The sequence below is a fragment of the Sander vitreus genome, chromosome 15 (genome assembly GCF_031162955.1).
Source record: "Sander vitreus isolate 19-12246 chromosome 15, sanVit1, whole genome shotgun sequence".
In the NCBI taxonomy this organism is placed as follows: Eukaryota; Metazoa; Chordata; class Actinopteri; order Perciformes; family Percidae; genus Sander; species Sander vitreus.
In genome coordinates this window covers 15,673,893-15,818,071 of record NC_135869.1, presented here as the reverse complement: position 1 = coordinate 15,818,071, position 144,179 = coordinate 15,673,893, and the positions used below count along the sequence as shown (strand labels likewise).

The window sequence follows — 144,179 nt, the reverse complement described above, 5'->3', positions numbered from 1 at the left end:
TGCATACTGTAGCAGTAAAATGATATTTGATTGAGGTTGATATTTATACTATAACTAAATGTCAATTTGTTTGGGGTAAAGTTAAAGAGTGTAAGACTGAAGTTACTCTGAACAATAAAAGGTATATTATTACTGTTTCATACTTTTGGTTCTACTTTAATTACTGTAATGATCATCAACATGATATGGCAATTTAAATCTGATGGATGTGGACATACAGATCAACATCTGTTGCAGTTTCACACAAACTTCCCAGAACAGTCCACAACCAATAACATTGACATTTTCCTGCAGTTGTTTATACTGTATGTTGCTAAAATCTTGTTGAGCCACATTTTTGGAATAGAATGAAGTGATTTGTATGACATCACTACTGAAATCTAATAATAACGTATTTATCTAATGACATTTTTCTGACTCTTAACGAACTCTTGGGATTAGATAAAGATATGAAAATGTTACTGCACACAGTCATCTTATTTATTTGTTTTTCACCTGAGAATCTTCTCATGTATTTGGATTTCAGCCCTTCGGAAAAAAAGGAAAAAATAATATAAGAGGCTTACATGTGCCTATTTTTGAAAACCTTTTAATGCACAAACATTTTGGGCAGTACACACACACACACACACACACACACACACACACACACACACACACACACACACACACACACACACACACACACACACACACACACACACACACACACACACACACACACACGTTATACATACATGTCTCGTCAACAGTGGCTCTCCGACCTTTCAACCCAGCGCCACATCTTGTTTGTAGCCTGTAGCCATATAGCTTCTGCTTCAGGCAATATGTTTGGTGTCTTTGTAGCTCTTCCAGAAGATATAGTAATCCAGCCGAGAAGACAGTGACTTTTCGGAGACTTTGCACGAGTAATACCAAAGCGATAAATCCATCTAAAAGGCTATTCATCGTTGTGTATGAAAATAATAATAATCCTCTGCTGGCTTCGGCCAGGATCCAAGATGGCGCTGACTGACGTGTCTATGCACCAATCCCATGCAGTTTTTCAGCTGACTGGCGTATAGTCAGCGAATGGAAACCCCTAGCAGGAGGGGCTAATATTCAGTGTATGTGTATTGGGGAAATAGACACAGATGGGCCAGGAGGCTCCCTGGAGGCCTGGAGGCTGAAATGAATGTGATACTGATACTGATGTCTAATAGCAGACAGATAATTCATAGGTGACACAACTAACATTTTTGGATAAAAGCGTATGGACTTTTCTGGAGGGAAAAAAATGGTTTGATATTTTTGTTAGTTACAGAGTTTATTTTTGTTTCCCCTGATTGCCAAGACAATTTTCAAAAGCCAAAAGTCTTGGTCATTAAAGGGGCGCTATGCAGTTTTGGCCGTTTATTCGATGTTTTCTCGCTCCCCTTACAGCTTCGGAATAGATATTTGGCAGCTCCTATGTTTACTTGTGTCTGACTCCTCGCTCGGTCAGTCTGCCGTTTCCTCTTTCTCTGTTCCTCTGACAATGCTTTCCTAGCTTTCTGCTTCTTTTTTGCCGGCTCAGCCATGACGATAGTGTGAAAAACTCCATCGCTACCTTGTTAGCCGGTTCCTGAATGGGCGTATGTGTGCAGTGCTGTGAAGCAATTCGTTACATCGCGAGACCTGATATCACGCGATACTTCCTGATGCTGAGGCCGGCGGATCGCCAGCCGAAAGTTGCAAGGGTCGTTTTTCCGCTCATAGGCGCTAGGGGGAAGCGAGACGACCACCATTCAACTCAATAACAGTCATATAACCATTCCAATGACTCCGAAGCTGTTCAGTTAAGGTAAATTAAGCTAAAAAAAACTGCATAGTTCCCTTTTAATGTTATCTGTGTGATTTCAATACATTTATGTGAGATTTAATTTCTGTTTAGTCTTTTCTTTTGTCTTTATAGTCATATAACAATTTATAAATGTATGTAGCATCCCTACAGCATACATAAACCTTAAAAAAATGATGTCTGTAACTTGATTGTGCATCACAGGGTTGAGGTTATACATACAAGCCATATTATACAAGGAGACCAGACGAACCAAATATGGGAAACACATGGCTTAGACCTCAGAGGGTTAAAGCACTATCAACATAGCAGTACAGAATGTATAATTTTGTCTTTGAAGGATCTTTGATTTTTTGCCGAAAACCATCATTACATTACAAAACAACACTACATGCTTGTTTTGCCTCCATTTCGGTATAGAGTAATTCCAAAACATACAAAATGATATAACAGTAATTCAAGGACTTTAAAAAGTGTCCACATTATATACGTTTTTTAGGATAGTTGGAAACTTGAGGACGCAGAGGAAACCGGGGAGAACACAAGGAGAACGTGGATAATTCACACATAAAGTCTCCAACTGGCCCCAGTGTGTTGTTATTGCTAATATATAAAAAAATATGTTTTGTTTGTAGATAGTTCTGTACAAATGTACAAACAACAAACAAACAAACAAACAAATACAAACACATGCGTAGGCCTTCTGCTTACAGTAAATAGGTGTAAACTGTTGTTGGTGTCTGATGTGTTTTTGTGTTAGGTTTAAAGATATTTCCACAGAGTTTCACTGTAATATGTAATATATTGCTGTCTTACAGAAGCATTCTTTGAACCTAGAGTAAAGCTAAGCGTTCTGAAAAGAATAGCCTATGTAAACATGCAGAGTGGGCTGTTGAAACATGAAGTTTTGCTGGTGGTTGAGTTTGATTGAGTAAAGTATTCATGAATTTTGAAATAAGTGGTCAGTGAATAAAAAATGATCAACAGTTAATAGCTGTTTTACTGTAGTGTTTGGCAAATGGAAACTCAGTATTGAGAAAGAACCAACTGTGAGACATATTTATAGTTTATATTACAGTAAGACGAAGAGGAGTAGCATGCATTTAAATATTTAATATTATAACACAAAATTTAGTTTTTGAGAAGCATTATTTATTTTAGAAGAACAGGCATGTGTGCATACAGTATGGCAGTCATATACAATTCAACACTGAAAAGAGCTCTTTTATAAGATTCAGAAGGGCAGGCCAAGTGGCACACAAAAGAACATAATATTGTGAAAAAAAACTGTATGCAGTGTTTTCTAATAACTGGCATTTAAAAACATTTAATTTCAAATTAATAACCTTTGCTAAAGTGACGTTAAAACGGTTTCAGAACTGTTTCTTGAACAGTATAGTGTGTATGTGTGTCTTTTATGAAAGGAAACTGTAATCTTCAGTCATATTCAGGATGTGACCACCCTGTACTCATCAGGAATCCAGCACAAGTCTTCTCCCTCATGGATTCTCTTTACATCACAACAGTTCTCCTCCAGCAACCGAAACCAGGCTGTGCACGGACAAGTAGAGTTAATGTATGCCAAGCCTCAGTGTCTGTGCCTGAGGGAGAGAGGCACATCATCTAGACGAGTAGATGGGATAGAAGGAAGATGAAAGAGAGAAAACAAATCAGAGGCCAAGGTGGGAGGAAGAGGGCCAGAGAGAGACTGACAGTGTGGTGTGATTTTCTTTCTACTACACATGCACACCCATAAATAAGCATTAGGACGAGAGGGGATATCAAAAATAGAAGTGAAAATGAATTGAGGAGGGGGAAAATAGAATCCAATTTGTAGTTTTAGGTAATAAGAGACTGAGTGAGAGGGAGGGATGGAGAGTGAGAGGGAGAGCAGCCAAATGACAGAGGCGTGTTTGTGTTCTGATTAGGCTGAGCCAAACAGAGGCGGCTCACCAATGGAGATAACCAACAAAGACATCTCTTCACTGGGGACAAATCTATGAACATCTTTTCACGGTCAGTATATATAATAGAGGAGGCATTCTTTTGTTTTTATGAAGGAAAAAGCAATCAGCCTGTGTGGATCCATGAATTCAGCACAGAGTTTACTGTTCATCGATCTTGAATAACGCAGATGACCAACATGCCTACTGGTTTTGGAGTTTAGGGGCATTAAAGTGTGCACAAGAGCAATTTTCATTCTTCCTTATGCTTAAGTGAGCCACTACTTGAAGCTAAATTATCATTATGTTCTTATGAACTAAACGGTTTTTTTTTAACGTCTTCACTCTCACCCTGGCTGCCAAGATCTGATGCAATCAAGCTGAATAAACAATGATGTGGGCTCTTTGGGCTAAGACAGGCTTCCTGGCATGGGTGTGCCCGCACCCTGTTTGGTTTCTCATCTTTATGGTTGGCGACAGTGAATAGATCAGATCCATGGCAGTGCAGAGCGAGGTCGTCTCTCTGGCAGGGAAATAAGGCTGGGGTACAGCCAGGGTTGGCAGGCAAGGACAAACTTCAATACTGATAGACTCTTTGATGAGGTCACTGTCTATCACACAAAGACTAACTGTCTCTGTCACTTGCATACTTACATAGCTTACATACTTGCTATCTATCTATCTATCTATCTATCTATCTATCTATCTATCTATCTATCTATCTATCTATCTATCTATCTATCTATCTATCTATCTATCTATCTATCTATCTATCTATCTATCTATCTATCTATCTATCTATCTATCTACACCACTCTTCTTGGTATGTCTTTGAGTCCTCTCTGTCTGACTTATACACACATCCACATAAATGAGACATAAACACTCACTAAACTCACTCACAAACTGCGAGAGGCACAAGAGAAAAACATCTTTGGGAAACAAATTAAAAGGATAACCATCCCTTGGATGAAAACATTCCCTCCTTGGTGTCGGTCAAACCAGAAAGCAAATCATATGCTTATTTTTCTGTAAATTAAAAATGTAAATGGTTCTCGCACTAAATTCCCAGACATCTAATTACAACATTGAAAGAGAGAGACAACTGATCCATGGTGGAAGAGGTTAGAAACCCAAAGAAAGATGATATGTTACGGGAGGGCACAGGATGGTGAGAAAAGTGTAGTTTGTTTGTTTGAGTTTATTTTCTTCCCCTTATCTGTTTTTTGTTTTATTGCTTTTTGGACTCAGTCATGCTCTTTAACTTGTCTTGCCTACAAACAGGAGTTTCAAGTTTCTTAGCAAAATCTGTGTATTGACATCAGCAGCATTGCTGTCGGACTCCTATTGTGAAATATTACACCAATCCTACCTGATTGTCCACAATAACAACAAGAGGATCATGTTACCTCAACTCAGATTACATCATCTCTAAGTCCAGCACAATCAACCATCATCCCCTTGTTTGACAATTAGAATGCTTGTACACAGAATGAACCCTCTAATCACAGTTTCACAGTCATTGGAACTGGTAGTTTTGAGAGAGTGAATGGAGCGGAACACAACGATACGGTAGTGGGCAAACTGAGGCGCAGTCTGGAAATTCCTGCTGGATTGTTTATGTTCTGGAAGAGCAGTAGGGAAAGGGGGAAACGCTAATGTATTGATGGTGACAATAGCGGTTCTGTGTCTGTAAAACAATGTGTATGACTGGCCAGCTAGAGCCAGGATTCTTTTGATTTATGTTCTGACCTCCAAACGTTCCTGAATGGCCTCGCAAACAAGCAGTTCTACTCAGAACGAGAGATGATGACCCCCCCTTTCCATGTGTGAATAAACAAGTGACCCACGTTGGGTCTGTGAGAGGTCACTGCACAGCGGAGTTATGGAAATGGACAGAGAAGAGGGCAGACAGACAGTGAGCCTCAGAGAGACAGAAAGTGAGTGAGTGAGTGAGAAGGACAGAGAAAGGGAATGGACAGAGAAGGAGAGATAGATGTTGTGTGTTTGTTTCTCCCTGTGGCCTCTGCTGCCCTAATGGACCCGGCCTCCACAGGCAAGTCACAGGGCAACTTGGGCTTCTCCTGTTTTGACTATATAAAGATTGATAGCTCCCCTCAGACACCAGATCAGCTCTATGGATAGTAATATGTCCCATGTGGCTACTTCTCCAGCCATACGCAGCCATGTAGATGGTGGCTGACCTCCACCTTTGAATATATTTCTGATCCTGGAATCAAGTCATATGGCGGTTCTGTGACACTACTCAGAATTATTCAGAAAGGATCCTTGATAGCAAGGCAAATAATAACAGAAACAGATAAGTGGAGCCACATTTGTATCCATCCTAACCTGGGATCAGGCTGAAGCACCCTGTCTAGACATCAGCTCCACTTACATTCCTGCATCCCACAGCACCCAGACCTCTTTTTCTTTCTTTCTTTTGCATCCTCTGCTTTTTTCACACTTTCCGTCTCTTCTTTTCTCTTTCCCATTTTCACAATTCAGTTCTAAAAATTTCCTGACCTCTGCAGCACACTTTTGTTTTTGATCTCTGACTCCCTAGTCTATCCCATCACTCTCTGAGTCAGGCTTAGGTGTGGTTCTCTGGGGATGATGACAGTTAAAGGAGGATGCGATAACATGGCTGAACCAGCAATGACCCGGCTACAGAGGAGGCAGACAGATTTCAAAGAATGTATCCTACAAAGATAACTTTTTAGGTTCCCCTTTTTTCCTTCTCTCTACTCATGTTTACTTTTCAAAATGCAAGTGGCTTGTTTGTCAGTACACAACAAGGGTGCATAAGAAAGAGAGCCCATGCATGTTTAGTGGCTCAGTAATTGTGACAGGGGTACAATTAAGGGAAGACCTAACCATGTCACGCTGCCCTCATTATACTGCAATTACGTTCTTGATTGTGAAACAAAGGTGCGCAACAATGGTTTGATAAGACCCCTTGTTTAATGAGACTTTGCTGTAACTCCTGTGTTCATTCAATTAGTAAACAGGTCTTCCATTTAGGACTGGGCACCCCAATTCTCATCTTCCCAAATGCGACACACCCCCACCCCTCACTACCCCCTGCCCTTAGCCTTCAGCGTCCCACATTGGGTCTTGGCATCCCCCTAAACATTCAAGACACACAGACTCCTCCTCCAACCTCCTACCCCCCTTCCCCTCAACCCCTGCACACACACCCATTTGATTGTGATTGACAGCGTCTTTGTTCCATTGTGCGGAGCTGTCGCCTCTGATGAAGACACATACACAGAGCTGAGGCGCTGCACTCATTGTACACCGCACAGAAACTACAGGTCTGCAACCAGTTGCACTGTCCTCTGATGAGGAGCTCCAAGAATTCGGTGAGTGTAACCAGCCTGGACATGGCAGGATGAGACAGGGTGTGTGCAGCCAGGACAATCTCTGGCTAGGCTATCCAGGCCAGACCGCAGGCCTCTCCCAGTGTGGACCAGGGGATCCAGGCCCTATGGGCTGAGGGGGCCAGCTGGAGAGGGAGGCTGAGGGCTAAGCAATGTGTCTGAGGAGGCCGTCATTAGGGTTCACCCCTCCTCAGGGATGGGAACCAGGTCACATTCTCTCACACGGCACAAAGCAGGGTGTGTGTGTGAGAGGGGTGGGGGTTCAAGGGAGGGGTTTTCATGGGGAATAGGCCATGACCTCTTTATATCCATCAACAGATCACTAACTTGGCCCATAGACATGATCATACAACACACACACACACACACACACACACACACACACACACACACACACACACACACACACGCATGCAAACACATGCTAATGTGTGCGTATGTGCACAGGCAAGAAAGCACACAAATATGCAAAAACAAGTACGTGCTCCTCAAGAGGCATTATGTGTGTCTTTACCTGAATATGGTCCCAATAGCTTATTTGTTACATGAAAACTTTCTATAATGCAAATTACAGTAACTATTCTAAATCATCAGTGTGGATTAATGTTGACTATTGTGTTATTGAAACATATAGTTACAACTCCAATGTATAAAACAAATCTGCTGATAAAAAGGCCAGTGTATGCAAGATTTAAACTATTCAATTATATTGCACTTGTCTATCTCAGGCCACTTAGGACAAATTCCTTTACACTACAGCTCCAGCTCTGCCGCTGATGATCCTGTGAAATCCACAGTTTGGCTGCCAGGGAAAACACTGTGAAATACTGCCCCCTCATGGTATTCAAGGAGTCTTGCAGACAGAGAGAAAATCCTTAGACTTGCATTACTGTAAAGTATCAAGAAAAATTATTAAGGATAAATCAGAATTCCGTTTATTTTTAAATCAAGATGCTAGATTAAAAATATCTTACACCCCTTCACAAACCTTGAAAAACATTCAGTTTATCAAAAGATTATAAAATATGATTTAACAGCAGTTATGACCATGAGAACACTATGCTATGGCAAACATGAAATTAAGCTTAAAGGCACAGCACAATAAAAGCAGATATATTCTTTCCATCTTTGTCATACATGTTATAACTCTGGTGAGCCTGAGTGAATTGTTAACTAGGCAGCTACAAGTTATAGCATATTATTTCTCTATAATGTTATTGTTTCTCTCTGTAACTGAGTTCATTTTTTGTACTTTGTTGTCTGTCCATGGGGCTTGTATCTCATGTCATGCCTGTGTGTGTTATTTAAATGATATAGACATCTAACCTCTATATAGCCACGCTATATCTGACAAAGGCATGGCCTTAGCTTTATAGTATGTATGTACAATAATCCAATGTGTGTGTTGCTTGTAATTCTGTGTTTTTGTGTATGTATGTCTCTGTGTGTGTATGTGTGTGTGTGTGTGTGTGTGTGTGTGTGTGTGTGTGTGTGTGTGTGTGTGTGTGTGTGTGTGTGTGTGTGTATATATGTGTGTACATGAGGTCATTCTGCATACAACATCTCTGTGACAAACTTGTGCAATTGTGCATGTTGTCTGGCAAAGCTTATCATGGTAGTTTCTTTGAACTAAAAGGCACCTCCTCTCTCCAGGGTTAATGGCTCTAGTCTGCCTGCTTAGCCCAAAACCTCAGGATAAGGCAGTAGGAACTGGGTGGGGTTCAACAATATGGGAGGGTAAGGATAAGGGGCAGGGTTGGACACCCTCTTCAGTTAGGTGAGATGGTGCGTCTACGCAGGCAGCTGCATGTAAGGCACTTGAGGATGCTCATGGTGATGTGCATGAGAGGGCCAAAATTGAAGAGTAGGTTGTAGAAGGTGTTGACAGACAGGCCACCAGTCTCATCTGCGTACTTTAAGGCCACAATAGGTGTGTAGAGGCTGTTAGTCAGATTCCTGAAGCGAGGGCTGTTCGACTCAATAACCTTTTTAGTGCACTGGAGAGACGAGAAGCAAAAGAAAGTTTTGACTGATTTTATTGCTATGTAGGCTGGTTAAATGTTTATAACAGTTAGTGATCAGATAAACAGAACAGTGATTCTTGAATCCTGAAATAGATTGGTAAAATGTTGTTAGTAAAAAGTTAGAAACCAGTTCCCTTACTTTAGCTATGTCCTCTGGCGTCTGGCCCATGGCTTCAAATATATCTATGGATGACGGCAGGTAAACGTCTTTAAAATAACGGACTGTTTCGGCATCTACTCCTGGATACTCCATCTTGGCCACATCCTCCATCATCTTTGTCTCAAACTCAGTGTGCACTGGGCCGGGCTCAATCATGGACAAACTGCGGGGAGTCAAATGTGGACAGGCCCGTGAGGGAGCATGTACAGTACAAAGCAAAGACAGATGTAAAAGCAGAACAGAGGAAATAGTGTAATCTACCGGATATTGAACTTCATCAGTTGCACGGCCATACTCTCACAGAAACCTTCCATGGCAAACTTAGAGGCAGTGTAAACATCATTGAACACCACTCCTAAATCAACAAAACAGAGAGATAAAGGACAGCATCACAGCAATGTATTATCACATTTCACAGCACTCTGTTAACAGCAGACATGTGTCAAACATTATTTACACATAAAGGCCTAAGATACTCAAATCAACCAAGAAACAGACATATGTCACATATGGAAACGCAAGTGCCAGACAGAATATGAAAGTAGGTTTAGCCTTCTTGCCTGTGATTAACAGGCAATTAACTTTTCTAGCAAACCCCACCCATCTGGCACTTCAAACAAGTTCAAACAAACTTGATTTGGAACTCCTTGCTATTTGACTCAAGTCATGTCAGCAGATCTTTACTGAAAATGTCTAACATAGGCAGACAGCTATTAAATAGAATATAGTTAAGCCTTTAAATACAGAGATATGTACTACTGCTATTGGAAAACAATACATTTTAGAAGGTTAGATCAAGATAAAAAGCATCCGCTACAGTGTATTCTTTTAGCATTTTACAGTAAAAAGTGCTTCTGTTATGTCATACAATTCAAATAATTATAGTGTTTCAAGTTTGTTAGGTGCCACTGAAATTGCTTCACATGGTATTGTAAACTGATTTCTGACTTCACTAATTCAGTAGATCCTAAAGCACAGAACACACTATGATTTACAGCTCAATATAAGTGATGGTCTGCAAAAAAAAAAGATTATCTTGTAGCTTGCAGACATTTAGAATTAAATTCTCCTGCTTTTCAATCGAGTTTTAGGCTAGCTAAATATGCCAGTTATACAAATAGTATTGTGTGTGATGTATCAAACTGGTTTACAATGTCTAAATGCAGTGCTCCTGTCTACACCTGCAAAGTCTTAAAACATGCCTTTTCATGGTCGGTTGGAATTGTAAATATCTTTTCTTGTGTTATAAGATCAGACTTAACTGGAATGCAGATTTTATTTTCCATTGTTAAATCTGCACAAATCATACCCTGAAGACCCATGACACTGCTCATGACCACGATGTGTCCTGAACGCCTCTTCTTCATGTCTGGCATCACTTCTTTGATCATGCGAACAACACCAAAGAAGTTGGTCTCAAATACTCTTTTCATCTCCTCGATGCTGATGCTTTCCACAGGTCCCAACAAGCCCACTCCTGCATTGTTGACTGACAGGAAACACACAGACACAGAGATTACAAACCTGTAATTATTAAAACAGTTGAGATATTGTTTTCTTAATATGAAGTGATATCTGTATTGTTTGCTCTGTTCACTTGGCCTTTCTACAAGAATAGATCCCTAATTGGTAGATTACAGATGGTATCTCTTGATATTGCCACCAGATGTCAGTGTGTGACAACAACAGAGAGGTGTGATGTAACACAAGTCCATGTTGAAGGGCCTCTGGGTCTTGAGTAATTAGGTGAAGGGGGATGCAATGTTGGATGGAAGCAGGTTTATAAATAGAACCTTTATCCAGGCTAAAGGGTTAAACACAACAACTGAAAAGAGTCACCTATGTGTGTGTTATTAATCTAGCAACTTACAATTTACCAAATCACCATCAAATGTTTTTATATAGTGATTGATCAATACCAAGGAGCCAATTCATTTCTGGTGACAGGCTGAGATTTCTGGGTTTGAAAATACATTGCATGCTTTGTTTTAGCTGTATGGACCCCCCCCCACACACACACACACACACACACACACACACTCAGAAATAAATAAGCAAAAGAAGGTGTCATGGGCATACAGAGTTGCTGACTCAGTTTCAGCTATATTTCACACACTCAGGATATCAGTATGGTGGTGCTTTCTGTTTGGGTGCAGAATCTATCTGCCCACTGGAATTTCAAGACTCTCCCAATCTCCTCCCCCCACCTACTCTTAATGTCAACTGCAAAACCACGGAGGACAGCGCTACAGGAGACCACCAAAAAACATTTCAGTTACTTCCAAACTTTGTCCTAAAGTTGTGATATTATTACAGTAATAACACTGTACTGCGATAGTTTGCTTTTCCACTTGACAAGTCTGTTAGACTTGTAGTGTTACGTGGTATGACATTACTAATTATGTTACAGTAAATACGGGCTACTTTCGCAGGAAGGTTGAGGGTTAATGTTCTATGCATTTGGTTATCACACAGATAAGAAACTGAACAAGGTCATATAATACATAACATAATGACTTTAGGTTACATACTTAAATTATCAACTGTTCTTAAACATATGATAAAAGAAATGAAGCACATGTATACAAGATAGATCAAATGTCATTCCAAGTTAGGAAAGGGGTCGAATGATAGATGCAGGCCTAGTTTCAGGTGTTACCCACTTACTCAGGATATCAATATGGCGGTCCTTGATATTGTTGATGCACTGCTTGACTGACTCGTCACTGCACACGTCTAGTGGAAGCAATATCAAGGTCTTGCCATATGCATCTCCTGCTGCCTCCACTAGCTTGTCTTTCTTCTTCAGGTCCCGCATGGTGGCAATGACTTATAGGGAGAGACGGAGAAGTGGAAAATATTATTTTAATTAATATGATGTGGCTTGAAACTTTACAAAAAGAGCCTCTATAATACCAGAAACTGTTCTTTAGACTTGTACAGTAACACAACTTGGAACCACATACAAATACTTCATCAATATCATCACAATCAAGATAACTTTTTATTGGAGTCCATGTTTGTCCTTTTTAAATTCAGTCATTTAGAAAACCATGAATACTTCTTTTCTGTAATAAAAAAAAACAACTCTTGACCCATTGCCACATTGATGAAATGACACACAGTACTGCGAAACCTCTGATCTACTGAACTAAAGCTTTCCTGAACAAATACACACAAACAAACACACACACACACACACACACACACACACACACACACACACACACACACACACACACACACACACAAACACACAGCTGTCAGACGTGCAGGTCAGAGTTCTTTTCAATGACCACGCCTGTCAGTTTACAGGACACAGAATTGATTTCCTCCGAACTTTACACGCTGGGCAACATTAACCCACATTCAGCACAGGAATCTATCATGACCAGTGACAGCAGCTATCAGCACAGTGTTGACTCGGCTTTCATGGCTTCTTCCATGTTGTGTGTTATGCTGACACTTTGCTGACTGACGTTATCTAGCAGAGAAAAAAGAGAGACTGTGCTGTTGCACATTGGTAATCAGGGGGAGTAAACAACCTCCTCTTCACACATTCATCTGAATCTACCTGTTGTCCTTGACAGATAAAGGCAACCCCTCACCTGATTCTTGTCTGATCAGAGACAGGGTTGGATAAGTAAGATTAAAAGAGGGATTGCAGTGCTGTAGAGGTTTTGCATTGCCATGCAATGTAATTAACATTTGACGAATAGTAATGAAACTTGGCCCTATTTTAAAATATTGCTGTGTAAGTGCCATGCGACTTGTCAGTGCAAGTTGTCGAATACACACAATGCATTACATAAGGACGTCTCATGAAGTCTAGTTTAGTCTAATCTTGTGATTTGAAAACTGTGTCCATGAAGCAACAAAGAGATTTACGTATTGGTAGAGAAGTGAACAAGAGATCCATTGTTCTTCTGGCTCCTGCAGGAATTACTCTTGGGCTGCTTAAACATTCTTGAATGAACCACATTGCATTGCACACACAGAGGTCTTTTAGGGGGTTTCTCTGAGTTTGGTGCATGTTACTGCAACTAATTATTACTTTTATGTGCAATGCAATATTTAATCTCTGTTGGATTTCCTAAGGGCCCTGGGAAAAGGGCAGATCAGCTTCATTGCTCAGAGGTGGCCTTATTGAAAGCAGGTCACATTGTGAAAAACAAATCTGCACAGACCAGTGTTCTGGGAGCAGTTAATCACTTTTGCTTTGCTCATCTATTTCACGGTAGTAAATCCCATCAGATCCTGATGGCCCTCAAAGAAGAAAAAAACTTGCACAGTGGTTCCTAAAGTGGCAAAAGGAGAGCAGGATGTGATAACTTAAATTGTCTAAAATTAGTTTAATAAGATCTTGTGTAAGACAACTGCTGAAATCATGGGGGTTCACTGTCACAGGCCTAGCCAATTCTGTTATTCTGCATAAAGTCACATCTAACAACAAGGGGGGGGGGGGGTCTTAAAGGCAAACTCTACCAACAGGGGAGGGGGTGGGAAGGTGGTCTAATGTAATTCTGTCTGCAGCTCCATGACATGGAAAGGTTTTGAATCTCCAATCCCTGGAGTGACATTAATGATGGCTGGGAAGCAGGAGAGGAGACCCACAGACCAACAATGTCAAAGTGGGACACCCTAACTCCACTGTGCACCAATGAAGACTTCAAACAAGGCCCTTGCTTTAGAGTGAACCCTCGCTTGTACAGGTCTCAAACTTTGTCCCCCTTTCAACACTCGCTCCAGTGAGGGGACTATAGGCACATTAGACACGGCACTAAACCGGAGCAGGCGGTCTACAATTCACTGCGATAAAGGAGGCTTTGTGCTGGAGAAGTCACTTGAAAGAGAACTGACAAGACTCTTTTTATGATTCCGCCTGGAAAGCGGCATCCTTGCAAAACCCTACCCTGGAAACTGCGCTTTCAGATGATAATTATTGAACCAAAGGGGCGACTGAATCCCAGACCTTACAAAAGGATATGGATCCGATATCACAAGGGTTAGCTATCTTAATGGACACTACACCAAAACACTTATTTGTGTTAGAACGGGAGTTGCGCATGAAACTCAACCGAACATTGTGCGTAAAGGAGGGTTGGTGCAATGAGCTTTGCAGGGAAAAGTAAACACGGAATAGGTTTTCAAGCGAGCCACACTGTTACATGCTTGCTGCTAATAGGTCCGATCAAAGAAACAATGTAGAAGAAAGCGCATTTACCATGGTAACGCTTCTTTTCATCTTTGGCCAGCGTGACGGCGATTCGTAACCCGATGCCGGAGGAGCAGCCGGTGATCAGCACAACTTTCTGCCCGCTGTTCGCCATGATTTGTCCGGGTAGGCGCTGTGTTTTTCAGCGGTCCTCTGCTGTGGATGGTCGCTGCCGAGGGAGCTACCGATCACCGGACTTTAAAAAAGTAAAGCGGATCATGCAGCCACCGCAGCCATGTGAGCCTAGCTAATTCAGTCACATGTTCAATCAAATCAGTAACCAAAAAAGAAGTGGCATTGAAAACACCTCGTGTAGACAAGATTTTAAACTTGATAGGTGCCGCTTGCCCTGAAAATGAAGTTAATTCCTTTAAAATGTGTGGCCGTGCATGCGCACACGTGCGTGTTGTAGAGGGGGCAGTGCTTATTTGATTTCTGAGCTGGTGACCCCAACGACAAATAGCCTATCTATAATATTCATACAGTAGTCACATTATGTTTTGTTCATACCTGATGGTATTTCTGGTTCACTACAGTTATTATTCTTAATAGGACGTATAGTTTTACCAGGATACATTTTTTGGTAGCCTACCCAACATGTTTTTACTATTATTTAATCTTAAATTATTTTAAAATAATTTAATTTAATTAGTAATTTTGAACACAATATTATAATTGAGGTATTAAATATATGGGCTGCACATATAATTTCATAACGAATCACATCTATTATTATGATTATTATTATTGTTATTGTTGTTGTTGTTATTATTATATGCTACCTAGGCTATAGCTACACCCAAATTAAGCACTTGTTTCGGCTCTAGTTGACTATTTATAAAACTAGTCCCATGCTTACATTTACCCTATTTCTCTGAAACTTTACTGCTTACTGTTTCATTTCTTTCAAGCGTATACTGTTATATTGTTTTATTGTTTCTATTATACTTTATTTTATTTTTGTGTAAAATATTCTCTTTTACTTTTACTCATTTTATTTTATTACTACTACTCTATTTTCTGTATTAAATAGTTGTTTCTGGAGCTGGCATGAAAAGAATATCACAGCACTTTGCACTGTGTATGATCGTGTATGTAACAAATAAACGTTGATTTGATTTGAGCTTACTTTTGGAAGGTAATGTTTCTAGTGACTTAATGCGCTGCATTGTACTGCCATCTGGTGGTAAGGAAAGCTGTAGCACACTTAAGAAGCACTCAAGCTTACTGAATTCATTTTTTAACTCATAAAACAGCTCATTGCGTCACTGTAAAATAATAGAAATATAAGAATGTAAAAGAATGGTCTGAGTTTGGTTATCAGCTGTCTCAGTTTAGTTTGACAATAATGCCATTAGCAAGGGTCTGTTATGGACTGTGACTAGTGGAACCTATTCTTGATGGTTGTTGTAAGGGTTTAAGGTGCCTCTGATAAGATCTCACTTTTCCTCTGATGAAAGGCCATAGTGCAAAAGTCAGAGTCTGTCGTGTTTGGGCCTGTTGCTAAATGTGATGCAACCTGATGCAAACTGTAGGTTTTCCATTTACTCAAATACTGATCTGCATAACCACCATGCAGGGATGAGTGGATGGTCCATAGAGCAATCTGGATTGATTAGTTAGTGAGCGATTTGTTCACCGTAATCTGTGATTTATGCCCTCCTCTTTTGAGTCACTCATTAAACTATTTTATCAAATGCCTTGCCAACTTTATGATTCACATTTCAAACACAAATGGTGGTTCCCCCAATAAAAAAAAACAACTATATATTCTTAATGTTTTATCATATTTTGATGTATTTAATGCATTCGTAAGATGATGGTTTCAGTTTTTAAGAAGTGGATTGAACTGGGGTTATCATAATGGATCTGGTCAGCTCAGGTGACCTTTGTTTGTGATTTGTACAGTTAAGGAGGATTAAGCACTATATAATAATTAGTTACAGTAATATAATAGTCATACATGTGGCTGTAAAGTAGCTCCACACAGATGAAATGAGGTTGGGTGTGTTCTCTGTTGATTTCCCCCCAAGCTTTTGAAACTTGATTATGTATTCCACTGATACAACAGAAAACATTTCTGCCCTTTAAAACATATTGCAAGCACACACTGACTATAGGTCCCCCTGTTTTAATCCTCCCCCCTGGTTAACCCCTTTAACCCCATTCCCATTTCAACATGGTAACACAGTGTGACGCATCACGGTTCCAATAAGGACAAGACAAGAGATTATGTGAAAGCAGAGGACACCCACCCACCCACTCTCTCTCTCTCTCACACACACACACACACACACACACACACACACACACACACACACACACACACACACACACACACACACACACACACACACACACGCAGAACAGCATAAGGAACAGTGGGAGAGCACAGGAACAGGTTCCTGAGTTTTCTAGCTTAATTTAGGTTACTACATGAATCGTCAAGAGAAGATATAAATTTCCGTTGTAATCTTGAAATGATTCTCCCAAAGGGAAGACATATTTTAACAATGAGTGGAGTCCTGGCCGGATGCATCAAGGGTCAGCCAGTAACCAGCAGGCTGATGGTGCGAAGATAGGTTGAGTCTTGCTGTGACAAAAATCAACCTGAGGCATGTTATGCATATGTAACTCAACATATGAGAATACATAATGGAACTTCTAGATCAAATTATCGCTGCTTGTGATAAACTGTCTGTTATGCTGACAACAGAGAGAAGACTGTCAGCTTACATTGAGTTCAGGCCCAGTTTCCTCTTGCTGATGTCTGCTTATTGATAACAACCATAAGATATGACCCATTTCTCTCACCAGAAAGCAGAAGTTTACAATGAGATAATAAAAGTTATTTAAAGCTGCTTTATCTGACAATGCAAAATATGCATTGTCAGATGAAGCAGCTTTAAATCCAAGCTGACAGTGTGCAAAACAACATGCACTGCATAGCGTTTCACGGCTACGTTTCAGATTTTAGGCATTTGGCTGACAATCTCAGAGTAATTGAGTGTAAAGGCAGAATAGATAGAATACCAAAAGAATAGCAGTCAAAAAATAGTCATACAAAAAAAGAGTGCCATTGAGCCTGTACACTACTAATGTGAGTGCAAAAATCCAGCTGTTGGTCTGAGCATGGCGGAGCTCTGTCATGGTCAGAGACAGACAGAGAATGAAAAATGACCCTTTGAACCAGACTAGCCCACCAACACTGACCCAACAATTAAAAAATAACCAAATAACCCTAAGGCTTTGCTACCAAATCATTAAGTCAGTTTTAGTTTAACTTAAATGACCCCTTATTTTGTATTATGACAATACAAGAAAGTATATAAAACTCAGTAGAGACCAGTCTTAAAGCTGTCCACCAGTGGACATGGTGCTTAAAGGGCCGGAGTAAGCCGCTGGAGTGAGGTCAGGGCCGTTCCTGGCATGCTTTCCCTTGTGCCTCCGGAGAAAGTTGACAGGTGTGGATAGAGATGAGGACGGCTGGGCAGCCAGTGGTGTCTACCAGCCTCCAAGCTATTGCTGTGGAATTTCAGAAGATTGAGACACTAAGACACAGAAGGAGTGAGGAAAGGGACAAAGAGGAGGGGATAACACAAGCCCATACATGACATGTGCTTTCTCTGCTTTTAATGTGTTGTTGTAAACCCTGCTCCCTTTTCTTACCTCAAACTTTACCCTCTCCACTTTCTCTACTGCACCTCTGCACCTACTGTATGTACCCACCCTCATTGTACTAATCAGAGCTTTCACCTGGTCCCTGTGACACCTCTGAGCCTACTCTTGCTGTGCCCTGAGCCCACATCATCCATCTGTAACCCCTTTATCGAAGTCCAAGTCATAGAAAATGACACCCCCATCTCCTCTACTCTCTTTTATAGCTAAATGGTTAATTTCCTGTGTACCGACCTTAAGGCTAGATGAGCAGATGCTCCTGGAACCTTCACGGGTTCCCATTTTATAAAGCATCTGTTTCCACTCATCATAATTAAAGATGGGCTGTATGATTAGGTTGAGATGCTGTTTTAAATGTACAATGCAGATCAAACTATTTGTTAAAACAAATGAATGTATACACTGATTTTCAAATATTTTCCCTACATTTTTTTTTTTACTTAAAAATGTACAATTTCTACAGTAATAATTCTTATCATACAGCAACTGACTAACCCTTGTTTTGACCCTCCTATTGATGGCATCTCCATGCAGTAGCATTATGTTCTGGCTGATGCTACCGTAAGGATAAGGGACTCTGGCTGTGTGAAAAGGGCCTAGAGGACTGGAATGTTTGCCACAGGTCAGGAGTGCCGCTTTCTGCTCTTTTGTGTGCAGTCTGCAGAGGAGGTGTGGAATGCAAACTTCATGAGAATAAAAGGGACGAAAGGGAAAGAGTAGCTGGGGGTCGGTTGGCGGGAGGAAGACTTAGAAATAGAGAAAGAATGGGTGCAAAGAATTAGAAACGAGTAAGCTGGGAAAGTGTTTTAGGGGTTCTGAGGCAGAAAGAGAACACAGTTAATTGAAAGCAAGTGCTAAAAGAGTAGCCAACGAGCTGCACCAAAAGAGGAGAGTTAAAACTGTTGCTGCAGATGCAGACCATACACAATGGAAACTCTACAGAGAGTGCTTTCAGAGCAATGGCACGCTGAAGATCATAATGTGGCATTTCTGAGCACCAGTTGGTGACATTCTTAGAAACATTCATAGAGTTACAGCTCATCATTATACGTCATCTCCGGGACATGCTGTTGAAAAGCATTACTCAAAGAGTGAAATTAGAATGGACTCAAAAATGTAAATTTAAATATAAAGACAAGGATTTTTGTGGCATAACACTTCTTCATGGAAACAAACAGAAACATAAAGAACCTTGCCACTTTTAGGTTATCCAGAGGGTTTCCGAGAGCAATAAAGGTAAAAACAGAAAGCAAAAAGAAACAACAGCATGGTGTCAATTACATCTTATCTTATAGGCAAACACACTACACAGATGGATTCCCAGGGGGGCTGTCCACTTAGCCACTGTGGCACCATGTCGCAGAACTCAAATTTCAAATAACTTCCACACAGGAAGAAATTTAAAATAGTTTGAATCATATTTGTTGTCAGTGTTTGTTTACCTTAAGTGCCACTGCAAATACCAGTTTCAACCAAACTGCCTGCTATTTAGATCAAAACACAATTATGGGGATCTGTGTTGGAAACTAACAGTGAAGAGGAGGGCACACAGCAGGGTGAGCTTGTGTGTGGTGGCTGGTTGAGTTTATTTAGTCTGTTTGTTGGAGCAGTTCATTTAACAGACATGGTCTTTAGATGTTAATTAGTTTAGTCCCCTGTCATCTCTCAATATTATAATTATCACCAGATTGGCAATTTCCCTTACTGGGCCATTGCAAAAGGGAACATTTCCACACACTTTCTTATGGCCACATCCCTGCTTTAAACAACTGACTGTGTGGAGTAATATGTCTGAAAAGACAGCGCTGCATCCAATCCCTGCTCAGTGTTGGTTCTGATGATAATCTTGTTCCTTTCAATGAGGCTTAAATAGCTCTTTTTTTAAATTCCAAATGCCATAGTTGGTTAAGGGAAGTGTAGTGGTGATTTAATACCAAGCTGCAGTCTTATCCTGCCTGATGTGATCGCTCTGCCCTGTTGTACCGCAGGCAGGTAAACCCATGTAAGAACACATGCTTTCTGATCTATATCATCAGCAGTCAGTGGGTGACACAATCACATTTCTCTTGAGGTGCTTTCATAGACCAGCGGTTTTACCAGCCTGTAACAGATTTACCTACATTTTCCCCCCACAAGAAAAATGTGAATTTGTGCAGTGCCTGTGTTTTCTTGGCTCTGTAATTGTACTCTTGACCAGTTAAGGATGTCAGAATTTTCTTTGTTTTGAAGTCACTAACAAACCCACATTTTACACAATCTCGCATAAAATACCTATTTTTTCACCATTAGCACTGAGACTACATATATTTTCTTCCATGTGATATGTATTGCATACAGATGTTTTCTGTTTTCCATGTGCAGAAGAAAAAAACTGTAGTTGTTATCTAAGGCTTATTCATAACTCTGATATAAATGGTGAAATAAAGTGACACTGGATTAGCTGTCAGGCTCCCCCACTCCCACATAAACCACAAACTTAGATACACAGTCATCATTCACACTCATCTTTAAATCCTCATTATATCACAATGACAGAAAGTAATAACAATGTTTATCACATAATATACAGCTAAATGACATCACAAACCCATTAGGAAGCAGTGGTGTAAATGATTTGTAAGGTGGTTATTTCATAATGACTGCATAGAAAAAAAGGTATGTTTTCCTCTTTAAACATACAGAAATATTTTTTTGGCAAGCTTATAGAGTCAGTTGTATCTTCCTTTGTAACCTTGCATGAATACTTTTCCTGACAGTTAGCCTGTTGTCTTGTTCTGACATGTTCTTCAACACAAGGAGCAGACCGGAGGCAGACTCAATTAAAAGCCAATCTGGCGGTCTCTAATCCTAAATACTCATCAGCTCCTCTTGAGGTTTCCCTATCTCTCAAAGAGCCTATAATGGTTTGATGACAGATTACTTCACTTCACCTTCTACCCTCTCAGTGATTCAATGATAAGAAAAGTCCACCATAATTTATCAGCACAAGATGACCTGCAGAGGGAGAGAGAGATGCTTTGAATTTGTAACATCATACCACACATGTCTTGGCTACATTTCAATACTAAGAAGCATCTTTTATGTGATTTGAGGAATTGGAGAGTAAATAAATAAAAATGACAAGAGACTGAAACCAAAATAGGGGAAAATACAGAGACACATCCTCCAGGTTTTTTTTTCCTTCTACAAAATCCGTGATAGATTCATCTCCTGCCAAACTTCCTCTGTGATTTTTTTCAAACCGCTTATTCATAAATACAGGTCAAAACACATATGGAGTCTAATTTAGTATATTGGTGTTTCATCCACGTGATTTGTAAGTGTGTACAAAACATTGCTCTGTTGGGTTCTGCTGATTGGGATAAAGAGGCCGCCAGCAAGAACTGACTTCATTCTCCATCTTGAGCACTTTTAGCAGCATTTATGTTTTTACATCAACTTGAAAAAGGATGGTCTATTTACCGTACATTAATCATTATAAGTCTGATTTATGAAACCCTCTTGGTTAATGAAAGTTGACAAACTACTGGCATGAGACAAATGGATGGATTTTGATTTTAATTGAAATTTTCCTGCGCATTACGGTCACGTCATGTGTAATAATTTAAATGTATGTGTTGGGTCCCAGGCTCAGTCAATGCATGTTTAGTGGTCATGTGGAACACCAAAATCTGGTGCAGTTGCTGTCAGGTGTATTTCTTGATAAAAGAATAAAACCTTACTCATCGTACATTAGAAACCTGAGTTTGTCTTTGTTCTATTGTTTGATGTGTTTTAAAGAATGATTATCTGTAAGTTGTCCCGTAGTTAGACAAAGGTACATAGCACACGTTCTGGAAATATTTCTCACCCAGAGCTCAGACTAGCCACTGGACTCTTAGTAACTATCTGCTAAAAGCTGTTAGGAATGTGGCCCTGACTCAGGCTGGCTAAGCTGGTATTGAGAAGGGAGACAGTGGGAGGTCAGGGGGTCTGTTGTTTACCTACTAGAACAGCCTCAATCTGTCAAGTTATCTGGACTAGCTATTCTATCTCACACTCCTGGCTTTTTATGTTGTTTTTCTAATCACTCTCCAACTTGAGCTCCCACAATTTACAGTCTGAGGCTCAGGAAATGTATATTTTTTTCATAAGGATCCCTTATTTTGAAGAATTTGAAGAAGGATTTTTTTGATGTTGCTTAACTTTACTTTTTGACACTATTTATTTACCACGAATAATCATAATATGTTTTGGATTTGCATCATAACTGATGTCTATGATGTTTAATAATTTGCAGCTAAGCAGTTGGGGTTTGGTTAGAAATAATATGGAACAGTCTTTGGATAAAACAGAGGATTATGACTTAAATGGGTGTGTTTCTCCATCGTTCTGTGGTTTGAGATTCTTCTCAATTTCTTCAGAAATTAGGGTTTGGCTTCTTTTCTCTGAATGTTCTCTGGGATTTCAACTCCCAGTTTCTTTACAAAGGCCTGTTGTAGCTTGGACTCTCGAAACGTTATCTGTGGTATTTTTCCAATTAGACAAGGTCTTCACAAGTCTTATCTTAGAGCATGTCTCAACTGAATACCCATCTTACTAGAATTAATTAAGCATCTGGCAGGACTATATTCAGCCTGCACAGGTAATCAAAACTGTAAAGGCTTAAGTTTTGGCAGATGATTGGGATAGATGTCCCCTACAGTATTAAGAGGTAGGTGACTTGTCACAACCAATTATTTCAGCTCATTCCTGTCAGTGTCCCTATTAAAAGACTATTAACTTCATGTAGTTTAATGCAACTTAATTTATATAATGTTATACCTTTAAAAAAATGTCTTTTACAAAATATCTAAATATGTCTTTTTAATATTTTAATGAGGTTAAACATGTTACAAAATGGATGTTTCTGTTTTGTGGAAAAAGTCTGGTGGACTTTGTCTATATTAAAGAGCTACACTAGGTGGAATCATGACCACTCAAAGTGAGGGTGTGTGGAATAACAAACACACTGCAATGTTTTAAATAATAGGTTTTAGCTCGCTGTTCCTCCCTCTGAACAAGGAGTCCACAACCCCTAACCTGAGGTAATTCAGCCTCCAGCTTCAGCCTAGACAAGCATTACAAAAACGCAGCAGCAATGCTGGGCTGCTGAGATTATACTGATGGTGCAGACACCCTGCCCTGGCCTGGCCTGATCTGCAAACACCTGACTCCATGAACTGGTCAGGGATGTGTAATGTTCAGATGTATTTAACTAGTGCTGTGTGTGAAGTTTAAAGCTTAGATACATCCTCCAGCTTCAAATGATTTAGCCCAAAACCTCTGATCTTCACTGGTAGGTGAAAGTTAATTAACAGGGAACCAAATAACAAGAATTTAAAAAAGAGAGATATCTCAACATTTTGCATCATGATCAAAATTAATAATATGGTCACTGTTTTCAAGCATCCTGTTCAAATCTAATGTAATCATGTATACATTCAGGTGCTGTGCCTCTTGTTGTAGTCTCTGTGGATATATAGGCTGGCTAGATCTGCAAAAAATCAGGAAACTATGTAACTTATGTGGGTAATGACCACCTTTAAGAAGTGAAACCTCACAAAGGATCGCTAGAAATAGCCTAAATGTGAAGATGGAGTTTTCTGCCGTCCTAATGGGAGGGGGAGAGGCGGAGGAGGTGGAGCGCAGAGGGAGGGAGTGATGGCGAGAGGGAGAACTTGAATGAGAGGGGCAGAGCGAAACTGAGAGGAGCCACCACAACAAAACTTCTCCAACAATCAAGCAAGTGGAACTACAGACTGGCTTCTCTCCTTTTCTCCCCGCATGGCTGCTGAGTTCCTGCAAATCTAACTTCAGTGTAAAGTTCTGGTGGTGGAGGCAGAGGGGGGTCTCCGCTTGGAAAAGATGGACCATGTAATAAGGACCAGGTCGCGCAGGAGAATACCGCTATTTATTTGTATCCTGCTTCACGTAACGACGACACAAGCTGGTAAAGTAGCCCATCTATTTGAAGATTAAAGATGAACTGTCTCCTTTATCTAAGTTTCCGTGACTTTTTTTTCCAGGCACCATCATTCATCACTTGGTCCCCAGCCAACACTTGGCGCAAAAGCATCTTTACTGTCTTTTAAGGATAACTTTGGATCCTTCAGAACCGTGCACGTGCAATTATGCATAAGATATTTTTGTGTATGCTTACGTATTAATTACCCGCGTCATTGCTCAAGGAGCACATTTTGATTGATTCAGCTTTTCATGCTCCAGTTTGCATTTTTAGTTGAACACATTTCCAAGGTTTTGAATTTAGTGTGATCTTCCTGCGTCAGCTGAGCTGTAAGACGTACAGCGACCGGAGATGTATGATGTCATGTTCGAGTTTGCTTGTGACCAGCGTCGGTTTACTGTGAAAAGGTTTAACGTCGGCTTGAGAAAGAGGTGGATGGCTGAACACTGACCGAACTCAGTAGATTAAAATTCCTGTCATGGATCTGTTTAATGTGCCCTCTGCTCACGAACACTCTTACGGCCTTAGCTGTGATTATTCTGGCACATTTAAATATTGTACATGTTTTATTGTAGGCTACTACCTCAGGTCATATTTTACACACTATGACTTTTAGGAGTGAATTAGCTGGACACATTTTTCAATTATCCACCTGTAAGAAGAGGGCCTGGTCTCTGTCAAACAGCTCTCTCTCTCTCTCTCTCTCTCTCTCTCTCTCTCTCTCTCTCTCTCTCTCTCTCTGTCTGTCTGTCTGTCTGTCACAGTGTCCTGGTGTCCACATTTGTTGCACTTTCATGCTTGTTCAGCAAGTGCTGCACCCATTTTAAGATATCCATGTTCCCAAGATAGCCAGTAACCAGCTTGTGCATACAACTGTATGTCATTTGGCCCACTGCTATCTGTCTGTCACCCACACAGGCCCGGCTGCATGCCCTGTGGCCATGTCCTGAGTATCTTCAACTGGCAGCCAACTATTTCCTCGCAGGTGCCGCTGCTTAGAGACTCCCTGATGGAGCACCATGCCTCAACAGCAGGAGTTAACCCTGTGGTCACCAGAAGTGCTTAAAGACATCTCATTTTCACTTGCTTTCCACATGCACCCACTTTATGGCTGGCAGGATTTGATGTAATTCATTGGCTGACATAAAGCAATGGCGGGAGGAAGTGGGCCAACTGACATAATCACATTTAAGTGACACAGCGGCTGTGGTGTCCACTGCTCTCTAATGAGGGCCTGTGAAGTGAGAGGATGAGATTATTTAAAAGTGCCTGGGACATATGGTGGTGCTGATATGGCTATGTCTTAGATATGTGCATGTGATGTGTCTAAGTCTGTGCATGTTTGTGCGCATGTGTGTGTGTGTATTACAGTGCCAGAATGTTTTCCCATATGCTTTCTGTGTGTGTTCAAGAGAGATGAGAGAGTACTTTGTAGTCATGTTTACTGACAGGAAGTGAGACATTCTTGCACACGTCCACAGCTAGTTTCAGTTAGAATCTTCTGTTCTTTTTTTGCCTCACATACATTTTTGTTCAGTTTTCCTTTCTTTCTTTCTTTTTTTCTGTTCCTGGGAATAGGGGGTGTTTGTTTTTATTTTCTATGCCTTATCCTTGCCTGATCTTTTACATCACCGTTCTCCTCTTGTTCATGCTCTGCCTCATCCTTAACTGGTTCTACGACAGAGGGGAAATCGTGCATACAGCCCCCTCACTGTCTCCTGTTTGATCCAGCCTCCTTGCCATTCCTGCACCAGACTCCCAAAGGAGAACGGCAAGCCTTTTTCGCCTTTGATACAGCAACAAATTAGTGGCAAATGAAAACAAATGAAAAAGGCAGCTGAATTTAGCAGGATATAAGACTAGGAAAAGAGGATTTTTGCAGCTGCAACAGCTCTAGTGTTTTCTTCTGTTATGTGAATTTGTGTTTCTGTAATGGAAACATTAAACATCAGAGATGCTGATGTCTGTCCCTAGTTGCTGATGCTGCAAGTGTCATATCAAACCGCTTCTCTGACTCTTTGACAAAGCAAACTGTTTTGAATCCCACCAAGTCTTTAATAATTAGAAATTGCAGTGAAATGCTTCATGGCACTGAATTGCAATCTATAGTATTCAACACACATCTGGCTTCCAGAAACTCAGTAACTCTCTTCCCCTCAGGCGTCTATGGCTGTGTTTCTGATCACTGGATGCTTCAAGAAGCTTTCTGTGGGACTAGTTGGCGATGCTTCCTGTAGAATTGCAATGAGCAGTCATCAGAGGGGCTGACTTCTTTGGAGTGTCCCCTTACATGTCATCTGCCTCTTTATCCTACTTTATGGGCTTTAGAAAAAGTTTTATCATATGTCATCCATCACATGCACATGAACATTTCAGTAGAGGCCACAGTAGTAATCTTTCCTTCCAAAGCCATCTGTAGAGTCTTAAAAACAATATGCTACCCTTAATGACATTGTGACCTGGCTCATATTTCAACTTCTCTGAACCTGCCAAGTGTCCTTTAGACACTAAGCTGTGAACACAGATGCCCACAACTTGTTGAGAATTCCTTTAAAGTGTCTGTCAGATGCACAAAGGAACAGGACTTCTAAAGGAGCATGTGTATACAGTATATACCTGTCTTACACATGGTGTGTGCGGCATATAGTGTTATACTTTGATTTTGCCAGCTCTGGTGTTACACTCCATAATGGCTGCCTCAATGTTATGATGTCTGAGAGACTAAATGGCGGCTTGGGGTTGAAACTTGAATGGGCTTGATCATGTGTATGCTTGCATGTTTGTATCAAGCTAATCCTCTGTGTGTGAGGTATGCATGCACACGTGCATAAGAAATTATGTGTGTGAACTTGTATTTGTTGTGGTGGTGTGTTATGATACATATTTATGAGGACCTGATATCCTCGGAAGGATAAAGAGATGAGAAAATATCTTCCAAAATCAGGTCATTATAAACACTCCCCCCACCTCTTGAAGAGAGTTTAGTGATTAGAATTGTACGGTGGCTGACAGGAGCAAACGCCCTGCAACTTAAGAAAACACGCACAAATAGACAAAACACAAGCAAATTAAGAAAACAACTTCATTAATTTGACAACACATGTGCAGCATTCAGCAAACGCGCTGCAAATACACACAACACAACCAAATACATAAACACACAGCAAATGTGAAACGATGCAAAAAGAAAAGCACACAAACCCTGAAAACAAATGCAACAAAAAAACGCAGCATCCAGATTACACAACGGAAGTTCTCCAGACCTCTAGAGCAGTGGTTCTCAAACTTTTTTCAATAATGTACCCCCTTTGAATTGTGTTTTTAAGCCAAGTACCCCCTGACCAGCGCAAAAACATGTTGACATCTCTATAAAGAGGAACAATACAGTGTCGGCAGTGAGATCTACTAAACAACAACCTTGGAACTGAAAAACATTTAAATGCTACATTTCAAATGTTCAGAATCCATCACTTACAGTAATTCATTCATTATAGTATAATTATTTTAGGAATTATGCATGACATATTTTCAAGCATTTTGCAAAAAGTTCATGTACCCCCTGCAGTACTCCAAAGTACCAACAGGGGTACGTGTACCCCCATTTGAGAAACACTGCTCTAGAGGGAGCAGCTAGTGGAACAGCTTGATTTTCGACCCCACGGGGAGAGAGAGAGAGAGAGAGAGAGAGAGAGAGAGAGAGAGAGAGAGAGCAACTGCATAGACTGTAAATATTAAGTCTATGTTTGAGATATGTTTTCTCTCGTTTGGTGGGTGTGTCTTGGCTCAGCTCACAGGTGATACTCAATCAGCAGAGACGTCTGTAAACTCGTGGTAATAAAACATTTAAAACTGCATCAGCGTTTAACGTTGACGTTTGTTTAAGCCATATTACATGAGAGGGTTTAATTTCGAGGTCAGAAAGGCGCATTACTGAAGTATAGGGCTCCTCAAGTGTAATATTGTGATTATACAACAACGGTTACCAACAAAATAAGTGATCAATCTGTATTCATATTGTGGCGCAATTCGCTCTTGAAATACAAAAAACAGACAGGATTTCTAGTCCCTCCCTGTTTAGTAAACCAGCCAATTTACCGTGGGATTTATCAAACTGAATAAATCCCGCTCGCACATATAAACACAAAACTGCTTTGCTAACTCCAACGTGTTGTAAGTAAGACATCTGCTGAAAAAGTTATTGTATTCATCTACTATGATTGCCGTACTGTTTAGTTCACAAACATCCAACACACCAAAGTACAAACACATAGCGGACCAGATGCAAGCTTTTAATTTGGAAAAGCCGAAGCTCGGGGACGGCACCAGCCGGGAGGGCATGAGACGGGAGCATAGACTGTATATTACTAATATATTATGTTATTAATAATAATAATAATATGAATTTAATATACAGTCTATGGAGTTCTCCAGGCTGCAGCCATACCTGACTCTAATAAAAAGGCAGAGCACTCTCTCCCCGTGGGGTCGAAAATCAAGCTGTTCCACTAGCTGCTCCCTCTAGAGGTCTGGAGAACTTCCGTTGTATAATCTGGATGCTGCTTTTTTTGTTGCATTTGTTTTTTGGGTTTGTGTGCTTTTCATTTTGCATCGTTTCATATTTGCAGTGCGTTTATCTATTTGGTTGTGTTGTGTGTATTTGCAGTGCGTTTATGTATTTGGTTGTGTTATGTGTATTTGCAGCGCGTTTGCTGAATGCTGCGCATGTGTTGTCAAATTAATGAAGTTGTTTTCTTAATTTGCTTGTGTTTTGTCTATTTGTGTGTGTTTTCTTAAGTTGCAGGGCGTTTGCTCCTGTCAGCCACCGTAGAATTGGTGTCAGGCTAGGTTAAGGGCCAGTGTTAGGTATGTAGTGGATATTATGGTAAGGGAATGTTTACTTTAGTCAGAACAGTAAAAAAAGAACATCCTCACAAGTATAAAGGTAAAATGTGTTTTCTGTGTGTTTATGTGGAAGGCCTGTCAAGTTATGAGCTTTGAGAGGCAGGTGTTTTCTCAATGGGCCAAGCTGCTTTTGGCCTGTCGGCCCATCATGCTGTGAACAAACATGAGCAGAACAAACTGTGAAGATTGAAGAATGTGGTGCTGATGTGAATTGGAAGAAAATGTGTAATCAGATGCCGCCAGAATCTTGCAGCTTCAACAAGAAAAGTAACAACAGGACTACTGACCCATATTCAGCAGAGCACTCTAAACAAGCTACATTGTTTTTAGTATTTGAATAATAATTTGTGCATTTCCCTCATGTAGTAAAAATTGATCAAGGAGATATGTTAGAGGAAAAAAGTGGCCTACATGTGACTCTGAGAGCTATGTCCACTAAATATGGTGAGGAAATGCTAGGATGGTAAGGTTAGATGAGAATAAACAAGGCCCCTGCATTTGTGCAAATGATAAGCATGTTAGATATGATACATATATGATATACACTGAGGCATGTTAAAGTGGCTTTATGTAACTTTCAGTTTGTGTTGATTCTAGCGGCCGCTTTGGACAAAAGCGGTAGTGTTTTTACCACACCTGCTGTCGTAAAGGTATTTTCTTTACGGTGCTGTATTTCCCACTGTAGATTACTGAGTTAGCGTTATGGGAAGGTCATATAGTCGTGATGAGTGTTTTGCTTAAGTTACAGATGCATCGTTGCATTTCAAGTGTAGCATACGGCAACTTAGCCTACTTTGGATGTCTCGTGAGCTAAACCGGGTATCACTGTCACTGTGTTACGAGCCAAAGCATTAAGAGATTGTTGTAGCAACCAACGTAATAATATCTTAGATTAATATAGAGTATTTTATGAAACCCACGGACGCTTTACACAAGTAACGTTACAGGGAAAAGAAAATAGTTAGCCAACACAAACACGGAGTAAAAGGAAAACCTCTCCGCTAAATGGAAGCGGTACGTTATTTAATGTGGGCTACTGACGTACAACCACATTGCGCATTGTAAAGTTATTTTATGAATAAAACAGACATATTACATACCTGAGGGCCAATTCGGGGTCGGTTTTGCATTATTTACAATGCTGTAATTGTCTCCATCTGTTGAAAGCCCGACCGAGTGTGACTCACGTTATCTTTCACTTACCTATTCCCTTTTATCTTTTATAAAAAAAAAGTGTTCTTTGTTTAATTTCCTTCTTTCCTGTGATGGTCCTGCCCCAGTATCAGCCATAACTACAACAGATACCTTCTAAAATAACATTAAAATACAATTAGGCCTATATAAAGACATCTCCTGCTTCCTTTTACCTGGCTCCGCTGGCATACGCTAACACAGGCTTTCCGGTGTTACAATGAAATCTGTGACCCATCAGAATGTGTTACTGTAGCGTCGTCTACCTGCCGCAAATCATTCCGTGATTTTGTGGGGAAATTGGACCCGGGCAGATGCCTTACTAAAAACTATATAAAAATAGCGTTCTTTTCACTGTTAGTCTCATTTGCTGTTACAGGTCAGTAAAGACCATTGTATGAAAAATGACAGAACTTCAAAAACATAAAAAGTTACCTGTAAGTACATACATTGTCGTTTATCATACATTATGTCCGGTTTATCATTGTAGTTAGGAGAGGGTCAGTTAGTGGATTCCCTACAGTCTATATACAGTATGGTGTATATTATAAGAATGTGCATGCACAATAAATGGTTGCAACAGTTGTTTGTATAACACATGAAACTTTTGAAAAAGAAGACAAATTAATGCATACAGTATTGCTTGTGCTTTTCTTACAGGGTGATCTCTGCAGTGTCGTTTGTATGTAAATCCAGAACATTTCCTGTTGCTAGTTAACTCAGGTCTACTCTTCCACTATTTTAGTGCCTGTGCAGCTCAACTTTACACACTGTACACTTAAACTTTACAGCCACAGAATCTCGTACATCGGCCATAACCTTTGTGTTCGGATGTCCTTGGTTGTCTCATATCTCTTCATGCTACACAGACAAGAGAGCATAACCATATGTAAATATTAATAATGTGGTATTTCAAATAATTAGGTATTACAGACTATATGACCTAATGTTAGGCACTGCTGGTCTCTTTCATTGTATATAATAATAATAATAATAATAATAATAATAATAATAATAATAATAATAATAATAATAATAATAATAATTAGGGCTGTCAATCGATTAAAAAATGTAATCTAATTAATTACATACTCTGTGATTAATTAATCGAAATTAATCGCATACATAATTAAAAGAAAAAGAAAAAAAAGGGTACTAAACAACAGTTGGTGACATTAAAGAACGGCTTTTTTATTGCTAAGGCCATATGGTCAAAATTAAATGATTTAATAATAATGTATAACAATAACAATAACTTATTTCACTAGTAAATTGCTGTTGAACGACAAAAACAACAACCAGATAGGAAAAGGACATTTACAATAACTTCAAATGCACCACGACGCTGTAGTTTAGTTTAGTTTGTTGTTTTTTGTTTTTTTTCACCGGCTCTGTTGTTTCTCCGATGGCAGCTGCAGATCGTTACATCCCGGTGTTGAATCCTCTACAGTAAAACACAGTCAAACTTTACACTGTTTAGCGTTAGCTGTCAGCATTTTAACCGTGTTTAATCCAGCTACTAGCTAGCGGTAGGCTAACGTTAGCTGCTGTTGAGTATTGTGTTAACTAGCGTCACATGCAGCGGAGTTTGTGTTTCCTGTAACGTCTGTTTCAGAGCATCAGAGAGAAGGGCAGACATATCAGTGGCACCAGATTTTCGTCTGTATGCAAACGTCAATATGGAATGGATTAATCTGTGTTAATTTTTTTAACGCGTTATTTTTTCTCAGATTAATCGAAATTAACGCGTTATTTTGACAGCCCTAATAATAATCATAGCAATAATCATGACTTCATAACCCCTCCGAATATATATATAGCCATTCCCAGCAGTCATCTACAAACAGCTGACTTGACTTGCGCCTAAATTCTCAGCAATAACTCAAAGCAGACCCAACCACAAAGTACATTCAGGGTGAGAACTATCCCTGCCTCTCAGTTTGCATTCTTCCAGCCCTACAAATTTACTTTTGCCATAGATATTTCTAACACGCTCTTCTTTGTTTTCAGACTGATCTCATGAAGTGGCGTATGTATGACATTTCGTATCACAATTCGTATGCCATTATTGGCGTGTTATCAAGACGCATACTTGCTTTTTAGCGTGTTTATCAACGCCATTTGGCCTCCATTGACTTGCATTACCTTGCGATTGCGTGTGAATTGATGCCGTAGCGAGTAGTACGAAAGGGCAAAAATCCGCGTAGGGAGGTTGGTCGAGGTGGAGGATGGGTAAAACACTGGACTTTTTCCTTTGTGTCCCGCATGTGATATTTCCTTTCCACGTTTGTTCTTTTCCTAAACCCAACCCCGTTCTTCTTTTCCTAAACCCAACCGTAGCCTCGCGATAACACACCACGTGGCTTTAGAAAGTGGCGTGTACATTTACGCTGTGACGTTGCAGACTGCCGTCCGCTGTATACAGCGTAGACATACACGCAGATAGTTCAAAATGCATACAGATAAAATGACACTTGGCTTTAGGAAAGTGGCGTGTATGTTTACGCGAAGTCATGATGGCATGTTGTTTTACAGTAATGAACCCTGTTTACAAGAACTAAAGAAGTGTGTTTGACAGATAAAATAATACAGTGATTCAGAGAGAAATTTTGACTAGGGCAGAGGTCCAAAGTGCTGTTGTTTTCCCTCTGTGGGCGTTATAATTGAGCTACATATGAACAGTGCGCAGGCTGTTTGGTCATACTAGTGTAACTGTGTGTGCAGTCAGTGTACCATTCTTATTTGGCTGGTTATGTGTTCAGAGGGTGTATTAGCTCTCCTCACCTCATAGTGTTCTTGTGCACACACAGCAGTGACCCAGACAAAAGGTCACACCCACTGCTAATTAGATTAAGGCTGTTCTTCATGTAGCCTGGTAGAAATGATGTCTGGATTTTTATTTTTATTATTATTAATCACCATATGTTTTACAGCTTGCTGAATTTAAAACATTTTCTGAAGAAATGCCAACAGAAACAGTAGTTTTTACTAAGAGTTACATTTCAGAAAAAGTGTTGCTTTTCCTCCTGTCATCTCAGGGTGTTGTCCAAGATACTATGGGAAATTTTCACTGATTCATTTGGGCTTAATTTCTTGTTAAAATTCCTCAGTTCCCATGCAGAATTGTTTTTGACAGAGTTGTATTGTGTGTGTGCGAGTGGTATTTTTTCAGGCTGAACTGGGAGTGTAGGTGGTGTGAGTCATAAAGAATGTCTTCAGAGACATTTTCTTGAAAAACACAGGAAACACATTATGTCCATGTATAACTGAAGTGGTGCTGAGTTGGAGGGACTGTGTCAAGTGTCACACAGCCAGAGAGGATACACTGATGTAGACTGTTTAGTGGAATTTCCAGCGAATAGAGCATGATCTGTGAGATGGACTGTTTGAGAGATGGCTCTTTTCTGTCAGGAAGGCTGTGGACTGCTCTGTTGCTGGGCAGACATGGTTGTCTCATAGAAAAATCACAAGAAAAAGAAGGCAGAAATGCCAGATGTCTGTGAAATTGCTGGATGTTTCAGCTCCTTCCCATGTACTCTGACCTTTTGCGATTGGACAGTCTGAGTCATCAGTCCTTAGAGATTGTATGATTCTATTTCAAACATGCTAAGTCATATCTTTAAAGGTCCCATGGCATGAAAGTTCCCCCAGCCTGCCTATGGTCCCCCATTGGCTAGAAATGGCGATAGGTGTAAACTGAGCCCTGGGTATCCTGCTCTGCCTTTGAGAAAATGAAAACTCAGATGGGCCAATCTGGAATCTTGCTCCTTATGAGCTCATAAGGAGGAAGGTTACCTCCCCTTTCTCTGCTTTGCCTGCCCAGAGAATTTGGCCCACCCATGAGAGAGAGACATCATGGCTTTCAAACGAGCAAAGTGGCAGTTGGTCAAGGCCACACCCCCACTCTCCACCTTGCCCCCCCTCTCTCCTCCTCAATAGCTACAGACACAGAAATTGCACATCCTAAGTAAAGCTCATTGTGGGACTGGCTCTAGTGGCTGTAATTCTGCACCAAGGCAGAATTTCGGAAAAAAGAGACTTCAGATACAGTATTAGGGGACCACTAAGGTCTATATAAAAGCATCCAAAGAGCACTATGTCATGGGACCTTTAAGTTGTGAGGACAGCATGCTGCACTGGCCGACAATATAACCAAGAAGGTTGGGAGTTCTGTCTTTCAGTGACCATACCAGAGTGTTGATCTCATTTATGCCCATCCACTCTTGCTACACTTCTTTAGAAGTAAGATAATTTGACAGGTGAGGTAAGGACATGAATGATTACCACAAAGCCTAATGAGATGCAAGCAAAACCTGCTGAGACAGTCAGTGCTGCAGGAAAGGTAAAGAGGCTGCAAGAATTGGCACAACTTAAGGTGACATCAATGGATCCAAAACGGAATAGATAACTGTCTTTTTTTGATTGCTGCATGTATCTAGATTTCATGTGGCCACCAGCCCCACAAGCCTGGGGGTTTCGTCTTGACACCGTCATATATATATAAATATATCCAATGGATATTTTCTGGGTCATGCTTATATTTAACTAGATTTTGATGTTGTTGCAGCAGCTATTAGGTTTTTCCTATGTTCTCCGAATCAGCTTGCCAAACTTATAACAGTTTATTTCGCAAACTCGGGTGTGGGATGCCTATTATTCACTGCACGTTTAACTGACGGATCATTGTGAATGCAGTTTCTTTTTTTGGAGGAATTTCTGCTGCTTGTCTCAGATTTCTCCCTTTGGCATTGTTGCACATCTCGACTGTTCTCTATTGTTTTGAGAGTGTCAGAGGTCAACAGTCTCCTGACAGCCTATAGTTGGAGCATGTTTAGAATTGGGAAACAGTTTTTTTTTTTTTTTTTTTATAAATGTATAGTGGTTGAGGCAGAAATGTACTTAATACAGTTCATGGGGTGCATTGACATATCTTTGGATTACTTGAAATTAAACAATTCTGCTGAAAAGTTTAATTGTGTTATTTTGTTTTGAGATCATTTTGTCAGGTGCTGTTCTGGATGGGCTGACAGAAACACAAGAATCCTGTATAATTAGACCCATGTTGCTTCAATTTAGAACATTATTCAGACTGTTCCAAACATCACTGCCTTATGGCCTCTTTTTCTCTCTGTGCATGAGTATTTTTACTGGAGTCTGACCTTTGACTAAAACACTAACTTTAAACTTTGCTATCCCAACGGAAATTGATTTGCAGTCAAGGCCACAACAAAGCTACAAAGAGCTCATTTGGGATCAGACAAAGACAGAGACACTGCTACCGATTCAATTAAATACAGACATTAAGGATTAGGACCCAGGCATGATGTAAAGTGCAAAGTAAACTGTTGTAAATAATAAAGTGCTTTGACAGAAATGCAGATGCAAATGTATTCAAGCTTTTAGCTACAAAAATAAAAGAGACTCTGGTGTGGCATGTCTGTTTTTTGCTTCTGAAGTGGCAGCCTGATTAGGGCATTCAAGGATGCAGCCTACTATAAGGTAAATGTCATGAAGTTTGTTGCAACCAAAGCATTCCCTTTACTCTCCAACTTAACCAGCATTGTCAGGTGACCATATCAAGCCAAAAGACAAAAAGCCTTGACATGAATGTGAGAATGTGAAATCAAAAACAATGTCAGTGTCCTTGATGTAAGTGTGTGTGTGTGTGTGTGTGTGTGTGTGTGTGGGGGGGTAACCTTATTGCTATTTAGGTCTTGGTTCAGTGTCATGATGGCTAGAGCAGATTTGAAAATGATCCAAAATGACTGTGTGTGGGTGAATATTCATTGGTGCCACTTGCACATAATAGACTGAGGCTTCTGTTGTTGCAACTTCTGTAATTATTTAATTTACACTGCTTGTTTATGACTCTATATACATTCAAAATGTAAACCCTGAGGTGTTAAATACCTTTAGATCTGTACCTTATGTTTTCTATTGTTGGAGCCTGGCTGTAATTCATAGCTTAACCTATTTACAGCCCCATTGCCATGCTAGGGGACTGAGAGGGCGAGCTCTCAAAGCTGCTCAGAGTAAACGGCCTCTGCTATGCAAATAAATGATGCAATAAAATGTATAACGTGGTGTTTTTCTGCAAGCAATGTCTGGGCAACGGTAAACTCTCTCCACATGTTTAATTAACAAGGAATATAAAAGGTGAACTCTGAATGAGCAACAAGAGCTGCAGGAGGCAATTTGGGTTTAGGATCCTCATTTCAGATGCCTGGAATGCTAAGTGCTGAGTTTCCCTGAACAGGCTCTCATATCAGCTGGTGGGAGACTAGCTGTACACAAAACTCTGATCCTGGCTAATGCTTACGGCAGCACTTTATCTACAGAACATCTGATAACATGACCAGCAGACTGCAAATAATGCTCAGGTTCATTGTAATGAGAGAGCCAGCACTGGGAGAAACATCATATCAACAGAGGCATTTGCTCAACAACAAAAAATCTCCATCTTAACAATTCATTAGCTCGGTTTTCCTGTTTATAATTGAAATCAACTTGCTTCAAGAGTTTTCATGAGAATTCTTTCTGTTGCTAGTTTTACAGCAATTGGCCTTAGTCTGTTCTCTAGTCTTGTTTTCAGATATTTACATGCACTTTTGAACAAATAAATAAACAAATAAAACAGTCTTACCCCATTAGCAGAAATGTTTAATTTCTCAGACTAAGACTAAGCTTTGGAAGGTTTTAATACAAAACTAGCTGGCTTGTTAGGGCAGATGTTTTAGCAGCGAGACTATATGAATCACTGATGCGTTTATTTGTGCCAGTGTTCAAATTCTGAGAAATGCGATGCGGACATATTGTTGCTCTCTGGTGCAGGGTGAGCGGTGTGCAGGTGTCAGCTGTCAGGTGTGCTGCAGTAGGATTATGGGTTAGGCTGTGTACCACCCCTATCCTATAATAACACCCACAGAAGCCTGGCCACCTGCCGCCACATCTCAGAGGAACTCGTCTCTTCCGACTGCTAGGAAGCAGGAAGCCTCCACACTTTAAAACCAGCTTCCAGCCACACTAAACCCTGCTCTTCAGCTCGGTAACAACCAGCACTTATCTGAGCCAGACAACAAAGTGCTGTCACACTGGTAGAGTTTAAGTGTTGCACTGACATGACTAAAAGCTTGCTGCTGTAATCTGCCACAAGCTCCACCCTATCATAAGTAGTTTTTTCATTTCACAAGTTTTTCCTACAATGCTATAAACAGGAATAAACAGAAAGCAGGGCTTATTTACAAGCATGTCAAGTTGTTAACAATATCATGTTTAAAGCAAGAGAATCAGATCTGTGAGCATTAAATACAATAAACCACTATATTTCCTCTATCTGCTCTATAACAATGTACAGATGGTTCATTTTTTTTCTTTCTTTTCATTTCCAGCTGATCCCATTGATGTTCTGCGAGTGCTGGATCTGTCAGAGGACATGGAGGGGGTGTCCTTGGAGGCTGGTCTCTGCACCAGCAGGAGGGGCTTGGAGGAGAGCGATCTGGCCTACAATATAGACAAAAAGATCCAGCTCAGTGCTCCAACCAAACAGCTCTTCCCTGGTACTGGACTTTTATCCAATGAGGATTTCTAGAAAAGGCAAAAAGCCCTCAAATGTGTTCTCTCCTCAGTAAAACTTTAAGAGATCTGACTTTGAACTCCCTTTACTCTTTCTCATGGGTGCTTACTGCCTTCATGGGCAATATGTTGCATCAGTATTATCTTTACTCAGGTCTCACTGGCAGCGTGTGGTGCACGCATGTTACAAAAATATCTGTTCCCTGCTGTGCTCTCTCTTGTATGACTTACCAGCTTTCCTCTCCTCTCCTCTCCTCTCCTCTCCTCTCCTCTCCTCTCCTCTCCCAGATTCCACCAAATTTCCAGAGAATTTCTCTGTGATGACTACAGTGCGTGCTAAAAAGGGCTCCCAGTTCTTCCTGCTTTCAATGTATGATGACCAGGGGGTACAGCAGCTGGGGCTGGAAGTGGGCCGTTCGCCTGTCTTCCTGTATGAGGACCAGCATGGGCAGCCCACACCGGAATTGTATCCCATCTTCAAGAAGATCGACCTGGCTGATGGAAAGTGGGTAGTTTAAGGGCCTATAGCATCTCCATAGCATCGCCTTTCTGTTGATTTAACAGCACACTGTATCTGTGGTGTGTTTGCAGTAGATCAGACCCACCAGCACTCTGTAATTTATATTTACAATAACTGTGGTTGTATAACTTTCCCAAGCCTTGGAATCTGAGGTGGGCCTCACCTTTTTGTAGCCTGATTCATACAGCTCACTCCATGTGCTTAACTTTAAGTGACCTTAAAAGTAATAAGATGCTTGCGAAGCGCTTGCTTTAATGATTTAAGGAAATCAATCCTTCACATTCTCATGCTCAAATGCACTTGAAATAGGTGTGAAACAGCTCTTTGCATCATTGATTCTGCTGGGTAACAGACAAAAAACTTGCGCTTCTACATTTCCACAATACCTCCTTCCAAGGCTCAACCGTCTGTAAATTCTCTCTCGCACTTTGTTCTTTCAGATGGCACAGGATAGCCTACAGCGTGCAGGACAAGTCTGTGACCCTGTACTTAGACTGTAAGAGGGTAGAGACCCTGGATCTGCTGCGAGGGGACAACGCTGTAGTCAGCACAGACGGTGTCACTGTGTTTGGCACTCGGCTGCTAGACGAAGATGTATTTGAGGTAGGATGTTATAAAATTATGGGAGCCTCTGAAACCAAGTGTTTTACTATGGTGTGATACTCTTTAATTTTGTTTTAGTTTTATTATTGTATTTATCCAAAGTTTCAACAGGTCTGTTTGGGAAGTTACTAAAAAGAATAACATATAGAATAAAAAAGGCAGTTGATTGCCAGCAAGTGTGTTTCTTTGTGAATGTCTTCATTGAAGTTGACAAAGGAAGTAAATGAGAGTCGGTATCATGTGAACTTTGTGTTATTATGTAAGTATATAGGTTTGATCATGGGAAACTGTTTCATTCGAGTAATACACAATGCATATTATTTGAATTATCTGACAAGGCGCTGTAGGACTACATCACATTTAACCAAATTCAGTGTGTTTTATCCACACTGCTGCTGACTTGAACATTTCCCGTTGAGCAAAGTGATAAGAATTTGGATAGTTTGTTGATCAGATTAGAAAACCTCTTCATACTGCACCAATGGCCAATCATTGCTAATATCCACTTTCTTTTAAATTCTTCCCAAGATCTAAAACATACCATATATCAGGCCTATATTTGGAGAAATGTGCATAAAAATGCACAAGAAATAGGATCTTGGGTTTGAATAGTTTCCTCTATAACTTGAATGCATACATCAAATTGTATATGATTTATACAGTATCATACATTATACAGTTGTGTCTAGGAAATGGTTGGATAAGCAGAATATAAATTGTATTTGGTACTCACTACCCCTACCTTTAAAGCTACTTAAGAAAAGATTTAAAAGGGAAAATCGGGCTATTGGGTGACAGGGGTCTTAGGTCAATGAAGTGCTGCAAGAACAAAGCAATGCAGAAGAAAAGAGGTGTTTGGGAGGGAGTGGGGATGAGGGGATGTGTTGTTCAGACATGCTCAGCCTCATCATTTCCATTGCAAAGCCAAGAATTACACATTCTTTTTGCTTTTTGGACTTGTCAGTATAGATCTGTCTGTGTTGATGTGAGCTTGAATGGCCAGTTGTGCATTAAGAAACATGCTTGACTGTGAATGTGTGTTTGGTCAGGAAAAATACCTGCTTCTTGTGGCTACACATGTTGGGCTTTTTTTTTAAATCACTGAGTAGCAGGGGACATGTATCACAGATAAAGTTACTTAAGTCTTTCCAAATTGTGTCTTCCTAAAAATAAGATCATTTTAAGTACACATCTTGAGTTAAGAGCATTATAATATGTATCAGTATGTTGGGAAAACAAGGATGAGCAAGAAGATTCAGACTAAGCTCTGGGAGTGTCCAGTCCAATTCCTCTTTTTCTCTGCAGTAACCTTTATTGTCATAAGTCATTCTCGGTGCTTCCCATGACAATATGCAACCCCTGCTCTATTGTCATTCCCAATGAGGCTCCACTCTAAATCTCTCGCCTACAGCATGAAATAGAGATCAGCTCAAGCCCCTTCCCCTGCCATGTCCTCGAGGCTCTGTGTCTGCTCAGCAATGGAGCAAGAAAGAAAGAAAGGGAAAGACAGACAGAGGTATAAGGTACAGTCAAGTTCAGAGAAATTACCTTCTTCCCAAACCTCTGTCCCCTCAGTGTCCCGAGAATACCACACACTTTGCAAAAGGGAACATACTGTTAAACTTAGAGAGGGAGTGTTGTTATCACTCCCTATTGGCCTAATAGACAGAAACCACAGCCTTCTTCACTTTCACTAGGACTTGGGTTTTGCTTATGTAGTCAATAACTACCTTCCACACATTAACCTTATCTTCCCTATGACCTAAGAAAGTGACCTAACCCTCCAATGCTATAAGTTACTCTACGCTCCCTTCCTACCCTATCCCTGACAGGCATTCCAGTTTTTAAATTACTTTATACCCCGCTCCAGTTAAGAAATGTGTCTCCTTGTGGGCTCTATAAATTTTCCTTTTCAGAAGCAATGGAGACCGTTTCAGCTTTGGTCTTATTCCAAAAACACTCCCATGCCCTTATTCATCATCCTATGTGTAGAGATGATACATTATTTGTGGTGATGACTAATACTCCTCATCTGTTGATTGGATCCATCCTTTAGTCCAACCCATGCAGTTTGTGTGGTCATTGTGGTCATGTGTATCGAAGTTTGCACTTAATTGAATCTAGAAATTGAGTCTTAATATCTTGTTTTCTGTGGAGTAAGTGAAAAATTCTCAAATGAGCCATCTGTTTTAGATTTTTCATTGAAACATGTGATGGGAAAATATGAGTTTCACTGTGTGCATTTACAGTACAGTATGCATATGCATATATGTCTGGCTGTGCATATCTAAGCATCAGCGTTGTACACCTCGGGTGAGGCTGGTACCAGGGGAGGAGAGATTAATCAGGATGACCCCTGGGTCTCTGTTCCCAGGCCTTGCTTCTGGGGGAGGAGGCCGGTGTTCCGGCCCAGTTCTCAGTGTGGGAGCTCAGCGTGGGAGCATTGGGACTGTGGTCAGCCACTAATGTCTCTATTGCTTCCAGATTGTCCAAAAAATGACTACAAAAGTTGGGTGTTCAAACTCAACACTTGCTCTGCTTGCATTCGCAGTAAAGCAAACATCAAACTGTCCACAAGTTTGGAGCTCCTTCTTGGCCGCTGTGTGCCCTGTGTATGTGGCTCCAACACGCTGACTGCTTCGATAAGATCCAGACCAGTGTTTATTTCTTAGGAAATTCTGATCCTTTTTGTCTCGATTGTAGTACTGGAAATAAGATGTTTTTTGCTCACTGTTACAGACATGTTGAAACCAAGACCTATTGAGCATATAATTAAAGGCAGCTTTATTTAAATACTTAGCAACCCAATCGCTTTACCACACAAATCGGAAAAAACCACATTAAATCGGGTCAAGGTCTGTTTAAGTCATAATTTGCCTTATGTCTGATGGTGGTCAGATGTTTTTGGTCAGTTGTGAACATATGTTGCACTTTAAGCAAATGGGGAGCATCAAAATGCTGATTCATCAGTGAGTTTAATTTCTGGTTTTTCCTTCACCCACACAAGGTTGTGACTAACACAAAAAGGCAAGTCATTTTTTAGAGATTGAGATCTGATTAAGGCACTGCATATGTGTGAACAGCACCTTATATAATATCTAGTTAGTTGTGATTTGCAGACATCAGGGGAAAGCAACGAGGTCACTCTCTGAAACACTAATGAACCTTTGCCAACAGAGCCATGTGTGACTTCATGCAGGGTGTATGCGAGCCATCAGAAATGTGTGGATTCAGCTGAGGAGTTTTCCTTTTCAGGACGTCTACACAGGACGTCCTCTTCTGATGTCTTTGCCCCGTCCTAAATGGAGAATGGCAGAGCACACATGATTTTGGGCAACACATTACTCGCTGAGTGTTTCTAGAGGAGAGAGCCCCTGCTAGGCAAGAAAAACAGGAAAACTTATCTGTGAAAGTGTTGCCTTTGATCTCAAATTGAGATTGGATTAGATTGGATTAACTCCCCGTTGCCTTTCTCTCTGTCTCTCACCTCAGAGCGCAATCATTTCCTTTGGTTGACACTGGCTTTTGGCTAAAACAGGAAGAAAAAAGGATAGGTGGATAACAACTCCTTTCATGTTTGATGTCATAAATGAAAGCATGATGTCCACGGTCATTCCTAGGTTTACAGTTTTCTGTATGGTGATCCAGACTTTGCGTAGACTTGCTTTGATGACTGTCATGAGCTGTATAAGAAGATATATGAGCTGGTGGCGGGTAGCAATATGTTTTGATTTCTTTCACCTCTGACAACTAAAGCCTAATTAAAGAGATTACAATGGGACTATAATTACCACAGTATCCAGCAGTTAATCTGACTTGATTTATCACAAATGGCTGCCCAGCTGTCCCTGGATAACATTTCACCCGGCAATATGTTTGCAGTGGCCTGTCAGTTACATAGATTCGTATCCCTAATGTAATCTAAACGTTGTCAAACACTGTGCCATGTGGCTGCCTGCTTTTGGTTTATATTGAATTATTTTCCGACTTGTGTCAGAGAATTAACACTGCAGCGTGCAGAGATTTTCACTATCAACTGATCTTTTGAATATATTTCTTTATTCATTATTTAACCTAAAAAATGTCAAAAATAATGACAAATGCCCATCAAAAACTTATTTAAGCCACACTTGTTGTTAATACTGTTGTCTTAACTAATACTATTTATTTTATAGCAATACATAACTGAGAAAAGCATTTCCAAACCATTGTGTTTGGTATTTTACTCGACAATTTTGTATCTCAGCACTACAGAGCATTATGTAATAATATAATGTTGACAGAAGACAAGAGTGATGTTGAGTGTAAGGCCATTAAAGCTAACAGAGGCTCTGGGCTTAGTGCTGCAGGGTCCAGCAGTGCTGTTTCTGTGCACGTTTGTGTATGCACACTGGCTATGCCTCCAGGGCAGAATAGGAAGTGAAAGGTCCTGAAAGATCCTGACAGGGGGGGGAGCTATTTGACTGTTTTGTGTACACAATCTGGCCCTCTTGGAGTTATGGGAACACAGAGAAGCAATAGTCAGTAGCAATAGCAGTAGTGGCAATTTGATGATGCTACTTTATTATACTTCACTTTACATCTGCAGCCAGTTTTGTGTTCGCTTAGTGTCTGTGGCTTATTGTTACAGGTTCAGTCTTGTGGTCTCTGATCTCTTCACTTTGCATTATTGCAGCTGCTGTGTTTCTGTCAGTACTCCATTTAGATGATTCTAAATTCTCCTGTATGCCTGGCTTTATAACATGACACTTGTCTGTCATTTCTGTCTGCTCTCTGGTTTATTTCAGGGAGATATTCAGCAGCTACTGATTCTGGAGGACCCCCAGGCTGCTGCCAACTACTGTGTAGACTACATACCAGACTGTGACTCTGCGTTGCCCTACAACAGCAAAGCCCTGGTCCTGCAGGAGGTCAGTACTGCCACCAACAGGAAGCAATGCCTAAAACCCACACAAATCTTTGTACAGTTCTTTGACAGTTGACACAATAAACTATAGCTTTAGGTCACCTCAATTACCTGCAGACCCAAAGGTCTGGATATCTTGATTCATTGTATTGTTTAATTGTGTTTTTCACATTTCCTCAGAGGCCCTGTGTTTTACAATATGTTTTAAGAAATATGATGAACTTCTACTTCTAGCACTCCTGTTAAAACAAGATTGTGTCCTTCTGGCTGCTAAAGTGGACTTGCAGAAGCCCTTGCTTCACAGCCAACCAGTAAAAGGAGCTCAAGCATGTCTATCAATTGAGCTATGTGTCCTTAAGACTCGTATGATTTACAAGCAGCCAACAGCCCCAGCCAAGAAGATGTCTAAGTACAGTGCAAACATACTGAGTGTTTGCAAAAAGAGACTTGAGAGATTAAGACAGAATAGGCCATCAGTCAAAGGAGTAGTCTTCTTTCAAATGCAGCCAGCAGTGGAGCATTCTTAAGTTCAGGTGCTCTCATACACACATACATAGAGCCAGGAGCCTATAACTCAAACATGATATAATTGCTCTTCCCCTCCTCAAGGCATGCATAAAACATTGAATCAATCATGGATATGAATTACTTTATATTTCTTTGGTGGCGTGTGAAAGATAGAGATAAGGAGGCATAAGGAGGCAGCCAGAGGAATAGAGGTGGAGAGATGCGAGGATGTGTGTGTGTGTGTGTGTGTGTGTGTGTGTGTGTGTGTGTGTGTGTGTGTGTGTGTGTGTGTGTGTGTGGCTGGGCTTCAAGGAATACACAGTTTTAACACTTAAATGTCTTATTTTTCATTCCACGTGCATACACGTATATGCATGCACCCTCATGTGAGTGCATGTGTGTCTGCACGCAAATGTGTGCGCCTGGTCATCGATTATGCTCTAGAGATGGCTCATTAATGGGTGTGAGCCCAGCTGGCTTTTAAAGAACTACAGCTGAGCAATGAGCTCTGAATCCAGAACATGTCAACATCTGTCACCCCACTGACCTACTTCCCCATCATTCTCCATTACACACTGACCTTGTTTACAAGTGTTTCAGACAGAGGCCATTCATATCACTGACATGAAATGGGCATCACTCTGGAGGATGACACAACACATATTTGTTCACTTGCCAGAGCACACTAAGAATTAGCAGATCACAGACACGGTGACCCCTGACCACACAAGCAAATATGTCTCTCATTTCATGTTTGCTTTTGGTTGGTAGTAGGTGTCTGACCCTATAAGGGTGTCACAAGACATGTAGGCATCACTTTACTTTTTCAGGCTATTTTCCATGTTGTATTTTCATTCACAACAGTGTTTGCTTTTTCTCCATCCTCCACTTGTGCCCTCATCCCGCATTCCCTTTTTCATAAAAGAACTCCCAACTTGAGTCTGATGCTCTGATGCAAAGTGACCAGCCTGATGAACCAAAGGAGCACACCAAAAAGGAAAGGAAAGGGAAAAAGAACAAAAAGAAGAGGGACAAGGGCTCTAACGGCAAAGGTAAAGGCAAAGGCAAAGGCAAGGGCAAGAAGGGATCCAGAAAGAAGAAACATGATGAGGAGGGTCTTGAGGATGGCTTCCTTAGGGTGTCCACAACACTGCCTGAGTATCTGTCTCAAGAACCTTTTCAGCCCACCGAGTTGCCAGATTTTAAGAGCGCCCTAGAAACTGTCATCCTAACTGAAGACTTCGACAAGACCCTCATGGAGATGCCCACACATGAGCCTGACTCTACAACAGAGTCCTCCCCTGTGGTGCCAAGTGCATTGCCTGAATCAAAGGTTTCTGAGGAGGTAGACAAGTTTACTTGTAGATACCCTCCACCCCAACCCCCTGCTGCCATTTGCAGTTCTAACCGATCACTCCCTTAATACCTCCTAACCATAGAGAGCACCTCTTCCCTCTCCAGTTGCTTACCACCACCACTAACCAGCAGCATTCTAATCATCACCTCTACTGCATCCCTACCAGAAAAATGCACAATGCATCTTAAATGAGATTTTTTTTAATGGTCGTACTATGTGCCTTCTGCCTGTGTTTTTTGTAGAACACGCTGTAGTACATGCATACCGCATATTCGAAAAGCATAGTATGCATGGTACATGCAGTATTTATCTTCCTGTATGTGACCTACAGAATGAGTATTGGGTTTACAGTTCATTCAATGTGAATATATGCTCAGATACTATCTACATAAACATACAACTGTATATCATTTTTTTTATCCAATCAATTTCTAACTTCCCACTTGAACAAACAAAGAATGTTTGTGTATGTCTCCTTCATGTTTATTATTTGCTAATTTGCCAAATAAACTAATTTCTCACGCTCATGCTGTTTCTGTAGCTGTTGCAATCACTGCCATGCTGCCACATGAAACTGACTAGTCCATCAGCTAATTACACTCCAGCATTGTAATTACCTGCAAACCCGTCACCCAGATAATCAAAACATTCCCATAACATCTACCTGTTTTGCTAACATTCACACCGTGCATTACAAAATGTGACATTTCTCTGAAGCACTGGGCTCTAATGAGAAGAGCTCAGTGTCCCCTGGTTCATCTTTGCTATGACTCATTTAAGCCTGTGTGTTGGCCTGCAGGAGGACAAGCCAGTGAAGAAGCCAGTGATGGATGAGCATGTAGATGACCTTTACGGAGACCTCTATGATGATCTCTCAGTTTCCACGGTAACAGTGGGCCCAAATGTTACTGAATATGAGGTAGGTTAAGTGCAAAAGCAAGAAATGTCTCAGCACAAAATCACAGAGGGGCTATTTTGGTATTCACTACACCTGAATGGAGTTTTGTCATTCCAACAGATTCTCGAATATGAAGATTACAAGAATGACACAGAGTCAGAGTACGAAGAGTATGAAATATACGAGGACGGCTTTGAATTTGCAGAGCGGGAAAGAGCGGGGACGTGGGATGGAGAGGTAAATCTCGGAATGAACTCGTACATCAAGTGCGTGGTCACGTCTTCAATTGCCTGTGTCAAGTGATTTCTAACGATCCACATTTATTCATCTTTTTCTCCTCCTCAGGCTAGCCTCAGAGCAGAGAAAGGCCAGAAGGGAGAGCCAGCTATTATTGAGCCGGTGAGCTGCTAAAGACATTTATTGAATAGCCCAGTAGCTTCAGTTATGAGCATGGGAATGAGTTGATACTCTCCTGATGTACATTTTATTCTGTCTATGCTTGTTTCTAGGGTATGATAGCGGAAGGACCCCCAGGTCTACCAGGGCAACAGGTAAGCCTATTCACTGCCTGAACACAGAAAAAAATGGAAAATTCTGATGGTGCCTTGTTTCTGTAATTATACAGGATGTGGCATAATGTAACATAATCAGGAACTGTCCAGATGTGGAACAAAATGTTGAGAATTCTGGATTCTAGCCATTCTTTTTTTTTTAGGGGTGACCATCCTAAAATACACACAGATAAAAATGTGCCTGTTGAGCTAACTCTGGCTCGTTTAGAGTTGATTAATGAGCACGGTCCCTGTCAAATAAACAAATAAATGAAATGAAATATTAAAAGTGCATCAAAACAAAAAAAGTAAATATATTTAAATCCAAAACTATAAAAATAAATAAAAAGGGGTTATTGTAAAGCATTCAGAGGGTTATAATATTATTTAGAAGAAAATTATCATTTTGTTGAAAACTTCTTCTTTAATGTTTGTTTGAGTGCTATGAATGTTTCCTTTGCAGGGGCTTGCTGGCCCAGCTGGCCCAACAGGCCATCCAGGACCCAGGGGAGATCCTGGTGAATTGGTGAGTGAGAGCTAATGTGACCTCACATTGAAACATGTCCAGTCCTGAACTGAACTTGCTGGACTTCAGGGACAGATGTTGACTCACACATGTTTGACCTGCTTTTCTTTCCTTCTTTCTTTCTTTCTTACACACACACACACACACACACACACACACACACACACACACACACACACACACACACACACACACACACACACACTGACAGATGCTCTGTCAATCCACAGTTATAGGTGGTTTCTATCATTTAGCTTTTACTATCATAGCTTAATTTCTTATCATTCATTTATAGGTTTATTATTATTATAGGTTTATATTTCATATTTCCACTTCTGCTTCACTTGTTCCTCGAAACAAGTGTCAGTTATTTGACAAAAGGCAGCCCGAAGAAAATTACCCTTGATTCATAAAAACATTGCATTAGTAGAGGAATGTATCTTACCCATTTGAATACATACCAGATAACAATACTCTGATGAAAACAATCTTAATGACTCAATACTGCATTAAATGGCTTGTTAAAATAGATATTTACAGTGTGTAAACAGAAGATAAGGCATGTATGTTACATGCCCTGTGGAAATAAAGCAAAGGTTGTTTTTACAGTGATTGGATCGCAGGACTGTTCCTCTCTCTCTCTCTCTCTCTCTCTCTCTCTCACACACACACACACACACACACACACACACACACACACACACACACACACACACACACAGTAGCCAGTAGCTGTGCATAGCCATATCATTTACCCAACTTCTCTTTTCAGGGATCCCCAGGACGTCCTGGTCTTGCTGGGGTTGATGGGATTCCAGGTTCTCCAGGAACCCTGTTGATGCTACCAGTAATAAATTATAGCACACTCATGCATGCATGTGCACTCACACACACACAAACACACACATTTTCCCAATGTGATGTAGTGGCATACGGCCACAAGGGGGGGCTGTGTGATTGTACTTAATTTACATTTGGGGAATCCTGCAGTGGGAACTGAATCCTCTTTTTCACTGCCTCCAGTTCCAGTATGGAGGTGATTCCCAGAAAGGACCTGTGGTGTCTCCCCAGGAGGCGCAGGCACAGGCTATCCTCCAACAGACTAAGGTACACTTCACAGGAACCAATACTTTTGTGTCATCCTGCCATATTATAACATCAGTAACTGTTGACATCATTTGACGTCATTTTATGCTGTATGAAGACCAGTTCATTGCATATTTAAAGTCAAAAGGTACCTTGTGCAGCATACATAAACCACCCAGTGCTGTTTTTCTTGCAGCTGTCACTAGCGGGACCTCCAGGTCCAATGGGTCTTACAGGGCGACCAGGCCCAGTGGTAAGGCACTCCACTAACCTTGACCAAAACTGCATCATACCAATGGGCTCCTGCACCCTTTAACCTCAATTTCACATTCTGCCTGACCAGACACAAGCTCTACTCTCCCCCTCTCATCCTAAACTCATCATTATACATGCTCAGTATGTTTTAAATGCTTGTGAAATCACTGCTGGTTTGCAAAAATGAACAGATTTTATATTTAGTGTGTTTGGTTCTAAATTTGAGTTGAAGATTTGAATGCTCCTGTGCATCATGTCATGCTCAAATGAATAATTGTTTTTATTTTGCAGGGAGTTCAAGGTCCCTCTGGGCTTAAAGGAGACAGCGGAGACAGGGGCCCTTCTGTAAGACCAGACATCATTTTTACTTCACTGCTAGCTTCCATCATGTCACGCTTTTTTGTCACACTATTCACTTCCTTTTGTCCTCTTGCCTTCTTTTTTACATATTTTTTCCATTTGTCTGCTCTCTTCCATTGTCATAAAGGGACCACGTGGGTTGATAGGCTCTCCAGGAATCAATGGAAAGCCAGGAAAGAGGGTGAGATATCTTGAGTTATGCAGCATACTGTGCCTGATGTACTATAACGCGAAACCTATTTTAACTGATTGTGTATCTCGTAGGGGCCCGCAGGAGCGGACGGAGGTCGCGGAGCTCCAGGTGAAACAGGCTCTAAGGTAAACTCTTTGAGATTTCACTGCACTGCAATGCGGTAGTGATAATCTCAACTACTGCATTCAATAACCCACAGAATTGTATGTATTTACTGCTTATTTGGATATTAGTTGCGTAAATGTTACATTGCCAGTTGTTGCACTTTATTTCTGATGTTTGGTGTTGAGTTTCCATGAATTCTGTTTTCTGTTTCCATGAACACAACAATGCCACACATGTTTAGGCAGCTAGGTCTTATACGATAACAAACTATCTCCACTTGCAAGTGTAAGCCTTTAGGTATTCAGCAGCCCACAGCTTATTATATGTATTGACAACAAGGCAACTCAATACCTAACAGCTGCAGGATGAGCTTAGCAAATAAATCAGGCTCCCTTGATGCCGGGTCTGACAGAACAGCAGAGTCTTTATCAGTCAAAGCAGCATTTTAGCAGACCTACAGCTAATCTGAAAGCTCCCTCTCCCCAACATAAACTCCGAGCAGATGGGAGGCTCTGCCAGGGGAGACTTTCAGTACAATTCTGCTAATGTTTACACATTACCGTATGTGTGTGTGTTTCAGGGTTTAATGCACTTGCTTCTCTATTACTTTTCAGGGTGACAGGGGTTTTGATGGCCTGCCAGGTCTCCCAGGAAACAAGGGACACAGAGTGAGTTAGATTTGGTAACTTAGCATTGACACTGTATTTATATAGTCATTCAGGTACTAACACGCTAACATGGCATGCATGAATACCTTATACATCACATGGCAGGTGTTTATTTGCACATTTTGATTATGATGATTGTGTTTTCTAAAAAGCATCTGCTGGATATTGCTCTGCTATAAACAGAACAGTCCTAAATATCTTGAGGCTTACGGCTAATGCTTTTATCTTGTAGGGGGACAGAGGAAAGCCGGGTCCTCATGGGCCTGTCGGAGAGCCAGGAGAAAAGGTGAGTGCACAGCACTTAGCAAAATTTACTCGCAACAAACAAAGCCTAGAAAATACATCCTGCAGCAGTGCTTTGTTTTTCTTTATTTTTCCATCACACACGGTTAAAAGAGAAACCTTTTCAGATCAGTGAATCAATTCTACAAACCATTTAGATGGTAAAGCACCACAGATCAAAGCAGGCTTTACTGAAATGAAGTCATAAACTCTTGAATTTTTTAATTATGATACGCTGACCTGAGTTGCAAAAGACCTGAAAGCTATGCAGTGCATCCCCTGACATAGAACTGAAAATATGAATATAATATGATATGATAGAAGCTCTGTCAAGATAGTATCAATCCATGCAGGTGGGTGGGGGAAATTTGAGCGTGTGGCCTATTAGTCTTTGCTCGAAGATAGTTGAGCCTTATCTGTCAGGCAGGGAATTTATTTAATGAGCTATTTTCACAGATTATGTCTTTGGGGATATAAATGTATCCATGCCTGAGGTTGTCTTAGAGAGGTGCATGAGATTTATGTGTTGAATCTGTTTCCGTCTTTGTTATTTTAGGGATCTGATGGACCTGTGGGGCCAGGAGGACAACCAGGCGAACCCGTGAGTAACCACATCTGAAACAATATAATGATCCCTCTTAATGCACCTAATTTCATGTTGATTGTTTCTCTACATTAAAATACTTCATGTAGAAGATGTATTTATCAAGTCTATGCTTTGGGTTCTCAGAAATAAGCTAACACAAAAAAATTTCTTATTGCAGAATCACAGAAACAAATGATTTTCACGAGAAACCAAGAGGGGATTGTAGGAGATCACTAGAATTAAGCTCAAGCAGATGTTTAAGCCAAAATCTTCACAGAAGAACTTGAACAGAACAACATCTAGTGCTTATACAAAACAAAAGAAACATTGCACAACAACTATAAAAAACTAGGACGGTCAAACCATATTAATACTACTAATACTGCCAGTGTTGTGCATTAAGAGAGAAAAGGTCACTGGACAAAGGCGTGCAGTATGAACATTGAACACAAGAGTATACATTGGTATAATATAACATGTATGCCCTATGTTTAAAATCTGTCATATCGATTATAACTGCAAAGTTACTTTTGATCATAGAGAGACCACTTTTCTTAAGAGCACCGTTGAAAGAAGGTGCCATTTTTTCTGTGTACCTCTGCAGTAAACACTGGTTGATTGGTTATGACTCACACTCTATCTTTCTCACAGTAGGTGAGGTTGGGGCTCAGCGGGGTTCTGTCCCTCCAAATGGATCACTATGTGCAGGAAAGAATAAAGTGCCATAAGAGGAAAGTTATGTTAAACTACAAAGATACAGGAAAGGAGAGGCTTTGGCTGTTTTAGAAGAGAGAAAAAGGAAGCAAAAAATGAGACAGCGAGAGACAAACGTGATGCAGAAATTTGGTTGGTGGTGAAATAGATAAGCGAGATGGAGAGAGGAAAGAGGAAAGAGAGAGCGAGTCGGAGAGGGAAGCGATAAAATCCTGGCCTGAATGATTATATTTCCATATCAATCACTTCCCAGGAGATCACAGATGTGGCTTTGGAACAGGTGGCTTGGCCAGCCTACAAAGAGGGAGGCTGACAAAAACAGAGCATACACACTCATGCAAACAGAGGCTAGTGCAGTCACCGTGGCTAGCACACACAAAACCAAAACACACACAGACACACACTAAAATGTATTATTTGTATCTCCCTGTTTTTCCCTCTCTCTCTTTCCTTAGTCCTGATTTATGATTTAGTATTCCACACTCACTCCATCTCATCATGAATGCAGGTTAGCGGCTGACTATTTGCTGTTTTTTGTCTCCAGGGTTCTCGGGGTCTCGTTGGGCCGAGGGGGGCACCTGGCCCACCTGGCCAGCCGGTAAGTCAACATTGCCTTGATTGCAAGATCAGAGCTATTCAGTCTTTTCAACTCTATAAAAGGCCCTGTAGTGCCACTGAAGATAAAATAGGAAGCTATTGAACTGTGTCTCTTTTTATGATCAGACTTTGACATTTCATCCATTGTTTTCTGACATCTTGTATTTTGTCAGGGTATTCGTGGAACTGATGGAGTACAAGGCCCTAAGGGAAACCTGGTCAGTCCTCCTACCTTCTTTACTGACTGTAATATATGTAAAAATAGTTGTATGGAAATGAGCATGTGAGTAACAGTTTTTTAAAGTGATCTCAGCTACAGAAACATCAGCTAGAGTGGCTTAGTGTGACCGTGTAATGAACCTGTTAACCAGTCTTGTGATGTGGAGGCAGAGTGTGTGACTATTAGTGTTTGTTGTTGTCAGGGTCCAGCTGGAGAGATAGGGCCCCCAGGTCAACAGGGAAATCCAGGAGTACAGGTACTGAACCAAAAAACAACAACTGTCCCGTCGCTTTGTGAGTTAATTCACTCATAACACATCCTATACATGTATTCAAGACATATAGACATGCTTCAAATATGCACCATCACTTACAAGCAGTTGCATAACACATTTTAATCTCTTACACACAAACACTTTATCTCTTTGTTTTTGTGGCTAACTGTTTCTGTTTTATTTTTACATCAACTGAATGTTTACTTGCTCTTCTACAGGTTTAGGAAATGATCTAAAAGCCTTTCACAATCCAATTGCATGAAACTAAAATGTATTCAGAATCCAAGTCTGTTTTTATTACCTCATTAAAAGAATGTTTATGGATATACAAGATTTTCATCCCACAACAACAACAACATGTAATTTTAAAGCCTTCTTCTTGTTTTGTGACACTTAACCTGATTGATGCTTTGTTCTGGTCCAGGGCTTGCCTGGTCCTCAGGGTCCCATTGGATTGCCAGGAGAGAAGGTAGGTAGCATGTCTTTCACTTAATTTCAGATTTAAAGCTGTGACCTTGTGACCCCTGTCATCACATACCCAGGAGAGGCTGGTGGAGCTGGAGAATAGGACACAACCATTTCTGGCTCCCATTCAGACAAGACAGGGCTAGACAGGAAATCAATACACAAGGAACACACCCAGGAAAAACACACACTAGGGACGGTCTTGGGCAGTGCACTTCATGAGGCTAGACTGATTAAAGAAATAAAAAATAAAAAGTGGACTTAGTCATAAACTCAACATGTTTGGTAGCAGCAAAGTGGGAAATGTGGTCTCTTAGGGATAAGTGAATGTGCTATATCATATGTGTAGCTCATCTCAGTATTCATACCTCTCTCTGTCCTATACAGGGTCCCCAGGGGAAACAAGGCATGCAGGGACTACCGGGCATTGATGGCCCTACCGTAAGTACAAACACACACAGAAATATTGGCATAAACGCATAAACATGCATGCATCCATGAATACCTTTGCACATCCCAAATCTATTTACATATAAATAAAGAGCCTACTCCTTCATCAGTCAACACATTGCTCAAGTGACAAGACAAATGAATGACAGCTCCACAACATCAACTAATTTACTGTACTAGAAGAGTGTGCAACACACTGTGGCACATGTCGTCCATCCATTTTTTGATTTTTTTTTTTTTTTTATAGAATAGATAAAAAGCAAACATAGCTATATACAAACAAAAAGCTATATTCACCACATAATGACTGAACGAGGACTAGACCCAGATGACCAGCCTCTACAGTATAGAATGCTGTACCTCAAGTATGTCAAATTCCAAATAAAAGCTTGCATAATGTTATACCAACAATAAATACAACCAAATAGCTTATATGCATACATATTCAACCCAGAAGTTAGTTAATCTAAAGTAGCCAAGAAGATCAAATTTGCCAACCTACACTTTCTGTGGCCTGCCAGTAGGGGGACACAGGAGGCATTTCCGGAATTGATTCAAACAGTATGACTTTTAGAAATGAATGAAAAATCTTATAACAGTGCGGCACTTTCTCATTTCCAAGAATTCATTTTAGATTGCAGTCAGACACATTTGAGTGAATTTCACTTAATGCTCTTTGTATTGTTCTGCAAAGCTTTGTAACACACAATGATATTTTTATGGTGCTTCACTCTCAGTGCCGCTGGCGTTTCCTCATTTTCATTGGTTGGTGGCAATCAGAAATTTCCATCAAGGAGTGATACAATAATAATGTATTTGTGGCAGTGCTAAGTCAATCTGATTTCTGTTTTCTTGTTTTAGGGACACCCAGGGAGAGAGGGCCCCGCGGGAGAGAAAGGCATCCAAGTGAGTAACTGCTTGTCTACTGTAGTGTCATAGCAAGATATTAAACATAGTGTTTCTTACAATCTGTTGTAACTGTGCACGCACTTACATTAGGTTACAGTAATCCTCACTCTTATTATTATAATCATTGTGTTCCAATGTCATCATCTTTATTGTGCAAGAGCATTAGCTCATTAGAGTCAGCAGCATGCAATCATCAGCATCATCTTTTTCTGTTTTATTAATTAAGGATATGATACGGTGACTGAGTGCAATGCTTATTCATATCTGGTCAGAGAAATGCATTTTTTGCTGGCTGCTGCTTGCCAAGACTAAAAAATAATGTTTGTTTGTTTTTTATGTAGGGTTTACCAGGCCCTCAGGGGCCTGTTGGGTACCCAGGGACCCGTGGAGTCAAGGTGAGACATAAATGCATCATGATCTCAGGTGTAATGTCCTCCACGATCTTTATTCCCTGGCACATTTCAATCCGCGAGCATGTCTACCTATGAAGGACAAGCTGTTTGAGTCTATGACTGACAAGTGACAGGTGGAGGGAAAGCTCTTCAGTTCTCAAGGGGACTGTTACCAACAGAGTGAGGAACATTTGACGGATGGGAAAGATGTCAGAGTCAGATAGAACAGAGCTGTGTGCGTAGGTGTAGAGCAGTCCATTTTGACTGAGTGTGCTTTTGAATTTGAGGAATAAAAGTGAAGTTGTCATGAAATGGCATTCTGCTTGGTGTTTGTTTTGTCACATTCACACATCCGGTATTTTATCTGGTAGTTTGGCTCAACATTCTATAGGGGAAGCCTGACCTTGTTGGCAATCATCAGTATAAACTGAATATAAGGTCAATAACTACTCAATAACAGAAGAATGTTAGGTCAAGAGAAAATCAATACAAACTAATGAATTATTTCAGTGTTTTAAAATGGGGTATTTCTGGAACTGCATGCAACAAGTGATTTTTCTTTGTGAGGTCTTTTTTTGAGAGTAGACTTGTGAGTGATGTTAGATTATTGTTAAATTAAGTTTTCCCCATTTTTCACAGGGAGCAGATGGAGTTAGGGGTCTAAAAGGGAGCAAAGGAGAGAAGGTGAGTGAAACAGAGAGAAAGTCTTTATTCTGTTTTTGTTGTCACATTGGACTGGGAGGACACTTGACAAATTACAATGTAATGATGCCATTTATCATCAAAGCTTTCATTGGACATCCCCTCTCCTCAATGCATCACAGGGAGAAGATGGCTTCCCAGGGTTCAAAGGTGACATGGGCATCAAGGGAGACAAGGTGAGAGAGCCCAGAAATCACAAGCCTCAGTATCCTGTTCTGTTATTTTCTGTCTGTTATGTTCTACTCAAATTCTTGACTTTAGGGTGATAACGGCGCTACTGGTGCTCGTGGAGAGGATGGACCAGAGGGGCCAAAGGGCCAAGCAGGGCCCCTGGGAGATGGAGGAGCTATCGGGATAGCTGGCGAGAAGGTACTATTTTTTTTTTACGATTTTATTTACATTACAAGACAAGGTTAGGACACAAAAGATGATGATAGGGAGAATGATTTTATCTAAAACTGCATTGCGCTGCTACCGCCATTATAATTTTAGGTAGTAGAGTTAAATTTCTTTAGCTAATTTTTCAGCTGTGACAAAACTTTGTTGTAAAATGAGTGTCTAAAAATCACTGAAATACTAAACATATTGGTTTTAATGCCCTCATGTTTATTACATCCGATTACAACCCGTTCTTAAGGCAGAGCTCTCACTGATAATAATAAAGTAATCTTTCAGTCATCAATGTTTAAATATACTCTGCTGTATTTGTGCAGGCATAGTCAACAGTATGTTATAACGTCTTAAAGCTTTAGTGCGTAACTTTTTTATGTTAATAAACGTCCGTTACATTCAAGTCATTGCCAATTGAGTTGCTACAAAGCTGATTAAGACTATCAGCTCCACACAACTCTCTCTGTATTTCTCAGTATGGCTATGTTCAGAAGATTGTGTCGTCCGGCAACTATTGTGCGCAGAAACTCGAGTGTAGATAATTACCTCTTCTGAAGAGTCCATCATGTTTTTTTTAATCCTCCGTGTACTCCTTGGTTACTTGCAACTGCGTGGAGGAAGGGTGGGGGCGGTGCGTGATCACGGAAGGCTTGTATCATGTGGACACGCCAACATTTTTGTTGTCATTACTTAGAATTCCTCATGGGGGAGACAGAAACTACGCACTATAGCTTTAATTAAATGGTTTCCATACACTTCTCTTCTTAATATTTCTCTTATTTATTTCCTCCTCCCTTCTTATTCTGCCTGTCTCTCTGCAGGGTAAACTTGGTGTGCCCGGATTGCCAGGATACCCAGGAAGACAAGGTCCTAAGGTGATTTAACATTGATCAGCTATTATGATCAGTTAATATGTCCTCTGGTTCCTTTATCACAGCTTTAACCAGCAAGATGTGTGTCCGTGGCTGGACTGTTTCCTGTCTGATTAAAAATAAAGGATGATAAATGGCTTATTAAAAAAGGCTATTTTATTAATAGTTCATTAGTGACATCAATTCATTACATGTTGATGAATGGCGTATTTTAGGCTGTGTTGGGCTCATGGATTAGATTTGCTTTAATTTGATACAGTGGTTAATTATACGTTAATGAGGCATCGGGGGTGATGTGTAATGAATGGAAGGCCGAGGCTGATTAACCTCTATGTGTGTCTCCAGGGATCACTTGGCTTCCCCGGCATGGCCGGGGCCTTGGGAGAGAAAGGACGAAGGGTGAGGACTGTGTTGACATATGATCACATTCGGAATACTTCAGAATATATAAACTTTTCTGTGTGGGCCCTGATAAATAATTGTTAACCTCTACAATGCAGGGACCAGCTGGTCAGCCGGGGTCTGGGGGCCAAAGAGGTCCTAATGTGAGTACAGCTATAGGTGCTATGCATATTACACCAGGCTTTTTTTACAGCTGCATTTGCTCTGATTAGACAAAACCAGTTAACCACAACTTGTGGGAGGCACACTGTTACATCACTGCAGTGTTTTCACATCACCAGACATTTATCTTCCACCTGAGTTATGATTGCGCTAATCAGCCTGTTGTTTGTTTTCCAATAGGGAGCCCGGGGGGGAAGAGGAGCAAAGGGGCCCACTGGAAAGCCTGGAGAAAAGGTGAGCTTAAATTGACACACAGTCATATGCAGTTTATTTTATTTTTTTGCAGTGTCTTTGTTGATATACATAAACAAGACATATGCACATACAGTAATAGTCACATAAACACACACCTGGCTGTCTCATAAAGTATGGATGAATGCGCCGGCCGGGTTGGAACTGGTTGTTGCTGTTCACTGCTAGATGACAGGCCATCTGGTGCAGTGAGAAGTGACTGTCTGGCAGAGGATGCTTCAGTTTACACTCTCAACCTCAAAGACCATCTTGGGGAAGCTAAAGATTGTCTGGCGAGCAGAAAACTAAAAATGTTTAAGTGGCTCATGTTTTGGTACTGTGTGTTTTAGTTGTCTTGTTTGTCGTTTTGTCTGGTAGGGTTCTGCTGGACAAGACGGTCCTCAAGGATCCCCTGGAGAACAGGTATCTTTTGATTCTTGGATAATACTGTAAAGCCTGAAAAACATATCTTGGCATCACAGATACAGTCTCATAAATCAATGTAGGACAAGCACCAGAAACTACGATCTGGGGTTCAAGACAGAGTTTTGACAATCTGTGTTATTATTTTCTAGGGCCCCCAAGGACCACAGGGAAGAAACGGTGAAGCAGGACATAGAGGGCCTAATGTGAGTGGGTTAACATGTACTGTATATCAATTGCCCTGTGATTTAATGTCATTCACTTTCACCTCATCCCACGTGTTATGCTAACATTATGTTCAGTTCATCACAATGATCTAAATAAATGCTTCCCTTTCAGGGTCCACCTGGAAAAGATGGATTACCAGGTCATCCAGGCCAGAGAGGGGAACCAGTGAGTCACATTTAATCTCAATAAAGATGCATATTTATTAGGGCTGCACAATATGAGAAAAATATCTAATTGCGATTATTTTGACTGATATTGCGATTGCGATATGATTCATGATATTGTAGGCAATGAACATGTTTGTATCATTATTCTCATTGAAAAATATTAAAATGAAAAAAAAATGACAATAGTATGCTTTTTGCGAGGATCTGTACCAAACAAAGATGTTTTCTTTAGTCTGTAGTATAGCATGTGTTAGCTGGGGCGTCTCTGCAGCGCCACAACACTTCATTCAGAATTGTTTGACACATATTTTGCCTTTAACAAATATTGCGCCCCCCCCCCACTGCGATTTGGATATTGCACTAGTCCATATTGTAATTTCGAAAAAAAATTGTGATTAATTGGGCAGTCCTAATATTTATTTATTTTTCTCTATGAAGTGAACATCCCAGCATTAACTTGTCAGAGTTGACTTTAGCATTGAATTACTGCAGTCAGAGTGCAAGTTGAGATGCCTCTACAACTGTAGATCTAGTAAAACACCCTGCCCTGTGTGCATCCCACTGAGTCTGATTCAACTCTGAGGTTCACCAGACTCACCTGCTTTATTCTTTAGGGCTTTCAAGGCAAGAACGGCCCCCCCGGGCCATCAGGTGTTGTTGGACCACAGGTAAGAGGATCAGCCCATGGTATTCTAGATTATTATGCAAACAGCTGTTTATTTCAGATAGCAGTTATGTAATGTGTGCTGTGTAACTTGCTTGTTTTCAGGGTAAATCTGGTGACACAGGACCAACTGGAGACAGAGGCCATCCAGGTTCACCGGGACCACCGGGTGAGCAGGGTTTACCAGGATCAGCCGGAAAGGAGGGTACCAAGGTGAGTAGTTTTCATCATAATGTCGCGATCATAATCACACACACCACCACCTTATTACTGTTATATTAGATAAAGCCCAAGGACTCTCTCAGCAACGCTTGAATATCTTCTGGGTCTCATCCTATTCTCTAATTTGCTAATAAATAACAGAGAAAACCTTGCGGTGTTGAGTGTATTATGGCTCATAAAAGACAAATGTTCCTTCTTGGTCTGACTTGCTAGTTGGTGTTATTTATGACTGCATAAGGGCCTGCTGTCTGCTGGCTCCTTGCCTTATATCTACTGTAATTATGTGTGTGTGTGTGTGTGTGTGTGTGTGTGTGTGTGTGTCTGTGTGTGTGGTTTCCAGGGAGACCCGGGTCCATCAGGAGCCTTGGGGAAAAGTGGCCCTGCTGGGCTCCAAGGCTTCAGAGGGAACAGAGGGACCAACGGCGCAATGGTAACGTAAACTACCAAACATCCCACATCTTCACCATCTCTCCCTGTCATCAGATTATCTTGAAATGTGCAGCTTGCAATTAGATCACAATTGAATTGTAATCAATAAAGCGGCCAATTATGAGTTTTGCAAATGTTAACTCACTTCACTGACGGTAAATCTCGTCATGGATGCGGTTGTGGCTCGACTGTGAAGGCTGTTTCTTTGTCTCTCCAGGGTCCTGCAGGTCTGAAGGGAGGCGAGGGTCTACCTGGTGTTGCAGGCGCTATTGTAAGTCTGATTTTGTTAAATTCCTTTCCATCCCATCCCCTGCTCTCTGCCAAGCTTTTATGTTATATAGAATGCTAGGACACATAAGGCAGGAGGCTGTTTCCATGGTGATCGTGACCAACACATTAAATCAAAGAGTGAGTCATGTGACGTGCTCACCTCACATCTCTATCTCCTCTTTTTTCCAGGGTGCCACCGGAGAGAGGGGCCCTGCTGGGCCGGCTGGCGCTATCGGCCAACCAGGACGGCATGGCGGCGTGGGTCCCGCTGGGCCGATGGGAGAGAAAGGCGAGCCAGTAAGATTTGGAACATTGCTACTTTTGTTTCTTAGGCAACAATGTCCACCATCATATACTGTACTATCACCTCCCACCCTTGGGTAATAAACAGCATGTGCTCTCGCTTTGGAGTGTGTCGTTATGAGATGGAGAGCAGGAGAGTGGTGAAGGAGACAGAGAGAGAAAGGCAGGGAGTACTGTAAATATGAATATGATCAAGTCTGCATCTCTTAGTGCGAGTTTCCTTTCTGGTCCGATACATTAATCAATGTGTCATGCTGCTATATGAGGATAATGAGTATTGAAGCGTTTGCTAGATGTGTGCTGTTTTCCCATCTGTTCCCTAGGGAGAGAAGGGGCCTGTGGGGCCGGCTGGGCAAGATGGGGAACTGGGACCCGCAGGGCTGCCAGGGGCTGCAGGATCTCTTGGACCTCCAGGAGAGGACGGAGACAAGGTAGTTAGATGGGACAGCCAATTTATACTTTAGCACTGCTAAAGTGCTTGCTGATATTTTGTTTGTGTGTGTGTATATGTGTGTTCACGTGTGTGCATTTGTTTCCATAGGGAGAGACAGGAGGACTAGGCCAGAAGGGCAGCAAAGGAGACAAAGGAGAAGCTGTGAGTATGAATTTTATGCAAATAGTACTAACATCACATCATTACCTTGCATCACCAGGAGGTAGAGGACAAACTGCCTTATAATTGTTTTGCAGCAGTTCATCGTAATAACTGTTTGCCTGGACCGTGTGTCATCTGTTGGAACGGGCAGATGGTTTTAATCATGTATTTCCTACAGTGAATGTGTATTAAACTGCCCTTCTGCTTTTCTAGGGACCCCCAGGACCTGTTGGAAGTCAAGGGCCTGTCGGCCAACCAGGATTGCTAGTATGTTACGAAAATTCCGAACGCATCATATAAAAACATCACCGTATAATAAGTTGGTTTAGGATGTGCAGTGCTGACCTGTTGGTGGATATTTCAGGGTGCAGATGGTGAGCCAGGTCCTCGCGGGCAGCAGGGCATGAATGGGGCCAAAGGAGATGAAGGACATAGAGGCTTTAAGGGGGCATCTGGTCCTTCTGGACTGCAGGTCAGAATTACTATCAATTCCAAAAACTGACTCTCTCTCTATTGGCTCATCTCTGATTTCACATATATACTTTAGTTTACATTTGTTTCCATTTCATGCCTGAGACTGTGTTGCTCCCCATATCTGCATTTGTAGGGAATACCAGGACCACCAGGAGACAAAGGAGAAAGCGGGCATGTCGGCTCAATGGTTAGTAACTGTTCAGCAATCTCAGCACACTCCTCTCAAGTGTACTGCTATGGTCCAGTTTCTCGAGTCTGTTCTCAACACCACTTTACTGACTTCTTACACTTTGTTTCATGATTGTTTTGACCTTGACTTGTCTTCACTAATATTGGATATTGACTTGACTTTTCTTCACTTTCCAAAAACCTTTGAATGTGTCTTTTACTTTTCTTGATATTCTCACCAGTATCAAACAGTTGAATGGATATTTCTGAAAATCAAACGTGTGCATTCATTGGTAGAAAAACAATAACAATTTTTTACTCTGAATATTTAGGGTGTAATGCAGAGCTTCTGCAAATACTGTAAACTTACATTTCTGTTTATGGTTTGGAAACGCTTTTGTATTTGTGAAGACATGGGCCTTTAGTGTGAGCTCAGTGTTTTCATACAGGTGGTACTGAAATGTCTTCTTAATGCCAGGAGGAATCACTCTCCTGTCATTGTGGGTGCTTGAAACATACTACTATACTGATATACTCAAGTTTGATGAATGCATTATTGTGATAGCTACATCCAAGAAGCAGACAAAGATCATCCCCTTTGCTTCGAAAAAATTACATTATGCGCACATATTGGCAAGATCAGGAGGGTGCAGTACTGTACAAATGAAACAGCACCTATTTTTTGTGTGTCAAATCTGTGAATCAAGCCTCTACCTCAAACTACAGTCAGTGGTCTTGAGTGGGGCTCAGTTCATTCTGGTCCTCGATTGGTCTCAATATCATTTAGACCCCAGTTGTACAAAGAGGTGTTGACAGATCTTTAGTATTGAGTATAGCCAGTCATGGTTTTGCTCCTACAGCAGCCTAGTGTGAGACTGTTGCACAAAAATAAAGAGTGATTTAGCTACTTTGCTCCCAAATTACTATCCGCTGTGTTTCCATTGTAATAGCCTTGCCAACTCTTGACACCTAACAATCTAATCTGCCTCAACTGCTGAGGAACTGAGGAAAACAGCTAAATCTGTGGTTTCCCAAGAATAGGCATGTTTCAAAGCAGACAATTTGACTTGGTAATGATGGTTCTGCTCCAGGTAAGTATCCTAGTTAGCCATGCCAGCCAACAATGCTTACACTCTGTGTGGGGTTGGAAGGATTAGTCAAAGCAATGGACATCACACATTAACTCTGCTAAATAGCTGCAAACTAGTCCACCATATTACTATGGCATAACATATACTATGGTATGATGCTGGCTAAGAAAACAGCCCTCAGTTAAGAAACTCACTCTCTAGTCAACTGTTCCTTTAATTCTGTTCCTTATATCTATATTTCCATAATCTAATAAAATTATATCCACAATAATGACAGCGAAAAGAAACCGCTCAAACCTTAAAACCTTTAACAATCTCAACTAGTCTTTTCAATGGGTGACAGATCTTCAAAGCTAAGTGTGAATGACAGTAGACCATGCCTTTATGTGCAAGGAAGACAAGCCCACAGAATGAAGAGGTGGTCCTGTATGTAAAAGAAAGAAAAGGATAAAAAAGAAGAGTGAGAGAGGGTGACAGAGCTGATGCAGTAGAGCAATGGAGTGGAAGGAAGAGGCGGGGCGCTGATTGTGAGCAGGAAGACGGTGTGACAGCTGCTAATCAGATTAGCCTCAGCCTTGGCTGTCTAATTAGCATCCTCCTTTGTGACAGTCATCTCACAACGCTGTCAACCATGAACACACGCTAAACAAGATTCTTTATAGCCCCTTTTCTCCACAGCCAGATTAGGCAGGGGTGCATCAAAATGGAACCAACACAAAAGTGAGAGAGAGAGAGAGAGAGAGAGAGAGAGAGAGAGCGAGAGAGAGAGAGAGAGAGAGAGGAAGAGAGATGCTGAAGACTCAGTGGGAAAGTTTCATTCATGTGTGAGCGTTGCGGATCACAGAATTCGCCCCTCTAATGCTCAAGCATCTCTCCGCCAGAAGGATGTGTGTTTCCTCTAGTCCCACAGAGTCTCTCTCTGGGCAGATTGTCTGTCTTTCTGTCTCAGATTGTCTTTACAACACAAGGCTTCCTCCAAGACTTCAGGGTGATTCAGAGCACAGCTCAACATCTACTCAACTGAAACTGAAGCCGAGCACAGTTAGGATTGATTGCTTGCCGCTCTCTCTTGAGCTGCACAGACGAGTCAAATCACATGCCGTCACTGTGGATGAGAAAATATGGTCTTGCACATCACAGGCTAGAGGTTTCTTATTAATAAGAGAGAGGGAGGGGAAGGAGGAATCAGAGCTTGTGTCATATTGAGGGTAATGACCTGTCTGGATGTCTTCATCATGTCACTACGATAATGATCATAGATACTGGGGCCATTGCATAAGCAATCCACCATGGCCTGAATTCTAACACTCATTTAATTTAGGAGGCACCAGCCAACCCCTAGCTCACATTCAGTTTGTATTTATATTTCTGTGTGTTTTATTGATGCGGTATATCCTTATTGTCTGCACTGATATCCTAATGAGACATTTCATTTCTCTTTCTGCAGGGGCCTCCAGGACAGCATGGCCCACGAGGCCCCCAGGGGTCCATTGGTGGAGAGGTAGAGTGCATCATGACTTTTTTTCAAATCATATTTGGATTTAGATGTAGGCATAACTATAGTGATATCACAGAGACAGCCCCATTGAGTAAAGGATTAAGGGAGCACTCTTTCCACCTACAGCTACTCTAAAGTCAGTAAAAGGAGAATTACCCTGCACGGCACAACTCAGGCAGTTTATATCAACAAGCTGTTCATATCCATCTTCATAACACAAATTGTAAATATTCAGAGCAAAAACATTTCAAATCAACATACGATTGTTAAATTACTTGAAACAAGAAATGCAGCAGCATGGCTCATTTAATATGATGATGCCAATCAGCATAATCATCATTACCAAATATTAGAATTTGTCCTCTCATAATGAATAAATGTAGATAAGGTTTCATAATTTCTTTCAAAAAGATTTTAGCCTGGTTTTCTTGCATTTTTAAGATTATTCATTGAGGTTTGCAAATATGTATTCTTTGTTTTTGTTTTTTTTATGTATCATTGGGGCTAAATCATTATTTTTGTTAATTTTGTTGAATCTGAATGATTGCATTTTTGTTAATACAATGTTGAAATTACATGCACACCCTGTGCCAGTATTGCAGTTCTGATATTTTCAAGTGATGGCAGCTGCATGCCTTTGTGACTCATATAGAAAACATGATGCTGTATCAACTTTGGAATCAGGAAGACTTTCATTCAATACAGAGGAGTACTACATTTCAAACTGAACAATAGCTTATCCTAACACACAACATAGACTTTATATTTTCCAGCCCCTCATCTCTTCGTATACAGTCTTTTCATTTGAAAACTTCCTGCCACAGACCCTCCACTGCTTTTGATACTTAAATTATTAAACAGTATTAGGATATGATCCCTGGGAGAGAGTTATATTTACTGCTCTATGAATCATTAAGAAGTATTAGACTATCATCCCTGAGAGGCAGTTATATTTACCTCTAGTAATGGCCGTCTCTCTGCTGCCTCACCGGTCAATTATTCAGCAGCAAGCTGCAGAAATCTGCGTGGGCCGCACTAGCGCTTCATCACAGGAAGCATGAAAATACAGCGGTGCAGAGATGGTGGGATCCATAAATGGATTGATACAGGAATAATGGAAAAGAGCAAAATGGTGGTGGGATGGCATGTGACAGCAGGAGCTCAGTGGTAGTACTCAGCTCCCATGTTTGTGCACTCTACTGAAGACAAGCTTTTAATGAGTTTGTCTAAAGACACAAAGCACAATGCACATACTCTACATACACTCAGTATTTTCCGTGTGTTGTGATAATTCTGTTCCAGTTTCAGCATTCGGTGAGCAGAACTGCTGACAAACAACAAAATACTGCCCCACAAACTTGATTTTGAAATATTGAATACTTACATATTTCAAACTTGCCCTTGTTATATGATATTTTGGTTCAAGCCGTTCTCTCTCCTCTCCTGCCACAGGGCCCACCTGGAATGACTGGTGGAGTTGGTCAGCCTGGACTTGTTGGAGAGAAGGTCAGCATTTCCCATTAGCAACTACACAGTGTGTGCCATTCTACTCGATGTGCCTGTGCACATTGAGTAGAATGGCAGTGGTGTTTGTGTGTGTGTGTGAGTGTGTGTTGATTATTTTAACTATGTTCCTTCTCTACCAGGGTGAGGACGGAGAAGGTGGAGACCCTGGGTCAGTTGGAGAGCCTGGCATTGCTGTAAGTCAGCTTACCACCATCTTTCCTTCTTGTCTTCCTCAAACACAACCTTTCTTCGCTCTTTGATTGATTTGTCATCTCACATGCTGGTGTCCCAGGGTGCTAAAGGCGATGTGGGGGAGAAGGGTGACTCTGGCCCTCCCGGTGCAGCTGGGCCTCCAGGATCCAGAGGAACACCAGGGGAAGACGGACCCAAAGGCAACCTTGTGAGTCTTTTGTGTCTCTGGATCAGTGACTTGTCCTTGCTCTGGTTGTCAGGTCAGTCAGTCTGTTGTTGCCATGCATCTGATAGTTTCTAACTTACTGTTTGTGTCCACAGGGCCCTATTGGGTTCCCCGGAGATTCAGGACCTCCTGGAGAACCTGGCGTCAATGTGAGTATTACTATTATTATTATTATTATTATTATTATTATTATTATTGTTTAATCATTAATTTGCCATTAACTTGTTTATTACTCATTTCTTCTACATGACATTTTTTCATCCAGGGAGTAGATGGTGGACCGGGGCCGAAAGGAGACAATGGAGAACCTGGCAAAGCAGTAAGCAGGGATTTTTGTATCCATTTCTTGCACGTTACACATAAAACACTAGTAACTTTTGTATGCTTAGTCTGTATTCTCTGTGACATATTAAGGTTTGGCTTCTTCATCATTATGTCTGGACATTCTTCTCATTGTTTAATTACTGGATGGTAATGTGTTTCTTTTTTAACTTTCTGACCTTTTCTGTTGTCTGCAGGGACATGCAGGAGCCTCTGGAGAGCCAGGTCCTACAGGACCTCCTGGACGGAGGGTGAGCTTAGCATAGTTTGTGTGCATGCGTGTGTATGTAGCTAATGTGTATGTGTGTTTGTTTGCAGTCAACAGCCTTTGTCATTATCATAGCAACATTGTCTTTGTCAACTCCAGGGTCATATAGGTGCTGCAGGAAAAGAAGGGAAGCAAGGCATGAAGGGAGCCAAGGTGAGGATAATGGCTGGCACTGAGCTGTGTGGTTGTGTATGGCTCCTTCCAACAAAGCCTTTCTGGTCTATTTTGCTACTAACGCCTTGCTGTCTGTGCTCTGTAGGGGACGACAGGAACCCAGGGTTCAGTGGGAAAGACCGGTCCAGTGGGACCCCAAGGGCAGCCAGGGAGGTCTGGCCCAGAAGGTTTCCGAGGCATCCCAGGGCCCGCGGTCAGTACGCAATGTAAAATGCTATTTTAACTAGAGCTGCAAAGACTAGTTGATTAAACGCTTAGTTGTCAACTATTGAATTAATCGCTACCATTTTGATAATCGATTGATCAGTTTGAGTAATTTACATTATTACATTCAAGCCATTGCTAAATGAGTTGTGTTAAAAAAAAATGTTAAAGAAATGGCGTCGTCCATCATGTTTTTTTAATCCTCCGTGTCCTCCTTGGTTACTAGCAACTGTGTCGAGGAGGGGTGGGGTGGTGCGCTAACACGGAAGGCTTGTATCATGTGGACGCACCAAGAGTTTTGTTGTCATTACTTAGAATTCCTCATGGGGGAGACAGAAACTGCGCAATATAGCTTAACATGTGAATATTTTCTAGTTTCTTCACTTCTCTATGACAGTAAACTTCTATCTTTGAGTTTTGGACAAAACAAGACATTTGAGGACGTCATCTGGGGCTTTGGTAACCAGTGATCAACACTGATTGTTCACCATTTTCTGACATTTTATAGACCAAACAACTAATCGATTAATCGAGAAAACAATCAACAGATTAATCGACAATGAAAATAATCGTTAGTTGCAGCCCTAATTTTAACATTAGTCTGAAGCTGGTACTGTCTCTGTTGAGTCTGAAGCAACATCACTGCCAGTCATCAGAACATGAGATCCCGTTTGTGTTTGCGCTTGATCATTGCTTCAGCATACTTTACGCTGATCTCCAATTCTTGTGTTTCTTTTCTAGGGTGAGCAAGGGTTAAATGGGCCACCAGGACAAACTGGACCACCCGGACCAATAGTAAGATCCTTAAATCAGGATTCAAACCCAACACAACCAAACCATATTTCATGTAAAGAGTCTACAGCACTGGGCAATACTAATATAATAATACATCTGCCATTGTTAACAGGGGCCACCAGGACTTCCAGGATTAAAAGGAGACCCTGGAAACAAGGGAGATAAAGTGAGTGTTTAGCCCTTGACAGAGAGAACACTCTGTACTAGTCTAAACCCTGGGAAACAATGCTGATGAACCATGTCTCTGTCTGCAGGGTCATGGTGGGTTGATCGGTCTAATTGGGCCCCCAGGAGAACCTGGCGAGAAGGGAGATAGAGGCCTGCCAGGGAACCAGGGTACACAAGGACCTAAAGGAGATGAGGTACATTTGGTTGAAACATGATTAGGGCTGGGTATTGGCACCCAAATAACCCAGTAACAAGAAATACAGAAATGTCTCTAGTCAAACGATACCTGTATTCGATCCTTTTCGTACCCAGATCTAGAAAAAAATGACTACTGTATTTATATGGTTGTGCTCGCAGCCAATCACCACAAGCGTTCATCGATTTAATGCGGTGTGTGATTGGTCCTCTACCGCAGCAGCTACAGTACAACCCATATAGTCTGCGGTGTGGTGAAGTTGAGCATGGTGTATTTCACAGAGTTGGCAGTTCAGTGTCAAATCAAAAAAAATACAATCTACTAAATATTACAAAATGAAGTACTCTTGGCATCGGTATCACTTTAAGGGTACTGGTATTAGTACTGGTGTCATAATTCTTTAAACATACCAAGCCCTAAACATGATGCATCTGATACACTTCTACACAAAAGGAAACTCAATTCATTAACAAGATTTGCTTGTCTTCATATCTAGGGTACACCTGGCACACCTGGTCCCACTGGCCCACTTGGACCACCTGGACTGTCAGTAAGTGACACAGCTGTTACAGTATATGAACAATTATGTTTTCAGCTACCCTACATGATAAGTCATTTGAGTGTTAAGCGTAAGGAATGCTTACATCTCTACTTTCTCAGTAAATAATCTTTATGTATCAACCTGTTCACATACTGTTTTTGTCCATCACATCACAATAAAATAATTGACTTAAAAAAATGACTTACAATACTCCTCTAAACAAGTACAAGACGCAGTAATCATCAACAAACATAGTTGCAGGCTGACTGCTTGTTGCATTTAGAATGTCTATGTTGTTTTTGGACAGTTTTTATGTAAAGTAGGCTATAATAAACCCTTGAAGCTGAATGGCTCCATCACCGACTGATGCTCAAGGCAATAAGAGATGCATGAAAAGACGTGAAACCTGTTTATGCCTTTTTTGGTGACTGGAAACCAATTTATGTAGACGCTGCAGATCAAAATTGTTCATAATATAACTAATAGTTTATATAACTATTTTAAAATTGCAATTGTGGAACTGCCCACATGCATCTTGTTAATAGGGTAACTACCAGTTTTTGTTTTTTTCTGGACCCTATTTTCCTATCTTTTTGTGTCAACAATCTTTGACATTGGTGCAGTATTAGGCAAGGTCGCTGCAGTCGGCAGTCAGTGAAACAAGCTACAATGTAAGTTACAGGACAATTGTTCAGCTTGTATTTACATTCACAAAAGTGTTTGTTTTGCCATTTTCAGGCTCAGATTATTATTGTGTGTCTGACAACATTATGGAAAGGATTTCTAAGGAGGTCGACCTTTCTGTTAAAGAGTAAGATCCTTTTTTTAAACATAAAAACAGCCACAAAATTGCATTCGCTAAACCCACCAGACTCCATGTAAATAAACAGTAATTTTAGCATCATAAAATACACTTCATTCAAAGTCGACAGAAAAAAAATAAAACTATGAAAAGCAGTTTTGGATCGTCTTTCCACCTTTCCAAACAATCACAACCATCACAACTCTAGTTTTGGTTGAAATAAACACATAGTTTACCGATTTACATGTGAAAATATGTTGGCTCTATACATACTAAAAGTATTGTTGTTTTAAATGGAGTCTGGTGGGTTTAGCACTAGCAACCTCAGAGCTGTTTCTGGTTAAACAGAGAGGTCTCAAAGAGGTTTTAAAAAGGTCTCTGTAGGGATGCTTTTCATAATGTTGTCAGACACTTAAAATAATAATCTGAGCCTGTCAGTGGCAAAAACAGCACTTTTCGTGGACCAAACTGACACTGAACATTTGCCCCATAGGGTTACATTGCAGCCCGGTCTGTGAGTACCGGTTACAGTGTTCATGCTTAATATTGGACCAGTTTCAAAGATTGTTGTTCCTATCAGTCACTTACACACAAAAACATAGGAAAATAGGGTCCTGGTTGAAAAAAAAGTAGTTACCCTTTTAACACAGATGTAAATGTCATTTGTATCAGGAATGCATCTTTTAATCTTAAAACATCCTTTTGCAAAGATAATGCAGGCGTAAAATAAAAACAGATAGAAAAAAACATGCGTCAAGGGAAGAACACAAGAAAGGCAATGAGGTTTTAAGACAGTGACTACGTTTACATGCACATAATAGTCCGGTTTTTGCCCTTATTCCGAAAAAGACGATATTTTGACTAAGCTGTTTACATGGCTAATGAAAGTGAATATTCCATTGATATTCCCGTCTACATGTAGCCGTGCAAAATACGATTTGCTGTACCGCGCAAACACAGCATTCATCTTTCATTCCTTCAACCAGCTTGAAAAGGTCAGCGTAGCGATGTGTGCGCATATCCAAAAACCTGTTGATATCCAAGTCTTTGATAATGTTTGAAAGTAGCTGTTTCTCCTTCTTATCGGGTCTGCAAACTGTTGGCTGGTTGGTTTGTGTACATCAACCATAGTAACACACAGAGCTGACCATAAGCCTTAAACAGGCAAGATGCGTAAACTGTGGTAAAAACTGAGAGATTGAGACGCATATTCCGAATGCGTGGTATACATGTCCAAAGAATGCCTCTAAAACCTGAATAATACCAGAATATCCCACGTCTTAATCGGAAAATGCTATATTCGGAAAAAGGCCTTATTCGGAATATCTAACCAGAATATGCTGTTTACATGACCTTATCAAATTCGGAATATTGTCATATTCGGAATAATAGTGGAATATTGGTGTGCATGTAAACGTACTCAGTGTCTCTCACTTAAGGCATCACCAAGAACAAATTGTGATCACTTCACTGAAACTCAATTAACACTTATTTAAAGGTCATATATGATTTGGATCTAAGGGATTTAGCTTATGATTCCATTTGCAAAGAGTAAGCACCATTTTATTCAAAGAGTATACAGTACTGTTATTATTCATTGTTACTAGTAGTAAATGTAAATATTTTGACCATTACCTGTCCTGTTGCTAAGCAGTTGCCTGATTTTCCAGTGAATAGCTGATTAGTATTTTGCAGTGCATACTTAATAGTAATTAGACAGTTTTCTGAGCTTTTATACTTTTATTTATGTTGTTACTGCTTATTTACTCCTCCTCTCCACTAATAGGGTGTAGCTGGTGATAAAGGATCGAAGGGAGAAACGGTGAGTATAGTAATCTGTCTTATTTATACATTGCCATTGCTGTACTCACACCTCAGCTTGGTTAGCAGCTGCTGGGAACATATGCTGGGGAACAGAGAAAAAGTGTATTTGTTGGCTTAAATACCATGCGTCACAATCATAATGCTCTACTGTGTTTACCGCATGTCTTTGGAACTAAAAGCTTGCTGTACAGCCACGCTTGCCTTGTGTGTGATTTTTCCATCAGGCCCTTTTAATAGGATTTGGTTCTGGTGTGTGTGATGTTATGAAAGCCACTATAGTGTGTCTTGAGAGCCAAGGCTTTGACCACAGAGTGCTGATGCACACAGCTGGATAATCCTATAAGCAGCCATATCTGCCTGGATAAAACTGGGATTTAGCCAAGTGGTGTGAGAGAGGCTCCAGGTGAGACATGATTGACACAAAGTTTTGTCCTCTTCTATTTTACAGGGTATGGTTGGTCCCAGAGGAGATACAGGCCTTGCTGGCCCCCCCGGACCCCCAGTGAGTACCGCCAATGTTCCACATGATGGCCTTCTCAGTGCCAGCTTTACCCTCTTTCCCTTTCAGCTCTTGCTCACCTCTCTGTGCTACCTCCAGGGACCCCCTGCGACAATGATTGAGCCCCTGCCTATCAGGGAGGGCAGGCGGAAGAGACGAAGGCACTCTGACCGGACAAGAGGAGCAGCCCCATCCAGAGAGGAGGATGTGGATCTGGATGTGGAGGAGTTCCTCCAGGGAGATCAGCCTCTAGAGGACGCTGAGGGAATGGAAGAAGTCTTTGCCACCCTGTCTTCAATGAAAACAGAAGTGGAGGTGATGAGGAGGCCCCTAGGAACCTTTGAGAGCCCTGCCCGGACCTGCAAAGAGCTCATGATGGTCCAGCCTGATTACAAAGATGGTTAGCAAAGACATTGCTTCATAATTTATGCATATTATATATATATATATATATATATATATATATATATATATATATATATATATATAATTATATTTAAAGTTTCATACAGGAAAAACTAGAACGCATTTCAAACATGCACACATCCTCTAGCATACACCCTTTTTAAGTCAAAATCCTCGTTATTGTTTCCCAGCTGCATGCTAACATGTTGTTTCCCTCGATGTGCTCATTATATCAACATCTGGTGCTTGATTGATGTCCTTTCTTTGTGCATTTTGCAGGAGACTACTGGATTGATCCTAACCAGGGCTGTCACAGAGACTCCATCAAGGTCTACTGTAACTTCACAGCTGATGGAGAGACATGTCTCTACCCTGACAAGAGGATTGAGAATGTAAGTCTCCAATCTCTTGCTGTCAGCCTTTACAAAGCCAACCTCGTAATATTACATCAGAGCACAAATCACTCCCTATATCCCTTAAGCCTCAAATTTTACTCATTGTCCTCCCTCTCTCTCTCTCTTTCTTTCTCTTTCTCTCTGTGTCTAGGTGAAATTAGCAGCGTGGAACAAAGAGAAGCCAGGAAGCTGGTACAGCCAATACAGGAAAGGCAAGCAGGTAAAAAAAAAGAAGAAAAAACTCCAACCATTAATCTCAGCTGGCTCCAAATGCCAGGCAGTCTTTTTTCAGCTGAATTACTCATCCTAATTGAGAGTGTTTGAATGATATTCATGCATATGATTGAGGAGCAAGCACTTGTACGAGTGTGTTCACATGATTGTGTTGGCACGTGTGTGTGTGTGTGTGTGTGTGTGTGTGTGTGTGTGTGTGTGTGTGTGTGTGTGTGTGTGTGGATCCATGTGCACACGATTTCATGTGAATGCTTTTAGTTTATTTGTATATTTGCACATTGAATAATTTGGTATCAATGTATTAGTCCATCTGCAATGAGAGAGCTGATTTAATATTGCCAGCAGTTGATTTCAGCAGTCTGGATGACTCACACAGAGCCATTGCCAGCTGTGACTAGCATTCAAAGCACTGGTCTTTCATGTGCACCTGATCAGAGGTCTCATAACTCTCTCAGATAATCACAGAGCTGCCAGCACAATTGCAATTCACTGACTTTCTCACACAGTCGTTAGATCTGCGTAGGTTTTTTTCCTTTCCTTAATTTTCTTACTTCCCACTTTACTTTCCCTGTCTGTTCTTATTCTGAAAAGAAGTTGCTGTAACTTTTTCCCCCTTGCTTACAAAAACTCCTTCATCAGCACAAGCTGGGGGACTTGTAATTTCATGATGTAAATAAAATTATATTTGTCTGTGACAGATTATAGTCTCAAACATGTTTTTTCCTGTGGATATATCTCTTTGAGAGATTTTGTGTAATTTAAGGGTAATACTGTTTTAAGGATATGTCTATAGTGCATATAATATTTCTCTGCCTATGTAGTACACTAATTCCTGTGTATCTGTGTCATCCAGTTCTCCTACAGTGACAGGGATGGGAACCCTGTGCATGTAGTTCAGCTGACCTTCCTCAAACTACTGAGTGCCACAGCCAAGCAGAGCTTCACCTATACCTGTCAGAACTCAGCAGGCTGGTTTGACAGCACATCCCGCTCCTACCAGTTTGCCCTCCGCTTCCGTGGCAGCAATGACGAGGAGCTTACACAAGCCAAAAGCCCCTTCATCAGTGCAGTGCATGATGGATGCCAGGTCAGTGCAGGAGAAAAGGGGAAGCGATTAGCTGGACAAATAAGAATTAGCCTTAATGAAACTAATGTGTGTATCAATTGTGTTGCTGTGGTAGCCATCAAATCACTGACTTGAATAGGGATTTAGGCCAGAAAGTGGGGGGGGGGGATCTAGTTAGTCATATTAAGCCAAGCAAATTCTAATAATGGCTTTCATTTTTCTCTTTCAGTTCCGCAAAGGTCAGGAAAGGACTGTTCTAGAGATTGACTCCCCTTCGGCAGAGCTGCTTCCTATTATAGATGTGGCTCCAGCAGACTTTGGCAACAGCAACCAGAAGTTTGGATTCCAAGTTGGACCAGTATGCTTCAATGGTTAAAATCTTGCCAAAAAAACAACAAAAAGACCTGCACAGCAAGTTTTTAGTAAAAGAAATTGGACTTTTACCGCTGCCCCAAGCAATATTTATTATATTATGTTCCTGTATGTGGTGGGTTTGTTGTATATTATTCAAGACTCCCATTGAAATAGCCATTGAAATAGCTTCTATGGCTTTACAACAATAAGAAGAATGGTGAAAAAGAGGACAGCTACAAGTGGGAACAAAGCACATTTACCAAAGGGAAATATTCCTATTAGATATATTTAATTTTATGTGTTTTTGTTTTCTTTTTCTCTCTCACTGTTTGTGTGCTGCAATTGATCCTCTAGAATTATGAGGACTACACCACTTGACGATGACCACTTATAAACAAGACAGATCTGTCCGATGATACCAGAAAGGAACAGTCTGTCATTCTGTGGTATGGGTCTTTTCAGACCTTGGATGAACTAGTTGCTCCCTGATGTTTTACAAAGACTACAACGAGACGTTGTCATACTCATTTGCATGCTCAGATTTCACTTTAATGACAATTGCATAGCAGTTGTGAACTAGCCTAGCATATTAATTCCACACAAGCACCGTCATTAATTTCCTGTGTACAGGAATGACAAATTGTCCTTTATATCCTTCAACTGCAGTTTGCTCATTGAATTACCTTGATTAGTATTCAATAGGCATAGCTAGTTATTGAACCCAAAACTTACTTGAATGGATAAAGTTGTTTCCTTTATTGGACTGCTTCCCTCCATGGGCTTGATAATAAGCCTTATGAGCCCACCATGTTCCCAAGGACTACAGTACTGTATATGTCAGACTAACATCCATTCTACTGTGGTATGGACTTGCTATGACATACCTCAGCAATTAGGTTGGGGATATTTCATGGCAAGAATAAAGAGCATGCTAGTTAAAATGTTCTCTAGTCTTACAGTAACTGCAGTTCTTTATACCAAGAGAAATTTCACGCATCTCTCAAAAGCATTTTATAACTGCTGACATAATCTGTTTTCATGTTTCTGCCCCACTCAAGAGTTTCTTGTTTTCTCTGTTTTGTTCATATGTTGAAATTCGACTATCGAATATGTTTCTGCATGTTCACTTGACATGATTTGCTCTTCGGTGCTATAGATGATCCTGTTATTTCTGTGTCACTGTGTTTGTATGTCTCTGTGGGCAGGATTATAGGGCTACAGAGGGAGAGGGTTATTGCTCTTTCGGCAGCACAAAACACCCTCAGAGGCTGGGCACTAGTCTACTGTGTTTTTTTGCACATCTTCTGGCTGATTGTGCCAATTTCGCAGGGCCAGTGAAAGGAGGTTAGGGACAGTTCAGAGCAATGTGGTTCATAGCTTTGAAGGCAAAATTAATCTTAAACCGAATTTATATCGTGCTGTTTCACTGATATTGGATAGTTAAGCCAGTATCTAAGAATACAAACAACTGTCTACTTAAACTAGAAATTACAGCATCAGAACTGGAGTTAATGGTGTCATCAGGTAACGTTGTGAGAACCTAATCCACTGTAGGTTTTATTAATATATTTCTTTCAAATTATCTTTGAAAATTGTAGAGCTTTGAATCAGAAATTGTCCTCACATCCCAGTACCATTATAAAGCTATGTTATACCATTATTCACCGTTTGTGGAGCAGCTCCAGGATTAGTTTTTTACATGACATTATTACTACAGCTGTGAAATATTACAGAAATGACGTATATTTGTGAATTCCATTTTACGCATGATTTTCCCTTTAGCAAATGGAATCTTAATGCTCTGTCTACCTCCTCAGACTCAAACAGTAGACTGTGTGCCCAGCGTGTGTAATTTTGCAATTCACTCCATTTACAGCATTTAAACGTTCCAGTAATTAACTCCTCTCCTCCTGTCCCATCCTGCGCTGCCCCTCCTGTGTATATTGTTTGTTGTACTAATTTTATATACTGTACAGTTATTCTGAGGACTTTATGAGCAGTAATCTGCTGCCTGAATGAAAAACAAGTGTATTTGTCAAAAATGGATGTGTGAATAAAAACAAACAAGAAATCATTCTGTTATCTTTTTCCCTCTCCAGACCCGACAGGCGGGTTAGAACAATATCCATGAGGACATGTGGCTGTCTGCAATGTCCAGTCAGAGTGTAATACACAAGCACGGCTCTTCATTACCAGCTAGTTCTGCAACATTCCCTCAACAAGCTTGCAATCAGCATCACCACACAGCCAATGTAATCAACTCTGATTTGCTCCCCAGTTCATTTATTTCAATTAGCTCTGTTTCAGTCCTCAAGAGACAGAAGCAATGGAAGGATGAATGGTGAGAACAAGAGAAGAGGTCACTAATTAAATGGGATGAGGATGAGAAATGCAGCCGTGGAGATTTGGTCAGTTTGGTGAAGGTAGAGCTGTTGTGATTTGTGAGAAAGACAAAAAGAAATGGTGAAAGTCCTAATGGCTACTTGATGTTTAACCAGTGTCTGAATTTCTTCGTACCCCTCTCACATATTCTCTCTGTCTGTCTACTTATCTCTGTTGTAACCACAAACACATGCAATAATTGCTTTTTGCTCCATTCGCACAGACTTGTGCATGTACACACACACATGCACACTCAAAAGCCTATTCTCTCGCACAAGTACAAGGCGCTCATGCCCTTTGGGGCCCACTGTTCAAGGTTAGCGTCAATGGCAGAATAAAGGTTACCATGTTATTTTTTTTCTCCTCTCTGCTCCCTTCCACTCAATTGAATTTTAACCACTATAAGATCTTGACCAGGAAAGGTCATCTGTTGCCACTAACTCAGAATAATGATCAAGCAGAGTGCAGAGCAGTGTGACTGTCAATATGGTATTTCCAGGGCACTATGCCCTTTTCCCTTGCTTACATCACATTCTACCCTCCAGTGCCCACCATTCCTGTGACATCTCCAAAGTCTTGTATTTCTTCTGCTGAGTGCTGAACCTTTGCCACCACAGTGCTATAAAACTATTTCCACTGTTGAAAGCAAAATATCTTTATCACTTATATACACGAATACACTCCCAGAATTGAGTCGTCAAACATGACAATTGTTTGGAAACCATTGATACACAGTCTCTCCACTGCACAGAGATAAACCAGCTTGAGCAAAGCACTAACAAGAGCTCTTCATCCAGCTGATCCCGGAGCTCAACTATGTTAAAGTCTGTGGAAATCCCATGGAAATCCATTCCTGCATGAGGAAAATTTGTATTTTATGCTCACAAATATAAACAACAAATATACAACAACGCTGAAAGGTGTGGATGAGTGAAGGTATCTAGAGTTTCTGTCAAATCCCTGTGCCTAAAAAAGAAAACAATCAAAAAGTATATGTTTTAATAATTATTTCTTTCAGATGTCCCAGATTGTTGTCGATGTCACCGATACTACAAAATTACAACACTGCATGTTAGTTGTAGAGATGATACAGGAAGCTTGTCTGTCTTTTTGAATAATTGTAATTTTGTGTACCATAAGCAGCCAAAAGACTTGCTCTTTCCAAGCAAGATGTATTATTTATTTTATGATTTTATTTCAACAGATGGTTTTGACTTTTTCATTTCATGTCAGTGAAGCTTACAAAAGTAGAATTTTCTAACTTCATTCAAAGGATTGCTGAACGCTGTATTATTGATTGGGAGCATGATCTCTGGAAGACACCAGCCCTGTAGTGATCTGTCAGTCTGGACAGGATTGTTATCTTATAATAATATCATTGTAATATCTCTCCTGTTGTATCTAGAGGGTAACACAGCAAATCTGATGCACTCTGAGCTACAACCAATATCTGCAGTATATGTATATGTGTGTATATGTATGTATATATGTGTGTATATATGTGTATATATATATATACACTTGTATTCATGTATTTCTCCGAATGATTTGTATATGCGACCGGAAGACATTTGCTAAATAGGTTTGTGGTGTCTTGTAATCCCATGTGAGATGGACCAAATGTTTGGCATGACAGAAATAAAATTAAACTAAACTAAACTAATATGTAGAATATCTATCTTGTAAGCTTTACCGTACAGATGTGTACTTTTGTGCTAAGCTCCTGGCCAACTCTGCATTGCTGTTTACTGCTGTTCCATTAAAGTTTTGTGCAGAGCTGTGGGTCTATAGTTGGCACTGATGAGCTACTTTTAGGCCCAAGAGTGCATTAATGTAACCCACAGGCAGAAGGATCCTTAGTTGTTGCATATTAGAAACAAGATTGTCTTTCTTATTCCATCTCTCTCATCTCTGTTCTCTCTCTCTCTCTCTCTCTCTCTGGCTCCCTCTTTCTCTTTTCACATCTCTGTCTCATTATTCTGAAGTGGAAATTGTTCAAGACATTTCTTTGTTGTTTGTTGGACTGTCTATTCTCCCTTCTATACTCTCCCTAGTTGCCAATGCCCTCAGCTCCTCTCCTGTGACATTGATTCTAACTTAGCTTAACGTGTCACAAAATCACACTGAGAAATGTACAAATTAAACAGACGTTCATTAAAGAGAGAAACAATGGGAATATCTACATTTCCGGGTGGACAGGGAGACTCCCTTGGTCTCAACACATCCACCCAAATCCGCATGTTGTGTCACAGTAGATAACAGCAGACATTATTTTCCACGCCGCTGATGTGTGTATCAGTGTGCACGCTGCTCTCAGTTTAGCATCTTGTACTGTAAGTGACGCGGAATAACTTGGATCATCTCTAGCTTGTGCTGAATGTGCTCCTTGATGCATAGGCCTGTAGATGTGTCTGTGTGGCTATGTCAAGTCATGAGCACTTGTGGCTAAGCAGGGGTACTCTTATTAGTGTGCATGCAAGTGCCTCTCCTGCCAGATCCCATCCACTGCTCCTTTATCTCAGGAAGGGTGGAGGGAATCCTTTCTGCAGATGCTTTTTCCATCAAAAGCGCTTATCGACAAAGCCAATATTAGTAAAGCAGTTTGAAAAAATTACTTGAAGGCAAGGAAGCGCAATGGAAATACCTGGGCGAGTGGACACAGAGTGCAGTGAAGGGTTCGGAAGCCCAAGGCCCTGTGCGTCTGAAAGAGTGTCAGATAATTATCTGGTAGACAGAGAGCCCAGATTCAAACGCACAGCTTGAGAAAACCCCTGTTGTTTCCAACACACCCACACACATACACACACACACATCCGACTCCTCAATTGCCGTCTGCTGCAGCTCTCAGCGTCCACAGCCACAACTACTACTTGTTGTGCCATCCTCACTTACCTTATTCCCCAGTAGGGGAAGGACTGAGTTGTCTGCAAGCTCCCCAAGACAGCCAAAGTAATCATTGGTGTCTTGTTTACCACAGTGGTAGAGGGACACGGAGTGAAATTGATGTATGATGAGAATGAGAGAGCAGAGAGAAAGAGAGTTAGTCATTCACTTGACAGGCCTGTGTTGTATGAATCACTCAGGCCAATTTAAAAATGCACAACTGTTCATAAATCCACGGCACAGAGTGTTAATGAACAAAGTTAGCCCATATCAGGAAAACAGGAGGAATAGTCACAGGGGATCTGTGCTCGGCTTTGTGTGTGTCTCTGATTTGATCTTGAATGAGAGTAAGCGAGAGAGAGAGTGGTAACTGAATGACCCCATCGCTCAATAGAGATGATTTTTTCCCATAAATCAGATCAGGCGAAGGAAAGAGTGTGAGAGAGACAGAGACTGAGTGATTCAGCTGTGGGAGTACACTGGCTCAGACCTCAGTTAAAAAGCCAGGGAAACTAATCGTTTCCATTCATCTCGATGAGTCTGGCTGCTCTTGTCTGTGGTCCTGAATGCAAAGAAATCCTCATCTTCCGTCTCACTCCATCACCACCCCCCCCCCCCAATCCCCTTTTCTCAACTGTCCCTCCCCTTTCCTTCTTTCTACCTCTGTGAATGATCAATGCACCCCAGTTCCTGTAGCGGCACTGACACAGTTGTTTTTCTATCAGAGAGAATCAGATGCGGCAGCAAGTCACGAGCACCTAGAGACTTTAACATAAATCTTGCAAAAGCATCAGAAGCAGAACTCGTTGTGTGACGGACCAGGAAAGACTCATTTAGTCTAACAAGAGATATAGAGAAAAGGTGTGAGGGTGCTGAAACTTATATAGTGGTTGGAGAAGGCAATATGTTTTCTGTCACTTGTATGAAATTACCAATGTTGTGTAATCTCTGTACTTATATCAGCAAAATGGATAAGGCCTAGTAATCAATACACCTGCTGAGGGATAAAGTACATCCCTTTCTCTCCACTTCCCGGTGCAACTGGCAACTTTTGTATTATGCTTCCATGTGTTTCACAGTAATGAGTACAATTGAGCCTGACTCTGCTGCTCTTCAATAATTCAGAACCAACCTGAGACATGAAGCAATATTCTGAATCGGCAATCGGGAATTATTCCTGCAGTCACTCGTTTTTCTGTGTCTGTCTTTCTCACTAACTCTGATTTCCTTTCATCTCTTTTTTCATACTAATACTGTACGGTCAACAATCTCTTTATCTCACACATACCGATGCAGTATACAATCACAGTATGGTCACAAAAAAGTGTATTAGTAGCTTTGACTTGGTTCAGTTCTCCTGGCACAGAAGAAAACAGAGAGAGCTGGGAACACTGTAATAATTTATGTGTTTGTTGATCATTTTGCAATCCACACCACACCTGACAGTAGCTATCTGCCAAGCCCTTCTCTAAAATTCTACAATTCAAATACATGTAACAATAGAAGTGCCAGTCTTTTACTGATAAGCCCTTACCTGTTTCTTTGGGGTATAGTTGATGGGTATAAAGGCAGAGAAAGCAGGCCAATGTTAACATAAAGCCACTATCATTGAGAAAAGTCTTAATGCTGGTGTTTCATTTTCTTTGACTATACAGTGCTGCAAAAACAGAGGTCTTTAGTTAAACCCCAGTTCTCTATCTATTTCCTCTAGGACACATCAAACGGCCTTTTACATCAGATGAAAGTGCAGCCATGCACTGATTGAATGCTATGCCAAACCTATTCTGTTTTAACCACAATGCTTCAATTTGAATTTGAATTCTATTGAAGATGCGGCTCCACTGATGCTCCGTGCAATGTATGCTTTTCTTTACACACATGTACAAGTATTACGGTCATGTTGTAGAATGAATGTACGCTTATGTTAGAAAGACTGTGTGTTGATGTGTGTGCCTATATGTAGCTGCAGTGCTAATGAGAGACTAGGGTTTTCAGGTGCTGGTGCTTTGAGAGAGGAGGTGAGTGACAGGGCTCATGAATAGTGATGGCCGACAGCTGCTCATTAACCAAGAGACTGTCTGTCAGCCAGCAGACTGGAACAGCAGCCTTTCCTCTGCACACATGACACTTGCACATAAACACACACAAAGCATGAAAATATATACACATATACACAAGCCCATGCAGATGTGCCTACAACCAGCACACATACACACAGTTCTTATCTCCTTCATCTGAGTCCCCTGTGCTTTCTGTGGAGCGGAGGCCGATCCTGCCATTCCCCTGATAGCATGAGCCGAGTGTGCCTATTAGCTATGTGCTCACACCACTCCCCCTGGGGCAAGCCCCTCACTGAATATGGAAACACCTGCCAGATGTAAATTCTGAATGAGACCCAGAGTGCAAAAGGTACAAAAGACTAAGGCTAAGACGACAGAAAAAATGTTATTCACTATTTAAATGGTTCTAAACTCATTGTTGAAGAAATGTCTGCCACCTTAATTGTCTTCCTCACTTTCCTTTTGACAACCTTTAAAGAAAGTTAAAAACGCTAACACAAGGTGACCTAGATACAAGTACGTATGGGTGTGGGATTCATTACTTTTATAATTGTGTCATGTCGCTCTTCAAAATAAAACCGTTGCAAATTGCATATAGAGAGTAACAAAAAGTCTGCATTGCCAATAGTGGTCGCAAACTGGTGTTCTTTGAAATCTGGCTAGGAATATGATCGGTCACACGTTTTATTAGAGGGTAATGTGTTATATGCCGTTCTTCTCCATTTCAGTTCAAATCATCGATGGATTTGACAGAATCCTGGTTGCTGAATGACAAAATGCAAATTGCAGAACAACATCTAAATTGATTTGTCTTGAAATCCAAGTCCCTGCTTCTGAATGTTATTCTTTTTTTTTTTCAAACACTTGGGATGCATGCCTACAATCAAAGATGGCAAAGCATCCTGAGACCTCTCTGTTAAAAGCAGTACATGACACAGAAATACCCTCCACCTCCCACACAAACCCAAGCAAGTTATGTATCCAAAGTAACATATTTAAGCTTAAATGTGTAGCTCTCTCATATTATCACCCTCTGCAGTTCCCAGCAGTCTACAGTGAAGATGACAGTTGTTGTTGTGTAGAAGTCTGTTGTTTACTTAGCTCCATCGCACAACTTTGTGTGATTATGTTTGAAGCTGAGGTGATGCTTGATGCGTATGCGTGTAAAATGCGTTAATTTCATGTGGTTTTATCTAGTTCCATTTTGAACTTACGTTATTGGCATTGTCAACCAAGACAGAACTCAAGAAGCATAAAATGCTACCTGTCTCAGTAGCAAGGTGAAGAGAGCATCTCCAAATTACAGCCACATAAACTGCCAGTGTGTGTGTTTTGTGCACCAAACAGCACAGCACTGACAATTTGCTTCAATCAATTAACATTAGAGCTACCAGTTTTATACATTATAGCAACGTGCTTACCGCACATTTGCATTAAGCCGTATTTGTTATACTAACATTGAATATAAAGGCACCTTGTAATCTGAAATAGCAGCTAGTGCTGCTGATACCTCTAGCTCACCCAGTAAGAGCATTCGCCCCACATTGGCTGAGTCCTGCAGCGGCGGGGGTTTGAATCCGACCTGCTGCCCTTTGCTGCGTGTCATCCCCCATCTCTCTCCATCTTTCTAGCCTGTCCACTGTCACTGTATAATAAAGGGAAAAGCCCCCCCCAAAAAAACTTATATTATTACTGATATACACCTCAAAACCCAAATCTTCTCTCATATTATTCCAATTTGCCACCTTACAATATTATGACAAATCCAATTAAATGTGAAGATGTATCATGTTAGAATAGTTTTTATCTTTTTTAACTGCTCAATAACAAACATACATGATTTGAGAGACCAAGTTTTCAAATGAGGATTAGTGAGAAATTTAGATGTTAACAAATGAACGTTGGTGAATTTACCCAAACTATTTGGTGACAAATTAGTACATGAAATACTAAGTTACTTTACTTGCTTGTCTAATCTGCAGACATGTCATGATCTGCTTAGTACACACAGCATAGTACTGTCTCCACCTCTAACAGCGGGGGATGTAGCTAAAATATTCATAAGTAAATTAGCATATGATATCATCTGAAGATTTGGACTTTTTAAGCAGCCAGTAACTGTTTTCCCTGGGAGGAAAAATGGTGTTACATGAAGACTGCTTACTCTAATTTCACTTTAATGCTGACGGTCTATTTGAGAGCATCCATTTGAAAATCACTCTTCACTATTCTTAAAGCCAACTCCCATTTCTTGTGAGAGTCAAGGCAAAGTAACAATGAGCCAGTACGCTATAATAGATGGCAATGCATGCAGCAGCAGCACCTCTAGTTAAAAGCCTCTGATGGAATTCTCCTTTTGTTTGTAATCGATTGAGAGAGAAAGGCATCCACCGTGTAATTGTAGCCTCATTTGATCTCAAATAAACCATGCTGTCCTACACAAGGGAGCGACCAGGGCAAGCATAAGCTGGAAACACCTTCATTACACCAAACACACACTCCAGCACACTTACTCCACACACTTAGTCCTTGGCCTGACTTTTGCACACACACACACACACACACACACACACACACACACACACACACACACACACACACACACAAACACACACACACACACTCTCATTTGCACGCTCCTTTTAAATTATATCGCCCTCCCTCTGCTGGTCTGTCTTTTTCTCCAATCTCGCTCTGTGTCTTGTCTTTAATCATACTCAACAAACAACTATACACGGCACACACACAGACACGCACACACACACACACGCATGCACACACACACACACACACACACACACACACACACACACACACACACACATACACACACACACACACCACACTCTGCCTATCTTGGTATGAGCCTTGGATTGATTCTAGTCACACTAGAGTGGGGCGAAATGAGCAGTCACTCTGAATAGGCAAAGGCGTCAAATAATACAGATATGAACGTCAGAGGAATAATTGAAGAAAGTGTTTTATATGTAAAAGACAGTGGAGGATGGAGTGGAATTGAATCTCAGAAAATGAGGAGCGGGTTATGTCCCAGTGGACCGACTCACAATGCCTGAGCCTTGTTTGAAGAAAATAGAGGATAATTAGAGTGGTCAGTGGCTTCCACAGGGCCCAACACCGCTCAGCCTCACTGTTCCTTTATCTGTCCTTCATTCACTCTCTCTCTATTTGTTGGCCTCTTTTTTTAAGCATCTCTCACTCAATTGACAGTCTATGTTCATCTACCCCATGTCTCTGTTTTCTCTCTGTCTCGTGTACTCTCTTTGTTCTTTCTTTCATCTCATCCATTGCTTTTCTATTTGTACTTGCCTTGCTATGCCTTGTTTTTCTGTCTCTCTCACTGCCTGCCTCCCTCCCTCCATCCCTCCCCCAGCTGGTGCAGAGCTATCAGTGGAGTTGATCAGATATTCCAGGCACATATGGACAGCACTGATGGGCATAAATCATGAGTATTTTGAAGTGCCCATGCAGGGTTTTTCAGACTGCTTGTATAGTGAACAGGAAAAGCTCTGTGGAACCAGTGCTCTAAATGAGGAGCGGGGTGTGGATGAATCAATTCTAAAAAGGTGCAGACCTCTCCAGTCGCTTCTCCGTCAGCTCTGCAAAATGCATAAAAGGTGGCCACCTCATTATAAGTCGCTATTCAGGATTGGGAAATCAACTCACCAGTCTTCTGCTGACTCTGCTGGCCTGACATGTCAAAGTGTTCAAATGTAAGCATCAGAGTAAACACAGAGGAAAAGTTGAAGATGACTATCAGCTATGACCTATGGCTACAACCTTGACTATGAGGACAAGCAAGAGCATCTCTGCATCAGACGAGGCACAGAGACAAGCTTGGTGTGCAGGCTTCAGTTGGGTGGCCTCCATCGGTTTCCAGCCGGAGCAGGAGCTGTGGTGTCCTTTCGCCAAGACTTGGCTAGATCCTTGAGTGCCATTCAACCGATCTGACGGCCACATTCTGCTATATGATGAATCATGCACAAGTTGAAGGAGCTAATGGGATAACATTTCACTGGTATTGTACCTCGTACAATTTCATGTGAGGAATAAAATTGATAGATTGAGTAAATCCTCCTCTCCTACCTCCGGTTTCATGCCAAAAGCCCCCCCCCCCTAAAGTTATGAGCACTTCTGTGGTCTTTTCCTCGTTTCTTTTTCTTTTTTTTTTACATTACATACTGGCTAGCTTGTCGGCATGACAACAATATGTCTCTATAGCAACAGAATAGCCAGCAGCTGGATTACTGGATGTTTGGACATGTAGTATTGCCTCAAGATTTCTGCAGGTCCCTTGGTGGCAGGACAGCAATGACAATATTTAATCTTGAGTCAGAAAAAAACCCTGTTAAAACCTGCTTCTCCTCCTCTTGTAGACACAATCCAACATCAGCACCAGTACCAGATATAGGCATTATATAGGCCTCGAGTTACTTGGCATATAATATCACATTGAATAACGTTTCAAATACAAAATAAGAAATAAAAGAAGATTTAAGATTTATAAGAAATAAAGCTTCCCAATAACCTTTCATTGCTGTTTTCCAATTCCAATGAGCTGTGAGTATCATCATAAACTAAGATGACTTCAGACTAATGTACAGCTAGTCAATATTGTACAGAAATGAAAATCATTACAAAATGCATTGACATGCTTCATAATTACAGAGGAGATTCCTGGAGCTTCCCATAAGCATTTGTCTCCCTGTGTGTGGCCACAAACCGACAGGCAGCCCAAATAAATCTCCATGCTCTTCTCTGTCCTTGCGCTCTCTCTCTCACTCTCACCAGATGACTTGTCCTCCGTCTCCCTCTCTTACTCCAAGTTCCTGGATATTGAACGGGACCTTACTGGAGGGAGCGGGAATAAGATACAGTGGGGCAAAAAAGTATTTAGTCAGCCACCAATTGTGCAAGTTCTCCCACTTAAAAAGATGAGAGAGGCCTGTAATTTTCATCATAGGTACACTTCAACTATGAGAGACAAAATGAGAAGAAAAAAAATCCAGAAAATCACATTGTAGGATTTTTAATGAATTTATTTGCAAATTATGGTGGAAAATAAGTATTTGGTCAATAACAAAAGTTCATCTCAATACTTTGTTATATACCCTTTGTTGGCAATGACAGAGGTCAAACGTTTTCTGTAAGTCTTCACAAGGTTTTCACACACTGTTGCTGGTATTTTGGCCCATTCCTCCATGCAGATCTCCTCTAGAGCAGTGATGTTTTGGGGCTGTAGCTGGGCAACACGGACTTTCAACTCCCTCCAAAGATTTACTATGGGGTTGAGATCTGGAGACTGGCTAGGCCACTCCAGGACCTTGAAATGCTTCTTACGAAGCCACTCCTTCGTTGCCCGGGCGGTGTGTTTGGGATCACTGTCATGCTGAAAGACCCAGCCACGTTTCATCTTCAATGCCCTTGCTGATGGAAGGAGGTTTTCACTCAAAATCTCACGATACATGGCCCCATTCATTCTTTCCTTTACACTGATCTGTCGTCCTGGTCCCTTTGCAGAAAAACAGCCCCAAAGCATGATGTTTCCACCCCCATGCTTCACAGTAGGTATGGTGTTCTTTGGATGCAACTCAGCATTCTTTCCCCTCCAAACACGACGAGTTGAGTATTTACCAAAAAGTTCTATTTTGGTTTCATCTGACCATATGACATTATCCCAATCCTCTTCTGGATCATCCAAATGCTCTCTAGCAAGGCCTGGACATGTATTGGCTTAAGCAGGGGGACACGTCTGGCACTGCAGGATTTGAGTCCCTGGTGGCGTAGTGTGTTACTGATGGTAGCCTTTGTTACTTTGGTCCCAGCTCTCTGCAGGTCATTCACTAGGTCCTCCGGTGGTTCTGGGATTTTTGCTCACCGTTCTTGTGATCATTTTGACCCCACGGGGTGAGATCTTGCGTGGAGCACCGGATCGAGGGAGATTATTAATGGTCTTGTATGTCTTCCATTTTCTTATAATTTCTCCCACAGTTGATTTCTTCACACCAAGCTGCTTACCCATTGCAGATTCAGTCTTCCCAGCCTGATGCAGGTCTACAATTTTGTTTCTGGTGTCCTTTGACAGCTCTTTGGTCTTGGCCATAGTGGAGTTTGGAGTGTGACTGTTTGAGGTTGTGGACAGGTGTCTTTTATACTGATAACAAGTTCAAACAGGAGCCATTAATACAGGTAACGAGTGGAGGACAGAGGAGCCTCTTAAAGAAGAAGTTACAGGTCTGTGAGAGCCAGAAATATTGCTTGTTTGTAGGTGACCAAATACTTATTTTCCCGAGGAATTTGCAAATAAATTCATTAAAAATCCTACAATGTGATTTTCTGGATTCTTTTTTCACATTTTGTCTCTCATAGTTGAAGTGTACCTATGATGAAAATTACAGGCCTTTCTCATCTTTTTAAGTGGGAGAACTTGCACAATTGGTGGCTGACTAAATACTTTTTTGCCCCACTGTACATAAGGAGTCAGCGGCCCTGAACAGTTCTCTCACTCACCCTAACATGACAGGAAGAATAATCATCTGCCAGTCCTGAGAAAATGGTCATGTATTTCTCAGGCCACGTCCATGCAAATGACCTCACCAATAACCTAAACCACAAGGATCCCCAGTTTCAACATGCCTCCAAACATACTAGTTTCAGTGACATTTTGATGATTTTAGATGAAGAGTGTTTTGGCAGTATACAGTAGAACTTGTCATCCTCGTCATATTTTCATCAAATGGCTTATAGTTCCTAAATAAAACCAGCTGTAAAACATCACATCAAAACTGGAATAAAATGAGGCAGGGCTGTAATACTCGAGTCCGGTCTTGGACTCAAGACGGCTTTTCTATGGTCTCGGACTTGTCTCGGACTCGCTGGTATTTGGACTTGGACTTGTCTCGGTCTCTGCCACTGGTCTTGCCAAATATGGCTTTTGGTCTCGACTGAGTCCAGGTGTCTTTATTATATTTATAATAATATTGGAGGGAAAGTGAAAAACAGCTTGAACGAGGATGTTGTTCGGCTTTTCAGAAGTTTAGACAGCTAGCTAACGCTATGCCAACGTTTGCTAATGTTAGCACAACAGCGTTAGCCTAGCCTGCTAGGTAAATATTACGACTGCCTTTGGAATTTCCTATATCTGCGTCCACGTTGTCAATGTCAGACCTGTGGCGTTAGTGCTCCTTTTGTACCATAATTCAATTGAAAGAAATATTAAGCTTCGCTCCTACGAAATGGGTGGGTTTTTGTTACGTTACACACAAAGCTAACTGGCTATAGTTAGCCTTTACGTAATGCTTTACGACATTAGCTAACGTTGCCAAGCCAGCCAGCAACTTCGGCAGTAGAGTTTCGGCGAGCTAACCATGACAGTATTGTCGCCCACAATCAACCTCTGCTGCTAAAAGCAGTCAACCTGCAGTGATGTTTGAAATGGCCATTATTTTTTTCTGTCCTGGACTCGGTCTTGACTCAGACTTGAACCTTTTTGGACTCAGTCTTGACTTGGTCTCGACTAGTCCTGGTCTTGGACTCGACAAAGGTGGTCTTGACTACAGCCCTGAAATGAGGTACAGCTGCAAACATTACAGGTACTTAACTGAAGCCTGGTGCATGCCTCCCCAACTGTGCAGCGGGAAACAGCATAATTTAAGCAGGTGCCTGTCTGTTTTCACTCTGCTCAGGATAATTATCTAAGTAATGCACAAGGCATCACGTTCTCCTACACAGACCATAACACACCACATCACACTACACCTCCATCAATCAAGCCTGATTTCACTGGAATGCAATAAGGAACGAAACTGATTGATTGTCACACACCACTATGTGCAGCAAATCGCTGCTATCTGCACACAAATACACAGCACACAGGCATGCGTAAAGCCATCAGTAAACATGAGCACACAGTGGGGTAAATAACTGCTGGTATCTCTTGCAGCGTCGGGAGCAGTGGCGCGAGGCTTCCCCTCAGATTTTGAAAACCCTATCTGTATCAGGAACAGCAAACCGAAAAAAGCAATTTGCTTTGTCACACAGAGACATGCTTGGCTTCACTGAATAATTGCACTGCAGCTCTGGAAAGAGCTGTTTTACTTTTATCTAATGAAGGCCTTCAGGGGAGGGAGCACGGGTGTGTGTTTTGTATCTGCATGTGTGTTTGTTTTGTGTGTGTGCTGTGCAATATACATGTCTCAGGACTTCTGTATATGTCAACATATAGTATAAGTGTGGAACTGAAAGATAAGCGGTTGAAGTATAAAGAAATCTTTCATTGCTCTGTCTCTATCTGATCCAATCCTGCCAGTTTCCCTTTGCTGCTCGCCTTCCTTCCATACCGTTTCCACTGCAATTTATTGATGCATCAAATCTGCATGTTGCCTCTTTGCTGTGTCCAGATTCAGGTTTGAGGCAGTCCCCTGATTCAATAATGCAGAAGCAGGGTGGAGAATAAAAGCCCCTGTGCCTGCCCTTAGATACTAACTCCTGAGAAGTGCTGAGTCCACACTTTGCTGCCTGCCGGCGGCCTGCCTCTGTGGAGCTTGGCAGAGGAGTGTGGAAGCTGGAGGGACAACTTTAGCTTTCTAACCACTACATAACAGTACAGTACTAAAATTGTCGTTTTACCATTATGTCAATTCACCATTGTGTTGTGACCTTATCTTTATATACTTTTACTGTTTTACAACCTGTTTAAATGATTTTTTTCTTTTTACTTCTCATTATGCATATACTACATGCAGTTTATTCATTTTAATTACCGTACATCTGTCTACCACACATACCTGTATATATTATATTTGTTATATTTAATATATGTTATAGTTTATCTTTATATTTTGACTTCTGCAAAATTATGTCTCAAATTATCATTTTTTACTTTACATGATTTTCTTTTTATACATATTTAATGAGCATTGTTGGAGCATGAGATCCAAGATTTCCATTGCTTCTCTGTACTTGCATTAGAACTTGAGTACAGAGGACCAGAAGAGGCCCTAGTTAGGATTTGTATAGTTAGGTTAAAGACAAGCCCTTCTTTATGTATAATTGGTCATAGTATCCAGAGGCAAACGAGAAAGGCGTGTTTGATCGTCGGGCTAAGGAGAAGGCCATGGAGATGGGAAAAGTGGCAATGAAGACAAAGAGAAAGCAAACATGAGGGAAGACAGAAAGCACCTTCTCTGATGACTGTTTGTATGTTCAGGAAAAAGTTTGTGAATTGCCATACTGACTCTGAAGCATTTATTCCACTGTGGAACTGTAATTAAGCCATCAGCCACAGTTTGGAGTCTTTAACTTCATAATGAGGCTGAATGTGCGCAGTTCGTGCTCTGTGGATAAGCTGCTGTAATCACTTCTATCTGCTTAATTATGTAAAACCATTCTTTTATCCTAGTGGTGTCTCGCTCTTTATCTCTTCCTCTCACCCTCTTGGTCTCTGTCATGGTCTCTTCTTTTGAATATAACTGGTACCATAAAAGCCCAAGGATGCAGAAGCAATGAGCACACATGCTGGGAGATATCAACCTGAATCAGCTATGCTGGCATTTGTCCATCCAAACGGCTGCTTGGAGATATCACCCTTAGACAGCTATGCTGGGAATTGTCAAATGGCTGCTGGGAGATAAAGTACAGCAAGAACTGAGTGTTAACAAAGGGCACTATATGAGGGAAAAGGTGAGTTAGCTGTAGCTACTTTAAGAATAAGCACAAAGCTCTCACCATTCTGTAGAGCGTTTTATTACCTTTCGCCATGTCCCCCTTACTATTGGTCAGAGAGACATTACAGCTCAGATGGAGGTATTGTATAGGCATTTTGCTTTCTTCTCTCTCTCTCTCTTTCAAGCTCACAACTTCACTTGCACACGTTTCCTGAATTCCAATATGAATTTTATTATCATTATTGGTCCTGCTTTATTGAAACGGAAGTGAAGATGCATGTTGCAGGTTATTTGCAATGGAAGTAAACACCTTATATCACCATGTCCCTAATGGAGACCACCTACTTGTTCTCTTTTCCGACCAACATCAAAGCTCTCCTTCTACTTCAGAGACCACTACACCGCTACATGCTGCACACACACACAAACACATGTACTCACTCACACATACACTCACTCTTGTGGCAGTGGAGAGTGGAATCTTGTGATGCTCTGTAACTTTGCATTACAGACAGGCTGCAATGGGGGAAATAAAAGCCCTAAGTGCATGAAAAAACATGAAGCTGCTGCTGTTTCAATGGAGCAGAAAAAACAGTGGAGAAAAATGTCAACAACAAATAGCTGCTGGTTTCTATTGCCGCAGGCGACATGGACTTTGGTTTTCTCATGTTTCTTTCCTTCCGCATTATGCATCATCTTTTCATCCAATTAAACACAAACACAGGCTACATAGTACAACTCAGAGAGCATGTAGGACTGCTCGTTCAGCGGTAAACAGAGAGGAGGGATACAGAGGGAGACGTGTGAGGGGAAGAAGGGGAGAAAGGGATGGTTTGAGATAAAGCGATGGGCAGGTGGGATTGTGTGTGTATCTATGGGCCAGCTTAGCCTACTTAAAAGATGGAAAATAGAGTCTGCACACTATGTAATTACACTAAGTGACGTTTCGAGCATCAAGCTCTTCTTCAGATGCTCAAAGCGCCACTTGGTAGTAAATAAATATATGTTCATGGGATAATTATCTACCATTTTTTCCGTCTTTTACATGTTCTTCTGTCCAGCACCTAGTATTTAACATCTGGAAATGTGTGCTTTTTACTTAAAAGATGGACCTCTTGGCAGACCATCTGTCTACCAGTCTCCCCTAATGTGTTGATTCTCTAAGTCTGTGGAGGGCAACGCGTCACTTTTTTTTGATACAGAGACATGAGCACACTGCCGTGCAGTTCATCTAGATGATGATTGACGATGTTTGCTGAAGTATGGCAAGGCACAGTCAAGAGGCATGGCAGGGCCTCCTCACCAAAATTTCCAACTGAACCTAAGTTGTCCTTGGCCTGGTTGCCTTGGTTACCTGCAGGTAGTAAAGTGACACAGCCCAAAGAGAGGGTGTGAAAAGCTTTGTATATCTTCAGGCAGCCATTGAGGATTTCACACCTTTCCCTCTGGGGCACTCGGGCAAGCATTGCTATGGCAACTGAGCACTCTTAACCTTCTGACCCAACCTTCACACCATCACTAACTTATTATGTATTATTCCAGATGAAAATACATGAGGCTCCTCATCGGTACAAAAGGAGAGAGGAGATTTAGTGAGCTGTCTTTGTCTTAACAATGGTCTGACAATCAAGCCTTTCAGAATGGACATTTTAATTGTAAGAATAACAGCTTTTGATGAATTCAGTTAGAAACAGAGGTCCACATTGACCATGTTCAGCAAGCTTTTGCCTGGAATCCTGTATTTTTAAACTTAAAGGGTAATTTTGTTATTTTTCAACCTGTTGGGTCAACCATTGTCTTCGGAGAAGAAGTCACCTTCTGAGATTGACAATCTGAGCCTATCAGTGCCAAAACAATCACTTTTAGTGGGCAAAAATCTTACATTGGAGCTCGGTTCGCGCCGGCCCTTCACTGCGTTCTTGCTCAATAGGCTTACTGGACCAATTTCAAAGATTTTTGGTCACATCAGTCTATTAGACACAAATGCATGGGGAAATGGGGTCCAGGTTGAAAAAAAGCAGGCGGATGAGTGTGAGCTGCGGGAGTCCATTTGGCCATACAAAGACATTGCACTTTTGGGACTGCTGAATGACGTGTTTCATGCCGTTCACATAGGCGAGAGTTGTTTAGACATTCATTAGGAAGCATGGTGTCAACTGTGAGATGCATGCATGAGAATGTGTTGTAATGTTTGCACAAGGCTTTTGTGGTGGTTTAGATATCTGTGTTATGTTTGCACGGGGTGTCAGGGTTAACACTTCTCCATCTGTGTTTTTATTGACATGTACATTTTTATGATGTTGTAGTGTGTTTGTGTGTGATAGATCGCATGCATGTGTATTAATCACGGAGTATTAAATTTAAGCCAAAGGCAGAGAGCTACATCAGCTTAACATTACCCTGTGTGCCCAATGGACTCCCTAATGTAGATGCAACATACTGGATACTTTCAGGAAGCATATGGTCTTTCAGTCAAATTGCATAATAACTCTGCAGTGCCTGCAGTCGCAGTAACATTACGAAGATCAATAACAACCACAATGCTCCGTTATAGGACAGACTCCAATGTTTGCAAAATGGATAGAGCAACTCGTGTTTTCCAACTTCACAAAATCCAATTAGACTGACTGTGTATGTTTGTGTGATGATCTACAATCTAGTCACTCGATGGGCCTATCCACCTGTCTAACATTCACTATAACCACGAACAAAACACTAAGCTCCACTTTTTTCGCCTCTGCTCTAGCGCAGTTAATTCTAAGTGTGTTCTTGCTTTCCAATTATTTGTAAGAGAATCAACTCCTGGAAATTGAAAATCTAAATAATGATAGGCTTGGCAATGGTGGCTCAATACAAATAGTCCTATTTAAACAGCTGTTTCTAATGCTGAAGAACTGTACTTCTTGTCAAGCAGATTGCCTGTAGGTAGATCCAAACAAACACACGCACAAGCACACGCACACACACGCACACACACACACACACACACACACACACACACACACACACACAAAGCAGAGAGATGCTGGTGGTTGTTAAATTTAGACCTAGGCCACTTCAGTAGATAAGTTGCATTGCTTCAAATATTTTAGCAACAAACTCACAAAGAGAAACACAGAGACAAATCTCAGATTAAGCCACAAAGCATGACATACAATCAAACAACCATAAGTCAATAACTAACATAAACACTGAGGCTAACCATGAGAAGATGCGGTGTAAAAGAGAAAAAGGCAGAGTTGATGAGTTCAGAGAAGCAGAAAACGGGGTCTAGAATCTTTTTTCTAAATTGGTGATTTTAGTGCCACATTCGCCGAACACAGTGCAGTCTTGTGTGAGGTAACAGGAAGAGAGAGATAATGCCTGCCTGAGAGGACACGCAGTAGCCCTAAAGCTCTATTTTTTTCCTTCTCTTGGCCTTCTTGGACTGATCGGGGATAAAAAAGGAGAAAAATGCTGCATCTTTGACAAATGGGTTATGCTTTGTTTGCATTTACCTCAAAAACATTACCCCAGCTCCATCAACGCCCCAGGTCTCTAAACTGTAACTGTACAGGATGGAGAGTGAGATGGAGGAGAGCAACCAAGACAAGGGAGGAGTCTATTAGTACAGTGTATCTTGTCAGCATGACCATTAAACACATTGGCACTCTGACCCCATGCAATGACTCAACATCACTTTTACTCACCTTGGCAGCCTTGGGCATCTCTATTAATCTCAGCCTCATGCTCTACTGTATGTACTGTATCTGAGCTGAGGCACTATCCAGGATGGTTTACCATCTGTACATAGTAAAATACAATAATTGGTGAAAACAACAGCACAGGAAGGCAGGAGTAATTCCTCTATTCTATTGTCTTTATTTCTTATACAATACTCTTCCCTTGCTCCCCCTTCCGCTACTCATTTCACCTCCTTGTGGTTTTTTCCTGCTGGTAAAAGAGGTGCACCATGCCACTGAGAGCAGCAGGGGTGGAGAAAGTCAACCCTCTGCTTAACCATACAGGGGCTGGTAGGCACAAGCCATCACACTGCCTGATCTAAAATCTTCTCTGAATGTGTTATGAACTAATACCACTGTGTGTTCTAAGGGCGCTTTCACACATGTAGTTAGCTAGACTCGATTGCGATAGGGGGGGGTGAAGTTGCATTTTTTCATTTGGTTCAGTTTGCGTTCAGCCTCTTTGGGTTTTAGCACAAAGAGACTCAAAGGGAGGTTTGCAGATTTGTGGTTTATTCTCGAGAAGAAGCTCCGGATAACATTTTAGCTCAGTTTTATAGGGTCCAACAAACATCTTTAAAAAATAGGCATTTACGTCACATGGTTTTGACAGTCCTGCAAACACCCTTGCACACTAAGATTATCTTTAACTTTATCTAACGGTCAGCTTGACCTGCTGTGCATGATGTGACAAATTATCCCCCTCCAAATTTTGACAGACCCTTCCGCTTGGCATTTCCCTAATTTTCCCGTACTTGCTTATGTTCACTGTTCCCTGGAATGGCTGTTACTTAGCTGAGATCAGTTGAGGACATCTGAGACCAATTTGACCACCATATATTGTAAACAAATGCCATACGGTCAAAACGGTTCCTTGTTTATTGGACAGAATAGCAGAGTGAAACTTGCCGACACTTCCTGGTCTTAGAAATAATTTAATTACTTTAAAGGAAAATGGAGTGGGAGAGCTGAACACCCTCTTTCCAGCAACAGTGTTTTTCATGTTTTGTGGTTTCAGCTTTCTTGACGCTGGTTAGTCATTATAGGGGATTCACCACAGGTGACATGTTGTGCATTTACATCTTTTTCATTCCCAATTCAGGATCCCCAAAAGCTCCAAACACAGCCTGCCAAAAAAGCAGGGGAATCACAGGCACACACTGAAACAAACATACAGAGGTTTTGTGCACACCCAATTCCAATCTTACCTGTCCTGGAAAATACTTATTAGAATGCCTAACCATCATTTAATTATCCGTGTTTGCTAAAGACATTCATTATCTCTATTGTAACTGGGCTTAGAATAATCTTTATCATTTCCCTAAACCCCAGAGAATCCCTCTATTTTGGCATCTTCTAATTGGATATGTGTCAGCGCTAAATTAATGGCATTAATGTGGATTTGACATTCACTATCTCGATCTTTTACAATGCACTATCACTCCCCATCGGGCTTATAAGCAGGAAGACATTATAAATGCTAAATGTCAGCTCTTTCTTGAGGTATCTGTCACTGTAGTGGAAACATTTTGTGCAGCAAAAAGCTTTATCACTGGAAGCTATCTCTCTCTCTCTCTCTCTCTCTCTCTCTCTCTCTCTCTCTCTCTCTCTCTCTCTCTCTCTCTCTGCACACGCACGCACGCACGGCCAAGCTTGGCTGCGTCAAAGAGTGGTACTTCTTTGACTGAGCTTCTGGCACATAGCCGTGCTGCTCCTAGCGTCCGCACCTTGCAAGCACAGCAGTCACCTTCCAACCTCTGCGACTCTCCTCCGCTCTTTCTCGCTCAGTTGCAGTTATTCTGCAGGAAGGAGGGGACCGCCGACTGTCCGCTTCGCCCGAATACATTATCGGAGGAGTTTTCCACGCTGGGAAATTTGGAGGTTTTGCTTTCGCTACCCGCAAAAGAGTCTATGCTCCACGAAAGACACGCGTCTGGTCGCTACCGAGCCAGAGAGGGCTGCCGTGCGTCTTGGTGATGAGGTTGGGGGCGCACAGCCGACACAGCATTAAAGGAATCCCTCTGTATCTGAAGAAACCGCCCCAGTAAGGGACAATAACGGGGGGGGAGAACTGCGGGAACTGGTGTCGGCTGGGACGCTATCATTTCGACTAGGATGCATCTCTTCAGTGCCATGTTCCTGCTTGTGATGTTAGCTGTCATGCACTGTGAGGTGAGGACTCCGGCACAAACGCTTGCAAGCTATGAATAAGCATTATTTAAAAGTTCCCAAAGCAGTGCTGAGCGCCTGTAAATGAATTCTGAAATATAGATAATTTAAGTAAGAACCAATGCCTTAAGAAGAGCTGTATCACAGTTATGAAAGGGGGGGATATGATGTTAAGTCAGTGCAAAGACTGTATGCATGTTGCAGCATTAAATAGGAAAACTGCTATTGTTCTTCTGAAGGTATTAGTTTGCAACCTAGCGTGCTAATGAGAAGCAAGGAAAACGTAGCCGAGGTAAACTTCAGGGAAGCTATGACACTAAGCAGAGCTGCAGTTGACGGTAAATCCACCTGAACTTGACTTGACTCACTTGCCGTTTCTTTTCCTGGAATTGATGCCATGCACATTTTTAGACTGACATAAATCGTGATGCAGTTTGTAGTATGAATTACAATGAGTGGAATACATGATGGTTACATGGTGACGACAAAAGGGAAAAGTAAGAATATGAAGTAACGTGTCCCCTTGACAGTAGGCTATAATTGATTTCTGATACCTTTGATGCCCGGCCCGGAGGTCGTTTTTTTTTTACCGACCTTAACTCTCCATCACTGACACAGGTCCAGGGGCTCCGCGAGATACACTGTGACCGATCGCGCTGATTACGCTGAAAGAACGGCAACACTGACACGTTGTCTACAGTATCTATGTGTGATTTGTGGCTGTGAATACGAGCCATGCGTAATTAGGATCGCCTCAGAGCCGCTCCAACAAATGGTTGTAGATCCTGCAGATTTTTGGCGTGCTGTAGTGCATGACACTCGAGTAAAGCCGCGTCCCTTTGGTGAAAATGACAAGCTTTGATGTGACAGTTGTAAATTGAAGTGAAGGACGGCAAATCATTTGACCCAGAAAAGCTTTCAGTTAAGGCACGAACATTTGAACTTGCAGGGGTTCAGCTGGTCAGCATACATGTAGTGTTGAGCATAAGCCATGACAGCTTAGAAAGTATAAGGTCTGCTTATAAAGTAGCTGCTATGTGGCTGTTATTTAGGAGTGCATGAAATCCGATCATTTTTGTTGGACGGCGCCGGTTCGCACCTTTAGCTCCATGCAGCAATATATTCAGGACCACGCACAGCGCCGTGTCGCGCCTTCGGTTAGTCAGTCTGAGTCAATGTAGCACCACAGACAGCGCCTGCCTCGTTGGCGGGGAGTGTTACCATTTGGCCAAGGCCACCAAACAGATCGCAGGGCCTTATACAAAACAACACAAAAAAATGTAAATTTAAAAGGATGCTAAACAAATGAAACAGCAATGTAGGCTATTTATGAACAGTAAGTGATATAAGATATGAAAGTAACAGTTGGGATACAGTGTGGTCGCTCACCAGGTGTTTCATCTCTAAGGCCTCTAAACAATACAGCTAATAGGCCTATGTGTTTTGGGTTTGGTAGACTTTTCACACAAACTGTCTATGGTTACATCTGTCTATCCTTTGATATATTCAAATAAGATGTGGCCCATTGTTGCAAATGTATCTTACTGAGGAATATGCTGTAACATGTAAAGGCCATATGTTGCAACATACATTAGTGTTTTATATACCATGTCTACAGGGCAGGTGGACACTACAGTTGACTTTTAACAGAAGCTACATGCTTTCTGCCTACAGGATGTACGCTGATGAACAGGCTGTACTGTACACTTGTGTGTCAGGTTCAAAGTATAACTTGTGCAGCACAGATGGTATTAGATTAAAAAAAACAATTGATTTCATTCTGAAACGAGGTGCAGGAGTTCCGTGGGCTCTAATTGATGTAACAGTCACACTGAACACATCCCTAGCTGCACGACAAAATGAACCATGAAGACGTGTTGATGTGCCTCTTGGACCTCCTTTACATTAAATAAGTTATTAAGTTCCCTGATGCATAATAACTAATTTAACCTAGAATCAAATCTTATAACTTATTCTAACACTTCAAGTGAAAAACAGCAAATCCCACAACGTGTCTATGCTACACACATCCACAGTGCACTATGGATGTTCTTTAATAAATGAAGAGGAATAAATGTCACTGTAAAACACTTGTGAATGTGACATGGAAAATGTAGCTGATGACTTACTATGATATCGCAACCCCTTCTTCAGTGGGTTCATACTGTAATTGGCCTTAGGGAGCAATTTGTTGTAAGTGTTTACATTAAATATTTAAAGGTCTGAAAGAAAATATAACGCTACCAGTCTCTCTAAGATTGCACGGCAAACATAAAGAATTGATGACTTCTTGCGGATCTACTACAATGAGGGTAACACTCCTAACCAGTGGAGTTGAGATATTCACATATTTTCCGTCACAGTCTCAGTACAGGCCTGTATGAAATATTTACAGGGCTTTAATGAGACAGACGCACTTGTTCGTTCACTGCATGGGTTTGTTAAGTACCCATAAAGCCCAGGGGTCCTTATACAGATGGGCACCTGCTTCACCTTGGCACAGATGTCTTGCTGTGGTGTGCACATCAAGCCATGCATGACAGGACACACTGCTATGTGTGTGTGTGTGTGTGTGTGTGTGTGTGTGTGTGTGTGTGTGTGTGTGTGTGTATTTATAAGTAATGCATTTACTATACACCCATACATACAGTGTACTGCACCTTGTACAAACTGTAAAAAGATATAGATAGAAGATATATAATATAATATATAAAATAAAGTATAATTTCAAATGAACCCAAGGCAACTCATCTCCTCTAAAAGTACCAGACATTCAGAGAAATGTGCGCTAACAATCATTCTGCAAGATGCAAACCTTGTTAAATTGAAAATTATTTTCAAAATATAAAATAATATTGCATGAAAAGTGGCACGTAATGACTCTAATCAGTCAGGAGTTAGACATGACAGTATGTTGGCATAATTTTCTGTGAAACTCAGCATCTTTTCATTTGTCTGGGAAATATTAATGGCTTAGTATTGATTGCTCAGAATGTAAATTTAGTGCAACAGCAGAAATTCTAATGCACAGCCTAATTCATCTTGGAAGTAGAAGATGCTCCATTTAGTGTATGTAGACTTGGATTTTGTGGTGAATTAAAATCATGTGAACAATGAGATGATCAGACATGTTTATGTGTTAAACACAAACAAATAAAGACCACAAGAAAAATCTGTGTTCGTGAAATATCCCCTTTTATCAATAAATAAATAAATAAATAAATATTAACTTATTTGTTCAAAACAAAGACTTTTATTTAGATCCAAAGCCAAATTCTCAAATGCTAGAAGAATGTTTGTAAATCACAAAGATGTGTTTCACTAATATTCCTGTCCAACCATCAAACCAATTTAAAAAGCTTGCTGGAGCCTAACTGAAAGGTGAGGTAATATTGGTTAAGGGGACAACATATTTCTTTGTATCGTTTTCTGTAGTTACTCGATTTCTGCTTAAGTTGTCAAGTATAAAGATTGTTTTGTGTACGTGAAAGATTTACATTCAGGTTTGGAGGCAAAAACTGTTGTGTTGTCCCACTGGAGCAGTGAGCAGCGAGTTATTGGTTTAAGATGTCTGGCCTCGAAGATTCCCAACACTAGCATGGTTGAGAGTGATGGAAATGAACACCTGAGAGTGATGGAAATGAACACCTGAGAGTGATGGAAATGAACACCTGAGAGTGATGGAAATGAACACCTGCTTTAGTGTTTTTCTGTGTGTAGGGGAGAAAACATAATTGCTTGTCATTCTCAGAGGGACTCAGAAACAATCAGTAAGAACAGACCATTTAGGACCTCGTTAAGTTGTTTCCTCATTCTAGATTGGTGTGATGTTTGCACCAGAAACTCACCCAGCCAGGGTCGATTTGTACTGTAACTAAAAGTAGTGTAAAGGAGAGAGCACTTGTAAATCACACTGCTGTTTATAACATCATTTGGCACGGACGTTTAGTTTATTTACTCTGAGCGAATTACTGTATACAGTGCTGTACTTTAGTGCTGCAATCAGAAGTGTCACTGAATTGAGATGGTTTTATTGACACAACTGAAACAGTAGCTGTGATAAGAAGACTTTCTTAGCTATAAATACTGTAATAATAACTTTTATTTATATAGCGCCTTTCATGAAACCCAAGGACACTTTACAGAATTACAGTGGCTAAGCTAAGGGAGGTTGTAGGCTGTAGTTTTTTTTAAATGTCCAGGGATGTAGCATTTTCGATATCTGCAGGGAGGGTGTCCCAGAGGGACGGGGCTGCAACATTAAAAGCTCTGTGTGCTCTGTGACAATGCTATGTCAGAATTATGAACAAACCTGGCATATATTAGGTCTGATTCCACATACAAACAGGCAAAGTGACGTGAAGCAGTTAGCTGATCTAATGCTTAGGCTATCTACAGTACAGTGTCTCTGCTTGTGAGGACAACAATGACAGACCTCAGCTCAATCAGTCAGGCAGGACAAGCAGCTGGATTGGATAATGTCCAATTGAGACAGCTTTAAACAGTCCACCAACCTGGCAGTGACCCTTTGGCCAAAAATCTCTTTTCCTGGTGCCAGTCCAATGAGAGCAAAGCAGCATGATAGCAATAAAAGCCCTCCCCCAGACATGACTATAATCGAGCCACTTGTGGTAAATTTATGTCCTTGTGTCCATGCCAAAAGCCTATTACACAGCAGTTCTACCAAAACATTAGAGCTTGTCAAACCTTGTAAAAAAAAAAATATATACTAAAATGTCCCCTCTGCTATTATTATCAGTGAGCCTACCTGTTAAAAGCTTTTATAAATATGGAGGAATGCAGCTAGATGACAGGCAAGAAGGAACAGAGATGTTTCCCAGGAGGAAGGACACCAGGTAGCAGGCTGGACAGAGTGTGCTCTGCCAAGCAGCAGCCTAACCTCCACCGAGAGAATTAAACAAATGAAAAGCTGCGAGAGCAGGGTTGTAAATCTGCTAGTGTGAGGCAAAGACACACACTCAACTGTTAAAATCACCTTGCTATGCTACGACAGGTCCGGTGCTTGTCTGAATTACTAACATTGCATGACCACACAAGCCCATTGAAAGGTCAAACTGAAACACACAGATACAACTTTAAATCTAATACGAGGACATTACATATTCTGCATGCAGTTCACGCAACATTCATTTTAATAATGTTAACATTTGAAGTACACTAGTATAGCTATAATATGAGCCATATTTTTCTAATACATGTCAATAATATGGAAGCGTGTGTTTCTTGCTCTGTTAAATAAGATAAGCCACATAACCTAATTTCTGTGTTGCCTGTCAGTCACTAACAATCATCTCGACAACTATGTGGGTGAGTAAGTGAGCAGGCCGTGTTAGATTAGCCACTATGCCTGCATCCACCTTCATGCACTCCCCATTAATATACAAAGGTGCCGCTTCACAATCATCCACAGATAATGAGGTTGCATTATGCTTGATTCAGTGCTGCTTGAAGAGATTGAATAGCATGTGCTTGTGTCATGACTGATTAGGGTAGAGCTTGAATCAGTGCACGACAATAATCCCACATTGTGTGAGTCAGAATCTTACCACTGTAAAAGAGATCTGTTTCATAAAAGCGATGCTGCTTAAGAAGGGGACCTGAGCACAGAGAGCTATTGAGCCTTTGTGCTGTCTGCTGTTCACTCCCTCATCTTAATGTTTGATGAGCTTTCATGTTGCCCGCTGCTTCATCATCAGATGAAGTAGTAGGAACAAATAATCAGAACACAAAGGGACATTGTGGGGACTCACCTGCCATTTGAGAACATACATTTGGTCCTCAAAGGGTTAAACATTATTTTTTTGAGGTAAGACTTTGTTTTGAGGTTGACTAGTTTAAAGTGTTTGTGAGTTTGTGGTTCGGAGTTAAAGCAAATCAATGCTGTACAATTTCCTCAAAAATACAGTGTGTGTCTGTGTGGTAGATAAAAGAAGTGGCGGATAGCATGTGTGCTTTTTAATGGACAGGGAGGTTTGTGTGCCTGTATGAGTGTTTTGCTTTTTGATGATGCTGTACCTGTTTCTGGGTCAGTTTTCTAAATGTGGTCTGTTCATGACTCACACAGGGGTGATATTAGCGTATGATGATGGTGGCAGTGAGCTTTTTTGCGGTCGGCCCTGGGTGTAATGGGTGACTGATTTTACTACTGCAGTGCATGGGTTTGGGGCACGAAGGCAGGCAGCGGTCTGCGTAGTAATTGGTTAACACATAGAATGATATGACATAAGTAGGGGGTCGCCAAGGAAAAAAGGTTGGGAACCACTGCCCTAAGGTATAGAGGATGTGTCAGCATGGCTTTACCTTTCCAGCTGGAATGCCCTTTTCCGTATGGGTACATACACAAACACACATGCCCTTCCTATTGAAATAAACAACACTGTGATATTATCGTCATACCGTATATTAAAAAAAAAGTGCAGGCTTTAATATAAAGTCTAAGACACTCCCCACTAATTAAAACTCCTACAGACGAATCCAGATCCCATGCATGATTCTGATTTGTTAAGCTTTGTTGTTGAAATCCTGCAAATTTGAGTATTTTGCAGAGGACATGGGACACTCGCTTGTAACTGGGATTGTCAAAGTCAGAGAGGAAAGTCTGGTAACCTTGGTATTTAGTCCATATTTTAAATGACCACTTACTCATTCAGAGCCACAGACTGACCACTACTTATGCTTCAGGGCTGTGTGGGCTCTAAATGACCTCTGTTGCCGTTTTCTGTCTTGTTGAAAACCCAGCGGCCTGCTGTACTAAAATGAACATTAGCGACCCCATGGACTGAGCTGGCTGACTCTAGGGCAGCTTATAATTGTCATTAGAAAGGTCTTTAAGGTCTTTTGGGACTGAGTACTGAATACAGTTGTTAGAGCTTTCTCATTTATACAGACATGGTTAACCTGGCAGCTAACCAGCAGCCAGCTGCACACTCAGGGACTGATTATTTTTTTCATACACGCACGAGGAAAGAAAAGTAGATTTACATGTGTCCTCTGAGCCTGTTGTGTCGCCTTTTGACCCTAATTCTCTCTTCCAGACAATTTCACAATGACTGACAAATATTTTCTTAAACTATTCTGTGTGCTAGTATAATGTAAAGGATGTTACTTGTATGCTTGCTGTCAACGGTGTATGGATGGATCAACTTGACTGGTTGGATGAATATCATCCCTATATTGCATGCTCTCCCCCACTTTCTCTCTTTTCTTCTGTGTGAGTGTGCTGGAGGGTGCAGGACTCCCAGAGGTTTATGTCTGTGACTCTAAGCAAGAGTGACATTTCTCTGACAACACCCAGAACAGGCACACACATGCGCGCGCAAACGCAGTCTCTTTTTCACACGCACACACATTGTCTTTTTTCTCTCCCCTTTGCTCTTTCCCTCACAAAACATGTCAGCAATGGGATCCACAACAGACAAAGAGCGAAAAACAACACATTTAATCAATACCAACAAACATGGCTAAGGCTGTTAAGCCTGTCGTAGGTTATAGTTCGAGCGACAATTGAATGCCAATTAGAGTGCAGACACGCTTGATCATCTGGTCAATGCTCGACACACTGCCACCAGCAGTAATAAGGGCAACACGCGTTACCCTAGTAACTGCCACTGTGGGACTTACCCAATCTTTTTTTTTTTTTGGTCCATCTGCTCTTTTTTGCATTGCAGTAGGCACCTCCTGACCAGTTTTTTGTACGACCTTGCTTTCCCCTGCTCGATGAATCTTTTATGAGCCTGGCAATGTGGGTTTTCTGTGTAGAAGATTGGAATATAAATATGGCTGTTGCGCCTAGAGCTCCTCTTCCTGCTCTGATACAAAAGCTTTCATAAGACAGATTGGGCAAGCTGCTACTTGAGCGGTGCTCTTCACATCTCTTCGCTTTTATCGGAAGACACACATGCCATATCAGAAAGCGTTACGCATTCTCAAACAACAGACATAGATTCTGCCTCCACATGGCTGGACAACACACCACACTCCCGGGAAATCTTGTTTCCTTTCAAAAAAGGGTTTGTCAAATGTTTTAGTCAGCATAGTTTTACCTTCGAAAGCCCTAGTTAATTACAGATTGCTCACATATATGTTATGGAGAGCTGATGCAGCAATTGACATTGAGCGCTGCGGAGGAGGGTCTGGCGAGTCCACACAGCATTACGGGATGGGAGAAAAACGTGCTCTGGTTTATTGGCATTTCTTTGAACTAATCACAATTGTCTTGGGCTGTGCAAAGCATTGGACGGAGCCATGGTGCCTCTGCAAAATAGCCTCGGGAAGGAACTTGTTTTGGTGGAACGTGTACGTTCAAAGATTGTTTTCGTCGTGCAACAGAAAACTCAGATTGGACAGATAGTCTAGCTAACTGTCTGGATTTACCCTGCAGACATCTGAGGAGCAGTTAACCATAGTCCTCATAAATCGACCGGACTTTAGAACGGCAACACAAAGAAAGAGGAAGGTAATGGACATCCGGCCGAGACGAGTGACATCCGGCGTAATTTCCGGCGTCTCCAGAGCAATCCCGTAAGTGGAACGTGATGGATATAGACTTAATGAGAGGTGATACAAAAGTGCAAGAGTGAACTCCTCAGACTGTCTTAATGCTATTTCTTTCTCACTACCTCTCTCCCTCTTGTGTTTTTCTCAACTTTTTCTCCCTCTCCTCCTATTTCACATGATCCTTGCTACCTTCATTCCAGAGAATTCTCTTCTCGCCACCATGTGTGAGTGTGACAGTGTTGGCTCCCATGTTGAAAGCTAACTCAATTACAGGGCTTTCATTTTGGGGAATGAAGGATGAGAGCTATGTGCTGCGGCAGAAGCGGGTGGCAAGAGGAACCATTTAATCGATGTGTTTTCCACGTGGCACTGTCACTGCCACTCAGTAGGGCCATTGATAAGGGAGGCTCTCTCTGACTGCGCCAAGGCTTAAAGGCTCCAGTCAGGGAGGCGTAAGAGCCCAGCAGCCACCAGACACTGCTGCATATCAAGCAGGCTGGCAGAGCTGCTCTCTGCAGTCCCACGATGAGCAAGGTAGAGAGGTCCTTTGATAGAGAAACTACATGTAGGAAAGAGGAGATAACAAGATACTCCAGTGGAAGGAACACCAGCTTACATTACATTATGCTGCCTGATTCTAAACCCCTGGGATTTCTCCAAGTCTACAAAACACACACAGACACAGCAGTGTGTATTACGGGATGCAAACACCACATTTAGAAGTAGGAGTCACAACTAGAGAACTCAGTATGTATCATATTAGAGAAAAAGTCAAACGGAATGACATATGTATAGCATTGATGAAATTAACCGAAATACATCTAATCTAGCTTTGACGGATTACACAAAATTGGAAGAAAATGATGTAACACACTGACTTTTGCATTAATTTTTCATAGATCAGAAGGCTTGAATTTAAATAAGCATATTAGTCGAAAGCAACTTTTCTTTTGAGTTAGTCCTGTGTATCCAGCAGTGCCATGATTCCATTGCCCATTATGCCCTTTTGATTATTTAACAGAGTATATAAACAAAACACTATTTTAAAGCCTTGAGCTTGCCCCGAGTGCTCAGTCTGCAACATTTGCCACCTTTTCTTTTTCAATAATCTTCAGCCACAGCCTGTACAAAGAACAAAATGTATTTCTTCCATACTCTAAAGAAAGCTCTTGTCCCTTAGTAATACTCTTGGCAATGGGTATGCATACTGTATGTGCATGTAAATTATGTTATTGAGTACAGCTAAGAAAAGTGTTGTAGTGTATTAAAAAAGCCTAATGTGCATTACAAATAAAAACCAGAAAATACCATACATAAATAACATGCATTCAGTAACATGAACATACATTGTTGATAGATGCTATGAACTGAAGATGCCGTGGTGATCAGGGTTGGTGGGCAGTGTCAGAGTCGGCTACAAAGTGAGAGGATGTGGACTGGGTTTGAATTAGTGCCCAGTGGAGTAGCTGAGCAGGGCAGCTTGGTTGTAAAGTGAGAGAGAGAAAGAAGAAAAGACAGAGTGGAGTTGCTAGAAATGAAAATTGGAGATTGCGGGCATGGATAGAGGAAGAAATAGACAGAGAGTGCCTTCTGACTATGCCTGCAGGGTTATTATCTCTCCCATCATAACCAAAAGGAGAATAATAATTAGAGACCTATTGCTCCATGATTTTATTCCCCTCAATGGCACCGACACTCCTTGCAGATTGTCTTTAATTAGCTCCACATCCCTTAATCAATACGGCCGTGACCGTGACAAAACAATGGCATGTGCATCCTGTCGCAAGAGAGACACAGGAAGCAGCAGGAAGAAAGGATGAAGTGTTGACAAGATGAGAGAGGAAAATGATGTAGAGTGGCATTTCTGTGGGGGGGGAGAGAAGAAACGTCATGCTCTGATAAAAACCTGCTCCCATGACGATTAGAGTCTGCACTTGTTTATCTGATATTGAGTTGGTGTGCATGCGGATGTGTAGCAAGATATATATGTCTGCATCTTGCTGCATCACAAGGTGAGAAAAGCAAGCGGGTTGAAGTCTCGACTCGCTGTAAATCAGGCAACAGCAATAGTCCTATCATGTCAGAGTATGCTACAGGATCCAATGCAGTAATCCTTGTTATATTTTTGAGCAGCACAGCTGAGTGCTTCAGCCACACTAATGGCGATGTGATGAATAGGTATTCAGGAGAGGTCTCTCTTTAAGCCTTAGTGCCTCAGGCTACTGGCCCTCTCAGGCCGAGCTCTCATCTCTTACTCCTCTCAGTGAAAGCAACAGCATGCAGGGAGCTGGTGGAGGGATCTTCAGTGGAGTACTTTTCACTTGTCGGGCGCATTTTTCTACTTGGTATGTTCTGGATGGATATCTGCAGCTGCCATCCTTTAATCTTTTTTGATCCTTTCCAAAACAGCCCTGAACATGTGAACAGTGATAGACATTTACACTGTGAAATAAACGTGGGTATAATCTGTTGATTCAGGGAAGTTCCACTAAATTGAGAGCAAGGAAATTAAAAAATCTCAGATTTTTATTGACTGCAAGGGTAGAATCTTCCTCATATATAAACCCTGTCAAATTAACACCAACACACAGTGGTTTTGCAGAGAGGTCCCTTGCATAGGTGTCATTCAAATCCAAACTAGTGATTTAATCTGTGGGTGGCAGAAATGTCCCCAGAATATGTTATGCTCTTAAACTCATTATTAAACGGTATTTCTGTCATTCTAATCTCCAAATGCTTAGAGGTTGAATCTTATTTTGAATTAATTGTTATCGGTCCATTTTAGCAGAGGCAATCAGGCAATAGTCAACAATGACTTGTCCCAGGGGAAATGAGCAGTGCAGTCGTAGACTGTCATGTCTTAAAGACACCAAATGAAAATATTTATGCTAACGATTAGCAAAGGAAGCGCCTCCTTAAGGGGAAAATTATCACTAATTCCCTCCTGTGTTGCATGGAATATTAATGCAAGGGACGGCCTTACTGATATCGTAGCTCTCAGGCTGCATCCACAAATATCATCATTAAGCACTCTAGATACTGTAGATCTGCGTCGTGCATAGAGTGAAGAGCATGCTGCACAAATGCTGTATCAACTAGAATCCTACAGACAAAGACACAGTCATACTGTTTCTAGAAATCCACACAGCAGCTGCTTGTCTGTGTATAACACAGATTCACATTTTGGGTTGGTAATGCAGGTTTGTCACTACATTCATTCACTATATAGTTTATTGCCTTGTACCTGCTGAACACGGCATCTGTTGCACAGAGATCCAGCCTGATGATCCAATGCAACCCCCATGTGGTAAAGCACCAGACTCTATGGCTGCTCTTTACCATTAGAAGCCTGCCTCTCCTCCTTCCTCCCACCAACACCTACCTACTCACAATACTTCTCATCTCACACTCGGCTAACTCTACAGAACATTACCCCTTTATAATATGCAACATACGGCCCTCTCTTTCTCTCTGTATACTCATTTTCTCAAGTTTGTTGATATTTTCCTGTCTGTTTGTTTGTTTAATCACTGAACGGATCAGCGGCTCCTCATCTTGACAATGCAGCCGAGACAGATTACATGGCTGGAATCATCGGCAGAGTGTTAGGGGAAGGAACAAGGAACACGGGCTAACACAAGACTGTTTATTTATACTAATAACTGTTTCAACTCTGTCCACCAGCAAGGCAACAGTTAATAAAAGCACACAATGACAAGCTAATTTGTTGTTTCTCCAGGCCTAACCATTTTTGCCCATAAAATATGTAATATTCAGTTAGGGGCCGTTTTGGGATTTCTCTCTATTGCACACTGTGCCTGTGTTGTACTAATAATGTGTCTCTAATTAAATGTTACAGCTTCTCTGAGCATTAATAATTGGAAGACAGAGGATACAAATGAAGGCTTCAGTGTGAGCTCGGAAAAAGGAGCTGGACACACGACTGCAGGCTTGTCCTGTCCCCTCATTACTAATATACAGTTACAGCTAATGGGTTCTGGTCATTGTTTGCTCCTGACCATGTTGAGCGCAGCAACATTAAGATTTCCTTTCACAATTGGCTGCTGCAAACTCTCAGTCAACCAGACTGTAATTGGCAGGATCTCACCACTCCTCTCTGGCCCTGTTAGTTTCGCTGTTGCAGACGTGGCAGAAAACAGACAAGATGTAAATTCATCACCTCAGGGAGTTTCAAATGCATCACCCGTCCTTTTTCTCTCTTTAATCGGTTTCTCTAGCTGCCTCTCTCTCTCTCTGCCTCTCCTAAACATCACAGTCTCTTCTATTACCTTTTAGTCTAAAATTTGTGTTATTCTTTGGCTTGTGTTCCTCTTGTGTAGCCCACCACAGTGGTTAGCTAATCCTGTTGATACCTTCACTCTGTGACTGGGTGACATTTGTAAACAATGACTCAGACAGAGACCAAATAAGAAAACGTAGACACTTTGACCACTGGTTGTCTCTTTAGTCATCTGATAACACTAGGTGCATGGGATCTAAGATTAGATCTCAGCTCTTCTGCAGGTAAAGATAGATACACCATTAATGAAACAAAGCACTTTGCCATTACAGTAATAAGACAATGGAATGGCACTCAACTCCAGCAGTGCAGAAATAAATTTAAAAATGCTCTCAGCAGCAACAGCTATATTCAATATACAGTAGAGGCCTAATACAGATTTGTAAATATTAGCATGCCGAAATAGAAGTGTTTTCTTAGCCGCTATTTGAAGAAATAACATGAGGTTTCCAGCACTCAACAGAAGTCAAGTTACTGGATGAAAAAACTCAGTTATTTTGGGTGATAGTGGCAAGGCCAGAACCAAAAGTTCAGTGAAGGGCGTTTTGAAAAGGAGAGTGGCCATGGGGGGGCAGTCTTAATTAGCAGGCTTTCTTTGAGCCTCAGCTACCTTTCTGCCAGACGGAAGACTCCCAATTTGCTGACAGTAATTACTCCATTTACAGGAATAGCTTTCTCTATGCAACAGAGAGAATGTTTGATTACCTGGGGGGGGGGGGGGGGGGGGGATGTCAGGATGCAGTAGTGGATTTCTGCGGATGGATCCAGAAAATAGTGGGTTTTGTGGGATATTGGTAATCAGGTCATGTAGCCAGGAAATGATCATAGTAATTGTGTGTGTGATTGGCGTATGTGTCTCTGTGTGTGTGTGTGTGTGTGTGTGTGTGTGTGTGTGTGTGTGTGTGTGTGTGTGTGTGTGTGTGTGTGTGTGTGTGTGTGTGTGTGTGGGCAATTCAACTGGGCACGTTTAGTGCTGCACTGAGTTGTATTCAGCAGGCACTGTTGGCATGAGTAGGCGCAGAACAGTGGATAGAGGCATGCTGTGCTGCAGAATGCATGGCAGCTGAATGCCACATGTAGTTCCTGTCTATTGCTTTGATCAGGCCTTTTCTTTAGCAAGCCTCAAGCAAAATGTGGTGCCCTGCTTGTCCTTGATTGAGCTGATATTCAACCATATACTGTTCATTCATACCAAACACCCTACAAATAATAATGCATAAGCCCCCGTGAACTTTTGAGATTGTAATCAAGGGAGCAATCAGGAGCAATCAATCCTTCTATGAATACAATTTGACTGCATGTTCCAGCAATATACTCATGAAGCGTCTAAAATAAAGTACACTGAACTAGGATATTTTTTCTTTCCTTTTTTTTTTTTCAAACATGTAAATAATTTTGCAATGTAGCCTCTTTAACTGTATCTGTCCCTCTGGTGGGTCATTTAAAAAGGCAGTTTGAGTGATTTAAGGGAAACATAAAATGACTGTAAAGACATCTACATACTCGATCAAACAATATCATTTGTATACTATTTCATCAATTTCACTTTACTAGTACTTATAGAGCATTTTGAGAAACAAATTGAGGATGTCAAGAGGCCTGCCATGAGTCTTGGTCCCAGATCTGCAGTCCTGCCTTGTGATATAATATGAATACTTGTCTTTAGTGTGGGTTGATTAGATGGGCTCTACGGTCTATACTGTAAGAAAATGGATGGACTTACCACAGGATATTCTAGGTGTGTTACAGTCAATACAGCCAAGCAGACACATTTACGATATTGATTTTCTTTCTCACATGTTCCCACTGGAAAGAGTAGTTAAGCACTAGTGGGCTGAGCCTCTGTTTTGTTCCTTACTATTGTTTCATACAGTAGTGACCGAGATACTGTCTATTACGTGCAAGTCACAGCTCAACCGGGTTTCTTGCACAACACTGTGGCAACCACCATTAGAGGATACTGTAGACATTTTACAGCTCAGTGGAGAGAAAGTGTGGCTCATGCAAGTGGATACAAATACGGAGAGGCTCACAAACAAATCTATGCACGCATATGTAGACACATACACACAGAAACACATTTATAGTATTTTAGGAGATTAGAAATCCTAAAACTGTGTGTTGATGCAAACTGAACATGCAAGGTTATCTACTCCCGTGTCTTCATGCAAGCCACATTTATCATGTGATGATTCATGACAGTATATGATCATCACCATCAATGAATCAATTGCCTCTGTGGTCAGAGTGGGACAAAGGTTAATTTGTGGTTAACGCTCACTGCTTGAAATATTGAACATTTTCAACTCAATAGGATGTGTTCTCTGCACTTTTGCATGCAGGGGTCGATGCATGTGTACTCTATAATCCTCCTGTGGTCTCAGTCGCTACTATACAATTTAAAAGCCCAGATGAGTTTCCCTAATCAAAGGCCCACAGGAGCCGTTAATAGATTAAACACTCCATGTTGAAAGCACACCACTGTGTCTGCCTGCCTGAACCCTGGGGTACAGCCTATTTATGCCATTTAAATAGTTGCCATAGTAATGAGGTCACGCTTTGTTTAAGCTGATTTTGATCTTGATCTATTTAGAAGGCAGTGGGCCTCCATGTCCATCATCTAATTAATGAATTATGACTCAGAAAAATAGCCAGTATTCTTTGAGCCGGATGACTCCAGCATCTTTCAGAGCTCAGGCGGGGGCTCGGTTTGTGTGCGGCCTCGCTGCCTCAGTCCAAACAGCTCTGCATCATTATGAAGGATGTCTGTGTAATTAGCTGAGGTGTAATTTGGTCCTGTATTCCAGCTGGGAATCTGTAGCTGGCTGCATGTTTGTGCTCAGTAAGAATGTGGCTAGTGTTTCCCGCTTTCTGCTCCCCAGTATTGTTATCTCACCCAGAGCTTGTCCCTATGACCTCGGGGCTTTGTAGCGCTCTACTGCCATCCATGGGTGTGCACAAATGCTGCCATTTCTGCAGTTGGTGGCCATTTTCACCATTTGAACTGATTAAAAATGCCCTTTATATTTTTTAGATGTTTATGATAAAACACAAGGCCATGTTGGCATTTCTATGTGGACGCACAAAAAGGCTGCACAACATGTGTGCATGTAGATGTTCCACAGTGTTATATCTCCAGTATGTAGTACAAATCTGAGTCCAAGCGTGTGACAAGATAGCTACCATAACCATTGAAAGTGTATGAGCTCAGGACAGAAATAGTTGAAGCTAAGACACATGCAGGGTAAAGGAGAAACACATGATATGATGCCATTCTTTCTCTTTGCCAGAGGGGCCAAGAGAGACAACAGAGAGGGGGAGAGAGTAAGAGGAGTTAAAGGCTAAATAAAATTCACAGAAAAGGAGAACAAAAGAGAGCGACAGAGAATTGGAGATAATGACAGAGCAAAGTAGCGGCGAAAATGAGGCTGGACAATTTTTAGAGTGGAAATTATGAGGAATGGCTTTGAAAATTAATCAAAAAGGATTAAATTAATACAGGTTAAATGGCTGACTTCCTCCCTAGCTAATATTTAATGAAAGCTTGTTCTGCCAACAGACTCTGTGATTAGACAGTTGATTGGCAGAGTCTGGAATTCTGAGCTATGGCAGATTGTCCTTATGACACTCATTTTTCCCATCCTTTATTTGGTCCATCACTTTACAAAAGATGGCATCTGCACTCTGTGAGAGAAATATAAAGTTTGAAAGAGTTCAGGTGCATTTTCGCTCTACATGGGTATAGCAAATACATAAGTTATTAACAATGGTCTTAGATGAAAAGACGCCTTGAAATATAGGAGAAAAGGGTGCAACGGTGAAAACGTCTCTGAGAGAAGACATGATGTGGGGGGTCTGATGGCGGCCGGCCTCTATATAGCTTTAGTTATTATACATTCAGCAGGTGCAGCCTGCACACTCGTTTTGTAATTGGCACAAATTAATAAAACGTATCTGTTCTCTGAGAAAAAAACAAAACATTGTCATCAAACAAGAGAGAAAATAGAGTTGTCTACACTGCTATTACAAAGAGAGAATAATATAAAGATAGCTGGGGAAACAACAGTTGCCTTTAAGGTTTTCTTTCGATGTGGTAATAATCTATCATCTAAAGAAATAAGAGTCTTAATCCAAAGTCACTGTATTTGAATCTACCTGTGCATGAGCACAGTCCCTATAGTAATATTACAGTAATATGTCTGCTGACTGATTCATATTTATCAGAATTTTGCACCTGTTTATTTAATGATCCCACAAGACAGTTTGGTTTATTTTGTGGCCATGAAAGCTTGTTTTATTATTCTGGAGATCAATAAAAAGCTAAACATAAAAAGAGTTACACACATAGCGTCTGGCCCATTAAAACTGCTTCCAACTTTGTGAGCACCAATTCAAGGTGATGAAAAAAAAAAATGGAAAAGTTAGGACATCCTGGCTTGTCCTTTGTTGATGAAATAGTCCTTAAAGCTCTGTAAGGGTTAAGAATTGGTTTTAAGTTAAGGTAAGGGTTGGGGTAAGGCATGTAGTTGTGGGCTAGGAAATGCATTATGTCAAATAGGGCCCTCACTAGTATAGAGTAATGTGTGTGTTCAATGTCTATTTCATAAGGCATTACTAAGAAATTCGGCAGTCAAACTGTATAAATTGGGGCCACTGGGGGAACATTTAAGATATCAATGTGCTGTTGATTTCTACTCGCAGTGAATTATCTAGCTTACTTCTTGCACAGTGGCCACAGCTGTACATGGGGTGGGTGGTCTCATTAATTATCCAAGATGGTGCATGAATAATCAAAATCTTGAATGATTTTTCTTTTTCAGTCAGCCCTCTTACTTCAGTGCCAGGCTTTCTTTGAGGAGGCTGAGTATGGGAGCTTGGTTAAATATAGATACAAGGGTAAAGGACATCCATATCCATGTTTAAATCTTTGCTGCCACCCTGTGAATGTGACGATTACTGCAATCTCTTTAGACGGTGCATCAAATGGAAATACACAGTATGATACATTACAAAAGCATCCTCACCCACACAAAGCTTGCGGGCAAAACCCCTTAAATATATTAATATCATTTCAATATAAATGTTTACACATTATTATTGCACATCATATTGATCTATTAGATATACTTGTTTAGCTGTTTGTTGAGACCAACTAGATCAATAAGGAATCACCTATGAAATGTAATTACATGATAGATATGTTATCTTAACATGGCTCCAGTCTATTTCCAGCATACCCCTGGACATTGGCATAACCCTACTTAGAAACCAGCAGCAGTGTGTTTGTGAGTGTGTATACTACTCTGCATAGAACCGTTTACTAAAATCTCTGTTAGAAATTGAACGGTATGATAGTAAACAGAGCATCTCCTTGACACACTCCCATAAAGTGACAACTACCTGTCACCAGTTTCAATATTGCACAACAACAAACGACAGACACTTGCTCGCTCTCTGGCTGTGTGTAATGCAGCATGTTGGGTGCAATGCCACTGGTAACCACACGGGGTCAGTCTCGCTGCAAAAACAGGAGCAGACCCAGGCGTGACTGGGAGCCAGCAGGTGAGCTGAGGAGTGCTGACATTTTTTGGATGGGGCTCAGAAAGCTGTCTCTTCTCATATCACTTCACAGTACACCACACACAGAGGAGCCTGTATCACTCACCCCATGTGACTGTGTGGGGAAGGGAGCCCATCCATGGCTGACAAACTGAATAAGTCAGCAGACCAGGAAGCAGGAAAGAAAGGGAGATGACCTGGCCGTTTTGTCTGAGTAGGCCATTCTGTCATCATTATTCATGGTTGTTTAGGGCGTAACACTACACTGCCAGTGTCCCAGTACCTTGCCGGAAATTGTTGCAAGGAAGGGGTTCAAGCTTTTAGCCAGTTCCCATACCCCTCATTCCATCTGGGCCATTGCAGTAGAGCTAAGTGGCGAATTAAGACAGTTATGATTTGGAGGCTGTAATCTAAACTTCAGAAAACATCTTAAATCTGTCCTGAAATAAACTCAAATTAGGCTCCAGACATACAGTAGTCCCTAAGGTGATATGACACTAATAGGCAGCAAAGCGATGGGTAAGATATCTGACACGGGCTTACCTGCTGTGATTGTGCTGTAAAGCTAAAGCCATTTGGATTACAGCAATAGAACAATGGTAAAACTGCATCACTTGAAAAATAACACGTAATCCCCCTTATTCAAGGAAAGCAGGCTATAGCAGCCAGGCAAGAACAAACTCAAGCTTTATTCATCAGTTTTACATTCAAGGTGTTTTGATATCTCTAATCTATTCCATCACTTATGTCAATTGAATCATCATCCAAATTTCAACTTGTGCACTAGTTTTATAGCAAAAGGACCAGTAAGTGTCAATAAGACATGTAGCTGAAGATAGTGATATGGTTACGCCTCAGGCAGAGTAAAGTTGGTAAGATACTGTAAAAGTGCAAGCTACAGGCTGATTTAAGATATGTCATGAAGCAGAATGACAGATGAGCTGTCAGAAGCAGCCGTTGGCAGGAGCTGGATCTCTTCCACATTAATACCTTGCTGCCCATGTCTCCCCCTCACATCCCTGACCAACCATCTATCTACTCAACCCTTTTCATCCCCAGTCCTCCATCCAGTGTGATGAGGACAGTCTACCTTGCCTGGGATGCCTTTGGCTCACATGCCACATAACAGAGCACAGATCAGCCCTCTGAAATCAGTCTCTCTCTGATCTCCATGCCACAGAAATGCATGTACGCACTCACACAGACCAAGATGTGAGTCATAAAAGAATAAAAAGAAAAGCCTTTCAGAGAAAGAGAAATGAATGGATATATGCATGCAAAACAGGACTGGCAAGAACAGAGCAAATGCTGATTGGGAGGGGTTGAGACAGAGATGCAGCCAATGCGCAGCTCTGCATCTTGAGGAAGAGAGGGGAAGAGAGCGGGGGAGAGAGATAAGGGGAGAGTGAGGAGGTGATAGAGATGGAAAGAGAGTGAGAGAGAGGGAGGGGGTGAGGCTGAGGCAGTTACTCTGAGAGGGAAGATTCCAGCGTGATGCTGTTGGATGTGAGCTGCTCTCCTCTAATCGGTCTCTGGCTGTTCCTTTGACTGAGCCAGTGGTGTGTGAGTCTGGTAACTGTGCTTTACCAGCTCTGGGGGCTCTAACGCTGCTCTGGCTGAGGCAGAAGCTGACTGGCTGGTTCCCTTCCTGGGCTGTCTGGAGCAGAGAGGGGTTTGACTGGAGCCGAGGTCCAGGACAGGGCAGGGTAGGGCTGGCTACAGGGCCGTTTGCGCCGGGGCCCCACAGGGAGCAAACATGAGTGTTCCCATGCTAAAGATCGGGGCGGTGCTCAGCACCATGGCCATGGTGACCAACTGGATGTCTCAGACTCTGCCCTCTCTGGTGGGACTCAACGGGACCACCATCTCCAGAGGGGGCACCTCGGAGAGGATTGTCAGTGTGCGTATGACTTCCTTTGCTTTTTTGCAAGTGTGTGTGCACTGTATTTGTCTGTGCATGCTCTCGCTGTAAGAAAGAAAGAAGGATGAAAGAGTGACACAGCAGAAGACAGAGGGAGATTGTGAAGAAATGGAAAGATACTAGCATGTGAGTTTGTGTGCGTCTATATGTTTAACTACAGAAACAAACAGCAGAGGGGTTTCAGAGAGTGGTGTATATGGGAGTGGGACTTCGAGACTCTGTCTCGAGGGCTATGATGTATTAATAGTAGAGAGATGATGGAGGTAGACATGCATGTGAGAGCAATGTTTCAACCAAACATCAATGATGCACATGTTGGTTTGTGAGTCACATCAAGTATAATGATGCCAAAATGTGGGCTTGTGACTGTGAGTTATGGTGAGAGGCGGAGGATGCAGTTAGGACGGCTGTGGTAAATCATATGTTTTTGCCAGGGTGACGTGAGGTAGAGAGCTGTTCTGAGTGATGTTCAGGCTGATCACATCTGTCAGTCACCTCCAGGGTGAGAAGGACAGCGCTCAGATTCAGAGGTGATGGGGAAGACGGACAGGTTGAGACAATGTTACAGTATGTCTTATTTGTCCCTCGCTCTGTTTGTCTCTAAATCCTCTCAGTCCTCCTCTCCTCAAATAAAACACTGGCATGTAGGGAGGTCATACAGGTATAGAAAGGGCATTGGAGGGGTTTTGTAACAAAAAAGTTCCGATATAAAAATTTTGTTTACACAGAAGTTTTTCTTCTGTTTAATGCACACACAAATTGTATGTGTCTGTCTCAGAGTGCTAATAGGGGGTAAGATAGACAATGAGAAATATCAAGCCAACAAATAAATGAGATATTTTCAGGTTCATCAGCAGTTAATGATTGTCTTTGCCTCTATCCTGAGTGAGTTTTATGGCACTTTACCCATTAAGCAAATGCCTTGGTCTGTTGAAATGATTGAATAAAATTGAACGTCCCAAGAGATCTGTGACCATCTGGATGTGTGTGTGTGTGTGTGTGTGTGTGTGTGTGTGTGTGTGTGTGTGTGTGTGTGTGTGTGTGTGTGTGTGTGTGTACGTGCATGCCTGCGTGTATGTGTTTTTGTTTAAATATGTACCCTGAGTATGTTTTGGCACTTTTCTCAGGGGTGAAGGTCCATCTGTTTAAAGAAGAGTGTTATAATTGATCACGGTTCGTTAAAACATCATGTCCGCTTTATATGTCCTTAATGTTGCAGTGAGGTGTCAGGTTGAAATGTTTTCTTTGGATATAAGGTCGTCTTAGCACTTACAGTGTTACCTTTGTGAAAATGTCAAGCATTTCAGTAAAAGCATTTTGCTCCAAATTTGGTTTTATCTCTCCTACATATCTCGGCAGGTAATTTTGAGTACAACATCAAAGATGATAAAATCACAATCTAATCTCTGTAGCAATGTCAGAGTTTAAGGCATGTTTAAATTATTTACAGCACTAAACTATATAATCCTATTGAACACCCACCTTTCCCCAGGGGGTATGGTCTGGATAAGACTTCCATTTATTTTCTATACTTGCTTATCTTGCTCAGGATAAAGGGGAATAAAAAATGTTGCAAGGTTTCTTTTCCGTAAACTCATTCTAATCAAGACTCATGACTGGAAGCCTTATCATTTGCATTTCAAAAGACTGGAGACAATAAAATATTATACATAGTTGTGAGTGGATATTTTTCTTTCAGGCAACTCTCATTCACAACCAATGGAGGAAAAAGGATGCAATTGCAGTTCATTTCATCAAAGTTTCATCAAAACTGATGAGCCAGTTGGATTGTGCCAGGAATTATTACAGTATAACAGTCTGTTGTGATGGGAAATGTCTTCGCGTTGAGACAGGAATAATCTCCTCTCATCTCACAATGCTGAATAAAACTTTAATGTAAAACCTCGCCCGAAAGTCCCATCACTATTAATGAGACATTCGCCTGTGATGATCTTAGAAGCAGTCATGACTCACACAATATTTAGAGCTATAATCAAAGACAATCTAGCCACAGTCTTGTGACACAGTGTTGCTAGTGCGCCAGTGGCCATTGCATGGCTGCTCCCCACCCTGGCACTCATGCATGCTGTATCCCATATTGTCCCATCAGCCATTTTCAAAGTCTGCTTCACTTGCTTTCAGTGCCTGTCTTCTAACCAGCTAATCCAAGAACACAGCTGACTGAATTTATATGCGCCTTTCTGCGATGGCACTGAGCACAACACTGCCTGGATGCTTGTTCACATCTGGATAGTGCAAACCCATGTTCTTTAATGGGCGGAAGAGACCCTGGAACTCTAACACTGGTGTGGCTGCACAGGATGGTCAAGCCAAGATAAACCGCAGACCTGCCAGGCTGTGCACACACAAAATCGTATTTATAATCATATAATAAGAAATTAATTATTAATCTATTAACAAAATTGGCATTCATTTTGCAGTTAGCTATAGTTAATATTGCTTAAGTGGAAGAAAAAAACCTTTTTAGTTTTAAAGCTGAAATCAAGTCAAAGAGAACACATACAAATCACAGTCACCGCGGCACTGCCATATTTGTTTTGCGACATGTTAATCAATAAAAATGACAACTTTAATTTTATCTGCCTTTAGCTGGAAGAAAATTATATCTGTAATGCATGGCATCATTTAGTTTAGTATGGTCAGAAAGACATCATACTTGCAAATAAGTTTTCCCAGTGGTTAGATATATAATAAAAACAAGATTGGTCTAAGACTTGAGCCCTGGTGTACTCCACAAGTAGAAAGTCTATTAAGATAGATGATGTCAGCTTTACAGTTCTAGACAAAAATCACTTCAGAAGTACCTGCTCACTGATTCTCTCAGTCTGGATAGCACTTTTAAATAAAAAATAAACGCAGTAGCACAGTAGTTAAATAAATACATTTTGTCTTATGTGTTCATGTGTGCATGTAAGATGTGCATACAAAAATAAACCTTTACATACTGTGGCTGTATACCCATAATACCGCACTGAAAGACAGCACAGTAGTGTGTGTGTGTGTGTGTGTGTGTGTGTGTGTGTGTGTGTGTGTGTGTGTGTGTGTGTGTGTGTGTGTGTGTGTGTGTGTGTGTGTTTGCGGTGACTCTCCCTTTGATATCTAAAATAAGAAAGCTGTGAGGCAGAAGAGTGAAGAAAATATTCTCACCATCAAAAAGGAGCATGGAACAAATGGCAGAGTACAAAGAGCTAGGGCTCAGAATCTGATTGGGGTCACCCTTGTCTGTCAACGTGCGGGACTGTAAACTTTATCACATCCACTGCAATCCAATAAAGCCGATTGTAAAGAGTGATTCTTGGCTATGGATTAAAGATTAAACACAGCTGCAAAAGTTTATTTCAGCACTTTATTTTTATGTTTATTTGTGCTTCCTTCAACCAAACTTTATTTAAGTTCAAACCCTGACAGGTGTCCTCTACTACCTAGTCAATGTGAATCGGTGTGCAGAGCCAGAATCACAGTGAAAGCCAATCTTGTAATATCATTTCAAATTGTTTTGATACATGAGCTAATTGTGTTGCAGACTGTGTACAAAGCAGTATTGATCCCAGACTCTATAGTTGGGCTCATAATCAGGCTTTTGGCATGGTTCATTTGCAATAATGACTGTAATTTCAATCCAACTGAATTTATGCCTGAATCATTGCTTTGCCCTTCAAAAGCAATTTGATGATTTTACAATTCACACACTTCTGCAATCCTATTTCGTTCATTGAACCACTGACTGTTCTAACAGTTTATACAGTGTTTTCTCGCACTTGCTACCCTGCTACTCTCGTCTCCCCCCTCTATTTAACACTTGCCGTGATAGAGCTATCTTGTAGCGTCTAACAACAGAGTGGATGCCAAATGCATTACACCACCAGGCATGGCACTAGCAGCCTGTTCCAAAAAGTATAAAGTTGTAGCTCATAAGCGCTGAGCAGAGGTGAGTGTAATTTTCTCTCACTTCTCCAACAGTACTCCTAAGCCCCCCACATAAACAAGAGTGCTTGACGCATCTGTCCAACCCCACTGTCATTCTAGTATGATTCGGATTGGAACGAATGAGCTGCAGATGGAAAGCGAGCAGGACACCACGCAGGAGGAGTGGCAGTCACAGGAGTGATGGAGTGGGAGGGAGTTCGAGGCAGCAGGGAGGAAAAAGGAGGCAGCAGGGAGAGGGGCATGATAAGTTTATGGCAACCATGCTGTGCTGATTGTGGTAATCGGTTGTCCTTGGGCACAGGAGAGACCAGGGACTTCACTGGGAGTCTTCATTGAATTGTATTGTAAAGGCCAGCAGCTGGACTGGAAGGATTGACCGATTGTTCATTTGAAGAGTGGGTAGGGATGTAACGTTATGAAAATTTAACCTCACGGTTATAGTGACCAAAATGATCACGGTTTTCGGTATTATCGCGGTATTTTTAAAAGTGTGTTCAATATGTTCAGAAAGCACTGATAGGCCTACACAAGCTGAAATAGTTTAAAAAAGTGTTAATTATATTACAAAAATATAGGCAATAGGCTTGTAAATACTATTGAAAACTGGCTACTGAAACACTGGCCCGCTGTAGATCCAGGAAGATTTATTTACAACTCGAACATGAAGTTAACTATGAAGTTGTATTTGACGTTACATGTGGAGTTGGATGTGGTTCTGAAATATAAGCAAATAATAATGCACATTAATAAGCATCAGACTTAATATGAACATATATGAACATTCATTTCTCTGTAATAATTAACATAAATGTAAAATATTGCTCAGTAACACAAACTGAGAATAAGCCACATCTATTACAGCACACATATCCATAACAGACAAAACAGCGTAATACACCTTTAATAGCTAAGCACGTGGCTCCACAGGCTAGTCTATTTACTGGCGATTGCACGTTGCTAGCACATTGCCCTAACACAACCTGAATATCAACACGTGGCTACACAAGTAATATTAAACAATCTGCACCTATCAGCTATGCAATAAGAAACAGCAACAGCAATATTATCAAGGTGATAATATCTCTCTCTCTCTCTCTCTCTCTCTCTCTCTCTCTCTCTCCAAATAAATGTCACGTTGTAACACGGGCTAAACTTATGTAGCAGAACACATTGAAATATGACTACACGTAGCTTTAACGAGGCAGTAAAACCCATGACAGTTTAGCAAGCTACAGAATAGTTTTAACTTACGTTCTGGGCTACACACACATCACTTCAACAAGTCTGAAACCGGGAAAGGAATGATAAAGAAAAAAGTTTTACAGCTGCTGCATGCTGTCCCCTTCTCCTGTCTGAGCAAGAGTGATTGGCAGGAGATCAAAGCGATGACTCTTGTCACTGATTGTTCAATCATCTCAGGAGAGAGAGCAAGTGTTACTATGGCCTTTTTTACAAGGCTGATAAATGTCCTGAGCGCTGTCATCTCCTCCTTCCGCCATGATTCCAACTTTAGGAGACGTGGCAACTTTAGGAGACTCAGATGAAGCTAGGAAGGATTAAACACAGGGTTTCCACACCGTGGTAATCCACCGTGATAATAATTATATTTTATAAGAACATTTTTACCGTGGTTTACCATTACACAGGTAATCGTTATATCCCTAAGAGTGGGAGTGTGTATTTGCACGGTCAATTAAAGCAATACCCAACAAATGTGAAAAATGAGCTCTGATTGTTTGGCCATAGTATAGATAGAAGTGAGCTTTGCGTAGCAGGGACAGATGTTTCTACTTTTCTGGGAACAAGCATTTTAGAGAAGTTAATTACATTGAACATAATTCTGCTGAGGGAGAGAGAGAGGAAAACAAAGTGTAGCTGTAGAACTTGGATTAACAAAGTTGGGATGGAAACAGAAGAGATGGATTACATCGGTAGCACCTTAATTTGTTACCCTTTGTCTCCGACTATCTCAACTTGACGCCTTTAGTATTCTTAAAATGCTTATTTCTTTCTCTCGACACAACTTTATCTCAGTTCTACTCTTCTTACACTGTCCGTCCCCTGTGGCGTTGCAGTTTCTCAGATGTGATGGCAAGCTCACTTCATAGTGTAGCGGTCAGCTCTCTCCCATATCTCTGGTTTATAACTTCCTGTTTGCCCCTTCTGCATGCTGCTTATGAAAGTTATTATAGACTTCCCGTCATGCTCATGAAGTAGGGAGCTGTAGATTTATGATCTCATTTAGCTTTGACTTTACAGCAGCCAGCTCCAGAGTCGGTCTAATGAAATGCCAGAGGAAGTTCATCCTGCAACTCTTGACAGCGATACCACCAGCTCGAATGTCTAATTGGATAATCCCTCTGAACTTTGTTAATCACTAAAGCTCAGGTAATAGCGCGAGGTGATTAGTTAGTTAGTTTTCATAATAATTGCCTCTAAACTACACATATTATCTGATCTGACTCTGATCTCTACTGTCTGCAGCGTACAGGAGGCAGAGGAGGAAAGTTGGAATCACATTTGGTTACTGCTTTTAGCTTAGTAATGGCCACATCCTCTTATCTCATCTCCTCTGTCCCACTCTCAGCAGGGATTTAACTAAAGTTGTCATTCAGCATTGTAACTGGGCAGCGTCTGAACTAAGTTCGATGAAATTAGAGCCATCTCTCTCTTTCTCGTCAGCCTTTCTAAAACCACAACTCTTTCTTTTCCGCCTATCAGTAACTCATCTCAAATACTTTTTGTATTAGGAGAATGGGAGGTTGTGGTTAGAAGACATACCACCAGTGGATGGTGGGACTTCATAAGCCTAGGCTGTCACATGTGATGTCATGGGAACAAACGAAAGGGACAGGACAAAAATCTTAAAGAGAAATGTTCACATTAGTGAGCAAGCCCAATTGATTTTTTCATCCCTTATGCCCTCTGCGGTTTCCTGTTGTTTTCATTGCTGCTGTCTTCTTCCTTAATGGGCTTTTGCATGGCAGCCATGACTGTGACAGCTTCAAATCTGTCACTTACATATTCTATTTTATTCCTCACATCTAATGGGTGGATTTCTGGGACAGTGAACTGAACACCTCCTCTCTCCTGAAACCACCGCCTGCGTCTGGGAGGAGAGGATTATCCCCCAGACCTGAAGTGCCCCCAGCTAGCCGCCACTGATTGAATGACGATGATAGCACAGGTTATGTTATCAAATGTTAACACTGAGGCCTGACCTGCCTGTAGTATGCAAACATCCATTTCACTCTGCTTACCCTGAATATTATTCTGTATAACATTAGATACTGAGGAAGTTGTTTTTCTAGTACTAATGAGATATCTGATGCTGCATGGTGTGCTCAATATGTTAAATGAACCAATGTCAATGACCCACTATTTGCTGCAGAGAGGAGATTTAGTCATATTTACAATTAACCAGTGTTTCAAAAACCTATTCAAGTTGACTACTTGCACCCTGAGAGATCAGTTGCATATGAGCGCTGATAGATCGCCATGCAACGGCTCAGGCACAAAGCATATAGGGACAAAGCACATTTGCATTTAAGAACTACCTCTTCCCTGCTGCTCTCAAAACTGCCACTGTGATGAGAATGGGGAAGTTAGTGCAGAATGGATAGGTGGGTAGTAATGAAATTGGAACCGATTCAAATAAGCTCTTAATTTCAGCCCAGCATTTATGAAACATTAATGAAGAGAGGAGGAGATGTGATGCTGTGAAAACTTCCTGGCTAGGGAAAAAGCACATGAGGAGCACAGCATGAGTTTAAACATGTTGGAAAATGAAGAAAGTATTATGATAATGGAGCTGACATGCCTCCAATATTACTTTGTTTAATTGTTAATGTATTGCTTATTACTGGCCACTATGTAACATATCATAAAAAATCTGTGTGACACGAACTGTGGCTCACTTTCAGGCTGATAGCAGTATGAAATATTGATGCCCACTTGCATCCTTTCGCAAGAATACTTAACCAAAAGTGAGTATCTGGTGCGTAGGCAGACATCCCCCACATGTATGGATATAAGACAATTTAATTGAATGCAGGAGGCTGCACGTACCCTCAGAGTGAGTAACATAAGTGGATTCTGCTGTTTGAGGCAAGCTAACCTCCACCTGTTAACACCACAGGATATCAACTGTAACAAGAAGCCGGTGTGCCATGCTGTGGTGTTGAGCACCACTATCTTAAACACGTCCACAGTATCGTAGCTGCCATTACATATGTTCTTCTACAGTCCTGCAGTAATCGTGCATACAGCTGCAGGGATTTCCAAACAAACCCTCTCAGGGGTAGATCAGTAGTGGAGCTGCAGTTTTAAATGCATGTCCAAATGCATGCATTGTCAAAAATCTGTAGGAATTCCATCATGTGAATACTTTATGTAAGAATACACTTATACTGTATATGCTCTTCTTGTACACCAGCAGATATTTACAGATACACACATTAATGCTCACAGACATGAAACACATGAGCACTCACACACTCAAACACACATGCTGCAATAAATCAGAAGTCCTGACAGTGAGTGAGATGCGGGCAGAGCAGCAGACAGAGGAAAAGAATCTCCCTCTCAGGCAATGGCAGAATGAAATAAACAGTCAGATGCGGTTGAAAGAAATTGAAGGAGGCTCTGCTGTGAAGACTAGAGTCACTGCAGGAACTGGCTGCACACTGACTCACAAATGTGCATAAATATTAAGAATAATAGAATAATACTTTAGCAAGAGTGCCAATAAGTTCCACCGTGAGTCATTCGGTCATACTGAAATATCATTAATGTATGTATGTAATACTGTATGAATAGAAAAAGTGAATAGAATATTACTCCTTCCGTAGTTTAATTACATTCAGAGAGTCTAGAGAGTCTAATAAATAAATAATGAAAGAGATCAAATAAAAAAAAGAATGTATAATTCAATTGTCATGGCTGACATTACAGCACATTTAAGTGCCTCACGTAGCTATAGTCTGTTGGCTACAATTCAAGTAAATTGAAGCAAGTCCGATTTAAAATCCACTCATTCTGAGAGAGTGAGGGAAAAAGAGGGAAAGGCAGTGAGTGCAGGAGAGGAAAGGGAGAGAGGGGGTAGGGTGCCGAGGGATTGGCAGGAGTGACGAGATGTGACAGTGAGCACATTGGCTTTCAGGGTGGTTGCTACTTTACACTCCAATCACACAGTCCCCCTGTCCCCCAAGACATTTTAATCTGATCCCCCGACCCAAGGAGACAAGAGCACAGCACAACACTGGTCAGAGGAAAGCAGGAGAGTGGCAGCGAGCCGAGCCACAAGATTTTATTTCCAGATTTTTCCTTCCACTTATGTGGATGGGTCTTTAATTTTATCACTTAAATGGCTGCTCCTGCTCTCATTACATTTTGCTTTATAAGCCGAGTGTGTGTAGGTGCAGCATGACTGAACGGGTCGTCCTGGCCAGGCCTTTGCATGTGCTTGCGAGCACACAGCACTACTTTTGATTGGATTAGTCAGAGAGAGACATCCACCCTTTCAGCCTCGCCCCTCCTCCACTGGTTACGGGGCTGCATTATCGATCCCAAACAGCTCCATTTCCTCTCTGTGTCCAAACTTATTAGATGCTCTGCTTTGACACAGCCTGGCCTGATCCCTCCTCGTCCTCTTCCCCCATTTTCCTCCCATTCGTCTTTGTCTTTCTTCATCCTCCATCAAGCTCTTACTCTATCTCTGTCATGCCGTTGTGTTTTTCATCCCTTTGTGTATTTTCCACCAATGTTCTTTGTCTTATCTTAAAGGACAATTCCGGCGTAAAATGAACCTAGGGGTTAATAACATATGTGTACCGAGTCAAACGTTCTCTGGGACATGTTTTCATGCTAATCAAATGCATCTCTAGCTTTTAACAAGCTACCGCAAAACAGGTGGTTACCTGCTAACGCTAGCTTTCGGGGCACTTGGTAAATCACTATTTTCTACCACTAACAAGGCTCAAAATAGCACCACACTTAAACGGTAGCATAATGAGGGTCCCTACATGCAAACCGAAGCATTGAGAACTTTGTAAGTATACAGACAGTTTAGTAAAAAGATTATTATTTATATAATAAATAGATATAATTATATAGATTATAAAGACAGTAGCGTTAGTGTTTACATTCTACACCACGAACGCTGTGTTTGAGCTATGTTACTGGTTACTGGTTGCACAGCGTTCGTGGTTCGACTGCTCATGACTGTTATCCAAGATGGCGGCCGAATGTAAACACGAACGCTACTGTCTTTATAATCTATCTTTTTACTAAACTGTCTGTACACTTACAAAGTTCTCAATGCTTCGGTTTGCATGTAGGGACCCTCATTATGCTACCGTTTAAGCGTGGTGCTATTTTGAGTCTTGTTAGTGGTAGAAAATAGTGATTTACCAAGTGCCCCGAAAGCTAGCATTAACAGGTAACTACCTGTTTTGCGATGCATTCGAGAGATGCATTCGATTAGCATGAAAACAGATCCCAGAGAACGTTTGACTCGGTACACATATGTTATTAACCCCTAGGTTCATTTTACGTCGGAATTATCCTTTAATCTGCACCCATTTCTGCTTATTTTCTCCCTCTGACTCTTCTATCCCCCATCTCTCTCTTCCTTCTCCTGTCTCTGTCAATCTCTGGCTTCACTTTCTCTCTCTCTGTTGACTCCATGTAATTTTGAGTAGTTGGAGGGATCAATTGCCATTAATTGCCTTTGGGGAACAGTAACTTTTGAAAGGGTTGCAAGAGAGAAAGAGAATGCCATGGAGAAATTATGACTTTGCAGCTAACGTATGGTGACAGAATGGGCACAACTAATCACGATATGGAATGTATTAAAGAGTCTTTCTTTTCTCCAAACACTTTCTACAACACTTTCAAGTATTAGATACATCTATTACTTTAGAAATGTTTAATAAGGGTGGAACACTTTCAGATTACTGTTGATACAGTCTGACAGAATAAAATATATTGTCTGCACTCATGCATTTTGAAAAGCCTGCTTTGTAGCAACATAGATAAACAACAGCAGACAGAAGCAACCAGTTTCTTCTCTTGGTCTAATATATATGTCTCCATGTTTCTGCAGGCTCTGTACCCAAGCCCAGAGGAGGGCTGGCAGATCTACAGCTCGGCACAGGACGCAGATGGGAAGTGTATCTGTACCGTGGTCGCACCAGCCCAGAACATGTGTAACCGCGACCCACGCAGCAGGCAACTTCGCCAGCTCATGGAGAAGGTGACAGCTGTCAATAACACACTCACTTTGAGACACGACTGTTAACCACGCAGACACACAAACTGCCACATTGCACTGCCACATTGCACTGCGCTCGTGTCTGGCACCGTCTGTCACATATAGGATGCTGAAGTGAATAGTTTTACTTCCTTTACCGCACAGTTAAGCAGTCAAGCAGATTAATATGACGCCAATCGGAAGATTGTTATTGTTGGTTGAACTTTTCTTTTTTGAGCAGCAGAGCTGCTTAAAGTGGCTTAATAAGAGAAATGTCCTAAACTTATCCATGGAATTAAATTCACTGAGCCTTAGCATTCTAAAGTTTATTTTATAAATATAAATCCATTAGATAAGAATTAAGAAGATTCATTGTTTCACAAATCAGTGAAGATAGCAAATGCTTTGTTTGCATAGTTACACAGTAAATGCTGCACACTAAATCTGTTTATTCAGACTTGTGCTCTTTCTGTATTCCTCTGAGTAAAAAATATAAAGCTTGATTTATGGTTGTGCGGAGGCTCCACGCAGAGCTTTCGCCGTAGCCTACGTAAGTGGCCTGATGTTTATACTTGTACGTTGGTGTGTGCTGATGGCGATTAGCTTCAGAGTGAGTAGTGACTCTAGAGTCATAGTGAGAGAAACAAAGTGTCTCCCCTGTGCTTTCTGACCACGGTGGGAAATCTGTAGCAGGAAATGAGTAGGGGGAAATGCAACGCTACCAAGCCACGGCTGAGCGTAGTTACATTTTTCGAGAGGTGCACGTCAGGCTACGGCGTAGGTTAGTGTCTCCACGTACCTACGTACGTAGATTTTATGCAGAAGTATAAATCAAGCTCAAGTCAGCGCTCTTTTTTGTGAATACTCGTGTCATGTATGACAAGCTAATACATGTAATGTCATACAAAAATGTACACAAGCGGAACCCTCAAGCACACTACACTGTTTCAGCAACCAGACAATAAATCTATGTTTTATTTACAGCATTATTGACCTACTCTGCAGTGCAGTGCAGTGCAGTGCATGCAAATGTAATTTCCTGCTAGTGGCTAGTGCATAAACACACTGACAAACACAGATCAGGAGTAAGGGTAAAGGCAGGAGAGGACCTCTACTTACAAGGGATCCACAGCTGCTTGTTGACTCTCAGATCTGCAACTGCATTTATTGGCGGTTTGCTGATTGGCATCTTTCCATTCTTTAGTTGTCTTTTCCAAACTACATAATAGAAACCTGAGAAATAATGTTTCACTTACTTGATGGGCCGTGGCAGCTCAGAGTTGTTCTTGTGGATGCTCCAAACCAGCAAATTGGTGAATGAGAGGGTAGATCCTGGGAGCCTGGGAGCAGAAATTTAGAAAAGAGTGGGTGAGTGGGTGAAGAATGACATTGATGTGCTCTTGTGAGGTGAGATGGGGGTAAACTGAGATGCTGGATTGGCTCTGAGATCCTCATGGATCAGTGAGACACCTGAATTCACATATTGCATTCATTCTCACTGACGTTTGCCATTTCCCCTGAAAGTCTCTGTCTGCTGCTGTTTCAAGCACACATTCGTACAAACAAAATCTACTCACAAACACGCTTTAAGGAGCGCCTGGGTAGCTCACCTGGTTGAGCGTGCGCCCCATGTACAGAGGCTCAGTACTAATACAGTAAGGTACTACAGTACAGTATGTGCTTTGTTCATGTGGATGTACTGTATGTGGATGTCTACCCACCAATGTCCTCATTCTCAGGTTAATACAGTAACAATTATGTTTTCTTATTTCGAGGTACGTAATCAGCTGCTCATTGGTATTTCATGCACATGTTTTTTTTTACCTTCTGCCAGTGGAAAGAACTTCTGAGCTGTCAACATTGCACAGTGATCCTGTTAACTGTAAATGTGATGAGCTTTCTTGCAGAGAGAAACAACTTTTGGGGGGGTGAAGACATAAAATACAGGTGAAAATGAGGTTAAACCCATCTGCTCCACTTAAAAAATAGCATATTTATCTGTGAAAATCAATAAAACCTTATAGAACAGTCAATTAGAAAAGACATGAATACTACTTTAAAGCGTATACTATTATTTATTTAATTCTGTCAGAGAAGTGTATATTTCAGCTCTAAATTTGAAGGGGAACACTTTGTGTTGCTGCATTGTATTGCATGTCAATACAATACACAAAATAAGTCTTCATAAATTACCACAGAGTGAAATCATCGCCTCTCTGTCACGGTCTCTGAATATTATAAGCTTTGCAAATATATAATTTTTTTTTTATTGGATTGAATTACACAAATGTGGGTGTATGTGTTTGTGTCTACCCTCTGTACATGCACACTGCTTGAAAGACAACAGTTATCAGAGCCAAGCGTTCCCATCAAAAACAGTCCAAAGCACAGCCTAATGAGGACACCTGGGGTCAGCGCTATTTCAGCTACACACAAGTGAAAGCCACAAGTTAAAAGACTACATGTCTGTGTATGTGCACATAACAGCACCATGCACGCTTAGACATCCTCGTTTGAACCCAAAGCATGTGTGGGAATTATTTGAGCGGACCAGATCCACAAAGGCTCTCCCGGACACAGAAAGCCAAGGTTGCACTAACAAAACTGCCCTCTGTTCAAAGAATGTAAAGTAGCCTTGCAGAAAAGCCTCTATTCAGCTTTCTGCAAGGGCAAAAGGCCTATTTTATGGCTAAATACCATCCAGGGCAGAGTTAGCCCTGAAAGACAGTGGTGTGAGAATGCTCACGGTGCTGACTTTAGAACACCTCATCCCCCTTTGACCTTTCTGTTTGCTTAACTAAGTTAAGATGAGATAAATTGCGATAGGAGGGCACAGTCACGCATGCATACACTACACACAAACACTTTAGGATTTAGTACAAAGTGAGTCATTACAGTGGATACCTGTGACTGTTTGGATTCTGGGAAGTATAAGTGTGTGGAGCATATTATGCGGCCAGAAGAAAGCGTGAAATGCCTGGTGTGTGTGTGTGTGTGTGTGTGTGTGTGTGTGTGTGTGTGTGTGTGTGTGTGTGTGTGTGTGTGTGTGGATCAGTTGTCATGGCTCAGAGGATGGAGCAGTCCCAACTGCCACCACAGCTCAGGAGGATGGTGACACTGCATTTGTTTAGACTCAAGGCAGGTGGAGCCATTTACTGTTACACATTCATCCAACTATTCCATCTGTAGTGCTGTCAAATACGTTTTTAATTGGTGAAGAAAATATATTCTGACCAAATATTCCCTGGCCAGTTCATGAAGCATGTGGGAGATGAGTTGGGTGTAGAAAACTGTATGCTGGACATAAACTAATTGAGTGGGCTGTCATAGTGTAGGCAAACAGACTTTATGTCATACTGTGACCTTTGAGAATTGGGACGGTTTTGTTTTTGTTAGGAGTGATTTGAATAAATATCTTCTGTGCGCTTGGAGTTTTAACGTTGCGTGTCTCTGTGGGTGGGTGTCTGTTTGTGTGGGTAGTTGAACATGTACACATGAGCCGCCTATATGCACCACAACCCTGCAACATTTGTCAATGTTCGGATGATTTTTGGCCAGTTCAGTGCAACGTGCAGCAGATGAGGGGGTGTATGAAACAGTAGGCTGGTTATGCATCAACAGAGTGGGCTGTCGAATTGTGAGCAAGAGGAGTACTTAGTAAAATTTAAACATAGTGCAAAACTGAGAACTGAGATTAAATAAACACCTACTTGATAGCATGTTTGCACCTCCATGAGATTTATTCTGTTTGCATTATATCTTGTATCCATTAACTTGTGTACACTGTCATAATGGTACTGTAGGCATGCTACCCTTCTGTTTTGATAGCTGTGGGAGATAGGATATGTATATCCTAACTGGGTATCTGTTGACTTTTATTGCATAACTTGTGTTGTGTTGTGTATAATTTTGTATTTATATATTTATCCTGATACATTCTGGACAACTGTCACAATTTTTTTGCTTTTGCACATTGTTTGTTGTCTGTTTAGTCTGTTTTAGTAGTTGTTTTTTTTTTGTTTTAGTTTTTTTAGATAGACTTTTATTGATCCCACAATGGGGGAATTCACTTTTCAATTCAATTTCACTTTTCAGAATCATAATCATAATCAGAAAAACTTTTTTTACACATACAACATTTCTTTTGGTGTTGTAGGTGCATGGCACACATTCTCTAAAATAAGTTAAACAAACAGGTTAAACAGAACAAACAATATAAGTATAAATATATATATATATATATATTAGGGCTGTCAATCGATTAAAAAATTTAATCTAATTAATTACATACTCTGTGATTAATTAATCAAAATTAATCGCATACATAATTAACGGTGCCTGAAACGATACTTTTTAAGAAAGTAAAAAAAGAAAAGAAAAAAAGGGTACTAAACAACAGTTGGTGACATTAAAGAACGGCTTGTTTATTGCTAAGGCCATATGGTCAAAATTAAATGATTTAATAATAATGTATAACAATAACTTATTTCACTAGTAAATTGCTGTTGAATGACAAAAACAACCACCAGATGGGAAAAGGACATTTACAATTACTTCAAATGCACCACGAGGCTGTAGTTTACCAGTCTCATTAAACGCACCGTCTGTGTTTTTCTGACGGCAGCTGCAGATCGTTACATACCGGTGTTGAATCCTCTACACTAAAACACAGTCAAACTTGGGGGGACTGGGGACCAGCCTTATTGATATAATAATATCATAATTTCTTTATTGATTATATTTTGTATTGTTAATCTGAGTCTGCAAGTAACTAGTATAGGCCTAGGCTAACTAAAGCAGTCAGATAAATGTAGTGGAGTAAAAAGTGCAATATTTGCCTCTGTAAGTTAATGCATTGGAAGTATTAAGTAACGTTAGCAGAAATGGAAATGCTCAAGTAGCCTACTTGTACAGTAGCCTAACGTCAGCCTACTTGAGTGAATGTACTAGTTTCCACTACTGGTAACTGAGAACTTGAGAAACGCCAGAGACGGTTTAGTATAGCTAGGATCTTTGGAAACGCCATGTAGTTAGCTAGATAGCTAATGCTAGCTAGTTTAGCTTCAGGAAGGTGGCTGCAACAGTCTGCAACTTTCGCCTATTTGTGTTGCGTTGTTCTGGCAGCGGCTAATGTGCCGTTACCGTCACTTTATTTGCTCAGGCTGCATGTCATCAGACTTGACTCATGACAAACGCTTGCATGCCATGGACATCATTCTCCCGTAACTGTTAATTAACTTTAGCTTGAGCAAAGTGCCGCACTGTAGCCTCCAAACATGACAAGATCAACGTTAATGTTCGCTATGAAAATAAAAGCTTACCTCAAGGTTTGCTGGACACATTCGCCAATAAGCTCCTCACTCATTCATTATTGGATTGTTGATCATTTTCCACTGTTCACTAACTAACGTTATTTCTATGACCCGATGCGACCCAGTCGGGAAAACGATTCTAGCTATGATAGGCTGTCAAGTTATATTTTGTTGATCCATGGAGTGTAATGTTGCACTAAATGGAATGTGAAGATCGCGTTATCCCTCATTATAGCATTTTCTTTTCATTCTCAATAGTCTACCCATTTTTTTTTCTCAATTCATCATTTGGTCTGTAGACTGTCAGCAGCGAACTTTTGTCCAACCAACAATCCCCCAAAAAACCCCAAAGTCATAGAAGGCAAAGAAAATATTTCACATTTGGGGAACTTTTACTTAAATGAGTAATCGATCATCAAAATAGCTGATCAACTCATGGGTAAATCGACTAATCAGTTCAGCTCTAATTGCAAGCATGAGGAGTGGATGATTGTGTCAAAAGTCCAATCTATTCCTTTAAGAATTACACTGAAAATGTGTGTGTGTGTGTGTGTGTGTGTGTGTGTGTGTGTGTGTGTGTGTGTGTGTGTGTGTGTGTGTGTGTGTGTGTGTGTGTGTGTGTGTGTGTGTGTGTGTGAGAGACAGGTTCAGAACATTAGCCAGTCAATGGAGGTGCTGGACCTGCGGACGTACAGAGATCTACAGTATGTAAGGAACACTGAGGGACTAATGAAAGTGGTGGATGGAAAGCTGAAGGTGGCCTCGGAAAATCCCCGCAGTCTCAATCCAAAGGGCTTTCAGGTAATTGGCTGGCTGTCACCTTCTGTACAGTGTGTGTGTATTATTCTCAAGTGAATTCAGATACTATATGGGGCATTGCTCTCCATGTGCACACAAACTTTGCCAGATGCATTGCACTCTCTTTCGCTCTTCACACACAATAAAATGTATGACTCTTGATAGACTGCTGTATAGATACACAAATTCAATTCCAAAAACAATCTTTGAGTCATGGGCAGAGGAAATGTGAACAAATTGCACATGCTCCTGAATTATTAAACTCCTGGAAGAGGAGTGTTTTTTTCTATATTCTTCTCTTTACATCCTTTCCTCTTTCCCTCCCCACTCAGCCTCACTTTCTCAATATACTTAACATTCTGGTGTCTGCTCTTAGATAACATATTCACATTTATCTCTACCTTATCTCTCTACAAACTCAGGCTCAGCAGCCATTATCAGCGGGCCTTTTTGTCTTCCTGTCAGCATGCTGTCTTGTCCAGGCTTTCTCCACATTTCTCACGCCCTTACAGATATTAGATGGACCATAAAATAGTTTGATTAAAAGATGCCTTGATAAATGCTAAGTGTGCTTTACCACTGGGACCCAGCATGAATGGCTGTGTTTTGCTTTGTTTTATGAAAGTGAGCCCAGTGGAGATAATGTAGATGTTTATGAAATTCCTCAGTTAAGCCTAGAGATGACTAAAATATGCAGGATAGTAAGCATTATATCCCAGGACTTGTCTGAATGCAAATGTGCAATCCAATAAAGAGAAAAAAATCTTTAAAAAGAAAAAAAGGATTTGACCAGAGCAGGTTGGCTGATGAATGCGTGCAGCTCAAAGTTGCCAATGGCAGAGCGCGGGAGATTAACGAGACCAGATTTTCGTGGCTTGAAAAGGGGAAAATGAGATTTATGATGTGGCGCCACAGGGCTGAGAGCTGCTCCATCACCAGATTTACGATAAACCTTAACAAGGAGGAAACAGCCCCTCCTGTGGCGGCCACACTTTATTGATACAACTATTTCTCTCCTGAGCCTTCTAGCTTCCAAGCAGACAGCCTGGCTCTCCTGCTGCTTTCTGCACTCCTACCTTAGTACACATTGTTATTTTCACTTCTAAACACATGAGTCACAGACCAAGTGTACATCCTGCAGCATCATGTGTGCTCCTTACTGTAGGCGAAAATCACCTGAACCAGCTGAGACAGTAAGCGCATTTGGCCTGATCGAAAATAATGTGTGAATTCAGTGGCTTTCTAATCCACACAAAGGATTATAAATGGAATTTAATCTACTTACAGATCATAAAAAGAAGCCTGTACAAGTCAAAGAAGTGGGTGAAAGTTTGATCAATACAGAAACAAAAAAGCGAGAAAGAGAGAAAAAAGAAAGAGAAATCCAATTTCAATATATATAATGGAAATGTCAGTAATACTTGATATCGCAGTAAATTACTCCTTAGTGCAGTTGTACTATGAATTTTATGATGAATACAGGCACTAAGAAGTCGAAGAAACAGCATCCAGCTACAATATGAGCTCCTGATTGAGAGATGATCTACGAACCAGAAGCAATAACTGAAGATTGAAAGGCTAGCTCCTCTGGGCACAATCCTCTGTACTGACTAGTATGGTCGACATCATCCCCTGTCCTACATTCTCCCAGGGTTTAATCTTCTCCACCCCTTTTTGCTCTTCCATGCGTCTTTCTCTGTGATTACTATCTTAGGAGTTGAAAGACAAGGTGACCCAGCTGCTCCCCCTGCTGCCAGTGCTGGAACAGTATAAGACAGACGCCAAGATGATCCTGCGTCTTCGGGAGGAGGTGAGGAATCTGTCCTTGGTGCTGATGGCCATTCAAGAAGAGATGGGGGCCTATGATTATGAGGAGCTGCGCCAGAGAGTCCTGCTGCTGGAGACCAGGCTCCACTCCTGCATGCAGAAACTAGGTATAAGATATATGCAAATGGATGTGTGGGTGGATGGGTATTTGGGTCATTGAGTGTTTAATTTGAAAGGAATTTTCAAATATCATTGTAACACTTAGACAATTAGAGGTTAGACAACAGCAATGCAGAAATAGCCTGGTTGACACCAGACCCTTCTCAGTTGTAACTGAGAGTGGGTCTGGGAAAGGTTCATTGACAGTTAATTTCGAAAGGGGCGTCACCAACAGACGCCGCTCAAATGCTTCTGGGCGCATTGGATAGTCCAACCAATCAGACCAATGATCCGGATGACGCTGCGCTTCGGTAGCTGTCATGTTGAATGTAAACAAAAAGCTGCTTGCCGTCGCTGCGCAATCGTCGGCGCGTAAAGCCCGCCTCAACGGTTGTGATTGGTGTAAAGCCCGCCTCAGCGGTTGTGATTGGTGCCTCGATTTTGGGGACATTGGAAATGGGTTTGAATGGGCTCTTCGCCAGACTGACTTGCAGAGCAAATCTCAAATTTGCCGGAAGTTCGTCAGGGTTTACCCAGGCTAATGCAGAAAGGAAGTAATGATTAAATTAACATCATCAATGGTCAAAAGTCTGTTGTACACAATTGGCAACAATTCCAATCTCCTCTGTGTTTGAATTATCCGCATAAATTGACAAAATTGGCCTATAAGCCTGAATGAATAATTGATTGTGTTCTCATGTAATGTGCTAGCTTAAACTGATGATTTTACAAAATCCCATAAACTGTGACTTACCAGGACAAGACTGCAGTTACAGTTTGGCCTTTAGGTCATTAGTGTTTTGTTATTGTCTTCCATTCAGCGTGTGCATAAAGCAAATGACTTCATGCGGAGAGATACTGTAATAATTAGAAATAATAATTGCTCGTTAAATATATTAATTTCCAGATAACTTTTAGTATATGCTTTATAAAACTGGGGCGGTAAACAAATGCAAAGAAAATAAAACTAAGACAATTATGGAAACATCGCAAAATAAAACATGCATGGATGTTTTAAATATGTCTAGAAAAAACAGTCAATCAATGAATAAAATATTTAGGGCTGTCAAACGATTTTTTTTTAATCGCGATTAATCGCTGAAGTTCTATAGTTAATCTCTATTAATCGCATATTTTATCACATGATTAAAATTCTATTATTTTGCATTTCAGAACAGTTTTTAAGTACATATTAACAATCGAGAGCAATTTTTACCAGTGTATCTTGATTGGGAATCAAATGAATGCAAAGAAAGTTACTTTATGAACTAGAGATGCACCGATTACAACTTTCTAGGCCGATTCCGATTTCCGATATTCTTTGAGTTAGGCCAGCCGATACCGATTTTAGCCGATTCCGATTTCATTTTTTCTAACCTCTTTACAGCACACACAAATATTTATTTTCTATCTTTTCTTTAATAGAATATTTTTTGAACAGATAATGGATCACTATAAAACAGAACTATATAAATTACTCCTGGTGTGGGAAATTCACACACATCTAAAGTGCAATGTTAGAACCATTCCCTTCTTGAGAGTTGAGAGAAAGGAAAAAGAGACTGTGCTGTCGCGTCCGTGTGTGCATGCGTCCTTGAGAACTGCTCGTATAAGATCATCGTTGTCAGTTAATTGTAGCATTGACCGGCATGAAATCGGCATATGTCAGACTGACCTGCCGGTCGCCGGTCATGGCCGAGCACGTGAAAACCAGCCAATTCCGGTCACCGGCCGGTCTATCGGTGCATCTCTATTATGAACTTGATTTTAAGATTTGTAATTATTTATTTACTGTAAACAAAAGAAAAATGTGCACAATTCCTCCAAGTACCTAACTAAAAAACTAAAAATCCCTATCCTTACCAGAGTCAATATAGTATTTAGTAACTCCAAAATAATGTTGATTACTCACTGACGTCCAGTGATCACCGGTTAATGAGCAGCTCATTTCTGCAAGTCCGTGTTAACACAGCCCATCTCCACTCTTACCCGGCGACAGAGAAACAGGCTGGATAGTCCGGTACACTGTTGTTTCCACAACAACAAAAACACAGCAGTCTCTGAACTCGCGTTGGGAGTTTCGTTGAAATTGGATGTAGTCCAGTTTTTGTCTAATGAGCGGACACTTGCAAGCAGGATTGATGGAACAGGTGGCCGGCTAGCATTAGCTTTCCACCTAGCTAGGTTATACTCCAGCCCCCGTTCGGGTTTCACCGCTGAGGATGTCCCCCCGTGATCGCCCGCTCCGGCCACCGCTGCTGCTGCTGCTCGCTCCGGCCACCGCTGCTGCTCGCTCCGGCCACCGCTGCTGCCCGCTCCGGCCACCGCTGCTGCCCGCTCCGGCCACCGCTGCTGCCCGCTGGTCAAACTAACCTGTACGGCGGGCCACAGCAACCTCTTATTTCCGAACATTCATCTCTCCCCCGCCCCCCGAAGGCCGGTGGTCTAGCATCACGTTAACTGTACTACTATGCTTAGCTCCGTAGGTGGTAGCTCAAGCTTGACGTGCTTCGGTGATATTTCAATTTGGCTTTACACAATGTGCATATGGCTTTCGACTTGTCTACGAGCCGTCCAGGAGTTTTGGAAAATAAAAAGCTACATTCAGGATTTCATTGCTGTTGTCTTTCTCCATCATGGCTGCAGCCTGCAGCAGCAGGATGTGTTACGAGGAAGTGGCAGCTTGATGATAAGTAACGGTGATGCAAAGGGTCAAAATAGTAGCCTGTTAAGCACCACGCAAAGCCGAGTGAAGTGTAAAATAAATTAATAAATGCCGGCATGCGATTAATGCGATTAAAAAAATGTATCGCATCGCGTCGGCCCTTAATCGCATCGTTAACGCTGACAGCCCTAAAAATATTTCATTTTTTTCACTTATGAATTATCAATCCCATCCGCATTTTATTTTAGTGTGTGTGTTTGTGTGTGTGTGTGTGTATAAGTGCCACAGTATGTACATGTTTATGTCCTACATGAATACATACAGTACATACATTTGTATGGTGTCTTACCTCTTTCTCTTTTTTGACCTCCAGGCTGTGGAAAGCTGACTGGAGTCAGTAATCCCATCACAGTACGTGCATCAGGGTCAAGGTTTGGCTCCTGGATGACCGATACCATGATCCCCAGCTCAGACAACAGAGTAAGTCCCTCTGTTTCTAGGCTCACCCCTGAACAAGAACCCTTTAATCCATGCTACCTACTTCATAGTTCAACAAACATAGAGGATAAAATAGAACCAAAGTCATTGTCAAAAAAAACTCTGTCAGCTGCTCAATGGATAAAATATCCGTCACAGCAACACTGTCATGATACTTCGGTGACTGATTGACTGTTTTGCCTGAGTAGGACTCCTCGTGAGCTCTGGAGGAGGAGAGACAAGGAGAGAAATGGGGATGCAAAGCTGAGTAACTGATGGATAGCATCCCTTTTCTTTCTCCCTGTCTACCTCTGTCACTGCAATTTCAGCTGATTAATCACTTCATCATCAGTGGAGAAATGAATGAGTTGTTTGGGCTAAAGTTTTCTAAATCACCTAGGTAATTACCAGGAGTGTGCTGAGATGCTCTGGACCCAGATGATATAGTAATGGCTTCGGCTGATTAGAGATGACATGTGGTTTCGTTTGGGCAGATACTGTACATGGTAAGAAGCAGGTGGAAAAAGACAAGTGATGGAGAAAATTAAGAGGAATTGTGGGGCCTGGTGAATTGAGGAAGTGGTGGAATATTAACCATCTGTAGGGGAGAATGGAAACTGATGAAGTTTAAGGGGAGAGATTACGATGGCCTTTTTCCATCCCCACCCTGAATCATAACTAAATAGATATTGCCACAGAGAAGGTGAATTTCTGTGATTGAATGTCCTGATCTTTGTCTTTAATCACCTTACTTGCTGAGATCACATTAGGCTATTTAAATCAATCACTGATTGTATTAATAGCCAGATACATCAACAATATCACATCAACACCCTCACCAATCATGATAATCATATTTGGGGAAACGTCATTGTCGCTGAGGTGCCAAACGGAAAAAACATGGTCTGGCTCAGCTCTAGGGACTCTTTTAGCAGGCAGGGGAGAAACAATGCCTAATGTTCCATAATCTCCCCTTCTCCATAATTCAGCTGCTATACCTCACCTCCCCCGACTCCTCCCATACACTACCTCTCGCCCCACTGGAATTGTTATTGCAGGAGAGTGCCTATTCTACACCTAGAAAGCATGCAAGAGCAGGAAAAGAGAGAAAGTGGAGAAAAACGATGGGTGGAGCATCAGAAGAACGAGAGCTACATATTAGCAAAGCTCCCTTGATATGTTAAGGGAAAAATGAATATTTTAGCCAACTGCAGTTTAATTGAATCAATTAAAGGCTGAACTGTGCCTCTGCGGAAGCAGAGAGAAAATTAGATGGGAGATGCAGCCAGAGAGGGGCCATGTCAGTGGAGAGATCCGCTGAGAGTGCTTGAAGAAAACGATAGAGCTGCTAAATGGATTGATTTTCTGTAAATGTGGACTAGAAAGGCCAGGAGCACAAGCAGTGGTTGACTGCAAAGCACAGGCAACGTCGTTACTCCCACACGTGGGAGAGATCAATAGTTCTGCACACACATTCAGGTATGTACATGAAGGCATACACTCACACTCAAACAAGTAGAGATTCACCACATACAAACAACACGCTTACTTTGCTCAGGGCATTGCCGCCGGCTATAATGAAACATTGCTCACAATGTTCTTGCAGAGATGTGTATCAGGTATAACAATATACTCCTGTAACCTCTAGATCTTCTCATTATATCCTTCAGTTTGTCTCCTCTTCCCAATGGGATTCATTTGTCTTTTCTCCACAGGTGTGGTCCATGGATGGTTACTTCAAGGGACGGCGTGTCCTGGAATACCGCACAATGAATGATTTCATGAAGGGCCAGAACTTTGTGCAGCACTTGCTGCCTCACCCCTGGGCAGGCACTGGTCATGTGGTCTATAACGGCTCACTGTACTACAACAAGTACCAGAGCAACATCATCATCAAGTACCACTTCCGTTCTCGAAGTGTGCTGGTGCAGCGCAGCCTGAGTGGGGCCGGCTATAACAACACCTTTCCCTACTCCTGGGGTGGCTCCTCTGACATCGACCTGATGGCGGATGAGAATGGCCTGTGGGCCGTTTACACTACCATCCCCAATGCTGGAAACATTGTCATCAGCCGCCTGGAGCCCCAGAGTCTGGAGGTGCTGCAGACTTGGGACACAGGCTTTCCCAAGCGCAGTGCTGGAGAGTCTTTCATGATCTGCGGTACACTTTATGTCACCAACTCCCACCTGGCTGGTGCCAAGATCTACTTTGCCTACTACACCAACACATCAAGCTATGAGTACACAGACATCCCTTTCCACAATCAATACTCCCACATCTCCATGATGGACTACAACCCCAGGGAGAGGGTCCTGTACACCTGGAACAACGGACACCAGGTGCTCTACAATGTCACACTGTTCCAGGTTATTAAGACTTCTGGGGACTGAGAGCCCTCAGACTGACCCACTCAAATAATGCTGTGATTTTTGTTCGGGGAGGGCAAATGAGCTGTGGAGGAGTGTACGGCTATGGGTGGTGTGTTAATGGGGCTTCAGTGTATGGGCATAGGCTTGGATTTTTTTTTTAAAGAATTTCAATCTTCATAGAGTGCTATTATTCACATTCTCACACTCCGGCAGCAAGGTCGGTAAAGATACAAAGACTGAGCGCTTCTCTTATTTTTCTTTCTGTGATGAGTAAGCATGGTTCTTTTTATTTGTGATGAGAAATAAATATCAGTCTTTACCATTTATGACTTTGTATTTCATTATCACTTTCATTTCAAGTAGACCTTTACTGTATCTCGGAGGGGTGAACAACAAAGGAGAAACTCTGTGTTGTAAAAACATGGCTTCAAACTTTGATGTGTGTACTCCCAAGGTGGGTTCTTCTTAAAAAGGTATAAATGTAGTAGCATTTTTTTTTAGTTATGACTAATGTTTCTTTTATTTCTTTTTGGATGAGGGGACATGCAAATATTTATTCCTTGTTGCTCACCGAATCCTATCTGAGATAGAAAATGTGTTTAGAATAAATTGCAGCTGTTTTTCAGCATGAAATCCAAAATACTTCACATTTTAAAATGTTCAATGGCATAATTTCAATGGAATAATTGCATCTATTTAGTGAAACTGTGTGGCTATTACGACCACAGCCGAATCATAAAATAATGAGGTGACAGCATGTGAATATTGACAAGTCAATCTCCAGGGCTGCATTAAACCATATCTTTCAAAACATTCCATCACATTTTTTTCCATCTAAAAAAAGCCAGGCCATAGGTTTCTGTGTAATAAAACAGTGTTACATTTAACTGCAATAGCCACGGCTTACATTTTATGTTTCAAGGTGAACTGAAAATGAAAGCAAAACATCTGCAGGAGCAGGTGGTGCTGGGAAGGGTCAAGAAGCACAAACAGGGAAGGAGAGACAAACTATAAAAGGAATTCTAAGAGCATTTACATTTGAGAAATGAGGCTTCACAATTGCTGTTGCATGTCAAGCTCCAATCTGTTTTAATCTTGTTAGTCGCACAGCTCCCCTAAGGTGCTCTCTGCAGAGAAATGTTCAAACACAAGGCATACAGTGGGACACTGCTCACATGAAAGTCTCAAACTAACCTTTTATTGCATCTTTGTTATTATTAGCTACTGCAAATAATTCTGAAGCCACATTGGCACTGTGCTGTCAATGCCATTTTATTCCTTTCATTGATAAGACTTCTTAAAGGCCCTGACACACTAACCCGATTATCGGCCGTCGGACAGTCTGGTGAGGTCTGTGACTCGAGTCTGTTCCGTGTGTTCCGTGCCGTCATCAGTCGGAGGAGCCGTCGGCCTTCATTTGGGCCGATTTGACATGTTCATCGGAAGGCGGGCAGTTGGACTCAATGGCCAATCTGATT

General features: G+C 41.3%; 3 protein-coding genes and 1 long non-coding RNA gene across 6 annotated transcripts; 3 read left to right on the top strand and 1 right to left on the bottom strand.

Moving 5' to 3' along the window:
- Nucleotides 1-3,638: 3,638 nt before the first annotated feature.
- On the top strand, nt 3,639-8,696 carry LOC144530455 (uncharacterized). The gene is made up of 2 exons (XR_013503110.1): nt 3,639-3,835; nt 6,329-8,696. It is a non-coding gene; the product is annotated as an uncharacterized LOC144530455 (long non-coding RNA).
- rdh8a (retinol dehydrogenase 8a) lies at nt 8,065-14,960 on the bottom strand. The gene is made up of 6 exons (XM_078270036.1): nt 14,554-14,960; nt 11,997-12,158; nt 10,639-10,818; nt 9,591-9,684; nt 9,309-9,492; nt 8,065-9,142 (listed from the first exon to the last, which is right to left on the bottom strand). The coding sequence occupies exons 1-6, from the start codon at nt 14,657-14,659 to the stop codon at nt 8,915-8,917; spliced, it is 954 nt and encodes a 317-aa protein (XP_078126162.1). The 5' UTR covers nt 14,660-14,960; the 3' UTR covers nt 8,065-8,914.
- Nucleotides 14,961-23,926: 8,966 nt separating this feature from the next.
- On the top strand, nt 23,927-76,826 carry col5a3a (collagen, type V, alpha 3a). Of its 2 annotated transcripts, XM_078269258.1 has the most exons (67): nt 23,927-24,193; nt 37,690-37,857; nt 38,162-38,378; nt 38,834-38,996; nt 43,784-43,906; nt 45,335-45,754; nt 46,566-46,685; nt 46,785-46,901; nt 47,010-47,063; nt 47,174-47,215; nt 47,679-47,741; nt 48,514-48,588; nt 48,765-48,848; nt 49,024-49,080; nt 49,374-49,427; nt 49,570-49,623; nt 49,707-49,760; nt 50,355-50,408; nt 50,641-50,694; nt 51,247-51,291; nt 52,535-52,588; nt 52,761-52,805; nt 53,010-53,063; nt 53,506-53,550; nt 53,934-53,987; nt 54,858-54,902; nt 55,247-55,300; nt 55,937-55,981; nt 56,122-56,175; nt 56,261-56,368; nt 57,211-57,264; nt 57,607-57,660; nt 57,762-57,806; nt 58,006-58,059; nt 58,435-58,479; nt 58,632-58,685; nt 58,819-58,872; nt 59,489-59,542; nt 59,644-59,751; nt 60,101-60,190; nt 60,407-60,460; nt 60,649-60,756; nt 61,086-61,193; nt 61,304-61,357; nt 61,571-61,624; nt 61,722-61,829; nt 61,965-62,018; nt 64,538-64,591; nt 66,041-66,094; nt 66,235-66,288; nt 66,387-66,494; nt 66,608-66,661; nt 66,778-66,831; nt 67,031-67,084; nt 67,201-67,254; nt 67,361-67,468; nt 68,221-68,274; nt 68,387-68,440; nt 68,529-68,636; nt 69,135-69,188; nt 71,768-71,803; nt 72,254-72,307; nt 72,404-72,704; nt 72,989-73,101; nt 73,256-73,324; nt 74,192-74,425; nt 74,634-76,826. In XM_078269258.1, the coding sequence occupies exons 1-67, from the start codon at nt 24,109-24,111 to the stop codon at nt 74,778-74,780; spliced, it is 5,631 nt and encodes a 1,876-aa protein (XP_078125384.1). In that variant the 5' UTR covers nt 23,927-24,108; the 3' UTR covers nt 74,781-76,826. The 2 variants fall into 2 exon arrangements, with proteins under 2 accessions (XP_078125384.1, XP_078125385.1); XM_078269259.1 differs by lacking the exon at nt 45,335-45,754.
- A 20,374-nt stretch (nt 76,827-97,200) lies between these two features.
- On the top strand, nt 97,201-142,903 carry olfm2a (olfactomedin 2a). Of its 2 annotated transcripts, none has more exons than XM_078270200.1 (6): nt 97,201-97,660; nt 129,008-129,157; nt 135,112-135,267; nt 136,979-137,198; nt 140,229-140,335; nt 142,048-142,903. In XM_078270200.1, the coding sequence occupies exons 1-6, from the start codon at nt 97,604-97,606 to the stop codon at nt 142,720-142,722; spliced, it is 1,365 nt and encodes a 454-aa protein (XP_078126326.1). In that variant the 5' UTR covers nt 97,201-97,603; the 3' UTR covers nt 142,723-142,903. The 2 variants fall into 2 exon arrangements, with proteins under 2 accessions (XP_078126326.1, XP_078126324.1); XM_078270198.1 differs by lacking the exon at nt 97,201-97,660 and adding an exon at nt 117,557-117,933.
- Nucleotides 142,904-144,179: the final 1,276 nt, after the last annotated feature.

What these genes read in the sequence shown, in the direction of transcription:
- rdh8a (XM_078270036.1), bottom strand. Translation starts at nt 14,659, where the DNA reads ATGGCGAACAGCGGGCAGAAAGTTGTGCTGATCACCGGCTGCTCCTCC. An exon ending in CTGATGAAGTTCAATATCCG is followed by an intron (nt 9,493 to 9,590) that starts GTAGATTACACT and finishes GACTCCCCGCAG; the next exon opens with TTTGTCCATGATTGAGCCCG. An exon ending in CGCCAGAGGACATAGCTAAA is followed by an intron (nt 9,143 to 9,308) that starts GTAAGGGAACTG and finishes TCGTCTCTCCAG; the next exon opens with TGCACTAAAAAGGTTATTGA.
- col5a3a (XM_078269258.1), top strand. Translation starts at nt 24,109, where the DNA reads ATGGACCATGTAATAAGGACCAGGTCGCGCAGGAGAATACCGCTATTT. An exon ending in CGGGGACGTGGGATGGAGAG is followed by an intron (nt 46,902 to 47,009) that starts GTAAATCTCGGA and finishes TCTCCTCCTCAG; the next exon opens with GCTAGCCTCAGAGCAGAGAA. An exon ending in GGGGCCAAAGAGGTCCTAAT is followed by an intron (nt 57,807 to 58,005) that starts GTGAGTACAGCT and finishes GTTTTCCAATAG; the next exon opens with GGAGCCCGGGGGGGAAGAGG.
- olfm2a (XM_078270198.1), top strand. Translation starts at nt 117,790, where the DNA reads ATGAGTGTTCCCATGCTAAAGATCGGGGCGGTGCTCAGCACCATGGCC. An exon ending in CCTCGGAGAGGATTGTCAGT is followed by an intron (nt 117,934 to 129,007) that starts GTGCGTATGACT and finishes ATGTTTCTGCAG; the next exon opens with GCTCTGTACCCAAGCCCAGA. An exon ending in TCAATCCAAAGGGCTTTCAG is followed by an intron (nt 135,268 to 136,978) that starts GTAATTGGCTGG and finishes TTACTATCTTAG; the next exon opens with GAGTTGAAAGACAAGGTGAC.